Source organism: Apus apus, chromosome 4, assembly GCF_020740795.1.
Source record: "Apus apus isolate bApuApu2 chromosome 4, bApuApu2.pri.cur, whole genome shotgun sequence".
NCBI lineage: Eukaryota > Metazoa > Chordata > Aves > Apodiformes > Apodidae > Apus > Apus apus.
The window spans coordinates 59,933,485-60,058,683 of NC_067285.1; the positions used below are offsets into that span (position 1 = coordinate 59,933,485).

General features: G+C 41.0%; 3 protein-coding genes and 1 non-coding gene across 8 annotated transcripts; all 4 read right to left on the minus strand.

Moving 5' to 3' along the window:
• Positions 1-4,684: 4,684 nt before the first annotated feature.
• Positions 4,685-34,853, minus strand: UBA6 (ubiquitin like modifier activating enzyme 6). 5 transcript variants are annotated; one of them, XM_051617928.1, is made up of 34 exons: positions 34,777-34,853; positions 34,040-34,215; positions 31,825-31,887; positions 30,298-30,392; positions 29,449-29,477; positions 28,614-28,708; positions 27,549-27,660; positions 26,375-26,455; positions 25,755-25,877; positions 24,814-24,937; positions 23,557-23,660; positions 22,710-22,772; positions 21,594-21,670; positions 20,872-20,938; positions 20,316-20,459; positions 19,617-19,684; positions 19,266-19,344; positions 18,981-19,061; positions 18,533-18,610; positions 16,856-17,037; positions 16,175-16,280; positions 15,061-15,150; positions 14,870-14,950; positions 14,151-14,279; positions 13,174-13,225; positions 13,005-13,068; positions 12,182-12,251; positions 11,509-11,580; positions 10,269-10,386; positions 9,144-9,337; positions 8,377-8,504; positions 7,495-7,585; positions 7,088-7,182; positions 4,685-4,946 (listed from the first exon to the last, which is right to left on the minus strand). In XM_051617928.1, exons 3-34 carry the CDS (start codon positions 31,863-31,865, stop codon positions 4,811-4,813), a joined length of 3,069 nt encoding a protein of 1,022 aa, XP_051473888.1. In that variant the 5' UTR covers positions 31,866-31,887; positions 34,040-34,215; positions 34,777-34,853; the 3' UTR covers positions 4,685-4,810. The 5 variants fall into 5 exon arrangements, with proteins under 5 accessions (XP_051473888.1, XP_051473890.1, XP_051473887.1 ...); XM_051617930.1 differs by lacking the exon at positions 34,777-34,853 and adding an exon at positions 34,444-34,550 and having other exon boundaries at positions 23,557-23,657; XM_051617927.1 differs by lacking the exon at positions 34,777-34,853 and adding an exon at positions 34,444-34,549.
• Positions 34,854-40,700: 5,847 nt separating this feature from the next.
• LOC127384278 (transmembrane protease serine 11E-like) lies at positions 40,701-81,536 on the minus strand. The gene is made up of 10 exons (XM_051618410.1): positions 81,373-81,536; positions 73,686-73,807; positions 72,901-73,019; positions 59,486-59,553; positions 56,085-56,248; positions 46,970-47,008; positions 43,649-43,844; positions 41,998-42,257; positions 41,196-41,338; positions 40,701-40,862 (listed from the first exon to the last, which is right to left on the minus strand). The coding sequence occupies exons 1-10, from the start codon at positions 81,534-81,536 to the stop codon at positions 40,701-40,703; spliced, it is 1,437 nt and encodes a 478-aa protein (XP_051474370.1).
• A 9,926-nt stretch (positions 81,537-91,462) lies between these two features.
• Positions 91,463-107,920, minus strand: LOC127384835 (transmembrane protease serine 11E-like). The gene is given in 10 exon segments (XM_051619805.1): positions 91,463-92,502; positions 92,962-93,104; positions 93,619-93,884; positions 94,069-94,249; positions 95,632-95,670; positions 96,756-96,919; positions 99,374-99,441; positions 99,840-99,955; positions 101,097-101,220; positions 107,828-107,920. Coding segments are annotated over 10 exon segments (1,356 nt in total). The 3' UTR covers positions 91,463-92,340.
• LOC127384999 (U6 spliceosomal RNA) lies at positions 98,531-98,629 on the minus strand. The gene has a single exon (XR_007889562.1). It is a non-coding gene; the product is annotated as a U6 spliceosomal RNA (small nuclear RNA).
• Positions 107,921-125,199: the final 17,279 nt, after the last annotated feature.

A 125,199-nucleotide genomic window follows, 5' to 3' on the forward strand; every position in this document is an offset into this window, starting at 1 on the left:
CAGCGAACTGAGACAACTCCTGCCCAGCTGAACATTCCCACCCCTTCTACATGCCAGCAGGGGTGTTCCTCAGACCCTGCTGCGAGCTACTTCAGGAAACTGAACAAAAATCAGTTAGTATCCCTGTTAACTAAGATCTCTGAACCACCCTCTCCAGGGGCTGAGACAAACCCCAGTGAGTGCACAAAAAGGACAAGACTGCACAACTGCTAACAAGGGAAGACAGTAGGACATGTGAAAACCGTTGTGGAACCCCACCGAGCCTTAGGCATAGCATGCATCATCTTGGAAATGGGGATCCAGCCTTCAAAACAAGCAGTTTAAGCAATCTGCAGTAAGATCTAAGTTTAGTATCTTTAATCTTTAGCAGCTAAGTTCTGCCTGGCAGCTGGACCGAATAAAGTGCTTACAGGATGGGTACTCACTGCTGGGCTACACTCCTTTATAGTTAGTGGAGATGACTAGCTCCAGAGCCTGGCTGTTTCCTTTAAAAAATCCCCAATCAAAAATAAGCACCTCTTCTCTGACAGTGGTGGGGGAGCATTGACTCAGCTCAGCTGAAGACAGCTATGATTGAGGTACTGAAGCAGCTAGCACCTTCACTGCACACACAGGGAGTGCTCTAGTTAGAGTTGCTTGTGTCCAGACCAAAACTGATCATCATGTTCCTTTAATATCAGCTAGGAATTACAAATTAATTAGTACTTATTTCAAGGATTATGAAAGTCAGTCAAGGCTTGGGAAGGTTATTTTAATTTCTAAATAATGGATTATGTGACCACATAAATGCGTGCCCACTGTACACAACATAACACAAGATGTTAGCACTTTCTTTTAATGAAAATACTTAAGATCACTTTGTGAAGAAGGTGCTGCTCAGTATGCATCAGCTTAGAGTTGCCGCTTTTCCTCAGTATGAAAATGAAACGTGTGTTGCTGCTGTGAGAAGTGGGAACTTTAAACTTCTTCACTGTATCTCACCTTTGCCATGCAAGATGATTCATTTACTAGCAAGGCAGTTCTGCTGGGGATATTGATGCTATAACTCATGACACCTTCAAGCCTGAGCCACAATAAGCTTTCTGCAGCATGGATGAACACCCATGCTAGTTACTTCATCAACCACAAAGCGACACCAAAATACATGTTTACTAAAATAAACTCTCAAAGGCTATTTGGTCAAAACGTCCCGACATCTGGACAAAGGTTTAGATTGCTACACTGTAGTGCAGCTGAGTGTGCTTTCGGTAACTGCAAAAGAGATTATCAACAGGGATGGATAAACTCAAGCTAACACGCCAGTTGCATTTGGCTGAAATTCAGTTCTTTTTTTTCAAACAACTGGCCTACAGCCACATAGTTTCAAAGACACAAGGTAAAACTAAGAACAGTGCTTTACCTAAAACCCTGATACAAGTCAGACAGATATACAAACTCTCTGCCTAGCTCAAACCCGCATTATTTCAAGATGTGAGGTACCATGATGAGGTGACAGGGTTTGCATTCAGAGGTCCACCTGGTGCCAGAGTTTTTCTAGGTAGTCATTTTTTTGTTTTGTTTTAAACAGACATTCACATATTCACCATATATAGGAAAAGAGTGGGGGAAAAAGCTGGAACTGTGTACTTTTTACTCCTTGTATAGGTAAAGTCCATTCAGATCTGCCAAAACAGTTTTTTTAACAGTAGCATGATTTCACACAGAATGCTCACTGCTCCTAGCATTAAAGAAACATGGAGATTAACCACAGATGACAGATGAGCTGGGTGCTAAATGCCTTGTGCTTTGCATGCACAAACATTCTGGCAACTAGTAAGAATGCAAGAAATTAAGGGAAAGTTACTGTAAATATGTGCAAATTCTGTAAGAAAGCATTTGAGTGAGAAAGATGTTTGATGCTGATATAAAACTATCACTGCAAGTCAACTGGTCTTTCAAAAGAATACCACGTGGAAGGAAAGCTATTCAGAGTGTTCAAGTGGAAAGACTATTCTTCATTGCTGCAGGGAGATGACTAGCTCTAGCTGCTCTACAGGAACAGAGCACCAAAGAGTCCTAGACACACACAAGCTTTCATTACAATGAAAAAAAAAAAAAAAAGATAAAAAAAAAAAAAATGGAAAAAAAAAAAAAGATAAAAAAAAAAAAAAGAGAAAAAAAAAAAAAGAGAAAAAAAAAAAAAGAGAAAAAAAAAAGGCAGTTCTCTGATTCCAGGTAGTACTGTGAGCCTCTGCACTACTAGTACTGGTAGTGAAAACGTTGGAGATCTAGAAAAATAGCACCCTGGAATTCACTTGCCAGGTTTGAATTGAGCCCTTTTACTGTGATCATGCCGAGCACCTGCTGAGATTTTTGATAACAAGCAGCAACAGATTGAGAAATGGGGTGTATCAAACACAAATTCACACTGAACTGGCTCACTCCACTCTGCACAACCTTCAATATAAATACATTCATTCTCTGCATCAGCAATTCAGAAAGTTTTAAAACATGAAAAACAATTTTAATAAGCCACTTGACATGCAGAGTTCTTCCATATGAAGTCCTCTTTAGGCTATTACTTACAAGGTTTTACCTAGGTTAACTTAGATCCATAATATTTTAGAGGCCTCCTAATCAGTATCTATATTCATTGTGCATTTTCAGCTTTTCAATCAAACTGTTTAACCATAGAACAGACATCCATCCAACAGAAAACCATAGTAAGAGCAGCACAGAGATACAGCCATGTCTGTAAATTCCCAACCGCAATTCCTGCCAACCTTGACCTGGACTTTTTGGCAAGGGACTCATAAAGTTTTATGCATTGTCATGAATAAACGCCATTCCATTATAATTAATTATACCTGAAAATTTACTTTACACCCTGAGGACCATCAGATGGCATTCTAGCAAAGTACTTAGTCTTTGCTATTTTTATATGCTAATCTGATTTGAAAGTGTAAGCATGATGTTAACACAATATTTAAGTACCAGAGCATACTTACTCAAAGTTTCATTTGTTTCCTTGTTTCCAACTGTAAGAGATGACAGCGTTCAACCTGACCTAAACCTCTAAGTAAACCTTAGCACTAATTTCTAATACTGCCACAGTGAAATACATTTTAGTTGTTATTTAGAAATGGAAACTTACTGTCTGCCTGTGCCTTCTCTGCTCTCTAAATGTAGTCATTTCTTCTCCTGTCTCAAAAAGGTTCTGTAAATAAGTTCTTTAAAAAATGAAATAAGTTAGGTAGTTGAAAAAGCAGTATTATTCATCTGGAAAATTATATCTATAAACTAGACTGACTGTAAAACTATATACACCTTCCAGAAGATTTACCACATGTACAACTAAATCCCAAATATTGGAATAATTGTGGTGATTCCAGCTATTCAGTTCCATACATCATGGTGTTCAAGTTCCCAGCCTAATAGCTGTTATTCCTGATTACAAGTAACCAGGAAAGAAAAAAAGGAGAGGTAAAATTCCTGACTATTAATATTCATTAAATGTGAATATATCCCTAAAGCTTAATAAATTATAATAAAGGATAAATGATTTAGCAACAGCTGCAGGAGAAACTGTGCAATCACAGTCTCTAAAGCGTAAACACATTACAAGATTTCCCAGTTCATAGGTTTTTATTCTAAACTCACTTGAGTCCATCATCATTAGGAGAAAAAAAGTACCAGCTCAACTGTCCAGTATTTAAATGATAGAGAAAATAAGGTGTCGCAGATATTTCTGTAACACAACTCTGCCTCACCACAGCAGCAAGGCTAGTTCCTCATTATTTCCAATTAACTAAATGATGACAAACCCTCAGTGTTCAGTGCAACTCAGACTTGTGCTGTGGACAGGTGTGCAGCATAACCATTTGCTGTAAGGAAATGGTACCGAAAGGAGCAGCTGAGGAAAGTGTTTGCTATTACAAACATCCAGAGCCATTTCCCTTGTCCTCCTTTCAAAGTCATCATTTGCAACAGTGTTTTTAATTTGGTGAGGGCAGAAAGGCTCAACCACACCAAACACTTTCTTGAAGACAAAATACTATTGTTGAAAATGTTAACTCAGCTCTCCAATAGGTTTCCACTTTCCCCATATTGCAGTATACCCCAAAGAACAGTCTTTGTGCAGATAATCAACAATTCCAGCTCTTTTGACTTCAGGGGAGCTGTGACAATTTACACCTACTCAAGACCTGCCTTCCTGTGTTTTCCATGTTGAGACTGACTTAAGATAGCTGCTCTGACACACAGCATCACTAACTGTTCAGAAGAGAGCACCAACACCACAATAAAGCAGTTCATCTGCTTTTAAGTGGGAGTTTAAGCCTTTTGGATTAATTAAATCTAGTGTATAGATGGCAAGAATGAAATTCTTGTTTGAGAATTAGTAAGATATTGCATGGACTTGAGATGTTTTTAGAAGACCTGGAGTATTATAAAAAGGCAGTTTCCCCATTTTTTGCACTCTTCTCTAAGCAGAACTTAATTTGCACATGTGGAACCATTTGTGAGGTTCACCATTCTTCTTGCTTTCTTCAGCTCCCCACAAATTAATACAAATCTTGTCTTTATGGTAATGACTGTACTGGATATCCCATCTCATGGAGTTAGAAATCCTCCTTGGAGCAAAAAGGTCTGAAGGAAACAGGAGCAGATGAAACATGAATCCAGTTTGTCTTCAGTGCAAAGCCACTTATTTTCAATTTGTTTTAATTAAGGCTTTACCAAAAAGAAATATATAGTACCATCTTTAATAGCTGAAAATTAGCATACTCCTTTCAGAATAAATAGTCCAGGAGAGACTTTTGTGTCTCTACCATCAATTGTCTTCCTGAACAAAGTAGTATCTCACTGGTGGCCCTGGCAAATCTTCCTCTCCATCAGTCTCTGGAGCAAATGATACTGTCAAATCCACATACTTCTTATCAGCTGATGGTTTCACAAGTTTTTGCATCCTACAAGGAAGCGAAGAACAGTTTGTTAACATACCAGGAGGATTTGCAGTGGCAATTCAGAGCCACACTAGAGTGAATCTCCCTGCCAACAATGAAGCCAGACATATTGGAAGCCACATTAAAATGGAAAATAAGCTGCCTTTTAATTTTGACACTAAAGCTGTTCCATTATCTGAGGCATAGCAAACGGTATTCCATTTTCTTGATAGATTTGGCCTGTTAATCACTGTTCACTAACAAGTGCTCAAAAGAGGAGAAAATGGCCCATTCCAGATAGAATTCCTCACTAACATAATTTCTCTTTGGTGTCCTACCGAGACACAAGAGAGTTAATTTTCTGAGCACAATTTTGATCAATGAGAAAAAGTTCTTGTTCCATAAATAATGGGTGGTTTTAGTACTTTATTAGGGAGAATCACTCCAGAGCAGACACTAGCTACACAGTTCTGATGGAAGTAATTCTACTGGAGTTAAGACTTGTTAAGTCCTTGAATTGTGCAGGTAAATAGCAATGGGGGGGGAACAGCCAGGATCTGGGACTTGTACCTTCGTGACCACAATACGAATTTAAACTAGGCAATCGTGTCATGTCTCAGTGAACTTCCTCCCTTTGCTCTCCACAGACTCAAAAGCTACAGCTATTGCTTGCAAGTTGTACAATAAAATACTGAAGGAGGTCAGTCAACCTCACTTTCATTATGTATCTCTGGATGTCTCAAAATTATTTTACCAACTCAGAGCATCAGTTTGTGAGGCTGGCTAAAGTGCTAGGAGGCTGGAGGAATAGAGTCACTCATTTCCATTCCTCACAGGTCACTTAGAGAAGTATTTCCCTTCTGGCTATGCTTTAGCATACAGGTCAATAAAGCTGCTTTCCCCAGAGTACTTGTTCTTTTGCAAGACGACAAAGCATCAGCCTCTCTCTTCACAGCAGAAATACTGTGGTTGTATCTGTTTGCATGAGGAAGCCCTAAGCTACAAAGTAAGGCAGATAACTAGGTCTCTAAAACTTGCTTTTAAGGAGTACACTACCAGTCAGTGCTGTAATTCTGAGATGCAAACAAAGTCTTGCAATGCTTATATTACAGAGAGAGAAAGATTTTTAAACACCTTAAGAAAAAACAGACACACTCAAGACCAGAGTTTGCTGTAGAGACATCTTATAAAGCTTTTGGGACTGTTTGTAACAGAACCTCAAGTTGCTGTAACTACATGGAAAGCTTGAACTGAGTCTCAGGGTAATAAGAATTCATAATGACAAGAAGGCAGCTCCACATCAGGCTTTTGAATTCATTACACACCCTACTCATCCAAAATTACTTACACAGCAGTAGGAGAAGGTATATAAATAACTTATTTTGAGATAGGCTGTAATTCACATCTCAGTATGCCAGGTGCTCTGGAGGTAGTACCAACTCAGAGGCTTTTCTCTCCCTAGAAGTTTGAAGTAGCTTGTCTGTAACACGTATTACTTTGCCTGACACTACCTACTGGCAAACGTTCAAAACAGTGCTGATTAATGCATCTACTTGCTCTAGCAAAGCCTGCAAGCACTGACCAGCACACACATCACAAGAGCTGTGAGGAACACATTTTGAGCTAAGGAAGTTCAATCAACATATAAGGCATAACTAAAACTGGGTGAGCTCTGACTGTTACTTTGCAAAGGCCTATCAGTTAAAAACCATTGCCCTGCCCTCACACCCTCCCAAGTTTCCAGTTTGTTATACAATTCCCTGTCAGTGAGCAGCACTGCAAAGCCTTGTGAATGTCCTTATTTTTAAAAGGGCTTAGTTTTAAGCCAATTTAAAAAGTTTTATTAGTCTTGTTCTGCTTGAAGTACATTCTTTCAAAAAATAACCAACAACTTACTATCAGACTTCAGGATTCTCATTGTGGCACTCATCACTTAGAGTAGCATTTTGCAAGTCTCTTGTCCTTACCACAGATGTTAGTTCACTTTACCTTATACATATATATATATTTTATTTTTTTTTTTAAAAGGAAGAAGTTACCTTGCTTTCTTTCTCAAATACTAACAACTAGCAACTGCTCCAAGAGAAAACACTGCTGTCAGACACATCCTCATGATACAACCCTGTGCATTTGCATCCCTCAATCCACTTTCCAGTTATACTTACGTCAGCTTTAACCTTTTAATATGACCTGGCATCACAGGAACGTACAGCATTTTGACTCCCTGCACAACCATTGTTGGTTCAATTCCATATTTCTCCTGGAATTCACAAATTAAAACTTATTAAAGAACTAGGGCAGCTGCACAAGCCAGCAGATATTATGACTGCTAGTACTACAACTAGCTATTAAAAACCATAGGATCCCAACCAGAAAACTTGCTAACACACGGATGCTGACAGAAGGTTTACTGAGGTACATTTGGACCAACTGAATTAACAAAGAATTTGAAGACAGGCTTGGATTTGTTTACTTAGAGACATTCCCATTAACATTAGTCCAAACCAACAACCCGAAACAAGAAAACCCTTTCCTCTCGTCTTGTATTAATCCAATACAATAGATAACTTACTCTGACAGCATTTATGAAGTCCAACAGAGTAAATTCCTCTTTCCCATAAATCGTCCATCTGTCCCAGATAGTAAATGATATCCCATTTCTGCTTAAAAAAAAAAAAAAAAAAAGGATTGTTTGTTACTTTAGAATATCAACTCAGGCACTTCCTTTAAATGTGTATTGAAGGCCTACTATTTTTTCTAGGGACTTACTAATTTATCTTGAGCAAAAAAAGTATCTTCCCTCTCTGCTGCCATTTCTCCATCCCTTTGACCTGGCTAAGCACAAGACACAGTAAGAACTCTGAGTAAACATGGCATCTGGCAAGAAACTTGCTGAGTTTTCAGACCTACTGAAAAATAGCTCTTTTACTGATTAAGATACAGAAGTGTGTCCAGTCTGTGCAGACAGGATATTTATTAATAACCATGACACATGTCTAACTCATCTAGATTTCTAAAGCCTCACTACCAATAGCTTCCACTGAAAGCAAAACTAAACCTATAAAACAACTATTTTTAAAATGAGGACAGAAGAATATGTTCCAAACAGAGTTCCTGAGCAATGCAGTATGGGAAACTCTTGGCAATACGAAGAATATCACTTAAACCTTCACGAGTACATAGTAAATGGATACTCAGGTTTGACAGCGAGCTCTAAATGATTCATGTTCTACCAAGCTTAAAGAGCTATGGAAAATAACCTTTAATATCAATTGGAGTATGACCATGAACTGTGGTCCCACCATAGCTCTGACATGTGAGCACATACTGCCTTAATCTGGTTATAGTGGATTTAATAACTGTACAAACTTCACACTTGTTGTATGGCTCACCAAGTTCTAAGCATCAATTACCAGGTTTCCAAATATTGCCCTTCTGCTGTTGTTCTGCCTACCTGATTTCTGTTCTTCTTACTTCAGCAGCTTCTGTAAAGACCATTATGGGAATGGCTAGGTTCAGAAAACAGTTCTTGTATGCATCAGCTGAGTAGCCACCCACAACTTTGATGAGTTCCAGTGCAACCTGCAGTACATAAGAATCCCTTACATCCATGAGACCACACACAGGTTTTAGGTACTGTGTTATCAACAGTAGTTTAGTTAAGAGTCCAACAACTAGAGCATAAATGGTCAGTCAGATCAGCCTTTGTCCAGTTGGCAAAGTAAATCACATCTGGAGATGCAGCCCAGTATGCTACAGAAATCAATTCTGCTGCTAATGGAAATATTTAAAACATCCAAAAGTGTTCCTAATGTAGGAACCTTCCACAATTAATTCAAGACAGCTCCACAAAGCACACAGTTCTGTTGAGGTGCATGGATATGAACTACTACAAAACAATCCTCTCCACTCTTGGCAGTGGCACTCTGATAGAAGTCAGTATTAACTGCAGAAAATAAACCAAAATGCCCATCTTCAATGCCTCTTTCTAGTCAGCAAATCAGAAATAAAAGCACCAAGGGCTCACCACATCTAAAACCAAGAGTGACCTTTTGTATTACGGGAATAAAAAAAAAAGGTTATTAAGTTTCCAATAAAACCATTTCTTTAATGAGGCTCTGTCAAGGTTCTGTTAATCAGTATCTAGACAACAATGGTTTTAGGCAAAGGACAGTAAGAGAAAGACATATGTATTTTAAGCGTTTTAAAAAGCAAACTCACCAGCCCTGATACTGCAGCAGTAGCTGTTGCAATTGCAGGAATAATCTTCCCAGCAATGCGCTTTGTTTTGAACCGATCTGCTGGTTCAATGTTGTACATCTTGGCACGTAAGTTTGATGCTGCTGTTATAAAATCTATATGTCCGTTACTATCATCATCTTTTTCAAAGGAGATGGGCTTCATTTGCAAGTCATCTGTTCATGAAAAGAAAAAAAATGGGAGCCAAAATTATTAGAAAACTGAAGATGGTCTAAACATATGTTATAGAGAACCAGAACTTTAACCAATTGAAAATTTCACGTTCTGGAGCTCGGTGTCTTTCTTACAACTTTCTTTCCCATGCTAGAAGCAGAAATGCCCCTATTACTACCCATTGTTAAAAGTGAGTAATGAAAGAAATATCAACAGAGCTCCAAAATTTTATTTTCTTTGCAACACCAGGAACAGATTTTGGACAGTCCTATGGATATTTCTTATACATCCCACCTATAGGTCCATCCTGTGAGAATTCCTTCTATAAGCTTTGTTCATCTGTACCCATTCCACTATGGATTCTTTACCGTGGGTGGATAGGTTAGAGCTAACACTCTATGGGATGGGTTAGAGCTAAGCTTATCTTTCTCTCCTCTGTTAACTGGCTAAAAATGCATGCATGTAGTTGCCGCCGAATGACTTCTTAATGTGGCCAAGCACAAGAACAAGAACAAGATTTGAGCTTCCTCATTTTAACATCTATAGAAGATGCTGAAGAAGAATAACAGCCTTCACAATTTAGAATCATTTCATATTTATTTCTCAACCTTCTTATACCAGAATCCCTCTCATTTCACCTGGGATCTACCGGCACCCTTTTCCTCCTCAGAGTTCAATTCCCTGCAGCCTGCTCACTGTCATCAGGGTTGTACTTCCATGTAACTATAACAGAGAACCCTGGAACTTGCAGAAAAATTGTAACATCAAGCAATAAAGACAGTTATCTGCAGTGCACTTCAGAAAGCTTCAGGTACCAGCTGTCTGCTTCTTGCAGAATTACAGAACTCCTTTATCCAAATACCTGAATGTGATGCTACTGGCAGTGTCATTGCAAGATGTTACAAAGATAGGATGCTTGTTTGCACTACTTACTTTCTAGAGCTTCATTGGATAGTATAGACTTCTCCAGCTGGAAAATTGCATTTCTTTCATCCTCACTGCTGACTGGCATATGATCTGGTTTTCTTGCAGTTTCATCAGTCTGTACAACCTGTAAGTGTGTGCAGTGTTTCAGTAATAAAACACATGAACTTTGTACACCAAAGGTATGAAGTGTACTAGATTTCCTGTCTTCCCTGCAGTCTTTCCTCCTCAGTTCAAGAGAGACATAGACTTATTGCAGCAAGTCCAGCCAAGGGCCAAAAAGCTAATTAAAGGACTGAAGCATTTCTCACACAAGGAGAAACTGAGTGCGTTGGGAGCGTTCAGCCTGGAGAAGGCTCAGTGGGATCTTCTCAATATGTATAAATATTTGATGGGGACAAAGTACAGAAGGCAGAGCCAGAATCTTTTCACTGATGCCCAGTAACAGGATGAGGGGGTATACACACAAACCAAAGTGCATAAAATTCCATAGAAAACATTAAAAAATACTTTAAAGAAAAAACAAACAAACCAACCAAAAATAAACCTCAACCAAATCTGAGGGTGGCTGAATACTGACACAGGTAGCAGAAAGAGGCTGTGGAGATTTCATCCTTGGAGATATTCAAAACCTGCTGGGACACAGTCCTTGATGACCTGCTCTAGCTGCCTGTGCTTGAGTGAGGGGATTGGACTAGGCAGTCTCCAGAAGTTCCTTCCAATGTCAACTTGAGTCAAAATATCAGTTTTGTCTCACAAGGCAAGCATTCATCAAACAAATGTTAACACTAGGCAAGGAAATATGAAAACACCCTGGAATATTTGCTAATTTTAAAGGATGGCAAATGCTAGCCACTGCACAATAATGCTTGAGCTGTTCTGAAGTTAACACTTCAAAAATAAACATAACAGTAATGACATTCCCTTTGAATTACCTAAAAAGAATTAAAAAATTGACACTAGTTTTGGATTGCTTTGAAGTTGCTTATGAGTAAAATTTTACTACTTAGGAAATGCATGGAAAACAATGCTACAACACATCAATTGCAAGAGGCAAGAAATCCCCTACATCTTGCATTTAGTAACTGGTACACAGATAACCTAGTTGTATCAAGTTAAAGCAGTCCTGTATGCCACACTCTTATTTCCCCAAAACACGCGTTTATTCCTCATCGGCATCAATGCAAGAATTAATTGGACATGTTGGATGCTGCTTGCAGATATTTTTTTCTTTAAGTATCAGACTTACTTTGTTTGAAGGTCTGAACTCTGGTACCTTCACAGCTGAAATAATCTTCAAAATAGTCTCCTCTGATAGATCCTGTTACGGTTTTGAAGAAAAACAATTTAAATTTGTATCAAATCAAAGAGGTCTCCACAAAAAGACTGTATATGCAGTAGGATTTCAAAGAATAGCAAGACCAAAAAATCCTACAAATACCCAATGATGTTTCAGTGAAACATCACCATTGAAACACCAAGTAACATTTCAGTTGCCACAGTGAACCAAAGAGGTCTAAGTGCCTAGCACTTGAAAACTGAACAGAACTGAAGTGTAAATGTGACTTACAGGAAGATCCCATCAGAAAAGAAAAAGAGTAACAAGAAAAGCAAAGGATAAGTAACACAGAGGCTGTGAGTAGTAAAAAGAGAAGTCTCAGACCATAGCTAAGACACTCAAATAAAAAAAGAAAAAGCCTTAAAGAGTTCTTCCAGTTCAGTTATTATAATGCACAGGAAATAGGTCCATCAAAATAAGAATTCCCAATTTCAGTGTTTACTGAAAATACCCAATACACTTCTCATATATTCTTCAGGGTAGGGATTTAAATAAAGAAGACTAGAGACAACTGGACACGGGGCCAAAATTGATCATGTACATCCAAGTTACGTGATGGGAACACTGTTACAGTATGGATTACCTTTTCTGTGAAAGGAACACAGTATACTGTTGCAAAGAGTTTTGCTGCACTCACAATGAAACCATAGTGCCTGAAGAAAAGAGGAAGATAAATTTTTTTTGTTTGGTTGTTTTTTCACTTCTGTTGCCCAAAGGTTTGCAATCGTATTTAAAGAGGTCTTGAAAACACAGAGAAACTGAATTTCCACCGTTCAGCATACACAGTCCAAATCAGGTGACAGATTTTGAGGGACTCAGAAGTTCTCCCCAAAACTGAGTAAACTTTGATGAGTGCAGAGTTATAAAGAAAAGCATATTTTCTTAAACTCTGCAGTCAAGAAAACAACTCACATGACATCGGTATGACAATACAAAGCTTCACCTGAGATATACTTTGGTATTTGCCATAATCTCAGTTTTCACCAAAACTAAAAATGCAATCTGGACAGTTTCTTATAGCAGCTGTAGATGTGCACCAGTTAGAGGCTATTCCTTCCTTGAACCACATAAAATTTTACAATTATCTGTAATATCCAAGACATCTAGATCAGACCCAAACTGTGAAGAAGAAAAGGGGTCCCTCCACTAGGTCATTTTAGGTAGTCAACTTTACATACTGTCAAAACTTCCCACAGAACCCTACAATCCCATGTCAGTGAAAGTAAAATTACCTGCAGTGAAATTATGAGACAGCTCATAAACTCTGTCACAACTAAGACTATGCACTACTGCCTATCAAGTACCAGTCCAACTGCTAGTGCTATAAAGCCACTGCCTTGCCCTTTCCGCTCTAGGTGAGTTTTATAGCAGGCTGTAAAACGCATCCCTGGCAGTACCATACTTACAAAGGATCATTAAATTCAAACTTCACTGGGAAAGGTGGCCTCTTTGGTGACTGCCAAAACAAACCTGGTAAAAAGACAGACTTAAGATGAAATCCTAAGGAAATAGGAACAGCAACGCTTGATGTATGTAATGAATTCACAACAGACACAAAGGGGCATCTGTACTTACTTCCGTCTTTTAATCGTGTATCAAGAGGAAAGGAATGAAGGAGCTGAAGAGCCTAGAGGAAAATCCAGAGCAGCTTTAGGAACTTTGTCATATACAGATTGACACAACTAGACTAAATCAAGATTTTTACTAATTATGTGAAATCTTGATAGAGTTTTTAAGACACTCTAATACATAATTGAAGTATTTAAAGAGTTAAAGAAATCTAAGACACTTGTATCAAGATGGAGTGCTTTAAGACACAAGTACTTCTAGGCAGAGTGACTTGCCCATTTATTCACAGGACAAAGGTGACAATGTCACTGCATCTCTCCAAAGTCCAAGCAAGACACTTAATTCAACAAGGAAAGTGCTCCCCACACCCTGTTGTCACTTTAGGATTCTTGCATACCAATTCACAATTGGGAATGCTACGTTTTCTTAATGTGTCAACTACCACCAGGACTTCCATATGCACAGGTATCTGTTATGTTTATTAATATGCAATATCATTATCACAGCTTCCCTACTAAATTACACACACACAGTTTAAGCAAAACTGTAAACCAGATTCTCAGCATGACTGGCTCTTACTTCAGCCAACCATTCTGTGACATCTTTAGAAAATTAGAGATATGAAGATAAGTTCAATAGAAAAAGTTTAGTGGGGGAAACAAAAAGCCACCATCCTTCAGTAAAAGACATCTGATAATGCTGCTGCTCTGGAAAAACACAATACCTAGTCAGCTGGAAAAATGCCAAAAAAATTGCATGGACATTACCGAACAGAGCCACTAGAAGTGAGTTAATAAACCAGACTTACAAGCGCTACAGTAGAAAGAGGAAGAGATGCAGCATTTTTAAGTTTCAGGTAGTTTGTTGTTTATAAAGAAGAAAGGGAAGCGATTGCAAAGACCTGGACACCTATTTATTAGGGCAACCAAGTTTTCTAAAATCTTTATCAGTCCAGTGGCACCTAATTTCCTGGTATTACCTACCTTATGGCTGAAATATTTCTCAAATTTCACTCTTGCTAGTTCTACACACTGAGTCCAACTTCGGGGTCTTCTACTGAGGGTTTTAATAACATGAAAACAGCCTTCTAAGCTTTCCCCTGATTTTATTCTCTAGGTAGAGAAGAAAATATGAAAACATTTAAACAGACAGAATTTCTCCCAATTAAGTCAAACAGTTTGTTTCTAGTAAGTTATAGGCAAAATAAAACAGAGGGTCATTTTGTGAAATATTATCCTTTATGTGATCCTCTTCAATGGATTTTTTCCCAGGTGCTGTGGTCTACTTGATTTATTTCCACCCTGCCCTACAGGCCACAGATCATTATAGACTCATGAGAAAAGGTATTACAAATTGAGTTTAATTTATTACATAGTTGAATTCATTTGAAACTAAGTCTTCCCTTCATTTTTCCCAGCTGGTTGTAGATCAGTGTCTCAGTATTTCTGATATTTCTACATCATGTACAGAGCACACATGAGCTAGAGAAGCAGCCCATACATAAAGACTTTGGCCTTTAATTATGAAACACAATAGAAATATTGTTTTCATGAAAGATCAACAAATTACTTAGCCAAATAAGGCTTCAGGTTTTCTGAATAAAAGTCAGAAAATAACCCGAATCTTGGTGAACTTAAATAGAAATAAAATCCAGAAAGCATTAGTGTAAACCCTGTAGTTTACCCTGGCACCATTCCCATACCTGTAAAACTTCTTCTGCGGACGGATACGTTTGCCAGAATTTATTAAACAATGAAGGCTTGTGAGAAAATGAACTTTCAAACTAGAAAATAAAAAGAACAAATAAGGCATTTTGCAAGAAGTATATCAGATCCCCCACTTTCCCAAGAATAGTTCAAGTTATGCTGAATGTCAGTAAGCTTACTCCCTTACCTTATCTCTTGCCCACTGAATTGTATGCTCAATGGCAGCTGGGAAAGACTTCAAAGTGCAAAAAGGTATTTCTTCTTCTGGTGGATCCCTCTGTAATTAAGAAGAGTTACGTGTAAAAGCAGGCTTACTAAAGTTCACTGCTAGCAACAGCACAAAACATGTTTACACTACATAAATTTAAAACTCCATTTTTATAAAATACAAGGCAACTTATTTATGCTTACAAAAAAAAATTTGTATCCTAACATATCACTTCCTATTTACGAACAATAGTCTAAACTCAACATCGGAAAGCAAAGCCAAACGGAAAAACAACAGAACAAATTGCCAGTCACCTTTTCCAAGACATGCAGTTTGCATTCACATATACTCTCAACATGAAATACACCCTTTCACTCAAGGCTAGAAAGACTTATTTCATTGTGGACTCTAGAAAGACTGATGGGATGCTCAAAATCCTGTCTGCATCCACATGCCACCATTTTGTGGTGTTCTCAACCGGGGATTTTCTACTTTGTAACGGTAGTTTCCCAAGCACTTAAACAGATGGATACTGCCAAGAGTTTGAAGGTTCATTTCCCCCTTCTCCATTCAAACAGAACTGTTATGTATACCTGTAGGAACTGGCTGACTAATTCCTACTACAGAGGCTTGTTTCTATACCTGCCTGTGGAGGTGACAGTCACTAAGAACAGAATGAGCAGACAGAAGGCAGTTCTAAGAAAGAAACCCGCAAGTACAAAACAGTTTGCAATATGGGACTAGATATTTATTTGAAAGGGAGTTTTCAAGGGGAAAAAAACCCAAGTAAATCCCTTGGAAACACTTCAAAATGAGGACTTTTTCTTAAGTTTGTGTTCCATGATTCATATAACAGTTGGTTATAATTATTGGCCTAGGTGTAACCATCAGCTAGGTAGCAGACCAGTCGACTAAGATTTTATTTCCCCATGAGCTTTACTTCATAAATCAAGGAGGCAATTTTTACCGAAGAGAACTGATCTTCAGCAACTCAAACAGGCCATTTATTTTAGCCAAATACATAAACAATTAAAGAATCAGAGGGCATTATGTGACTGGATACAGAGGTAAGCAATGATCCTAAAACACTTACGTGACTATTATAAGACTCTGTCAGATGAGGCACAATAACTTCTGTATGTCCTTTCGTTCCCATAGTTCCAGAGTCTATAAGAGGACGCAGGTTTGCTACACAACGACTGACATGGAAAGACAGACTGTCAGAATACAGCGGAATCACTACTCTCTTGTCCTGTAAACATTACCCGAGTGTAACCAGAATTTACTCTAGGCACTTTTAGAAGAATGGAAAGCTTACACCAAACTCAGGAAAGAGATTAAATAAGAGCAGCTACTTCAAGTTATATCAGGACACTATAAACCCAAGCCTACCCGGATTAGGAGAATTAGTGATTTATTTTTTTTTATGTAAACATCCCTACTTATAAATGTAAATACATATTCTTATGCATAAATTCAACCTGAAGATTGCCACAGTATTCTCTCCCTCATCAGACCATGACAGCTACTCATTTCCAAGAACTCACTCCTAGGCTCTTTGCCATATGAACAGCAGCAACTGCAAAATGGCAGTTGGTTTCCACCATGAGTACAAACCCCTTGCTCTCTCCCCAGCCAGCATCCCTATAAAAGAGCAAGACAAATCTGAGTACTTTGCTATCAGATCTTATAAGCAGTTGCAGATCAGGAAGATTAACATAGCAGACTTTACACAAGAACATGAAAAGCAGCCCATTTCCCTTCCGCAACCTACCTATCAATGTACCTCCTTGCCTCAACATTGTCCAAAGCGGTCACAATCACATCTTGCTTGGTATAGAATTCATCACTGTAAGTGTTCTCAGTGGCTGGGCAAACTTTATTAATATATGAGTCAATCTTTAAGTAAGGATTGATGCTCAGAGTTGCTTCTGCTGCTGTATAGCTTTTAGGTTTCTGAAAGTACAAATGCATACATCAATAATATTCAGACAGAGAACACCAAGTATCGAATTCATTTGCTGATAAGGCAACAATTCACTGACAGAAATGTTAGTATGCAGAAGATAAAGGAATCTTTTTAATCATACATCTCCTTCACTAAGAACTATTTTATTAATCTAGTTTAAGTTTTAATTAGGGTGTTAGAGAGCACAAGGTGAAAGTGCTTAAACGGTGCAGAAGTGTATCAAGCCATGTGCTGCCTCTCATGCTCTAAAAATGCCTTAAAAAAGGAGCAGTTTGACTGTCAGAGGATAAACCCATTTGTTACTGTGGCTATGTCTGTGCAGCATAGACATCAAACACCTGTGCATTATCATATTGCTGTAAGGCATTTCACACAAAACCAATTTCAGAAGCTAAACTGAAATTGAGTTCTTAGCCTACCTGATACTTCTAGCCATTTTAAGATACTCCATGCAATTATCTAGGGATCAGTACTTAGAATAGCAGAACTCACAGAATCACAGAATTGTTCTGGTTGGAAAAGATCTTTTAGATCATTGACTCCAACCATTAACCTAAGTCTACAGGCCGTAAGCTCCACATCTACACGTCTTTTAAATAGCTCCAGGGATGGCAATTCAACCACCTCCCTGGGCAGCCTGTTCCAGTGTTTGATAACCCTTTCAGTAAAGAAGTTTCTTCTAATATCCAATCTAAACCTCCCCTGGCACAACTTGAGGCTGTTTCTCAAGAGATATAAGCTTCTGAAAGCTTGCACAGTTCATTTTCCATTCATCCATCCATCCAAAATGTAATCTGTTCCCAGATTTGCTAGACATAAACAGGAGGCAGAAAATTCATCTGCTGGGTTTTGGGCAGGGAAATCCCTTTTTCTCATTGCTGTCAAGATCTGAACCATCTTTATTTTGTGCTGTGTTTGCAAGTACAGAGATATTCTCTGCACTTCTAAGGAGTTAATATTTTCTGTATCAAACATGTACTGAATGCACATGTTTTTTTGCCAAGCTATTTACCAACCTAATGAGGACTGAAGAAAGTCAGAAGATAGCAACTTTGGTTAAGTCCCATTAGCAGTAGCTCTGCTATTAAGAACACTTCTGCCAGTGCTATCAATTTCTTGTTGTTTTGTTTAATTCTACTCACATATCAGTGGTCTAGCAAAGCATTTCTGGCATATTAACCCATGGTAGCTTTTTATGCAACACAGCATTCCTTATCTGCTTCTCAAGTTGAGAGATGACATCAGTCAAACACACCAGTACAAATTAAGATCAGTCCAGTCCATTTTACTCAACTGACACTAGTGGTAAGTTGGGTACCAATATAGTTTTAGGTATTGCTTTAAAAAACACTGGGTTTCATTGAAGCCTTTAAGCCTTTTCTGGCCAGAAGTACATACACTCACAGACTCACCTCTTGGTGGGGACATAGGACAGGGAAACAGAACAGTTGTCCAGAAAGTTTATTGAACAAGAAAACCTACCTGTATGTGATGAGGTCGAAAAAGAAACTGCCTGTTCAGGTTGGATTTCTCTATCAAGTCTGGATCTGTAATTGTAACCTAAGTCAGAAGGGGCAAAAGCAATAGCTGAAGTTACAATTTAAGTGTAGCACTAAGCCATACTCTTAATTAAATCTCTACAGAAACTTTTCAAAACAAAGCACTCCTGTTAGCACCCACTGTGGTTAAAGGCTCTGTCTATACTGACTGATGAAATTTTGTTTTAAAATCAAAATACAGCAAGACTGCTCCAAGTATGTTCTGCTTCTAGTGGCACACTACGACTATATGCTGAGATCATTTTACTCTCTGCGCAGAGAACAACCTGAAAAAAAAGGTAGACTTTTCACATTTTAAGTAGTCTAATTCTTTAATTACCCCTTGTCACATTACTTTTTAATAAGCAAAGTGAAGTTAACATGTGAGTTACCAATCCTTTGTCTTGTCCAGTACCAACACCAAGAAGAGCAAAGTTTTTTAGCATTTCACAGCCTATCGCTCCACAGCCAACCTAAAGAAAATGATATTTTTAGAGTCAGAAACATAAGTGAAAACCATGAAGACACAAGTATAACAGACAAGTTTCACTACAATTTTGGACCATTTAGCTGCACTGGCACACATTATCAGGGCTGCTCTCATTATTTTGAAAACAGTGATGTTAGCTGTATTGACAAAGCATTTGCAAAAGCGTAACAGTATCAGTCAAACTCACCAAGAAAACATTCAATTCATGCAGCTTCTGACACAGAGACTCTCCAATACAAGCCCTCAGGGCATCATACCTATCTCCCCTATATAGACATACGAGACAAAACCAGAAGATTAGTAAGTTGCAATTTATCACAGTAGTATCATTGATGCCAAACTGCACTTCAACGTAACTAAGGAAATCACAGCAAGTCCCATATAATTCCTACTGCTCCCATGCTCAAATAGGACGCGCGTTCTCAACCTCAAACCCGTCCCTCCAGCAAACAGCACTGAACTAACTTCAACAGACATCTTCTGTGCCTGCTTGAGACTCAGAGATGTGAACAGTACATAAACCAGCAGGCATAATTACCGTGGAAGAAATTCTTCAGAGCCCATCTTTTCTAGAGGTGTTAAAATGTCTAACATATCTATATATAGCTGTAAAAAAACAAAAACAAACAATAAAAATCTGTGAAAAACATTAATGCTATTTTTGTTTAAAAAAACAAAGTAAGTATTTTGTATGTGCAACAGAGTCTAGAAATTTAAAAGCACTAAAGTTTCTACTGCCAGTGGAAGACTATACAGCATTTGATTCCCTACAGTTCACTTCACAATTGTAGTGGACAGGAAAAAGCACGTAAACAAAGGGGGGAAAAAAGCTCACTGAAACACGAGCTGCAAGCTTTTGACATCTGTCAGGCATGTTACCCCTCCAAATTAAGACTGTGAAGTTTTAAAATCTAACTTTATTCTGACACATCCTGAGAGCCTGAAAGCAGTGCTGTGTTCAGTAGCTTAAGCTGGCATTTGCACCATATCACACACGTGCAGCCATGCACTGACAGGCCAATGCTCTCCTTGCTTGTGGGAAAAAAAATGTGATGTCTGAACCCCAAATATGTTAACTGGATGCACCTTCTTTTTTTTTTTTTCTAAATTCCATCTCAAATATGTAACAGAGAAAAAAAAAAAAAGTTGTTTAGGCTATTTTGATCATACAGCATTTACACACAACTATACATTAATCACTGTCAAAATCAAGATCCAAAAGCAAACACAGCCTTACCCACTGCTGCAATGGAGAAAATTTTCCTGTTACTGCTTTCAAGACTTCCTGGCTAGCAACACCACCCACTGCTGCAGCCAAAGGAGCTAGAAATCCCTGAGCAGTCCTAGACAGCCACTTAACTACATCTTCATTCACCTGAGGCTGAAACATAAGACATAATAACAACAGATTTATCCCTTCAGTTGCTGAAGTCAGTGCTTGATAGCATTACACACATTTGCTCTTCAGTAAAAGACAGACAAATAATTTCACTCTGACTAGTAAAAAAACTCCCAGCCAAGACAGACCCACTGTATACCCTGTACTTGTAACAAACATTTATCTAAAAATTGGATTCACACAGCCACAGGATCCAGACTTCACATCAGGTGAACATGTGGTTGAACCTGTGCTGAAAAATCATTCTGTTTCCTTGCATGGTCTTCACAAAGCCAGCTGTCCATCTAAAGATGGATACAAAGACCAGAACAAGGTCTAGCAACTAAAGCATGACCTTCAGGCAAGTAAACGAGCACCTAAAAATTACTCATAATAATGATAATTCCTTACTCACTTTGTTTTCCAGTGTTTCACTTATAGACACAGCTATTTTCAGCATCTCCTCAGCATCTTGAAGGCATCTAGACACCAGGGTAGAAAATATAATGATCACTTAAACACTCTAGAGTCCTTCTAGAAACACAATAAATGAAGAAAGCACTGGATCAAGTAGGAAGAGTCTCAAAATTTATACTGGATTTAACAATGAGCATTAAAGATATACTTCTAAATTTTATGGTTAACTCATGAACAGGATTCTCAGTGGAGAAGCCCATCTGCAACTGCAGTCATAAGATTTATACTTTTTAAGTAGTTTTTTCTTGTTCAACTCAAAATTACCCATATAAAGAATTACCGCAGAAAAAAAAATAAATGAGAAACAATCCGTTCAGATTATTTTTTTTTATTCTGTAAGACACAGAATAATTCAGGAATCACTGAAACAACTTTTCCATATTAAGCCCACAATGTGAAAAAAAGTAGAACACAGAAGGACTTCCTTCAGAAGGATTTTCTACTTGGGCCCAGGAAATGCCACTGCTATATTGGGAAAGCCCTGTTACAAACCCAGACATGACGACAGTTAACATTTTTCGTCTAGCTTTCCACTTTTCATTTCTGTGTCATCTGTTAAGTACCAGACAAAGTACCTCGCTGCACATCAAACCCATAACTACAAGAAAAGGAGACATCTGTCTGATTCAAGGCTTAGCAAACACAAGACTGCTGCATTACCCAATGTTTGGTCCACGACCAAAGTTCTCTTGGAAGTGGTTCAAGGCAAGCATGGCAACATGGATCTGCAAAGGTGCCTGTTAAGACAATAGTTGTTGATGAGTTACAAACTCAAGAAAACTGAAGGAAACAAAAGCAAACTATCTGAACTCTCCTGTTACCATTTAACTTCCTTGTCTCTTAACCTTATTGCTCTGAAAAAGTTCTTAAATAGCATTAAAAAGTGAATTTGAAATCCTTAAAATACAGTTTTTACACACTGGGATTATTATTCAGCAGTAAAGCAATACCACTGACACACATCCAGCACACACTTCAATTAAACCCAACTAAAAAGTACTCAAAAGAACCTAGTGCCAAAATTGGAAAATGCTGTAATCTTCTTTTAAGCAGACATTAGAATGCATACAATTTTGCCAAATGTAAATAACAAAGCCCAGTATTAAGTGTCAAATGTAGAAAATCTGAACAGGCAAGTCAGGACCTTACATAGTCAAACAAACAAACAAATCATTACATCAACATTTTTTAGTTTAAGACTTTAATGAGCCAGAGATTTACATGCCTTGCATGTCCATAATACTTAACTAAAACCATGTTAGAAGCAAACACTGCTAGCTTCCTCTCAGATATTTTTAAAATATCTCTGAATCACCTTTTCCAATAAAAAATAATTTCTTCTTACACTGTTACTTCCAGTTACCAACCAATCTATGATCAACTTCCTGTAATCATCCCAGCTTTGATCCCAGTGTGATTTTTATCAACCAAACATCATTAAACACAGGAAAAATCATTATGTCACTTGCAAAATTCACACTTCCACAAATTAAATACTTACCAAAACCAGAAATTTTAAACAGCAGAGGTGGATGTGCTAAGCATTCACAACTATGTGCTATGCATTACTTGGTGCAAATCATGGATAACATGCCTCCATGGTGATCTAGATCATAACGTTCATTCTGTGTGACCACACAAATGCCACTCTTATTTCACACTTAGTAACAGAGCATAGTTATGCAACTACATTGTTCTACACATAAAGCTGCAGATTACTTGGAATGTAGTTTTAATATTAAAGCATTCATGCCCAAATCCCCACATGCTAATTACCTCAGGCTTGCTAAAATCTGCAACAAGGTATAATGGACTGGTTATCTGCTTCTCCAGCCGTTCCTGGAAAATTAGAATTCATTATAAAAACACATAGTTAAGGGCACAACAGTCACTGCTACCTGACAAAACTGTACTTTCCCTGGAGAAATTAAGAACCAAGTGTCCTTTCCTAATAGCACTGATATTACTCTACATTATTAATGCAAAAAAAGATGTGTAAAATAATAATGTACTGCACATTTTGTAAATCAAAAATGGTCAGAGAGATGTTTCACATCCTAGCGGCAAGATGCATATGAAACTGCTCTGAGATTGGCTACTGGAGATTTTACAGGCAAGTGGCTGCTTGTAGAGCTTCCCCACTCAGGAAGAAGAGGAAGCTACTGCTTCACAGAGACAAGATACTGAGCTGTGCATTCTCAGATCAGAAGCAGCTGGTCCTCACTCGCAGCTTTTTAGAAGAACTTTTGAGGGCAGTCAGGATCTATTTTCTGCAGACCCAAAAAGGCACACAGCACCATGTAGCTCGCAACCCCTCTTACTCAAACACATCCACTATCTCTTCTCAGAGGCCATCAAGAAACCACATATTTGTAGACCTTCATGGAGTCCCCAGCAGTACAGGGATAGACTGCCTGTAATTTGTTTTTTCCTCTATGCTATCAGGTGACTTTGAAGTGTTTCCTGTTCACTATGGTGGAGTAAATCAGTATCACTAATCTTACCCACTACAATTAGTGTAAATCAAAATCGCAGGTAGCCAAATCATGTATCAGCTGAACTCTGATTCCAGTGCTCAGACCATTAACATTCAAGAACCTCGTTATGTCAAGCATGCACTTACAAAGTAAAACATCTTGGGTGTCTTCACTTGGACAGCTATGCCTCCATGTAAGTAAGGCTCCATGTCTGATGTATCACCAATGCTGAAGGAATAAGGTGACACTACTAAAAAGAGAATAAACAGTGACTCATAAGTGTAATTAGGTACTGCAATTCTGTATACAATAAGGTGGGGCTTTTCCAGCCCTTTTTATGCTGCAATTTTGAGTGTGCAACCTTACTTTGAAAGAATAAACATAGCTGACCTTCCTAACTAAAAGAACTGTCCCTCTCTGCCAGTTTCTGGGCCAAAGTATTAGTTTCACATATCTGTTATGAAATAAGCTTTATAAAGAAGCAGCAGATTTAACAGGAATTCTGATGACCACAGCTCTGTAGCAAAAATGAAATCAGTTTTATTTAGACTGTGCATGCACTGTGCACTGTCCAGTAAACTGCTCAGTTCATTATTTTAGCCGTGTGACTAGAACAACAGGCAATCAAAAAGGGCAGCTGGAGCATTTCAGTCACATCTCTCCACTCATACCACCTGGAGCATAATTCAGATGGAACAAGACGACACAAACATTGTTAATTCACAGAAAACTGAAACAAAAGGTAGACCGTGATTAAGAGGAAGGAACCGAACACAGCATCAGCACTAGCAAAACAAAAGGGTCCAGAAAACACAGGCTCAACCACATGTTTCAAGGGTACGTTTTTTGTTTCAGATCACAAAATATTTAAAAACAACCAACCAGCCCCCCCCCTCTCTCTTTCCTGCTCCAGACAAATAGGCATTCAGATCTGGGAATGACATCCCCAGCATCCAAAAGGAACTAAGTAGTATGCCTGGAGACATGCACGGTGCAGACCAAAGCAGGGTAAACATAAATCACGAGAATCACTTTGACAAGGCAAACAGCAACACACAAAGTGGAGTTAATTTAGTCCAAAATCATGACAGAAGCACAGACATTACAGGACCCTCCAACAACCAAAAGTTTCATCAGCAAACTAGTAACTGTAAACTCAGAGGCTGCCAACTGGTTGCCACCAGGTGAGAGTTTCCACTGCTTCTCAGGCAGCAAAGTAAGTTTGGAAAGACTTCACTAAATGGAAATGGAGCTAGGAAGACCTTTGCACCAGAATGCAATTTTTTGTGCAAGCTCACTGGAGGTCTGCACAACCCAGCACACCCCTGGCTAGAGCAACTCACGCTAAGAGCTAAAACAGGCCAAAAAATAAATACCTTGCAAATGAGTCAGCAACAGCTTACCTGTTATTTGGTGTGTGGATCCATTTAAACATGACATTCCATTAACTTCCCGAAAGGTTAAGAACTGTCCTGTTTCAAGCTTATGTGGATGATTTTCAAGGCAAGTGACAATACCAGGATTTGACTGAAAGCAAAAATGGCAAAGGTAGCAAGGAGAAAAGTCTTTTCCAACTGTGACTATTCTGTGATTTTGTATGTGATTTATCAGACACGTAACTTTTGTGCCTATTGAAACTGCAGCCTCTAACAATTTTAGCACCTCAGTTCTGCCATAACAAGGGAGTCAGTTACCTATGATAATCTTTTCAGTCCTGTTATTTTCCTGTTTAACAGTCTTTTCATAACACAGACTTTTTCATTTTTACCTTTTACAGTTCTCAGCCTGTCAGCAAACTGCACGTGTTAGTTCTTAGGTGTCAAATTGATTGTTCTGTCTTAAGTAGTAGTAAATGTATCTCCTTTGTCCAAACCAAAAATAGACTATACATCAAAGAAATCTTCACAGAAATTAAGAAATAAAGTTTTATTAATGGTCCTTTTTACTCCATGCTTCCCTTCCATGTGACCTCCTTAAAAAGGACACCTCAAATTCATTCCTATTGTCAGGGCTTGTTTGGAAGACTTAACCTACTCCCACACCAAAGTTATGTCCTCGTCTCTCTTACATCTCGTTTCTTTTTCTCTCAAAAAAAAAAAAAGTCTGATATGATGTTATCTTGTAAGTAATGCCCAGGAGGCATAAGTAGGCTTTACAATGCTAGCACGCTATCACTGACTGGTTTTGGCCGAGACAAGAATTAAGAACCTTTATTTGCTTCTGCTATACTGTCAACTTTCAACTGCTTAGCAAGCTGCTGAAGTGAAATACTCTGATTGGTCACATAGCCAGTAACGAGTCATTATAAAAAAATTAAAGCAGCACAATGACTTCTGTGCCTTACTTGTGTTATATTTGAAATGAAGATCTCCTTTGGCTCCTCTCCTGTTGTATCCAGCACTTCAAATTCATCACCAAAGTCACAAAACAAACGTGAACATACTCCATATACATCTGCACTGATGAACTATGAGAGAACATAAAAATCATGAGCATCCCTAACACAGCACAAGGCAGAGGAATGACCTTTTACATTCAATCTTGTCCAAGGCCAGCAGATTTAACTTCTGTGGTGGAAAGGTGTCACGTGCACCCAGGACACTGACTATATAGCACAGCATTCATGAAAGACTTTGAACCTGCACAAGCATTTCAGAACCTCTGTGCAAAAACCAGGAATCACACCAATATGCAGTGGAGTACAGTAATTTCTTTTACATTCAGTTTTAGCATGTTCTTTAAGAACTACTATGAGGTGATGGTGAAAATTTTTTCTGGGCTGGTATCTAGGTAACACCAGACACATGTACAAGGTAGCAGCAGTTTGCTCCCAAAACTCACACTGCTCCAACAACAGCTGTCCACAAAGAACTACATACATCCCTCATAACCAGCTGTCTCCATTTTGGAATAGAACATGTTGCTCACTGTACAAATTACTCATGTATTTAATTTTTCTATTACCTTAATAGGTGGCTGCTGAGCATGACAGAAGTCATTAATCTTCTTCTGCAGCAACAGACTTACTTCTGTCAATATGACACACTGAACAAGAACAGGAATAAATTTAAGACACCAAAAGCAATCAACAGGCTATGGAAACAAGTAGTACTAACAGTAAATTACTCAAGTGTCCTGATTGCTTTCCCCCACACCTAGCTGAGAAAGCAGTCTTGAGACAGTTTTCTCATTACACATTAGAACAGATAGGTTACTGGTCCACAAGTTCTGGAAATAAGGTAAGCAAGAGGATGAATAGCAAATTCACACTTCTTTCTGTTTTGTTGTGTTGTTTTTTTTACTGCAGTGGTAAAACTCAAACCCTAATTAGAATACTTATGAAAACAATTATTTCAGAGAAAATTTAGATCTTGAACTTTAATATTGAAGTTAGCAAAGCAAACATAAATGATCCTCATCAGCGTCCACTAAGAAGTCCACACAAGTTCTGCTGCTCGTCAAACTGCAGTCATACAAATTCTGCAAGCATTCTTTAAAAGTTTAGAATAATACTGGGTTACAAGGCATAAACACTGCGTCCCACTCAGTTATACATGGATTATTATAACTGGGACATTCAGAAACCTAGTGAGCTTGGGTATAACTGACAGCTACACAGTAAAAGTTTTCAAGTCAGACTGAGCCACAGACACAGGCAGGTGACAGCTGACTGAACAACTGAAAAAATCCTCCTTCCACCACAGAGGAGCTCACGTTTCATTAGATGCACACATATATAAAAGATAATTCTAATTATATAGCCTGAACTTCTACTGCCTGGAATAGAACCCACAAAATAGATGAAAAACATCTATGCTATGTAGCTACAAAATAAGTCAATTTCACTTTTGAACAACAAAAAAAATATCGTATGGCAATCTCACTTAGCTATTTATCGTCACAGTAAAGTCCATAAATGTAATAAGAAAATGCTAGGAACACAAACCCACTATTTCAGCCTTGCAAAAAAACATGCACAACCATTTCATTAGCCTACATGCCAGCCCTAGTTATTTCTTTACAGCATCTCAAAATGTACTTTAAAGTTCGTTTTTGTTTTATTTACTTATATGAAAAAAAAATCATATTGTTTGCTCTGAGCAAAATACCACATACAACTGCTTTAAGAGTGACATACCTGGTACTGCTTTAGAAAAGACAGATCTGTGGTTTCATCTAGTGGCACAGTTGATGCTGCTACATGGACATATGGATTGAGCTCTGCAATGCGATGAAGTGTGGCCTCAGCCCTGGAAGAACAGTTACGTTCATGTATTTTATGCTTACACAAAATTGTATTTTCACAGAATCACAGAACTGTCATGGTTGGAAAGGACCTCTGAGATAACGAAGTCCAACCACCAACACAAAAAAAAAATTCCAAACACACACAAACAAACCACACAACACCCACAAAAAAACCCCTACAATCTCGGCCACTAGAGCATGCCTTTAAGTGCCACATATACACATTTCTTGAATACCTCCAAGTATGGTGATGACACCACCTCCTTGGGCAGACTGTTCCAGTGCCTGATGACTCTTTCAGTATAGAAATTCCTCCTAATATCCAGTCTAAACCTCCCCTGCTGCAACTTCAGGCCACTTCCTCTGGTCCTGTCACTATTCACTTGGGGGAAGAGGCCAACACCCACCTCCCTACAACCTCCTTTCAGGTAATTGTAGAGGGCAACGTGGTCTCCTCTCAGCCTCCTCTTCTCCAAACTAAACATTCCCAGTTCCCTCCCGTACCCTACAATAGTCCCTCAGGAAGTCACCTGGAAAAAAAATCACCAACTCATATATTTACACTCAAATTCCTAGCAGCTCTGAAGAAAACAGCTCTGTCCAATATACAACAGGATTCACTGGTGGGCTGGTGCCATGGCTGTTTTCTAGAGTCACACAGATGGCTGAGAGAACTCAAGGAAGAAACATACCCTGGCCCGCACTAATAAATTTACATTACTCCCAGCTGTGAGAAGTGAGATGTTTGACTGAGACAGAACTCCAGGCCCAACCTAAACTTCCCCCACTATCTACCTAGGCACTGTACTCCAAGCCAGTACCTCCAGAGGAAGGGTTTAACAAGTATTTGACACATAATAGCAGCTCTTGGACAATGAGCTGTTATTTTTGCTGCTGCTGAAACTGTTACTCCTAGTCAAGTTCAGTCCTCCCTCACTCCAAAGACTTCACCAACCTGTTCCTTTGACTGGTAATATCATCTTCATGGATAAAGAAGTTGATCCCCAAATCCCATTTCGTGCACTGCTTGGTGTCATGAACTGTAAGAGCCTACAAAAGTTGGGCAAAAAGCAATGACTGGAGTAATGTACATAGTATGTGTCATACTGCAGAAAGTTTAGTTGTACCATGCATAAGAACAAGTGCCTCCAGCTCTTTTTCCAAGAAAACTCTTTCTGTTTGAGAGACAGAAACACATCAGGAATATGCAGTTCATTAAGCATTTTCATCCCAGCTTGCAATGATGAAAACCATTGAAATACTGAGGATCATTTTTGCCATACTGCAATTAAAGAACCATTGCAATCTGTAAATTAATGGACTCCCAAAATTGTCAACGAAGTTATTTTTGATTGGAATAAACAGTTTTAAAAGGCTTATCTCCAATACAATTAATCCCAGCAGCCGTTGCTGGATTAAAACATGCATCCATTCTAAAATCTACACAAAAAGCATTCTGATGGATGACAGAATAGGATAACGTATTTTAAATAGTTTGGCTTTAGATTTTATACCACTCCATTTAGGAGAGACCACCTTTTGTACAAAAGGATCCAGTGTCTCATCAGCAGCTGGCTAAAATGAGTTACTTCAAGAGTGCAGTGGACATTAACATGAGACTCAGACTATACCACGAGAACATCTAGATTATTACAAGTTTTCACTGAAAGGTCCTCAAATGTTTTGTAATCCTTCTACTGAAAGACAAGTTTCAGAAACTTAAGATTAGCTAGAAAGTAGTTATCTCCTGCTCACCCAAGAATAACCAACAGCAGAACTGTTTTACATACCTTTACCCCAGCCAGAATTATATTTTTAGCTGGAAAAAAAAAAAAAAAAGAGAGAGACTGTTGCAAATATCTTGCAAATCTGTAATTGGACAATTATGTAGGTGGACAATAACAGTTTGTCATTGCTAAGAACTTCACAGCTTAAGGGTTTGTTCTCTTATACATTTGGCTCAAGCATTCTACAGCACCTCTGAAAGCAGAAGAACATGAGAAAGGCTAAAAAGGCCCTCTACATTTGTCATTTGTCAGCTGTTCATCCCACAAGTATAATTACAGAGACACTAATGATAACAAACTGCAAAACCCCATGACTCTGTTCTGGCATCTGGTGCAGAGTGCCATTAAAGCCAACTGAAATGGAATTAACTCTGGTAAGAACAGGCCAAGACAAGTCTTGCTCATAAAGAGTAACAGAAATTGTTACGGAGTCTCTTGCACCAGGGCAGTTACTTATTTTTCACCAAATTGCATATGCCCTCCTACCTCTCACACTGTACAGGCTGTAGCTGTTCCTTTATTACATTCATTGATATTGATGCCTAAAGCAATAACTTGGATTATCCACCCTCAACCTTCACTCAAGACTTGAGATTTCAGGTAAAGTGATCTGGTGCACGGTAGCTCATTTTAAAGTAAAATTTGAAATGTTATTCTACTAAAAAGCTTACTAAAGAAAAGTCCAGAATCTTTCCTGCATCTGCTATGTTACTCATCTGCATCATGCACACATATAAATGCCCTCGGATACTTCAGACATGCTTATTATATATATATTAAGCTTTACAAGTACTCTGGGACAGTATGCTGGCATACACTTGTGTCTGCTTAAATAAATGTTACCTAACTTACCAATTTCCACACCAAGACCACCCATACCACTCAGGAATACATGGGACTGAGCCATCTTCTGCATTGCAATGTCTCCAAGAACATACCTCTGACGACTGCAGCAAAGATAAATTCAGATGAAAGCAAGATACAAATAAAGCCAAGAGTATATGAAAGCAAGTAAAAAATTCCTAGTCATTTAAAAACAAACAAACAAACAAACCACCAAACTCAAAAACTTCTGGTTATTCTATCATCCCAAACAGTTTCTACTTGACAATTCCAGGTTCTGCAGACAAGTGTGTCACTGGTGACACATGTACAGCCCTCTATTTAACAAGCAACTGAGGCGGTAACATGCACATATCTGAGCTGGACAGTGCTTTAGGAAATAATGCACATCAAACCTCATGTATGCACTCACAATCCAAATAGTGAAATACGTTTAGGACAGAACTTTTCAGTGACTGATTTTAGCTGAGAGAAATAGCTTCCAATTTTTAATCAGTGTAAAACCCATTCAGGAGAGTGGGCTTTTGGAGTTAACTACTGCAGACACAAGCAAGCCAAAGAATTTATTATCAGACATCTTCCAACCAGAGGGTGCAGCAGCTTTCATAGTCAGATCCTGAGCTCTGAAGACTCTTGGTCTCCCAACTATACAATTAAACCATTCTAAATACCACCTTTTCCACCAAAGAAAACTATGACTTTCATAAGACTAGTGCCAGAAAGTAAAATGACACATACAACACAGGAAGCATTGAACTGAATTAAAAAGAAGCCTCATTTGTTCAGCTTTTCATCACACCGCATCTTTCCAGAGATATCATTTGTTCCAGTACAGGCTCTCTGAACTATTGCCATGCCAAGCAATCTCAAGCTACTTCCAACAAACAAATTAAAACAAAAATAATGATTAAAATAATTTGTTTTTTAAACCTAGGGAAAAACAAAACACAACAACACCCTGAAGCCTGGAGAATAACAGAAACACTGATGATGTTCATGAGGACAGAGAAGTAAAGACTGAAAAATAAATGAAATTATGAATGAGATAAATTACATAAAGATGAAGAGGAAGCTGAAAAGAAGACAGTGAAAGAAGATGAGGAATAAAAGGAAAGAGAATATCTACTCTGTAAAATGGGAATGAGCAAATTCATAATGGAATATTATTATTCCTGATTTCCAAAAAGCACACATTATTGACACTACTAGAACTTTACACAACTCTTTTTACTGGTCAAATACTAATAATGGTCAGAAAACACCTGTTATGAGGCTAATAAAGGAACAGTTCTATAGAAAAAGAGACTGTATCTTCAGTTCAACCAGTTCTCATGCTAACTTTTCAAGAAGTGGATTCTATTTCACTTGCTGAACTTTCAGGGGTTTCTGCCTTACAAAAAGAGGGATACAGCAACACAAGTATGCACATCTTCACCTAACAGGCAGCAGACAGTAGATCGTGTTTTCAAGCCTTGTCTTTCACAATATAAATATTGCTGAAAAGTCATGAGCAGTGCTTAAAAATTATATTCTTACCTATACAAAGCATCATCAATTTCCATGGAGTCCGCCGCCATGATGCAATGTGATTTGTTTACACTGGAAGGGTTACAAAAACCAATCTGGTTACATCAGATGTAATCTCACAGTTTGCTCCCCTCCCTGCCCCACTCAATTCCTCTGTTCAAGAACTGAAAAATATAAAAAGTGATGTTACACAGGAATCACTTTGAACATTAAGAAGCCTATAGAACACCCCAGCATCTAGGCAATTAAAATACACAGGGACCAGAAGACAAGAGCCCCCAAACCTTCAATAAATTATTTCAAAATACACATATACATATTAATCTGCCCACTGAGAAGATGCAAGACTTCTTGTATTTGCCACAGTTAGACAATTACTAAAAGTACAATTTAATTTTATAGTAACAGCTTCAAGCTGTTTAACTTCTTTTATAATAATTTTTTATCACCACCATCTACCTCATGGTGCTTTTTTTTTTTTTTAAGAGAAGATAGGAGATCCCTGAATGACTAGCAATAGTTATTTATGCTGCACTATTTCTATGTTATTTGAAAATTCTCAGGAAACAAGTTACTGTTTTAGCTATCAATATCCAAAAATGTGAATGAATGCAACATTAACTAAGACATCGAGTCAAATGGTTCAATAGGATTTTAAGAATAATCTGTGCTACTGTGGCCTTCAGTCATTAGCAAAGACTTTTTCATTATTAACTTACCTTAGTGATAACAGTGCACTAGGATTAGGAACAAACTGCCACTGGGCAAGTTGTTTCTGAGTTATGCAAGCTCAGAGTTGTTGGTTCCTGGACCTGGTAAGTGACTGCCACCAAATACAGGATGAGCAAACCAGACCCCATGTTTGATGCAGAACATAAGTTCCCATCACTACCAGGAAGGTAAACATATCAACTTCATTCACACTGTCTTGGAAACTAGACATAGCTGACAACTCTTTCTCCTAAGAGACTGAAAAGGTCCAAACATACTATGGAGCATTTTCTCTGAGATCACAAATATACCCTAAAACAGATTTTGAGGCAATCCTGCCCAAAGGTTAACTCCCATTTACTGTTCAGATGGTTTTGTGAAGTATTTTAACATTTCTGAAGTGTGGCACCTGCAGCCTGTCACAACTCTCAGCCTATAATGTTCTGACCTGAAAGCTGTCCTTTTGATTCTTTTAAGCTCATCCATCACAATTTACACCACCAGTGACTTCAGTTCAGCTCCTGTGCCCTTACACAAGAGCTGAAGACAAGGAATGCCAATATTGGTAGATCATCCTAGGACCCAGGCCTCAAGCCAGACAGCAACACAACTCATCTCAGAGTCATGGGCTTCAGCCTTTGCTCAGATAAAAGCCTTCATTTCAGTCACTGCCTGGGACACAAGACTGGAAGCTCCCCTCAAAGCAAGCCAGCAGTATCTCCTAGTGGCCCAGAGCAACATCCCTGAGCAGTTCCACTCTTTCACAATCACCCTCCACAAACAGCACAGGCACTCTGGGACTACCCAACATAAACAGACTGTGGTACTAAGGTGAGGAAGATGATCCACTACTGCCTAAAAACACCCAGCTTCCTCCGCTGCGGTTGCTGACAGCCCTCTCAATCACTATGCCCTCCCTAACAGCCTTTTGTAAATGAGACTGTGCAATCAACCCACGAGAGATCCTTCTCTACCCACATCACCCAGACCCGTTTGATAGTGGATTTTCCAATATAATTATCAATTTCCAGTTCTCCTCTGTAACTCTTTGTTATAGCACTGAGCTGCTATCAGTGTACCCGTTGGGTACAGCAAAACGCCTCCTTCCAGAAGAGGGCTTGGTGGTACTACTGCCAAGTGGCTCTGGACAAAGTTTTGTTAATATATTCCTGCATCCAAGTTGCATTTCTCATTTTAGTTCCACCAGTATTGAATCTGTTCAAAGAAAGGCATGTAAAGGGGGGGAGGAAGCCACTCTAATATTATGTACTAGTTCGTACCAGATGCTCTACGTTTATACACTCGGCTGTCTGCTTTTAAAAGCCAACACTATCAGCTTTAATGTCAGGCCTCTATTTTAACTCTGTAAGGAAAGTCCTTCATATTTTAGCTGCAGGACACAAACCAGGGACAAAGCAAGAAGACCCTACGTGTTACCAAGGACTAAGATGCTCGGAAGGGCAGCAAAGGCACAGGAGCTGTAGCAGTGGGCCAGTTTCACAGTGTTTCTTACCTCCAAGTCAGGCCAGGCTGAAGGAGTATAAATTACTTGCTGTTCAGCAGGCTGGGATGCCGCGGAGGCCTGGGTTCATCCCACCTCCCCAGGGTTTTCAGAGGCGTATCTCAGTCAGCGCAGGCTCCCCGGCCCGTCGGTGGAGACAGAGGGAGAGAGAGAACTGCTCAGCGGGGCTAATGGGAGGAAAAGGACACCGCGGGTCTACAGCGAGGAACCGGCCGGCGTCCAAACCAACCCGCCTCGCGTCCCAGCAGAGCCAGACCGGCCGCAGCCCCCGCCCTCGGCGCCCCGGCTGTCGGGCTGCTCCTGCGGCGCCGCGAACCGAACCCGCCGGGCCGGCCTCCTCCTCGGCCTCCTCCCGCCGCAGGAGCCCCGCTCCTCGGCCGCTCCCCGGCCCTCACCACCGCGGCGGCCTGGCGTCGCGATCCAGGCCCGAGCGCTGCCGGCGGCACCGGGGGACGAGGCAGGAAGGGGGCGGGAAACGGCAGCGCCGGTGCCGCGGCGCTTCCCCGCCTGCGCCACACGCGGGGCCGGGCCGAGCCCGCCCCGCCTCCGCACGGCCCGGGCCGGGGCCGGGGCCGGGGCCGGGGCCGGGGCTGCGCCGCCGCGGGCCGGGCTGGCGCGGCGCGACATGGCGGCGGCCCCTCGGGGGGCGGGGAAGTAACCCAGCGTTGTGTTTAAAAGAAAGAAAGAAAGAGTGGGTTTGAGGAGTCCGTATTAGGTTCCAGAGTTACCGGTTCAGCCGATTAAGAGAGCTCCCGAGCCTTGCGCGGGGAGGTGACTGTCTCCGCAGCGTGCGGGGAGCGCCGGCAAGGCGCTGCCTACCCAAATAGGCAGCATTCCATGAAACGGGCCTAGAGAGTGAAGTTCCGATATACTAGAGAGAATCCAAGGCTGTAGGGGAGCACAGATTTGGGAAACAGTGGTCAAAACCAACACAAAAGATGACGGAATCACAGAATCTTAGGGCTTGGGAGGGACCTGGAAAGATCATCTAGGCCAACCCCCCTGCCAACTTGGTATGCAGCCTTGTGAGAGGGTTTGATCTCCCTCCCACATAAACCCGGCCTTCCCGTTCATCGTCCCTGATCATTGGGGCAGGTGAGATGAGTTCAAATCTTTCTTCATAATATATCATAGATAAAAAGGGAGGGGTTCATGCTACTGCACAAGCAACAGCTGAAAAATGTCGTGGCGCTCAGGGTACACAGAATAAGCCAGCTTATATTTTAAAATATTTGTGACTTTCAAAAAGAACCCCTAAACATCTATCTGTATCCTACAGTACACAGGAAGAATAAGAACAAACAAACAAAAAAAAAGCAAGCTTTTCTTACCTCGATGGGGGGGTTAGGAACTTGTAACGGCAAGAACACCCAAGTTTTGACCTCTTTGTGGGCACCCAATGCATTATTTTGGCATTTATCTCTAATGAACCAAGTCCTAGCAAGCCTCCACACCTTCCTCAGGATTCACACCTCGGCCCATCATGGCACACAGCTTTTGTGGTGAATTAGCCGTGAAGAGCCGCTGGACACAGGCTGCGCTTTCATCAGGGTGAGAGTACCTGTCTGCTACAGCTTTTTGTGACAGAAGTAATTAGACAGATGTCGGCAAATTTCGAAGAACCACTAGAGGCCACTAGAAGGCTAAAATGCTGGACTGAAAGATGGAATAAAATAAGTAGTTCAGCTCTTCAGGATGAATAATGCAATTCTTACCTGTAAAGGAATTTATGTTTAAGGCTGGTATTCGCTCTGTAGCTTTTTCACATCATACATAAAAATCAGAAAAAACAAGACTAAAATTACTTCCATTATTTCAATAAAGTAATTTCAATGAGCCGGGCATATATCCGATAAATAGGATTAATAGGAGTCCCAGCTATAGTTCTGTCAGGATTTTTTGCCTTTAATTTTGTGATTTCTTCCCATAAAAATGAACCTGATTTGTTTTTGTGAGGTTACACTAACAATTCTTATTTTTAAGAACTTGCCAGTCAAATGCTGTGAACAATAATTTTTAAAAAATCTGCTGCGTACCATGTTTCTGTCCTGGTTATTGTGTTTTTTAAGATACCAGTCACTTTGAGATGCAGTCATCTCACATGAAACAGATTTTGCATAGTAACAGTGAATACTGAAAAGCCTTTAGCCTAAAGAGAGAAACAGCCACATTCAGGTAATTCTCACCTAATAGTTTAGTGGTAATTAAGCAAAGACTGACCATCAGTGAAACCGTGAACATGGGCACTCTAAGATAAATTGGCAAATAAAAGTGGGCTGATGCTATTTACTCCAGAAGCTAAAGAAGCTGATTCCCAAATCCATTAATTAGGAGGTGTACTCAGGAGCCTTCTAGGTTGATTATACCAAAATAACCCAAAACATAAGGGTCTTTCTTTTATTCCCCAAGCCTGCAAAATTTGAAACATTTGACTTTTCTTTTTCCCTATAGCCTCTTATTTTAAATATATATATAAGCCTAAAATCTTTGTGAATTTGGTTAAATAGATTAATTCTAAAGGAAATCTAAACTCCAGATTTGTACCATCTTAAAGTGAGCTGCAGCTTTTGCAATTGGCAGAAAGCACAAAGGGAGGCTGTCAGTTTACTGGCTTGCTGAATCAATGAGCAGTACATTGCTGTGGTCAGGAGGAAGACACCATCTCTAGATTTTGAGTCTTTTCATGCCCCTGTGACTTCAGGTGATGTGCACTACTCTAGATTCATTCTTCATGCAGGTATTGAATATATCTTTAGAGCCAGTATTTTTAAAAGGAGCTGAAGCTGATATAGCTGCAAATCTTCTTTCAATCTGCTGGGAAAATCTGAGCCATTTGCACTTTTAATTATTTTTTTTCTTTCAGTCTTTTAATTTCCTGATTTCCAGGCATGATTTCACATTCTTAATGTGGACTCCAAATTGAATTTTATTTTTTCGGGGGGGGGGGGGGCTGCATTCATTTCCCCAATTTATTTAGTTAATAAGGAAATCAGCAGACAAAACTCTATGTATTTTCCTCCTTAAAAATGTGTTATTTGAAAGTACTGAAGACAACACAGTGTAGCACAGAGGCCAGTGCAGAAATCACCATAAATTACACACACACCCCCTTCAGTGGGTTTCCAGGAGCCAGGTGTTGGCAGGGCCTTGTCTCCTCTTGTTGGCACAATGTGTGGTGTAGGAGTGCTCTGCTGGCATCTTTCAAAGGACTCCAGCTTCCCAATGGGGTGGACCAAAGGATCGTGTCACTTAAGGCTGCTCCAGCAAGTGACACCTTCCTAGAAACCACATTAACCATGGTCTTAAAATCCTGATCCAGATAAACAAGGACACCAATTACCTAAGCTGATTCCATGCTGACATGCGCATGAATGCATTTCCAAAAGGAAGAGACAGCTTTTCCATGTGCGTGCATCTCTAGCGCAGGCTGTCATTTCCCAGATAAATATTAATTGGGTTAAATAATAACTTCTGGCTCTCAGCTCTTCTAATTTGTTAAGAGGAGCAGCAGATACTGAACTGGGAGTTCCTACAAGCTTTACTTATATAAGGAATCCCAGTTGCAGATTAATGTTATTCAACCAGACCTGCTCACGTGATTAGGCCTTGAGCAATCACAGCCTCTTATTTATTTTCTACTTCTGCTCCAGGCTGAAAATTACCATTGGGCAAGCCTCAAACAGCCCAATTTGAATAACCAGAAGTTTGGAACATGTTTCTTGATGCTTTAAATCTGCCTGGGAAATCTGAGGAGCAGCCAATTTGCAGGAATGCCATGTTACAGGGGTAAGCTTTTCCAAGACCAGAAGGTGGTGGATTCTCTGATGAAGCTTCAGATCCATTCTCAAATTTGCATAGCACTAGCTTAACTGAAATCCACCTTTGAGTACTTCAGAAAAGCAAATGTCCCACCTTGTCTTTGCTGAAACATCTGTAAAGGTCCAACCACTGTTAAACAATTCCTAAGATAGGGAATGAACAGAAAGTTCAGTTTTAAAATAATCTTATATTAAAATAAGGAAAATGAGTCTATTGTGAATCAATTTTTAGTTAGGTTATTATTAAGCAAAAAAAAGACAATAAAAGAGTTGTTGTTTTTAAATACATTTAATTTTACGAAACATAATCCCTTTATGTCACTTAAATCCTTGCTAAATCTTAACTTAATAAAAGTTTTTAAAAAATATTTTCTTTAATCACGCAAGATTCTCTTTCTTTTATTCTAGGGCAGAAAACAGAGTCTTCATAAATAAAACACTGACATGGAGTATAAGACAAACCCAGGCCAGACAGTTTGCTAAAAAAATTGTGAAAAGTGCATCTGGCTGGCTCAGGACTCCCTGAGTAAGGTAGACATTCTCCCACACACCTCTTGCCTGTTTGGCCTGTAATGAGAAAATCTGAAATAAAGGCTGCCTTTCTCATTTTGAAGGTATTATATATACATGTCACTTGCAGTGTGAGGTAGGAACCAGTTTATAGGGGTTGTATCTAATCTAGGCCTCACCTCCTTATTGTCCCTCCATTTGCTATGCAAAAAGATACATTTCAGTGGAAAAAAAAAAAAAAAAGTCTTAGCTATCCATGAAAGTGAACTAATGTTTATTTTCAACTGTAGCTGATCAGTTGAGTCACTTGTAATGATTTTCACTATCAAAGCAATAAGAGGCACAAAAGAATAGATGTTGGTTTTTTTTCCAAATCATGCCTTCAAAAAAAAGACCTGAACACTAGAAGAGAACAGTGTTTCCAGGTGACCTAATTCAAAACTCCACAAAGTTTCTATTTTTGAACTGAACCTGACCCAGAGTAAATTCTTAGTTGAAAAACAGCAGCAACTCAAAAGTGCATAAATTACAAACTTCATCAATAAATTAAGGAAACAGATTTGCTGCATCTAACTATCCTCCTAACTGTCCCAAGATTCTTCTCATTTTATAATGGACATAGAAACTCAGAATGAACTGTTTCAAAACCAAAAGTAATCCAAAATCTTCAATAGATTTCTTTCTGAGATATGGTAGCTCATCTTTTACTAAAACTCAAAAGATAGACTGGAAGGAGCCTATTAATTAGACAATCCTCTTCACCACCACCAAGGTTAAACATCGGCTTTTTCCATCCATATGTAGACTTGTAATTCAGGGTGTGAGTTTTCATGAACTGCTGAGCATCTCATTCCAGGAGTGCTGATTATTGGAGAGCTTGCACAGTAGGGAGGCTAAGGAGAGACCCAGTCCTGAGGAGAAGGGGAGGCAGGATGCTTCAGAGAAATTTTCAGCTGTAGTAGGTTTAGCTGTGGGGCTTGCAGCTTCTTTCATGTCTCACAGAGACTCCGGTGAGTCCTGCATTCACAGCCTAACCAGTTTGGTGGCCATTCAAAGACTGCAGGAGACAGTTCTGGAGTGATATTTTGGATTCTCATATTGAAGGTCTGGGCTCTAGGGGACAGTAAAAGTCATGTCACTGGACCTCCTTCCATCAGCAATCCATTATATGTTATGTACAGAGGTAAGAAAAGTGCTTAATCAGTGTATAAGGATTGCATTTACTCTGAAGTTCTTCTCAGAACTGTTCTTGAATATGAAATTACTCTTCAGCCTCATAAGACAGGATCGTATTCATTCAAAGCAGAGATTAATCCATCCGTGAAGCAAGACAGTATCATTAATTGCTTTTTCTGTGCAGTGAGCTGTTTTCCACTAGCTTGCATGCCCTTGGAAAAGCACAGAGTTTCTTGAATTAAAAAGGTAGTTCCCAGTTTATTTGTGGTGAATATTTATTCTCCCTTTAGCATAAATATAAATGCTAGGTTTCCTTTAAGGGAGTTTGTTGATGGGGACACGCTTACTACAAACAAATTTAGGTAGAGCTTGTGTTTCTGTGTCTTAAGCATAGTGTGAGTAGAATAGAGTAATCTAGAAGGCAACTGATGCAGAGGTAGCAGCACAGTATTCTGATAAAGCACTTCCACAATAGTGCTTTCAAGTAATTTGAACTTCACAGAATTCACAAAATATTTGCTGTTAAAAATCCGCTTCAAAAGAAGATCATCAAATTCTTCTGTTTTCCTCTCCAAATTATGGCAAGCACAGAAATCCTCCTTTTCCTTAGCTAAGACCTACTCTCAGTCTTTGGTGATCCACTGTTAGCTGCATGAAAGCCACCAAGAAGGGTGAGCAGGGTCTCGGCTGCACTTTGTGCAGGTTATAGTCTCTAACAAGAATAATAATTAAGGGTTCACTTTTCTAGAAACACAGTTGTGACAGCATTTGCTTCACTGGAGGAAGAAAGTTCAGCTTCAGACCAAGGCCATGGCTGCAGAAATATGTTTTGTTTTTCCTGGAAAATGTTTGTATTTATAAAGCAGGTAAATTGGTAGCTTTCAAATGTCAGTTTAATTATGTCAGTTCATGATTTCTGGTGAGAATGTTTCAAGGTTCAAAGATGAGGCAGGCAATCTCATATGTTTAGTATAAATTCACAAGGGGCTAGGATCTCTGACAGCAAAGGTAGCCCTTGTTGTGGGCAAAGGTTGCTTCCACCAAAACTACATAGGAATATATATACCAAAAAAAGTAACTTTTCAGAATTACAGACACGTATGAGTTACACGTAGTCTATGTAGCTAAATCCTTTTTTGATTTTGGAATTAAATGTCAGTTTTTGAGGTAATCCAGTCACGGAAATAAGTCACTCGTGTGTAAACTCCGGGTTTATTTGGTTTAGCACATTCGTCTCCCCAGCTCACTATTCCCACGAGGTACCACATCAGTCTAGTGTCTGGAACAACCAGGGGTCCCCCAGAGTCCCCCTAGAGAAAGAAGAGCAGGTAAAAAAAAATTAGGAAAGATATAATTTTCTCAATAGATAGGAAGGTGTGTCCAATAAGAGAAGAAAGCAAGAAGTAATTATTTTTTCTTTTTACAATAATCACTATCCTTTCAACAAATTATTTTAGTCAATAACATTTCAAACAGCATTTCACCAGAAACTTGGTCTTCTAATTAGACAATATTTCCTTAAGACGTTAACCACTTTCAAAGACTGAATTCAGATACTGGAATAGCAAGACATGGTAATCATAGTTAAACTGGAAACCTTATAGGCTGAAAGGCAAACATTGCTAATTTTCAGCTGTGGTTACCTGACAAGCATCTACTCCTCCTTCCAAGTATCCAGCACACAACATCCTGGGTGTTATGTCCCCATCATACACTTCTTTTCTGTTGCAAGTGTTTGAGTCGATAAGTTTCACTGTTGCTTCCTGAAGAACATTTGGAGTTGGACCTGAGGAAAAATACAGTCTGAGTATTTATCAACAGAATTATTTTGCAGTATTTAGATATAGGAAGAACATTTAATGTTCTCTTATGGAGGACCAGCTTGATTTAGTTTAATATGGATGTTTTCCTTACTGATCTGTCTAGGTTAGGTCTTTAGGAAAAATGTACATACTCATAGTCTTACTTAGGAACTGCACCATTAAGACATAAGTAACAATTGCATGATACCGTAGTGCCTTAAGTGTAAACCCAGATATTTTACACATGTTCCATATAATACCACAGCATATAAATTACTTAGCAATTTGGGCAGATGACAAGAAATTAAGACATCTTGACTCAATTGCTAAATCTACTCTTAGAGTGACCTGCTAAGAGTATGAGCTTGGGTGAGTCACTATCTGCAGCTCACTCTCCACATTTACATGAAAGCCCACAGAGTTATCTGGAGCTTCTTCCTGTTCTCTGATTCAGTGGATTGTAGCTCTTTGTTCAGTCTAATTTTAGAACAAGAAACTGCTGCTTACAGCTAAACAAACCTTATAGACAAAGCGTGAGACTTGCTGCCATACAACAGATAGCTACAGAAGTAGCTATATGCAGGACCAGATCAGAGCCATTGTTTACATAACATAGAGGTCACCTGGTAGACTCAGGACTCACCGTCGTTAGTAAGTGCTCCCCAGCCTGTGATGATAGCATCAGAATTGTACAGAAGAGTCTGTGATGGCTCAGGCAGACAAACACGGTGTATGCTGCTCGTGAACTCAACGCGTTTAGAGAGCTGCACAAGTGCAATGTCATAATCATGTTCTGGGTAGCTGTACTTTTCATGAATAATAATAGTTTTGACTGATCGTTTTGAGCTTGGTGGTTTCAAAAGAGCTCCAAAAGTAGCAGTCCACTTCTGAGGGTGACTCATGCTGAAAAAGGTAAGAGTGCTGTAAGTATTTAGCTGTAAACATAAGTGTTCGGGACCTTAAACCTGGTGAGCACTTTTATTGTAAAGCTTCTTCAAGCCAGCTCCCTACTAGACTCTTAAGGCATCCATCACTTTCCATAACACTAAGTCCCATGTAATTGTGGGCTGCTGCTAGAAGAGGGCAATCCTTCATTCCCTCCTGAACCATGGTCTCACACTCCTCCCCTGCTCCGTGTCACTGATCCAGCCATTCTGTGGCCATAAGGTGTAATAAAATAAAAAAACCTCTTCTGCTAGAAAACTTCATTTCCATTACTCTTTTTGGATATAATAATAGAATTCTAGAATAGTTAAGGTTGGAAGGGACCTAAAAGATCATCAGGTTCCAACCCCCCTGCTATAAGCAGGGACACCTCACACTAGACCAGGTTGCACAAAGCCTCATCCAACCTGGCCTTGAACACCTCCAGGGAGGGGGCTTCCACAACCTCCCTGGGCAACCTATTCCAGCACTTTACTGCCCTCATGGTGAAGAATTTCTTCCTGATGTCTAACCTAAATCTACCCTCTTTCAGTTTAAAACCATTACCCCTTGTCCTATCACTACCCTCTCTGGTGAAAAGCCCCTCCCCAGCTTTTCTGTGACCCCAAGCCCCTCCCCAGCTTTTCTGTGACCCCTTCAGGCACTGGAAGGCCATTCATTATAAGGTGTCCTCAGAGCCTTCTCTTCTTCAGGCTGAACATCCCCAACTCTCTCAGCCTGTCTTCATAGCAGAGGTGCTCCTGCTGTGGCCTTTGCGATGAGACTGGAGCACTTGCCAGAGAAGACTGAGGCAAAGAAGTCATTGAGAACCTCAGTGTTCTCAATATCCCATGTAGCTAGGTCTCCCATTTCCTTCAGGGGAGGGCCGACATTTTCCTTGGTTGTCCTTTTATCCCCAACATACTTACAGAAGTTTTTCTTATTGCTCTCTACATGCCTGGCAAGGTTTAATTCTAGCAGGAATTTGGCTCTCCTTACCTGATCCCTAGCTGCTCAGACAACCTCTCTGTAATCCTCCCAGGGTACCTGCCCTAGCTTCCACCCTCTGTATGCTTCCTTCTTCAGTTTGAGCTTTTCTAGGAGCTTCTTGCTCATCCACGCTGGCCTCCTGGAGTGTTTACCTGGCTATTGATTTCCACTCATATAGTTGGCAGTTCTGCTTCAAAGAGTCAGTCTTTAATCTCTCATTGAAACATTCAAGTGATGGGTCTGCTTAACCCTGACTTTTTTCCTCCAAGGCAGAAGGTTGTTCCCCTGGAGTCAGGGGAGTGGTGCAGTCTGGAAAGCAACACAACTTAATACGCATGGAGCACATTCTGCTGCAGATTCTCTCTAAGACTTAAACTTACTCTCTGAAGCAGTGTGCTGCAGATACAAGCCACGTGTTGCTGATGAGTGTTGCACCACAGCGATGGATGTTATTGTATTGCAAACTAGCTTGCCACGGCCAGTCCCCAGTCTCTGCAGAAGACAATCCACCGACTATTCTCAATGATTTTGATTTTGCCATTGACTTGACTGTTCTATTCAGCCGTAACCCACAGACTGTCAAAAAAGAGAAAGAGTGTGTTAGCTGTTCTTCTGTTTAGTAAATATGCCTGTGGAAAACATACGTGCAATTACACAGCGCCTAGGTTCTCTAACTGTTAACAACAAGCAAGAAACCATACCTTCCACCAGCCCCCCAGATCAGAGATCCTCATGCACAACCCGTTCTGCTAGAAGCCTGAATGAACAATGGACTATTATGGAAAGCCATGGTGGTCAACCATTCAGGTTTAGCTGTGAGCAGCCAAAATCAGGAACCAAAACCTTCACCACACACACCCAGGACAATTCCCAAATACAGAGACTGGCAACCTTAATGTCCCAGGAAATTTGGCATTAAGATAAAACATGAACAAGGCAAAATCTAAGGTGGAATTAGTGCAAGCCATGGGTTTTTACCACACATGCATGCAGATTACATTACAATGATGTCACATGGAAACAGACAACTGCACGTTGCTCAAATGGCAGTCTGCAACTGGACCGAGAGAGGCACTTCAGGCAAAGAGTATCACATCCAAGCCACAGATGACAAAGGCATGATACCTCTAGCACAGTGTGCAGCCATGACAAAAAGTATTATCCTCCAAACCCAGAGAAAAATTAAAATATCCATTGTTTCAGCCACTAAACTCAGGATATTCAGGAGCAGCTTAAGCTCCCCTGTAGCTTTAGAAGCTTCCTCAATGGGCAGAGCTGCTTCAGCCTTCTTCTCCCATCCAAACAGCCTCAAATCCATCTTACCTGGACCAAGACCCACTAGTTTTCATCCAGGCCCCGATTTCAGCTAGACATTAGAAAAGTTGACAGACAAGGCTATCCCAATCCATTGAAAAAGAGACAGAGCTAAGAATTATTTGAGTAGTGACAACACAATCCAAACCATTGCACTGCCTGTCTCCCGAAGACAGTGGCTCAGAGGGGGCAAAGCAGAAACATACGTCACTGAAGAGCTGCCAGCCCCAGGGCCCTTGAAGTCCTCAGAAGCGAAACACTGGAGCCACACAGAGTGTAACCTCTGCCCCTTCCTGCTAGGATCTGCACAAGGTTATGTCAACAGTACCTTATAGTCAAATGCAGCAGCAATAACAGAGCAGGTTGAAAGATGTTCTTAAGTTTGAGGGGAAAAAAAAAAGTCATACAATATTGAGAAGCTTGTGTGCTCAGTGTAGAGTCTGCTCTGTTAAATGACTACTTGTCCATAACTTCCCATTTGAAAGGAACACTGGAGAATATACCATAACTGGTAAGACTGTCTGCACTAGCATGTTTCCCTCCTGAAAGCTATTGGTAATCTGTAGTTACTGGTCCTACAACTGCACAATCCTATCAACCACCTGAGCAGTCAATGTTCAAAACACAGGGAAAATCTCACAGCTCCATCAGTGCCCCAGAACACCAGCACCTAAAATGGATGCAAAAAGTGATGTTATTTAATCTTCCGTTACTTTACAGCCTGCTCATAAGGAACTGATCAAACATTTCCAGAGTTAAAAGAAACCCAACTTACAAGCAGAGATGGCTTTTTATGACTATTAAATCTCCAAACAAGCTGACTTCCTTCCCTGAAAGCTTAAAAAACATCTCTAAAACAAAAAACTACCTCAACTTAACCTTTACAGCAATACTTTGAGAAGACAATCATAGTGTCTTATACTTCCATAAGGAACCATTTCGTGCTACTAGCCATTTCAAAATCTAGAACATTTTCATTATAACCACAGGCTGATGTAACTTCTATACATTTCCTTATGGTCCTACCTTCCTTCATGCATGCTAAAGAAGATGACATATTCCCAATTTCTGAGAGCACACAGAAAGCCATTATTCCAAACTCTTCTGCATGTGCCGAATTCTACTGGCTTTTGGGACACTTGCAGCCTGTATTAGAGGTCTTCTCACTTGCAGGCTGTTTTAGAGGTCTCTGCTAGGCTGCCATCCTTAAAGCACCAATTGAACAACATGCTGCTTCAGGTATAAATCTCATCCCTTAATGTGTGTATAGGAAAATAAGAGGTAGGAAGGTGGAGATGAATTCCTATGCTATAGCATCCAAGATAAGTATATATATGAAACAGATTCTGCAGTCACTGCTCCAAGATGAAGTTCTAATACTTTACATCAGAGGGAGGACAGGGTGTCTGGCCTTTGCAGGCAGGATTAGACTTGATGGAGCATTCTGTTTAAGTAGATGTTTTACTCTATTTATAACACAGATTGCTTCTAACTAAAATCTGCTCATATATAAAATGCACTCAAATCTGTGATAAGGACTCTTCTGCCTTTTGGCACATTATACTACAATTTACAGCTAGCTGCTGTGCCTGACATTAGTGCAGTCAACTAGCCCAAGCAATTAAGTTCCTTTATTTATTGGAAGACCTCCCTGCTCACTCGGTTTTACTATGTACACCTAGGAGTCATCTGAAATGTCTTAGCTTTCGTGTAGAAGCATGGCTTAGTCTCTGCATGTCCACATACACAGTTAAGCCAACACAGTCTAAAAGCTCTCATTGGTATGAACAACAAGTGAATCAGGGTAGTAAATAAACAAGTGTCCTGAGCATTGCAGTGCTCAGCCCTCACTGGCTAAGTCCTGTTTCCTAGATAGCACGGTTTACATTTAAGATGCACCCTCTACCTTCCACACCAGCACTGCTGGAGGCAGAAGCATGCCATAGACACATATGCAGCAGGATCTGTGTGTCTCCTCTGTCTGCCCAACACTGGGAATTTCTACAGATCCCTCAGCACTTGCTCCTTTCTCATTGTTTGTATTTTCTCATAGAATTGCTGATATTTTTAACATAAGGAAGATCTCACTGCAAGAAAACCAACCAGAGAACTACAGTGGGTATAGACTATTTCTAGAAGGGATTTTCACACCACCACCACTGTTTTCAAGCTAGTCTTCCTAAATATCCCAGAAGACACTAATAAAAAAGGCTTTGTTATGACTGAGCAGGATTTCTAAACACAGAGCTCATCTATGTGAAGTACAAGGTCACTTCATTAGACAGGAGGATGAGAAAAAGCTTTTAAGGGCCAGAAAAAGGCTCAGAGACTGTTTATGCTAACTACAACAATCAGAGATTTCCCAGGCTTAAAAAGCCCTCACTTACTGTCATTGAAGAGGGCTTCTGCTTTTTTTGCCGTCATACCTGAAACAAGCAAACAGTCAGGGTAAGACCAGGACAGCAAAGACAAGATTTCTCATCACATGGTCATCACACCCAACAGCTATTTGTGCACAGGGTGCAGCAGGAGAGGCTGCTAGAGAAACCAGTACACCCCATATCTGGTCACATTCTTGGGCTGGCTATTGTACTCCTCTCTGCGGTGCTGCTTGCTCTTCTCCAGCCAGCTGGTATCCTCTGAGGACCTGGAACTGGGTCTCCCCCATCCTGCTGGACCCTGATGTGTCTGGAGGGGAGTACAGACAAAACAAGTCCTCTATTATGCAAGATCCAGAATATTGTTGGGGAGAATTTTTTACAGTGGAAGGTTTTCCTTTTTTTGTAAAAACTCAACTGCCAACATTTATAAACCAGAGTGAGGGCCAGAAGAGATCTGGTACTCGCTCTCCACCCTCTTCAAAATCAGAAGGCACTGACTTCACTGCAACAATGCCAGCTGTCAATAGCAGTGGCTGATTCTTCTTTATCCTGTCTTATTAAGCAGCAGGGTATCTGGTACACCATTAATACTATTAGACACAGTTAATAGCAATTTATTTTATAGCACAACAGGTTCTATCAATACATTCCCCCCTTTATTATGCATATTGCACATGTATGGACATACAGTATGCTCATGCTGACAACAGCAAGCATTGAGTCAAGGTGTAAGACTATTCCCCTTCTTCCAGAAGAGTATTTTTACAAGAGCTACCACTTTAGTTGCCAGCATTAAAAATAAATTCAATCAAGTAATAATAATTAAAAAATAATCACACCTTCAATTCCACTTTTAAATTACATAGTAATTCTTGTACAGCATCCACAGCTTCACATTTTGTGCTGGATCGCCATTCTCAGCAGATCCCTGTCCTTACCCACTTACTTAATTTCTCTTTTGCTTTGCAGCTACACAGAATAATATTCTAGTTTTGATCCAAAACCACACCAAGGCAGGAGTCTCTTTTGAATGCAAAGGACTCCATCCCATACTTGTTGCCTATTGTGCTTTTATCACTTGTGTTTTGCTTGTGGGCTTGATGCTCCTTCTGGTATGCAGGGTGGAATGCATGTTTGCAATCCACCATTACTAGACGTGTACTCATTCATTTCTTAATATAACATTAAGCAGATCATGATAGAAAAAGGAAACAAACAGAACTCGAGTGCATGTACAGCTTGACTGTTAGAATGTTAGAGAGCAAAGGCAGTGCTGGGGGTGCCATATGTGAATGCAGCCACTGCCTTACTTTGTAAGAGTGGGAAACATTATAAGTTGTCATTTATTTAGCAACATAGTCTTCACTGTAAACAGGAACTGTTCACATAATAAAGATAAGTAAGTTTTACTGGTAAGTAAGCAACAATTTGCGAGCTCCTCTTTCAGTAAAAATGGTCACGTCTACTTTCTCAATTGCTATGAAAGAAGGGAGAAAACCCTAAAGTACAGGTACTTCTGCATTTCAGGAATGTCGGATGTATTCTGTGAATTTCCATGAATAATACAGTTGGCTGTTGCCAAGATCCCCTACATCAAAAGCTAGACCAGCAGAAAGAATTCAGCAGTGCTGTAAACATGACTGTTTGGAAAGCTACAAAGCAAGGGGGAAAAAATGGGTGTTGAGCTGCACTACGGGTTTGGCTACTTCACCTAAATGTTTATACTGACAAGAAGTGCTTTGCAAAATCTGGCTCTACTTGTTCATTTCAACCATGATGAGCATTCAATGTTTTCATAAAAATTCATACAAACCTTCAAAACTAGCTCATCATTTGGGTTACTCTAATATTTTATAGCTGGAAACTGGTAAGAAACCAACAAATGCAATCAACAATGAAAAAGCACCTTTTGCCTTCAATCGTAATATTGATAGTTATGTTTTTTTCACTTCTTTCTGGGTGGAGAGACATTTACCTCATAATCCCTAATTATAAAGCCTGCAGTCAATTATTGACACTTAAATTATGTTGCAAAGCTCACTGAGAAGACAAAAGGAGCAACCAGCTTGTTCAAGTACAGTGCCGGAAGCAATTCAATTGGCATGTTCTCACTGCACTGAGTTTTGCTGTGAGTCACGCAACTGTTCTGCAAGGCACCTGCCTATACCTCTGCCCTTTTTAAGAGGTACCTAGAAAAAACTACAAACCTCACGTGGGCAAATAATTACTCATTGCTTCCAGTGGGATGACTGATGTGTAATTGGAGAAACAAATCTTCACACACACATACAACAAGTCTTAAACAGGATGTCTGTACAGCTTTGAATTTTAGCATATTTTATAATATATCAGGACCATGCAGCTGACGTGCTCCCACCCATCCACTGCTGAAGGAAAAAGACCAGTAACACCTGCCAATAAATTCAATGCTGTATTCACCAGGGTAGGAGGACTCCTTTGCTTTAGAGATCTGCCAGATACCTTCCCCAGACCATGTATTCCACAATGGAACCCAAGTACTAAAGAGAACAGCACAGCAATGGAGAAAACCTCAAAGTAAAGCAAGTTTTTAAAAGGTGAAAGCATGTCTGTCTGGCAAGAGACCCAGGAACCCACGATGCAGATCAGGATGGGTGAAATTAAGGACACAACAGCAAGGTGTCAATGCCAGGATGCCAAACCCAGAGCACATTTATGTGTTTGGAAACCTGAACTAACTGACACAATTTTCAGATAAGCCAAACCCACAGTAAATCCCATAAAAAAGCAGGGAGCACTTTGGCTTACACGATACTGCTGAAAATGAAGTTGCTTACTGGCTTACCTCATTAGGGGCTTGCCTTTGTTTCTTACTAGCATCACATTTTTGGCCTGGTCAACAGCATAGCTGTTTGCATTGTGCCAGCCAACATGTTGCAGCAAGCCCTGCCTGGAAGCAATCACTTGCAAGGTACGAGAGACAATTTTGCTGCCCTGCTCATTTACTAGTTGCCCTAGTTGTTTGCACTACCAAGAAAAAGCATCAATTAATAACAATTAAAGTGTCATATCTCATCCCAACCACATACAGCTGCAAAAATAGTTGTTTGTGTCACATTCAGGAAAACAGTGTTCAGTCTTCTACTGTAAACAAGAACAAGTTCAACTTGAACATGCATTGCCTACCTATAAAATGGAATTTGCTATTTAATTAAAGCTTGCCCAACTTAAAAGAGAAAACTATTGTTTAAATTAAAATCACAGCTTGAAACATGGCTTAGAGATTTCTCTGTTCTTAAACTAGACAACCAATTTTGATAATACAGTTATTTTGTGTATCTAGTACACTAGTACAATAACCTTAAACCACACTTAAATTATTGGTCTTAATTTTCTACTAAGGAGAACAGTGACTTGCAGTCACTATTTAAGATTAATCTCTTATCAGTAAATAACTTATTTTTACTCACCAATAAATGTCTGAGCAAACATGAAAAGAAAAGGGGATTAAGTAAGAGCAGGAAAGCATCTTTATTTTGGTAATGCAAATAATGCAATAGCTAATTAAGGCCAGAATTTCTGAGGAAGTTCAGTGCCAAAAGCCTATCAATCTATTTGGCAACAACTAAATGTTTGCAGTTTCATAGCTAACTGCAGAGTGAATGTGAATATGCTTATCTCTGAGGGATTTAGAGATTCCAACAGAAAAATGTGCTCACTTTGCCAAGTCTCTAAATAATATTAGGTTCACTGCATCAGAAGAATTAATCTTGTGTCCACTGCCTCATTACATTTTAGCCACAGAGACAGGTTTATATTAAAAGGAAAATAACAGGCAGAACTCTTAGTGACGTAAGTGGAGCAGACCTTATAGTGAAGTAGCTCAAGCAAGGCAAGCAAATGCATGATTTAGGGGATATGATGCATTTTCAGCATGGAAAGGGCCAGAGACAGCTGAAAACTTAAGTATGAGAAATCTGGTTTTAAACTCTGATGCAGCTGTACCCAATTACATTTTTCACAGATGTTGATTCTCACAGTAAACTTTATTTTCTTTAAAGGTTTCCACCCATGATTTTCTGTATGTAATAATGTAACTGTTGCTTCAAAGGCACACTGTGTTCCATCCTGTATTACACATCAAGTTCCCACATTTTGCTTGTGTAAGTTGTTTTTTCCCCACAGAGAAAGGAAGGTAGAGATTATCTTAAATGGGATATGAAGACAGGATTGTAAACATTAAAAAAAATAAGAAGAAAAAGTAAGCTTTTCAGTACTTCTTGGACAGGTGTTCGAGGCACGGCTTTTTGAAATACACCAGGGAGCAGAGAAAGCATTTTCCTGCCTGCCCCTTGTCACATTTTAATACCAATGTCCTTGAAAAGAGAGAAAATTACAAAATTCTCAGCTGCAGCAGAAATGGGGGGGTCACCTAGTTCAGTGTTATTTAGGTTAACAGTGCATAGAAGCATAAAAAGGAAATCTGGCAAGTTTCAGTACGTCACCAACCTGGGCAGCCAAGAGGAATGTCACAAAGTGCATCTGTTCTGTAGTGCACATAGAGGTGGAGATAACAGCTCTACCCTAATGCTCTTTAATTACATTAAAGACCATGAAGGCCCTGAGGGACTGGGGAGAAACGGGAATGACAGCAGTGAGCAGTAGATTCAGTCATGTTCCCAAAAACTGTACCCAGAAGGAAAGGCAGGAGTTTCCTGGAAGATGGCAAAACATGAGCTTTGGGCTCAGCAGGAAACTCATGCTCTTGTGTGCTGACGTAGTGCACACAACTTAAAACATCTCCCCAGCAACCTTCCAATATTATCCCTGTTCTCTCAACAGAAATTACCTCCCCAGAGTTATGCAGAGTGACAGAGTTGTTTGGGTTGGAAAAGACCTCTAAGATCATCGAGCCCCATCATTAACCCAGCACTTCCAAGGCCACCATGTCCCTCAGCCCTTGAAAATATGCAATTCTCATTCTTTCAACAGGGGAGAGTAACCTGGTACAGACAAGACAAAGGCTTTGTACCTTTAATTGTCCCTGTCATCCAGCCTTTCCCTCCCTACTTATGTCCACTGGACCTGTCCTCACATCCATGACTTCTCCTAGGACTCCCCCATCCTCCTTCCATAAACCACATCTTATTGTCCGTCCATGAGGAAAGACAGAAGTCCACACAGCATACTTGCAGCAACTTCATCTTGCTGTCCTGCAGCCTGAGGAGAGATCTGCATGGAGAGCTATGTACCAGCTTTGCAGTGTGCATCCAAGCTCATATGGTTTTTATCATTGTTTTTTTCTTGGCTTACACTCATGCTCTGGCTGCAATCAAGGTCCCAGTACAGCAGGGACAGCCCAAATCACTGGCAATCCTCTGCAGGCAAAGCAGAGAAAGGGAAAACACAGAATTGAGTGAGGAGATTAATGAAATCAACTTACCTGGTTCATCTAAGAAGTCAGGCTGGTATTATTTCCTTCATCACAAGCATGTCCTTGCAAAATGTTAATTTAAAAGTACATTTCAGTCAGCTTCTCTAGACTGTTGCAAACACTGACATGTACCACCTTGTGCCAAAACAATGGCATTGAAATGGGAGAAAGTCTGATCTCCACTGTATTTCCCAACGTACAGATGCATGTCCTGTTCCAGTCCTCTGAGCTGCTGTTATGGCTAGTAAAGTACAAACAACCAGACTGCTACATAAATTATTTGAGATGGAACATTCCTCAGTCATCCAGTATTTGTAAGGAGCTTTAGCAAGCCCCAGATGCCAGATAAACAGAAATAATAACAGTTGACTTGTTGAACAAAACTAATTTATGACTCATTCTTCGTGGTCAAAACCCTTGTCTGTGCAACAGGTGGGAATACTTCCTACTCACTTTGAACAATGCCAGTAATCTTGCAATCAGTTTCTTTCTGACATCAGAAGCACATTCTCAAAAATATTTTTTGGGAGACTTCTAACCTACCCAACAAACGGAAATAGTCTAGCAAGCTGCTCTACACTTTGCTTAACAGGGACCCAAGCTGTGAGGTGACTGCTTCTAACCAAGAAACCCTAGGGGAAAAAAATCAGCCTTGTAGGAGATCTCTTTGGTGCTAGAACTATGCAGGGGACAAATTGTAACACATTCTTCTTTCAGTGCCAGTGGAAGAGCAAGTCCTAACGTGGGTGTTTCCAACACACCCGACTTTGATATCTCATTTTGCTGAACCTTGCACTGCTTCTCAGCGAAGACAGGCTTAGTTTGCTCAATTCTCCAGTGAAGAACATTTGAGCTTCCAGTAGGGTTTGTACAGAAGTGCAGAGATCTCTATCACCTCCCATTTTCTACCAAAGCTATAGTGGATGTCTGGAGATACCCATGTCCTTGACCAGGGGACTATGAAGTCTAGCTAAATATGAAAGCAGTGACTTCCATAATAAGACATCTGAAAATACCCGGATACAAATGTATTTTTGAAGCTTTGTGTCAAGAACATTTAATGTTTGGTGATGATACAAAACAAAACCAAAAATATTTTGTTTTCATTTAAGTTTTGTGGACTTTTTTTTTTTTTCACATCTGTACAATAAAGCTTCTCTCTCTTTTTGAAAGAACCTGCTAATAAAACATTGTCAGTTTAGTTTATATTCCCTCTTTATTCTTAATCCTCAGGAATGAAGAGATGAAGTTTTATGCCTGGGCTCACAGACTATTTTTGTAGTTCTGCCCTGAACTGCAGCTGAAGATCCCAAGCAGTGCACCCAATTTGCAGGGCTTGTTGGAGCTGATCCCCAAGCAAATACTTTTGAGTGAAGTGCAAGTTGAAATATGGTGTTGAACAACAACAAGATGATTAGATCCTGGGAGGAAGATTTAAGGAGGTTCTCCTTATCAGGCCCTTGTAGTATGCAATATAAATAAGTGCCTGACCTGGATTTTTTCATCTAGTTAGCTTTGCTTAGCTAAACTAAGCTATATATTATCGCCCCCAAATTAGAATATTTTGATAAGGTGATTACAATGAACAGGCTAATGATTTCTTATAAGCCATTATGAAAATGTTCTGAGATTGCTTCAAACTAAACTAGGATTCCAGTTGGCAAAAGCATCAAAGCTACAGTGAAGCAAAATTTAGAAAGGTGCTGCAGAGCATGGAAGAAATCTAGGGCTTCTTAGCTTTCCTTGATTTAAATACTAATGTTGGACAGTGTATTTCAGGAGGGGAGAGAGAAGTGGGAATTGCAAAACCTAGATCCCTCTCTGGACTCTCAGGATCTGTTGAAAGCTGTGACTCCTCCCAGGTGTGAGGAAGAAGACAAGCTTTGTAGCTGACACCTGCACCTCCTCTAAAAGCATAGGAGTGCTCCATTCTACTCTCTTTATCCAGGTCAACCTGGTTCTCTTAAATGGCAGCACTTGGCTAAATGGAGCTTGGCTAAGCCTCATAGCACTGCTGAAGTCCTATCAGCAAAGAAAGAGGCAAATGGAACCTTTTATTTTCACCCCTTAGAAATGGCAAGGTATTGTGTATGTTCCTTTGTGTCATGTGTAATGGTTGCACAATGCTAGTCCTGTAGGAAGTAGCAGACCTATGTAGTCAATGTTTTATGGTTAGGCTGGGATGCCAAGAAAAGCAATATGAAGGTTATTGTCCAACTTCATCAAAGTAACACTGAGATGCCATCTTTTACTGAGACCAAATACTTACTGAAAACATTCTGATTCAATTATGTCAGCTAATTTTTTAAACTAGCAACTAGTGCATTACTGTAACAGCCCTGGTGCAGTTCAAGGTCAATTAAAACAGAGTTTTGGGTCACTTCCCACAGTTACCAGACGGAATAAAAGAAGCTCAGCAGGTAACTTGATGAGATCACAGTTCTTTTCCAATATGCATTTTTGAACCACTTCTAATTTTATCCTTCATGTAAGGCACCAAATTAACTAAATCATGACCTTTAAAAAAAAAGTCTTAAAAAACCAAAAAAACACACAAAAAAAACCCAACACAAAAACACCTCCCCTAAAACCTCTTTGAATCTCTCTAGCTGATGCTCACATGCTTCTTCTATCTGGGAGAAATCACATGTGCTCTTTGCTGAACAGGAACTACTGGCATATAAACAACACTGCAGAGAAATAGTCTTTGCCCAAAGGCATGTCACCTAGCACCTTGTACCATTCCAGCGGGGAAGACTGGTTGCCCATCAAGAAATGATGGATGTGACAGCTCAAATTTGATTTTCTCTTCATTGTCATAATTCAATGTGCCCAGTTCAAGCACCAAGAGGAAGAGCAAGAGGTTTAGGTGGTCTGGTGTGGAAAAGCAAGCAGCAAATAGGAGTAAGCAGAAGTTCTGCAAAAAGAAATTAAGCAAGTATCTCTCCTTCCTCTCAACTAGCAACTCATTTTTTAAAAGTCTGATAGCCAGAAAAAATGCTGACTATATGTAACTAAAGCTAAGTCAGACAAGAGGTTAAGCCTGCACGAAAACTCTCTAACAGATCAGAAGTATAGAAGAGGAGTGAAACCCACCTTTCAGTGCCTGTTTGGTACAAAAATAGAGTGCCATTTATTTTCATATCCTGCAGATGCAGGTCTGCTTTGCAAAGAAGGGACTAGATCCTCAGCTGAGAAGTCACATAGATAAGAACATTTTCCCCTTCTTTACCTTCCCCTTTCCCCTGGGGAACTGGGAAGGATTTTGATCACCTCGCCAACTGTATTTTCTCAGTGCATTAGCCGTCTCCCTGCTGTCATCCAAGCATAGATGCTGCACTTCCAGGCTCTTCAGAGAATTAAAGACCTAGGAAGCATATTTGTGTTGCTGTGTACTGAAGCACTGTGATGAGGCTTCTACTCTTTACCCTAACAATAGCAGAAGGTTGGTACTGTAGTTTGGAGGGAGGCTGAGGCTGTACTTCAAAGCCACAAAGCAACTGCTTCTGTTTATCCCTATTTAAGACATTTTTTTTTAAGTTAGGTGGGGTTTATGCATTATGCATTGCCACTGATTTTGTTCTAGTTTAATGAGCAGGAAAGACTGTCATCCAGACCCAGTAACAGCCATCCTGAGAAGGGAAAAGTCGAATCCCACCCATCAGAAAGTGGCAAGAACTACCTTTAGGAGTGACAAAATATACTTACTTGAGACAGTAGAAGATCTGACTTTTATTTGCATGGGGCCTCTGTATTTTTCCAGACCCTTCCGTAAGATCCTTTCAATCGTTTCTCTCAATGCTTCTCTAGAATCCGTAGAGGAGAATGAGAATGTGAGCAAAGCCTCTGCCATCACACCATCAGTATCTGGGCTACAAACAAACGAAACACAGTGTGGTTACCTTCAGCCCATTTCTGCATTTCTTAATTTTTATCTTAGCTCCTCTAGCAATGGCAATGTAACATAAAGGATTAGATAGTTTTGAATATTTTGTACACTTCTGAGAGAAGGAATTGTCAGAAGAAATCCAAGCAAGTGCTGGATGTTCAAGCACGTCTTAGGCTGGAAGGCAGGATGACTGATGCCTTCTGTGAACAAATGGCCAGACCAGTGCTATAATGGAGCCTAAAAGCAGTCACTGGCTACATGCCTGGGACAGAAGAGCAAGAGGGAATGAACTGATTTGATTGCAATGAAAAGTGGGATACACGGTGCTTTGGAAACATCAGGTAAATGGTTAATGGTATCTAGACATGTGTATGTATACAGAATAAAAATGTCCAGTGATCATCAAAGAGGTACTTGAGCAAAGAGGAGAGACCACACAACCAATTCCACCACTGCAACCTCTTGGGAGATTGTGACTAATAACCTAATGTTATGCAACAATAGATGAAACCCCACAGCTCATCTACTTATCACAGTCCAAGGGATGGACCACAAAAGGGGCTTTTAACGTGACTGAAAAGTACAAGTGTCACCCACACTGGGGCACACAACTCCACAGTTCTGATGTAAGATCAGAAGGAAAAAAAAAAAAGGAAGAAAATCTTCTAACAAACTGAGTTCACCCAGCAGTGCTATTTATTTTTCCTTGAAGCATCAGATGCTGCAAGAGACTGAATGCTAGAGTACAAACACCAAAGAGTCTAATCTGGCGTGGTAGATCTTGCTCTGTGCTTGCAGATGGCTTATCCTTGGTTATTACACAGCAAAGATAAGAGCATGCACTAAGAACCTTCTCTGTGCCACGTCCTGCCTAAGCCAAGAAGCAATGACACAACCCATAGCAGGTGGAATCACAGTTACTTCACACAGGAGGTGAACTAAAAAAAGGTTGCCCTGTCCTAAGCATCATTCAGATAGGAAAGGAAAAGATAAGATCTTCCTGTTATATCTCAATATCTTGGTAATATGTAAATACAGAAAGGAAAAATAAGAAAATTAAAAATAGAAGGCAAATAGCTTACACAAAAGCAATGCAATCAGGCTGTGATCTTCCAAAGGAACATGAACCAAAATGAGACAGACATTCCTGCTATTGCCAGTGAGGGAAAATAAAAGGCCACGTGTCACGAGCACACCAAGGCATGCTGAGTGTTTCATAGGTGAGCAGAAAGACACGTTCCTTGCCTCAAGGATCTCATAATTGAGACTTAGTAACTATATGTGAACTTTCCAACAAGTTGTTTTTCTCTTTGTGCCAACTTCAGCGTGATTGCCACTCCGTTTATTTTCCAGATATTATCTGATCCAACTCTGGGTGTTGCTCTGCATTTCTGAGGTGTTCCCTTACCTCTCCCCCCACTCCTTTTCCTGTGCAGCACCACACTGGAATTACTGTATCAACGCTCACAGGCACACCACACCACACCTCTGAAACCCTCAGGAAGTACAGCCTGCCTTGAATCACTCACTATATAGCAAAGGTCCAGAGCAAAAGACACCTAGTCAAGATTTGGTTTGTCTTTCTCAGTCAGTAGTGAGCATTATTACTAATTTGTTGTTTATAATGAGCCAAAATGTACACACAGTACTTAGTGAAGCAAATTAATAACAATGACCCTGCTTAAAAGAGCTTACAGTATGAGCATTTAAAGAGGCATAAAACTTGTATATTAAAAAAACCACCAAACACAAACAAATAACAAAACCACAAACAAGCTTTGGAACATAGAGATCTTGCATCCAACACAGCAAACACCTCTGTCTGTCCTTGGGAACAAGAAGTAATTAAAAATATTATTTCTCCCTACAGACTGGCCTCTCAGATCCTTAAATCACCTTGTCTATGCTTGTAACACTATAGTCAGTATCAAAAATATTCCTAAAATTACATTCAAATAATGATTTGTGTGATCTGCCTAACTGGGGGAGTAAGCTGAAGTAGAGCAGGAGACAGGATGTCGCATACCTTAGGACAGGGAGAAATATATTTACAAGAATAAGATCTTGAAGCTGCTATGATTAGTCTTGCAGCTTTAGCACATGAAAATTAAGACATTCAAGGCTTATTTGCAAAGTGATGGGCACTGTCATTCCAGAACAAGATTTTAGTATTACAACAGACAATTCTATAAAAATACTATTTTCAGCACTCAATAGTGACTGAAAAATCAAATCAAATCTTATGTGTCATTGGCAAATAGAATAAAAGAAAATAATAAAACTTTGTTTAGTTATAATCCCAACCACAGGTCTGACCCCTTCATCTCAAAAAGCAAGAACAGCAGATCCAAAAGAGATATGGAGCAGGATGACAAGGAGCAGTTCCTGCAAAGATTAGCTGAGCAGGCTGGGACTTTCAACTGAAAAAGAGAGTAGAGCTCATGGTGGACAGGAGAGAAAAGGGATATAATGGGAGTGTCCGATACCACTAATTGCATAAAGGGGAGGGATAGAGATCAACTTTTCATCACCTCTTCCAGCACAAGAACTAGCGGCCACTGAATGATCCAGAGAAGGTGGCTCTTCACAGGTAAGTCCTTACTAAAGGATGGAGGTGCACAAATTTCAAGAGTCCAGGACAAGTCCTTGGAAAAAAACTCCAGCAGGGGCTGCTAAACAAACCACAACCACTTCAGGAAATCCCAGGTGGTAAACAGCTGGAGGGAGGGAGCATACTAAGAAGCAGGTATCATACATGTCTGTTGTGCTGCTACTGCTCTCTAGGCACCTATTTGTGCCTGCTCTTAAAGATGCGACAGCAACAACTGGGACCTTCTGAACCACCACAGCCATGCTTAGGTTTGACAAGCCCAGCACAGCAGCAATACTAGAAGTAAAATGACATCTGGATTATAGTGAAGGAAATAGTTTTGAAAATGCTTTTTATTTTTAGATAGCTCAAGTTATATTTGCTTTATTTGCTAAAGCTTGCTGAAGATCTGAACACAAACTTGCACAGAATTTGGATGGACTGAAGTTTATCTTCTGCATCAAGATCCATTTGAGGGCATGGTTCAGAATAAGATTATGTTCAATTGGGGATTAAGCTCTGGTTTTACCTAAAATACAATTTAGTGAATCAGATCAAATGGCTCTCTAGCTGGGCTTGGTGTACATTTCACTTTATCTCACTGTGTGCATTTATTATAATCTCACATACCTCACTCTGATTAAGCGTGAACGGATGTATTTTTCCCTTAAAATGGAATTGTAAAATGTCTTGTTGATCTGTTGAAAAAAGAAAAATATATGATAACAACAAAAAAGTCGGGAAATGGACACATTGCTGGAACGAGCATTCAGAAAACAGCATTCACTTACAAATTAATGCTTTATGGAGCCAAGACAAATAATCCAGCCCAGCCCCTAGGTAACATTTGCCACAGACTTTTCCTAACCATTTCCCATTTGGACTAGAGCACATCATAAAAAGTTAACTTGTTTTTCTAAATATCCTCTGATTACATCAGTGTGCCACTGTAGTGTTGTCCTGTCCACTCCTAGGCATAATGAGGGATATTTATAAATATCCTTGAAACACACTGCTACTATCTCCAAAAGCGCAGCCTCTGAAAGATGGCCTACAGGAAGGATACAGCATGCTGTGCTCTGCACTGTGCCTCTCTTGTAGGGTCATTTCTGATGCAGCATTTATCCTTGGTCCTTTAAAAATGTATAGCAAAACTATCAGTGATCTCAAATTATACCCCCCCAAACACCCTTGTGATTTGCCACATGCTAGGGGAATTGTCAAGCAATTCTCATCAGAAATCTAGGACTCCTAAGGAATCAATCCCCAAATGACATCTTGGATGGTGCCTGCTTAACCACATCCTGCTTTAGGCTGAATGTTACCTCAGGATCGCATGATCAGTCTGAGACAGCACAGTGTGCTATATCATGTCATGCAATTCTGCCAGGAATGGCTCAGGACCACTGAATTACTGAGAAATAGCAAAGCTATTAGTGAGTTATGCAGTTCCACCTATCAGCAAGACCTAGTAAAAAGTAAAAGTATCCTGTAAACATCAAATGCTTTACAGGAAAAACTATGTAGAAATGTGTTATAAAATCATGCTTGTTTTTTTTGTATTTTTCAGCCCATAAAGGCTGTCTGATTTAGCCAAGTCTCCAGATTTTCTGTCTTCCAAAGGAAATAATAAAGTAATGGTTCTTAAACTCCTAGTATGTTGACATCTTTCAGATACAGAAAAAAGCACTTAAGCATGAAATCTCAGGGCACTTTCTCCCAAAGAACAAAAAGCCCCCCTTTCCAGCCTTGACTGTCCTAAGATGTAGTCACATGTCATTCCACAGAGATACTGAAGCAGAATAATTTCAAGATGAAAAATGCACATTTTTATTATTTTAAGGCAATTTCAAGTATACGTTATTCAGGAAAAAAAGAAAAGTTCTTCATGGTCATGCATTTAGTTGATCTTTTATCTTGCTATTGCTGGCAGTTACCTGGAATTACTGAGGCATTTGCAACAGACAAAATTCTATAGAAAAACAGGTATCAACTGCAACAAGCTGTTGTGTATATGCAAACTAGGCTTTATCCTGACACTTCTTAGACTGCCAGCTGCTTCCACTGTACTTTGAGGCATACAGTTAGAAATCAAGAATAAAGTGGTTTGCTTCCTATAACTCTGCAGCTTGTCCCACCACAACTCCCCTTGGTAATTGGAAGTATTTGCCCTGAGACAAATAAAATGTTCATTTTGTTTTGGTTTTAATTATAACATTAGCTTATTGTTTCCATCACAGTGTTATCTGCTTCGTTGATGATACTGTAAGCAGAAGCACGTAGCTAAGCAGCACTGCCAGCTTTGTGGCATGCAGTGGCTCTAAGAACTTGTGAGATCTTTGGGACAGAGACTTTTCTGCAGAGTGCTTTGCAAATAAAAGAGAGCCTTGAGCTGGGCTGAGGTAGATGTCAAGCCTAAAGAGTATATTGCTAAAGAGTAAAGCCAAAGCAGGCTTACTTTGAGCTTGGGGCTGAAAAAGGCAAGAGTTCACAATCTCTTGTAAGGGAGGGTTAAGTCAATATGACATTCCAGCATCCTTTATATCTTCCTGGCAATTGTGTTTTCAAGCTGTCTGCACTGTCTCATCTCAGAGACTGTAAGTGTTTTTTCTACACTTTCTACCCACATTTCTGCAGCAGATACAGGGTTCCTTACTTCTGTCACCCATTCTTGTGTGTATCTTTGCTACAGTCTGAGCAGCTCATGTGATTGTGTTTTTTGTCCTCTTGACATGTTCAGCTTTCTCCTTTTCTCCTCACTCTAGGCAATTTCCTAGCTGATCTGTACAGTCTGATCAGGAACACCATGTGCTGCAGCAAAGACAAAGATTTCCAGTGACATCTGACAAAACACAATTACACACAGTGCTTTTCACTAAAAGAACCAAGGAGTCCAAATGCAACTGAACCAACAGCAACATACATTATTTGTAGAAAATTCAATACAAATGCTATTTTTATGGAAATAACAGTAAGCATATGATTTAAAATGATACCAAAATTACTGGATTTGTATTACTTCCATTCTCTTTCATAATTTCCTATCTGAATGAGAAAGTAGCCACTTTTCCTGTTACGTACTCTTGCTAACTGAACCCTCCTTATGTGTTGCCTTAGTACTACATCACCAATAGATTAAAAAAACAACTGGAGATGGTTATGTTTCCAGGGCTCCTTCCAGGGCTTTTAACACCTTCAAACTTGACCTGCTCTTCTTTACTTTTGTAACCTGCTGTATCTTACCAGGAAAGACATGCTAGCCAAACCTCTGCACTCCCTATCTTTCACCTGCTGATGAATTTGCTTGACAGATACGAATCTGTCCCAAATCTCCTCTCTCTTTCAACAATAATTTTGGTAACCTGAATTATTAATAGTAATCTTTATACTCATATGGAGTTTATGTAAAAAGAAAAGATGTAACAATATGCCTTCAGATAATTATTTTGAAAGATTAATGTTCTGTCTTATGGTTTTACTGCTCATCTTTTGGTAAAGCCTTTCACAACCATACTAAATAGTATGCATTTCTCTCCAGCCTGCTTATAGCTCTTTTTTCAGCTTGAGTCACATCCGTGGAAGCAAGAGCAACTAGAACTTTTGTAACTAGGTGGGACCCAGTCCTGCCTGGGAGAAGGATCTACACTCATTTAAAGCATTTTGCCTTGATTACAGCCACTCAAAAGTGATGCTGCCATGATCAGATCTGTTAAATTCACGACTGTAATTTCATTTGTTTTCCTGGCCCTTGTCTAGCAACTGCTTGACAGGGACAGTTGCTGCTGCAGACAAGGTCTATACGCATTCTTAACCAAGTGCCAAGTCCTGCTCCTTTTAAGTGAGAAGCATTTTCCTGACAGCTTTTATTTTAGCATTCATCCAAACAAGGTTTAATTTAAGTTAATGTTTGCTTGCTAGTTTGGGTTAGTGCCATCTGGTATTTCTTCATATCCTTTGTCCTTTTTACAAAACTTCTCTCCACGCAGTATAAATTTCTAAGACAAACTGGACTTCACTCCTGAACACAGGTCCATCTATGTCAATACAGTAGCTAATAGTGGCTAGTACCAAAGATGCAGTAAGAAGGCAAAACAATCCAACCTGTGCAAACAGAGCCACAAAGGAAATTCTTCCTTGTTCCTTGCAGCCAGAAGTTGCTTTACACCTTGATGAACAAGACTTGTTTTCCTCTCCTATCCTGAATAACTCTCATCATTACCCTCTTTTTCTTGTGTCATGTCATGACCAACTCTCTGAGGCCTGTGTGCAACCTACTAAAATCTTTGTTATTTCAGAGTCACCCAACATGCCCTGCCTCCCTGGGACAAAAAACCCCAAACCGAAACCAAAACAAAAACCAAGCTCTGGAAGTAGGTCACATGCAGCAGGGATCACATCACTCCAGCACAGGACAGGGCTGACATGAGATGGGCTTGCCCAGAGGTGGAGCTGGGTCTGGAAGTGACCAAGTCAGGCTTGTTGTGTCAGCCCTTACTTTCTCCCACTACACACTGCTCTACCACTGCACGTACGGTAACAGGATTTATCAAAAATGTTATCTTAATTCTAGTTTGACAGAATATTGGATGGAATATTTGATGAACCTACTACATCACTTGTGTGGGAGGTTCAAAAGCATTTGGTAGGTCTGGGAGTACAAATCCTCTTGTTGCTCAGTATTACTGCTCTTTTGCCTGCTGCCAGTTTAGTCGTTCAGCAGCTGTCCTCACACTACATTCCTCCTCTTGCCTCACTAGGATTTTAGGATGGAAAGTCTGTTAGTAGTGATTTTCAAAGCTTTTTGACTATAAATATTATTTGGAACATACCACCTGGTTCAGTGACTCTCCAGTTTTGTAGCAATCGCACAATATAAATTACTACATATCAGTTGTGTTAATTCTGTACCTAGCACCCAACTCCCCGGCCAATTTGCATCCAGTTTCAAGCTCAACCTGCTGAGACCCCCACAGCTGTCCATAATGCAAACCCAGTAGTAGCTCCCTTAAGATCTTGACATACCTCCTGTCTGGGTTTCAACTAGGTTAGTTGGGAATCCTACCAGAGATTATAGTGTCTATAAATACATGAGGGCTGGGCATCAAGAAGGCAGGGACAAGCTCTTTTCACTCGTGCCCTGTGATAGGATGAGGGGCAATGGACTCAAACTTGAGCATAGGAAGTTCCACCTTAACGTGAGGAAGAACTTCTTTACTGTGAGAGTGACAGAGCACTGGAACAGGCTCCCCAGAGAGATTGTGGAGTCTCCTTCTCTGGAGACTTTCAAGACCCATCTGGATGCCTTTCTGAGCGATCTGCCCTAGCTGTGTGTGATTTTTTGGTCCTTCTCTGGCAGGGGGGTTGGACTCAATGATCTTCAGAGGTCCCTTCCAACCCCTAATATTCTGTGATTCTGTGATTATAGGGTGAAAGGGCAGGAGGAGAAACATAAATAGGGACAACAAAACCTGAATGTGTCACTGTCCCAAACCAGGATGTGGGCATCACACTTCCCTTAGAAACAGAGATACTAAGTACAACAGCCCTAAAGCCACAGTGCATGCCTGAGGTGAAGGAAATGGACCTGAAGGAGAACAAGTGTAATCATCTACAGGCATCCAGCAAACCAAAAGATCAGAAACTGTCCATTCAGAAACCACATGTACACAAAGACAGCATGTTGAACAGCAGGCAAAACCAGGGTGATCCCATGCATCTGCAAATGGTATCACAAACTCTTCACAGAGTTTAAACTAACTGGACTGCTGAAGCTGGGATGTGAGTAAGCATTATTTGACTTTGCACTGAATGGTTCCTGGAAGTGTCAGCTGCAAAAGAGAAACAACTGACCTTGTACAGTAGTTCCTAAAAAGACTGGCCTTTCGGATAAAATAAATTAAGTGGACTAATACATGGGATAATGTCAGGATTTAAAGTACCATGCTTATTCCTAGTGCAATCAATTTCAAAGGCATGTAATGGCACAAGAGTTTCATTATAGCAATGTAATAGTGACAGCTGGAATTAAGGTCACCTCAGTGTTCCATTCCTACTCCCTGCTTTCAATTGTCCATAATTAGCTTCCTAAAACTTTCACATTGCTGTTGAAATTCTGTCTGTTTAGGGAGGAGATTTTCCAACTTTTGGAGAGAAAATAAAATTCAGAGAGAACCATCTGGGCCAATATCTAGATAAGGGCTTTTGTATGCATGTCTTGTTTTTCCAAAAAGTATACTTTTTCCAGGAAAATGACTCTGTGCTCTGTGGGGTTTTTTAAGCAACACTTTGAGGTAAGGAGCTGAAATACAGGAGTGAATAGCTCTTAGGAAAAAAAATAGTTTTATGAAATCTAGGGAAGATCAATAGTGATGTATTCAGGTTACAAGTGCCTAAATACCATCAGCCAGGCAACTTCCCTACTGAACCTGGATTTTTCCTTTTGACAACAGTGTTCTAAACAACCGTACTCTCCACAGGCCAGATTTTTATCTCAGTGACACCAGTTCATATCTTGAATCACTTCATTGATTTAATTACCTGCAAACAATGCAGTAATTCAGGATTGTGGGTCTATAATTAAGATAAGATTCTACCCTTAATTACACACACTATCAAGAACTGCCCTTTATTTAATTTTTAATTCTTTTTTCCATCTCAGGTTCACATCCATTTTCCTGGTGTACATTTTATAGCTTTTCTTGCTGGATCTGAATTAGTTACTTATTTTACTGGCTTTGTACATACTTGTTAGACTTTCTGCCTTGCTGAACCAAGAAAAAAATTAAAAAGAAAAATCAGCTTGTATGCCTATTACTTTCTATTACATTATATTAATAAGACAAAGAATCAATTAAGTTGAAGGATCATTGAATTTAAATTAGAGGAAAAGCTGGATATTAAGCACGTGGTTGATAACAAACTATTTCATCCTGGAAATTCATGCTATTTAGGTAGAGCACACTGATGGTTTGAGATCTTAAAGTTAAAGAAAAACACTAAGCTACAGCTTTGTATGCTACACTCCATCAGCTCACACTGACATTAAAAAGTACTTTGTATTTTCCTCAATAAATTTTTAGTTCCGTGTGCTATTGATATCAAAATGTTTATGGATGTAATTCTTCACTTCAGAAACAAACATAAGTAACTGATCACAGAATCACAGAATCTTAGGGGTTGGAAGGGACCTCGAAAGATCATCTAGTCCAACCCCCCTGCCAGAGCAGGGACACCCAGAGCACATCACACAGGAACTTGTCCAGGCAGGTTTTGAATGTCTCCAGTGAAGGAGACTCCACAACCTCTCCGGGCAGCCTGTTCCAGTGCTCTGTCACTCTCACAGTAAAGAAGTTCTTCCTGATATTCACATGAAACCTCCCGTGCTCCAGTTTGCATCTATTGCCTCTTGTCCTATCTGATGTAAATCATTTCTTGATGAGACAATGGGATAGAAGGCACACACACACCTAAAACCAGGTACTAGAAACTTCAGTGGGCTGGTTGCCCAGGAAGCTTGGTGGTACTGCATGCATCAGCTAAAAATGTGTCCTATAGGTGAACCTGACTAATTATAATATGAAAACCACACCTCCAGAAGTTAAGATAACCACCTCTGCTTGAAGACCCTCACCCCATGAGCTTGTGCAGGAAAATTACAAGACAATGTGCCTTTAAATGAGGATACACTACATCAATCAGCTTTAAGATAAGGGATTGTAAGCACCACTAAAAACCTAGTGGACAATTAATATGCTAAACATGTTAATTTACAAAGTATAAATGTATGATGGTTCCAATATTGTGTGTTCTGGCTTTGTAGGAATAGCCCCTAGCACCCCATTCTGCACAGAACTGCTAGTAAATTGCCAGTGCTTTGACTCCGAGTGTTACTGGCTTGCACACTGGGAAAATGAACCTCATTTTGGGACAACACTATTTTGACATGTGGAAACAGGAAAATCTGGAAACAAAGGTTAAAGCAAGAAAGCATCTTGGGTTTTAAATCAATGCAGTAGATGCCGTTGCCAGTGGTCTTTTTCTTCTATTGATTTCTATAGAGGTTTCTGAAAAAAAGCATGGCAAGTGAGATGCAAGTCCTTTTGGTGAGTTACTTCCTCTCTCAGTGTACAGCATTTCAGCTGTTATCTTTAAGGCCACACCTGTATAATATGCACACTGACAGTTGAGTGCGCTGTCAACCTCTAATTCCAGAGCTACATAAAGAAGTCACCACACTGCCATCTTGGCACATACACACCTATGTGTATACACTGTTATATTGCCATGTTTCCCAGTTGGCTGAATTCCCACAGAAAGATGTTTTCTGCTTTCTTTCTAGCCCCAGTCACCCATAGAGGGCTCCCTTATTGTACCGTGCTAGTCCATGGACAATGCTTCTTCCTATTAGTGAGAACAATTCCATTAAAATAAACCTTTTAAAGCAGAAGTTGCCTTAAATTTATGTTAGGATTTTTTTTTTCCTCAGAATGCACCTGATCTTAAAGAGCTTTTTTACACAGATAAAATATTTTTCCCCATTTTCCAACATTATTTTGCAGAACAAGAAAGAAAGGGAGGGTACTATTAAAGTCTCTAAAAGGCTTCATTTTAAAAGCTTCATTTTTCTGGCATTTGTACTATAGATGTACGTCTAAATTTAATTGCCTTAAGTGAAGAACAAGAAAAACTTTCGATAAGAGCTCTTTTCACCTCATATTGTTACTAAGCAAGTACTTGAGGGAATACATACAGAGCCTAGGAATGCTTGAGTTTAAATAAGGACTTAGGTTTTAAATGTTGAGATCTGTATCTGAAAACACTAACAAATCTCTTTTGAAAACCAAGAACATTCTTACTCAGTTTGGTCTGGGTGCTACAAGACTCTGAAAAGTCCTTGGAAACATGTGGCTTTTGCAGATACCATAATTTCTCTTTCTGTCACCTGTCCAATTTAGCTTCAATTTTATTTTGTTTCAGGGGCTGAGAGGGAAAGACAAGTATTTTATGGGGGAAGCACACATACAGCAAATGAAACTAGATGACACTTGCAGATACTTGTACTCTTTGACTTGCTGTAAAAAACAGTCATGTTAGACTCCCTTGAACTTCAGCACACTCCCTCTTCTTGGGGCACATTCAGTTAGCGCCTCTAAATTAGTCCTCATAGTCTGGTCTCCCAGAGCAAACAGTCTTTAGGAGTGTTTCAAAAACCTGCTGCCTTGAGGATGAGCTCCTACTTAGTTACTCTACCGACTCAAGGACCATAACGCACTGATCAAGCAAGCCACACACTTCTGAGCTTTACCTTAAATCCCACTTGGAAGCTATGACAAACACACCTCGTGTACAGTTTCAGCCAGCTTTGCAGTTAGCTCCTGGCTCTGGAGTGATGTGTATTTCACCTCCCTCTCTCTCCCAAAGGCACACACAGAGTTCTGCTCCCTCAGAAGACTCATGGCGCTGGAAGTCACATTTGACCCTAAAAAGGCCAAGTGTCATGAAACAGCAGTCTCAGCTACTCACTCACTGCTGCCAGTCTTTTTAGCTAAGCTTCTTTTGAAGTCAGTTCAGATGGAAAACTTAGCCAGTACTTCAGGCTTTGGACTTGCAGATGTGACAGCAAGCTATTCAGAATTCAGGTGGTACAAAGTACTTGATACAGGGATGACTACAAACTTAAAGCAGAGAGTCTTTCAGTTACAAGCATCCTGTTGAAGGCTAACCCATCCACCAAACAAGCTTATCAGGTGTTAAAGCTCAGCTTTCCGTGGAAGCATAACTGACTACATGGTAGTTAATAGAGAACAAAGAAACTGAAGTACTGTGATGAGGGGGAATAAAACCTGAATGTGTCAAAGGAATTAGATGGGTCCTTTCCTGATTACCCATAGGCACTTGAAAAATTCTTTCCTATCTCTGGAGATCTCTTCTCAGGTAGCTTTATGGATTTGGCCTTTCAGTTCTTTCCAGCTCAGTTCACTGTCTGCACAGAGGAGACATCAGTGCTCAGAGGCCGGGAAACTACATCTTGATTTGTTTGTATTTGAATTGTGGTGAATCTGCACCACTGAGGATGCAGAGCACAAAGTGAGCTCCCATTGCACCTCACTGGTATCTTCAGTGGTGGTCCAGAGGGCAGCTAAGCAGAGGCATTGGATTCAGCTAAGAAGCCCTGATTGTAAGCCACAAAGTAGCAGGGATGGTGAAGAGCTACAGAGAGCTCCTGAGTACCAAATGCTGCACTTGACAGTCCTTGGGATCCTCACTCACCTTAGCAGCACAAAGAACAGGAGGTGTGTCTGTGGGGAGGGAGGTGCATAGCACCTGCTTGCCTCTTTGTTTCTCCCTCCTTGTAGTGAGAGGTATATGTTAACAACCTCTAAAATAATCTCCCAGAGAAAACTGCCTCTTCCCTTGCCATCTCCAGTACAGGGACTCATCAGTGAGTCCTTACACTGACCAAGAAGAGGCACAGTCATCAGGACTGTTCTGCAGCATTTTCCTCTGGTATTGCCAAGTGCTTCTGCAATACCCAGTAGAGACACTATTTCTAAATTAAACCCACACTGATTGAATTCTGTCAGATAGGGCAAACTTCAAGAGCTTTTTTTCATTAAAACTGTCCCCAACACCTGTACTTAAGGACACAGAAGATTCTCGTATCATTTGAAGTCACTGAAGCAAGATGTCTAAAAGAGATGTCCTGGCACAAAATACCGAGTCCTGAGACAAGAATTTCTTGATGAAATTCCATTACTTTAATAGAAATATTGGGGTAGGCAGTAGTTTCCCAGGGGAAGTACCCAGTGTCATCTTAATTAATACCCCAACCATTCTGATCAGATTCAGCAAGTTAGTTCTGTGTTGGTTTCAGATGATGGAAGGATGGGGGATAGCCCAGGTCCCTTACGGATGATGGGACAACAGGGGAAATCCATGCCAGCCCATTCTGTGGCTCAAGGCATTCACCAAGAGAAAACAAAGACCTTGCTTCTTCCCCAGCCACCAAAATAGCCAAGAGAGGAGCCACATTACATTCATACCTGAGGACCATCCATCCACAGCCTGGCTTACCATCACATGGGAGCAGGAGAGAGCAAGGGATAGTGGGCAGGGCAGAGCCCCAGAAGCAGGCGAGGGTACCGTGCCTAATGCAAGAGTCCACAAAGATACAAGGACTAGAACAGGGTGAAGCTGTCCAACAACAGGCCTGGGAGGGAACAACTCTGGACAGAGGAGAAGGAGACAAAAAGAGACTCCTACTGGAAGGAGCCATTAAGGCTGTGACTGTGCCCTTCTTATCCAGTGCAAGAGGGGACAGTGGCACAGTGCATTTTAGCTTGGCAAGGGAAGAACAACTAGTCCAGTTAGAAAAACGAGGAGTCTCTGGTGAGCTGGAACATCTGTTTCCACAGTGGCATTCAAGCAGGCCTGCTTTTTCAAGAGAGCACAAAGGGAACCCTCACAGCCACTTGTAGAAAGCCAGGCCAGGAGCGAAGACCTTTCATCATCTGTACCTCAGTCCCCCCAGCTCCACCCCACAAGACATTTTCCAGACTTTCCAGTCAGCCCTGAGGTGTTGACTGGTGCACCTGCTTCATCAGCTGTCTGGCATGATCTTGCTGCATTCCCTCCCACTTTCAATGAGATAAGAGAGTTGGAATGTCCTTCACACAATGGGTGTTACTACTAAATTCTGAAAACCAAAGCAAACATCAGGACATTTGCTGCCAGTCCCAAGGAAGGCATGGGATCACATCCAGCTATCGTAGCAAAAAAAAAACCAACATTTTTCCTGGCGAAACCTCAACTCTGAAAAGAGCTCCTTTCAGGGTTGTTCTGGAGATAAACAAAGGAGGGTTAATCAGGGAGGGATCAGAGAAGGGAGCACTTGACAGGGAGTTGCACTAACTCAGGTAATTTGAATGCTTCTGATTATCAGAGGTGATTCACTTCTGTTCACTTTGCACCAAGTATTGTGAAAGACATTGCATTTATCTGCATTGACTCACTGTTTCACAACACCAGCTTAAGGTATTGTTACTACTATGAGGATGGGAAGGCTTGCATATCCAAAACCAGCTGGGGAAAGACTGCAAAGGATTTTGGTAAACCCAGACAAATCAGGAAATGTGACTTTCTCAGCTCTCTCTATTTAAGAGATGGTGTGAAATATGCAGATGTTCTGAAACAGTTGTCATGCCAAAAAGTCAAGAGGACACTTCTCTCTTTGGAAAGATTGCTTTGATTTTTAGCACCACAAGCTGAGTTTTGTTTGTAGAGAATTAGACTTACAAGGAACATACTGTTATTCATTAGTGCCTGGAGTTGCTTTAAATAAGCTTATGGATAATTATCAATCTCATACGTCATTGTTAGATGGAACACGAGGAGTTAAAAACAAACAGTCAAAGCTTATTTCAGGGACCATTTATATCAGCTGCCCTAAAAATACAGCAAACAACTCACTGAGAGAGGGAGGTAGGGGTTAATGGCTGACTTAAAGACAGAAAAGTCACAAGAATGAAGGAAGGCTATGCAGTTCTCAGTAGGTTTGTTATAGTGTTAAACGCATCAGGTACAATTAACGTGCTCTGAAATAATGGTTCTTAGTGCTCAACCAGCACTTGTATTTACTGTCACTACTGTCAGAAGTGCTCAACACCCATAGAAGACCCAGAACTTCTAAAGCATGGCTTCCATTCAAACACCTAAATTAATAGCCATGTTCAGAGAAAATCTGATGGCACTGGACACTGTGAAAGAACTTCTTAGCTAAAATTAGCGTTTCTTTGCCAAAGGACCCACATTTTTAAAAAATGAAGAGGGAACAGAGTGGGCGAAAGGAATGCAATTTCACTCAATGAAGTATTATTCCTCAGACTTCTCCCCAGCCCTTGCCTTCCTCCTGCCTCAGCAATACACAATGTCTTCTTGGCAGGGAGAACATTCCTTCTCCAAGGTCCTATATCACAAGGTTAAAAGCCTGCAATTACAAAGTAATAGTTGCAAAGCGGTAGCACGTAAGTAAATGCAGCTTGTGTAAGACTCTATACATACAGATATGCACCAGGAACAGATCTTGGGAAATGTGGTATGGTTCCCAGTAGGGGAAGGGGGCAGAAAGGAAACAAATACAGAAAAGAGGACAACTTGACTCAGATCCCTGAGGCCCTCAGCAGTGGAGGTCAGAAGAGATGGTTGCACTGCCAAATCCCTATATAGCACCCGACTTCTACGGAAGAATGTTCATCACAGCTTACATTTTGTTTTGGACAAGTGGCAAAGCCCTAAATTAAATGACAGTGGGAAGCAAAGCATTGATTGTCCTATTAACTGAGTATCTGTGCAAGGTTGCTAAACAGGAGGTGAGAGATATGCATCGGACCCTGATGAATGAAGCACAAAAAGATACAAGTACAATCACATGCTTATTGCTGTAAAGACCTGAACTCTGTAATTATCAGCTGTGGGTAAGTGTCTCAAAGAGAAAACAAGAAAGGAAATTGCAATGTGTCTATTTATTTCCATAGCTACTGTATGACTGAGAACCACTCAGCAGCCTCTGCTGTTTGTAGGAGGGTTTCCCAACAAAACATACCAAAGGTTCAGGTAAAGGGCTTGTCTATTGTTTTCTCAACACACAGCAACAGCCTGACACGTAGAATTCCCCAGTCTGCAAAGGAGAGGGTCTAACTGTATGCTTTCCTTAAAGACAGAGGGGCAAAAATCACAAAGCCAGGCTCAGTGCAGGAAAGGAGAAGACACAGAAATTATTACTGATGTAAGAGGAAGCTGAGATTATTGTCAATATCTGCTTCACCACTGCAGGGACAAAGATTATGTGCTAGAACAAGCAGAGTGGCAAGTGCCTGGTCTGCCAGGCACAATCCTGATTCTCATGCTATCCATTTCCCAGGTCTGCTAATCACAGGGGCCCAGGGTACACCTGACACTTGTGGTCTAAGAGTGTGCTGTTCACATTAATGACTCTTGTATTATCACACAGTCCGTAATAACGGAAAGGCATAATGGTCCAAACTTACCAGTTTCTCAACCCTCTCGCTCAGGTCTCTAAACTTTCCTGAGGACTGTCTGGACAATTCATTTTTATATCGGATGTTGGTGATTTTTAAGTTGCCACTGTAATAGAACAGCTTCTGATCTGTAAGGGAAAGAAGAGGAACAGGCAATACTCAAAGCACCAAGACAAATTAACTTTAGAGAAACAGTTGGGGCTGACTAATATTCAGACATCTAGGGAGTGAAAGAGTCTTCACCTGTATCCAGCTGATTCAAATACATCTTCCAAAATCTAGGAACCAACAGTTGCATTTGTGGCCAACTGACAGTACTTTTGGCTCACACAGGATCACAAACTGCATCTTGCTGGTCAGCTGCCTTCCTTCCTGGCCTGTATGCCCACTAACGTCAAGCCCTGGCAGGCGAATGCTTGTGATCACAGCAAGGAAACAGAGAAACACCACAGGAAGAGGCAAGTGGAAGGCTCTCTTTCTCACTCGAGTAAAGGAGACCAGAAGACTTGTGTGCTGACCTCATCACAGAAGTAGATCATAAGGAAGAAGTGAAAGGAGTGAAAGCAAGTGAAAGCCAACAGAAACCACAGCCCTAAACCACTGGGCACAACAGGAAATGTTCTTAAGATATCTGTGAAAATGCTAAATGAGGAAGGAAAGAGAGCTCTAAAGAAGCTGCTGGTTTTTCCCCAGTGAGCTTTAGACAGACTGATGAAAAGCTAACTCCCAGGGTTCTGTGGCACAATAAAGGAAATGCACTAAACAGGAATGATGGTATGTCATATAAAACTTACCATATGCCAGAAAATAAACTAGGAGGCCAATGGTGATAGCTGCTGCCACTGCTGTTCCAATAACAATTAGAGCAATTTTCCAGGGCTCAAGGTGTCTTATTTTGATAGCTGGCTGATGAATTCTGGGGCAAAATAAGAAGAAAAAAGAAGAAGATTAATAAGAGATCTTTTTCTATTAAAAAACAAAAACAGCAAAAAAACCCACAAAAAACCACCAAAAAACCACAAACAAAACAGAAAAAACCCCGAAGTTTTCTCCCTCAACATCAGCTGATTCTCCCCAGCAATATTAACTGACTTCTCACCCAACACCCTTGAAAATTGAACCATAACTCAAGACTATTTTGAAGTAGATGCTGGGATATGCTAGAAGTTACAGAACACAGGTTTGAGGTTTAGGTTTCTATTTTTAGGGACAAATTAAATAGGAATACTGCTATTTTATGTGACCCCCAACTGGAAATTTGCAAGAATAAAACTTATTTTTCATCTAGGTGAACTTTCATACAGCAATGTAGGCAGCTTCCTACTGATTAAATAAATCAGTTATTCTAGACACAATGGCACCTTTGCTACCAAAACTGCTTTGTGCAATGAAATTAGTAAAAGCATCCGGTGCTTTGTACAGTACATGTCTTTACATTATTCAAGTTGCTGAGTTCACTTCAGACAGCAAAGCAAAGCTGGACAAAAAAAGGGAATGAGATTTCAGAGGGCCAGCCTGTACTTCCTGTTTTACTCAGACTAAATCTAAACGCAAAAGGCAAGCACTGCATTAAGGAATATTTGCTGAAGTGATGGAATGGCAGGGCAAGGATGTATGAACGAATCAGGGAACACAGGTATAAAGCCTCGCCAGATGCTTCTCTCTGCCATGCTCTTCGTTACATAGGTGCTAGAAGTCAACAACTGGTAGGCCAGTAGTATAGTTAGACAGAGCAGGGAGCCGTAACTTTTGGCAAAGAGTCCTTCATTACTGAGCCAGCTACCTCACTCATGCAAACATTCACACCTTCAGGTTAAGGCACAGCCTCCCCCAGGAAAGCTGGCTGCAGAGATTCTCTCCTGAGGGTATGTGGTGTCTCAGTGAGTTCCCACATTCCTAACGAAGTACATATAGACACTTCTAGAACATACACCTCATGAGCCCTAAATTTAAACACATTTAAAGTAAGTTGAAAATAATTGCAAATCACCACTGTAGCTGTGTGCAGGAATGATACAGCAAGCACACTGTGCACTGTACATACATATTGAAGCATGTTCTGATATTTCACTCTAATGTCATTGTAAAGCCTTACAACTACAGCCTTATTACTTTGACTTGGAAAACAACTAACTCAGGCTAAATATCATGACATTTGATTGAGTAAAAACGGAAATACCCACTTGTCATGCATATCTGTTCTGACTTGCCCTGGATCTCCTAGCTAGTGATTATTTCATTCCTGCTGTCCTCTAAAGTAGCCATCAGTTAACTTCTCATCTCATCTGGTTGCTTCAAAATGCAATCAGGAAAAAAACAACAAACCAAAATAACAAAAAACCTACTGCGTGGAAGTTGCCTTAAAATTTTAAATGGAAAAATGAAAAATATGTAGGTATAAATAGTCAGGACTCTACCTCATTAAGAAGAATATTTCTAAGTAGTGGCTCTTAGGTGAAACCACCAAGTCACTGGTGAGTTCAGCTTTAATATGTCACCTGGGTTTGTTGGGGTTTTTTATCAACCACTCCAGCTAGTAGTCCTTTGTGTGGCTTAAATGCTTTGCAAATATTTCTACTATGTTTGAAGTGGGACTAAGTTACAAGAAAAGCCAACAAAACAAAGAAAAACCATCACATTTAACTTGACACAACCTACTCATATTAATTCTTGTAGATAATCTCATTTAAAAGGCAGTTTTGTTGGTTAAGCTGCACAGAAGGAAAAAGACTCAGAATATCTTTCAGCTATAATGACCCTGGCATAGCCCCAAACCAAAATGCTTGGTTGGAGAAGCCCATTTGAAAAGCTAAATGCCACCTCTACACCACAGCAGGTGAGTGTGAAGAAATTACTGCCTATCATATCAATGAAAGAGTGGTTTCAGACCAGAAGTAACATCGTTGGGACGCAGGTAAACACTGAGTACTATGTAAGCTGAAACCTTTTCAGAATTCTTCTGTACATAGTGTAACATTTTTTATAACTCTCATTCTTTATTTCCTCCCTTTCAAGTTCCATGTTATCATTTAGCAAAAAAGAAACCCCATTCTACAACTGTTACACATGTGATTTTACTTACATACATGACTTTCACTTAATTCATGAAACATGTTTGAGAGCATAATTTCTAAGAGGTGCAGAGTGCACTCAGCATCAACTTCTAAACCAAATTTCCTCAGACAAGAAATTGTTGGATAAATACATATTAGGAAGTCACTTAGTAGAGGGTGAGGCTGTTTTGGGACTTGGAATGTCTTTTTTTTTTTCCTTTTTTTTTCTTCCTTTTTTTTTTTCTGAATAAGCTTTCCCCCTTCCTTTTAAATAACAACATGAAAGGACTCCTAAGGTTTACTCTCTACTCCTAATTTGTTTTAAAGACTATAATTGGTTTTAAAAACAAAAGGTATTTTTGAGTAAAATATTCTTGGTTAGGCTGTACCATCTGGATACTTCCCCATTTGGATAGAAGAGCAGACTGAGCACACCAGGAAGATTTCAAATGCAGGTTTTCAAAGATATCTGTGAGACAAAAAAACAAGGATTGCTGGGCTGATACTTTTCATTCCCGTTAACTTTGAAATTTACTGCTGCTTTGCTCTGTCTCCTGAGATTCATTCCTCAAAGATCAATTATTTCATCTGACAACATGTCCCATTGTGTAAAGGTGGACAGTACTTACAGAGATTCTATACAAGAGAAGAAACTACCCCAGAACTGAAACAGCTTTGATCCATGTGATGACCCATCAGAACTTGAGTACTTTGCAGAGAGCTGCTAAAAGTCAACAGTGGGAATTTATTTTCTCAGATCAGGAGTCAAGGAGTCCCTGTTAATTCCTTGGGAGCTATCTGCTCAACAAAAAGGGAACAAAGAGCATAAGCTAGAAATGCACAGCAGGAATTAAAACACTCCAGCTGAGAAGGTCACTGAAACCCTCAAGAGTAGAAATGGAGATCTTAAGTTTGAAGCAAATACCAGCTGAAAGCCTCCCACTGATCTTAGTGACTTTCTGTCAGGGTTCCTTCTGCCTGCAGTGTATATGGTCTTCCCCTCTACTCCAGAGACTCTGCTTTATCCCAGAGAACCATGCCCATGCACTAGTTTTAAATACACTGCAATCAGGGGCTGGATTTCATCTCTTGGCATTCAGCTGGCATTTTCCTAGAAAAACCCACTAAAACCTTTCCTGAGTGGTGGTAGGTTATTTGGAGCCCTGCATTCTGTCCTTGGGTTCCTGCCCATCATGAGCAAACTGAAGCACCCCCAGAAACCCTTCCCTCAACAAGGAGCTCATTCCAATAAACAGCACCAGTGGGATTCCTGTCCTTATGTATTTTGCAAGGCAGACATAAGAAAGACATTGATAATTATGTCTGTTGACTTTTACTAAAAAGAGGAGTATTGGGAGGAAAAAAAGTCCTGTTAAAAAAAATTTAAATTAAAATCTTACATAATATCCTAACTTGTTTTGTTTTGTTGTTTTTTTTTTTAAGGGTGCCATTCAAAGAACATATAATAAACATCACATTAAATATATCATATGTGTACTTTCTTCACTGCAGCCTGCAACTGTTAGCTTACAAAATAAATTAGTGTATTTTCTTTATTGGAATTTAGATACACTTCTTGCAAAGAAGTAAAATTAAGACTGCCTTCTGTGAGTCAAACTGCTTGCTTCAGAGGAAAAGCCTCAAAGGTCTTCCTCAACAGAGCAGAACACATGCTCTGACACCTGTGGGAACTCTTGCATTACTTGCAGTGAGCTTCATATCAGAGACAGTGTCTAGCTAAGTCAGCATGCACCATGAAAGAGAACACAGGCTCTTTGGCATGCACACACTGACAGTGTCTGCTCAAGAAAGGTGCTGACAGAATAGCCTAAAAGCCAAACCCAAATCAGTCACCTAGAGATGATGTCTTGTGGGCTATTAAATGTCCTTTGTTTTTAGTCCTATAAGAGAAGTATGCTTGGACAGACACATTTGCTCCACTATTTTAGAATATGTGCAGTATTTGTCTCCTATTAAGGTACTTTGAGGGGAAAAAGAAAGAAAAAAAGAAGATAAAAAACACTGTCTTATGCTTAGCAATAATTGTAATATTAAAATACATAATAGGACGGTGATGATGTTTTAAACTGTTACTGAAATAAATGTTTACTGGTATATGAAATGTCACTGTAAACCAACTGTACTTACATGACTGTTGAAGAGTTCTGAAAGGCTGGCACAACAGATCAGCCCTTCTGCCTTTGTGATAGTTTGCATGCATATACGTGTGTGCATGACACCTTATATACACTGAGAACCTGACCCAAAGTATCCAGCTTTTCCTGTAGTTTGGAAGCTTAGATTTCTGGCTAAATAGTAAGTTTTCCCCTATTTTATAATTTAAATATAGTAAACAGTTGTTAGGCTGGGTAGACAAACAGTGAGATGCTGTAATCTAGCAATGTATTTTCACTGAACAGACAGACACATTTCTTTAGGGGACAAATGCTGCTGAAATCAGAGAAGGCTCCTTAGACAAGAGGTTCGGCCGAGACTCTGAAACTCCAGAAATTATCTAGTCGTAGAGATACTGGACAACTCCCATTTCCAGTTCTGTATGAAATCTGTCCCCGTTATCACCAAATCTGTCCGCAGAATACTTTAAGTTTTCAGAGTGTCTTGTATCAGAAGACTATCAGATTAAGTCATCCCAAGCTTTGTGTTAGCTCAACTTCATTCAGAATGAAGATCACTGTGTAACCAGAAATACAGATATGGAAGGAGTATTTGACGGAAACAGAATTATTTGATTTTAAATGTTTATGCTGACCCAAAATTCCCAATCATAAAAATGTCTGTGAAAAAATTATGAAGTGAGGCAGTTCTATAACATCCTCTAACAGGAAGAGCAGAGAATTTCCACTGAGGCCAGCTCAGCTACTGAAGACAACTAGACTTCAAACTTCAGGAGGAGGTCCTTTCTTATTCTGGTTTTCCTGTCTAAAATGGTCAGAAACTGAGTGAAAATGGCAAGGAAACTTAAATGGTACTGATTCCATACAAGTCCAATAAAATATCGTGTGTATAAGAATAAAAAGTATTTCACTAGGGTTTCCTGGAATCAGGATCTATTCTGGAGCAGGAGCCATACTGTGCAGGAGCCAAATCTGCCTCCTGCAATAATGAAGGTTAACTCCCACTAAAGCCAATGGGACATGAGTATCCTTGCACCAGGACTGGTATCCATTTCCTGCTACACCTCAACAGTCTTTAATTTACACTCATTTTTCCCACCTACTGCATGACAAACTGGTGCAAGTTGCACTGTATTTTTACCTACATATTCACTTTTAGACTAATATATACAACATCTGCTACTCTTTACTCCACCCTGCCAGGGCACAAGACCTTCGCAGGGAAGTTTTGGGTAGGATGCTGCATTTGTTCCCCAGACTGCAGAACACAGGCACGACAGAGGAAGGATAAAACCAGTAAGGCTGTCTACTCCACCCACTTTTCCTTGGCAGGTTTGTTTCCTGAAGGATTTTATGGAGCACATGTTCCAGCTTAGCTTGAAATGTTGTGAAAAGAGGCATCATGGAACTGGGTAAAGCGAGTTCTGAAGCACCATGGTTATAAAAGAGTAAGGCACAGCATGATCAACTCAAACAGCAAGGCTTACAGCTCCATGCTCAGATCTATATCCCTGCCTAGCAAAGAACTCTGGACATTTAACAGGCTTCACAGGGTCTTTGATTAAGACCAGGCAATCTCCAACCCTTCCCAAGTGTGTAAATATTTAATTATCCAACACAAATTTCCCCTAACATACTTTAGATTTTATAATAACCTAAACAACTATTTAAACAACTCAATCCTTTCCTAACTAGGAGGCAACCAAACTGGACTCAGATGTTGTTTAACTACCCTCTAGCACACTGTTATTAAATTATTTACACCATTGTTGATATCAACAAGACATGGCAACTAGATTTACATCTAACTAGAAAAAGGAATGACTCTTTAATTCTGCTAGGTAGAGAACTCTCATTTAGTTTTCTTTCTTTATGTAACATGCACAAACTGGTATTCACAAGTGATGGAGATTGCTTCCTCACCTGACAGTTAGAGCAGCATAGCTTTTAAAGTGCAGATATTAAATGGAGCAGAGGATCTTTAGGTATTGAGCAGGGTACCAATAAGGAGCACAGAACCAAAAGCTGAACTCAAATCTTCTCTTAGCAAAGTCAACGCTGTATTGACTAAAATGATACTGTCCTCACAAAATGAGAAAAACACTTCAGTGGGCATAAAGGGTAAGTTTTGTCAATCTAGAAAAAAAGTTTCTATTTCAGCATATCCAGAATTATTTAAAAAATGCTAAGCATGGAAAAAAATAAGTACTATCTTAACAATCATCCACAGCCCAAAGCAATGCCAGCGAGGAGACAAGCATTGTAGTTTTTAGCAATCATTCAAAAAATTCAGCCATCCAGCCAAATCGGGTGTTAAAAACATTATTTTGGATTGTGTTTCTGAGGTTATACTTTTAAGCTTCATCAATCACTGAGGCAACAACAAAACACAAATTCAAGGGAGATGACACATCTCCTATTGCCACATGAAGCCAGGAGCCAGAGCATTGAACAGAAACAACAAATTCCAAGAGACACACTGTACATTTAAGACCTGATCCCTGCTCTGACCCAAGTGTATAGAGCACCACAGTAAAAATACTCTGAACTTTCCAGTACTGTCTTAAATATTGTTTAAGTAAAACAAAACTAAGGATATCCAGCATCTTTGCACAACATACGTTGAGACACAAAACACCTTGTCATTACTCCCTAATCGTAGCTTCTTCCTTACAAGTACAAGGGTCAAAACTGAAATTAGGAACACCTATAGTGTTCATCTTATGCAGTTGTGCTGCCATGACTAATTTACTTGGGACCTGTTGTAGGGCTTGGGGGAAATAATATTGCAACTAGACCTGACCAAAATCCATGGTTCCTGGATTCTAAACTGCTGCAATAAAAGCCTGCTGGGGCTAGGATAAAGTAATGACAGGGAGGAAAGTGTCAACCTAAGCCATCAAATCATCTTTCTAAATAGAAAGCAAATCTTTGTACTCCTGGCCATGCTAGGGAAAGATTTCTCTCTGCATGTCTCACTCCAGCCATGTTATTCTTTTCATCCAGACCACAACCTCCAAAACCTCCCCTTCAGCCTATACTTACTGTTTAGCTTTCCCTCAGTCTATTGCCCCTCTTCAGGCTGCAAATTTCAGACAAAACCCTGATGTACCCTAAATCTAAAAAGATGAAAGGTGCATAGATAAACCAATGAGGTCCAATGTCAGGCAAGAGAACATGCAGATTTCTGGATCTACCTATGTCCTTGAAGTCCTAGAGCTGTCCCATAGGCAGTATCCTTTACCACCATTACACCTCCAAATCAGACTTGCCAAGTTAAAAACAGCACCTACTTTTGAAGGTCCCATGGTAGGTCCCGGTAGGTCTGGTAGCCTTTCTGACCACCAACCAAGGCTCGACTAAAGTCTGGACTGCGTAGTGAATGCTGCTGGAAACCGCAGGAGTCGCATTGACTGGTGTGACAGGAAGGGAAAGGTGTTGAATGAAGATCCTTCATTGAGGCACGGCTGGTGTAACACCCAGCACCCTGTGGGTTATTGCAAAATGAGGGAGCGAACTTCAGAATAAAAACAAACAATGGTAAGCATGGAGTTGATAAGGAGACTGTAACACATCAAAGAGCTCCCCAGGCAGAGATGGACAGAGCAGATAAACCAGCAGAGGCAAGAAGACTTGTTCTTCACCACAGCAGAACAGGAAGTGTGTGAGATTTCCCTTTTCCAGCAGTCCCTTTGTGTCCAACTGGTATCCCTACAGCAGGCCTTGACTGGAGCGGCAGCACCTTCTACCGTACACTCACTGTAAAGCCCACACGGGAGGGGCACCACACTGTCCACAGTGCTAAGCCACTTGCCTCCTGAGATAGTTGACACAAAGGCCAAACACAAAAAAGGTATAGACATAAATAACTTGGTCAGCCAAGCATGATCTCCCTCGGTGCTCACTCCTCTACAGCTATCCTGGACTCCTCTGGCACCAGGGACATGACAGCTATAAGTATCCAGCCTCCTAATTACATGTTAGTCATTTAATGGTTGGCATAACCCCGCCTGCGGAAAATGCTTACTCTGTGAAAGGGCCACCAATCTCCTTGGAATTCCCTTCTCCCAGCACAATCAAGTTTCTTCAGAGCCAGCTGGAAAGTGGGAAAATGGATATTCCTTAGTGAGAAATGTCGTACTTGCATCTAAAATCCCAAACGGAAAGGAAAAATACCAGAAACCAAACATCTGGTTTCTAGTCAATGTGCTTAGACTTGTGCCAAAATTTTGAAGCATTTGGTTTTCCAATGAAGTGTCAAGATTTCTTATTTTTCTGGAAATGCTTACTATCTTCTAGAAAAAACCTCAGCAACAGAGAGTAAAATGAAACAGCAGGACGAAAGTTTGACCTAATCATATCAAGTCCTTTTCAATCTTTCCCCAAAGATGCCCACTTATGGGTACTTCAATGCAATGATAGAAGCAATTGGACTGCCCATTTTTAGGACAGTTGGAAAAGCTGAGCAGTGCTACATGGCATCTCCTATTTCCCTAATATTTATTTCTTCCTTTGTTTTGATCAAATCAATTGGTTTTTTTGGCTTCTTCTAGTTGAGTTTGGCTTCTCCTAGCTCCCTGGAGAAAGGGCGTTGTTGCAGTTACCTACCTTACCTGTGGCTTTAATGACTGAATACACAGTTAGCTGTCAAGTACTGACATTCTCCCTGGGCATTCCCTTCCTCGGCTTTTTTTCTCAGTTATTTTCTTTTTCAAGACTAGTAAAATTTAAAAAAGTTTGTACACAATTAAAATCCCGGCTCCACCCAGAAACACCCACCCACCCACGGGAACTGCTGGAGATCAATTACAAACCAATTCAATCCAGGAGTCAAGAAAACACCTTGGGTTTTGGGGTTTGTTTTTTTTTCTTTTTTTCTTTTTTTATATTGTGATCACAAAATCTGTCATCCTTACAAAACTCACTCCTAGAATAGAAAAAGCTTAATTAAGTTTGGGATTTAATGCAAAGAAGCACCTAGCAATTTCTGCCCAGAACGGTCAGGCTGAGGCTGTGCATAGTGGCCTGCTCACAGAGATGACAGTTGGCAGTATTGCTAGTGGGTTACTAACATTAATTCCTTCATTAATATTTAGAGACTACTGATCAGATGCCCTGAGGACCCAGGCCAAGCAGACTGGGAAAAGGTGGCCCTTGAAGTGTTTACCCTATAAGATGCACATTTTCCCCCTGAATGTGCCCAGAAGTTCAAAGGCCAGCTCTACCCATCTGCATCAGGCAAAAAAAAAAAAAATTCTAGCAGAACGAGGTTTTAGCAGACAGCTAGAGTTTGAGACAAAAGTTACCTAAGATCTTGATACAAGAATTTGTGGAAAGGAAGAGCATTCATTGGGAAAATACCAGGTTGCAAAGGGTCTCAGGTGGTAATACCAGAGGAAGGGCCTTGAACAACAGAGGACTGAACTACTGGCAATTCTCAGAGCACACTACAACAGACTTTCTTGTTGTTATTCTAGAGCATGAAGAACAGAAGTATTCCAAAAACGTGATTTGATTTCCTTGCAATCAAAATATGTGATCTACCTAATAGAATTTGAAGTAGGTTGCTTTTGTTTTCAAATTAATTAACCATTAAGATGAACTGTCCTGTAAAACATTGGAAAATAAGGAAATACACTTGTCTGTGTCAGATTATGCAAAACCAATTTACACATACCTGTCCCCCAGGAACAATGGCACAGACAGACCAAGAAAAGACAGTCATTGTGTAACAATCTTCCTCACAATAAATAAGCAAATTGCAAACTGCTTGGTATTGTGGGGTCATTCAGCAAGCTAAGGCAGTTATTAAATTTTTTGGTTAACACTAGGGAAGCAGTACGGAAACTAGCTATCAAAGCATGGGGTGGGAATCTGAAAATATGGGTGTACAGGATTTTTGTGAATGAAAGTGTAAAAAGATGTAATGACTATTCTCTTAATTTAACCCTGCAAAGTCAGCTCAGCCAGTCAGACAGACTGCTTGCCTAAGAATGGTAATAATAGGCTACCTTGGTTTATGTTTGCATACTTCCACAGGCTCCCTGGCTGTAGAGACAAAGAACGCCCTTAGAGAAAACCATAGCAATAACATCATCGGAATTTACAAGCAAAAATATTTTACATAATTGGGTACTAGTTACTCAGCCCAGGCCATGAATTTTAGACCAAAGTCATTACTTTTAAACTGAGAAGTGAATGCTCTTGCCAGTGATGTTTAACAGAACTGACAAGCTGTTAAGTGCTGTTAAAGAGCATGGCCTTAAAGAAACTGAACTAATGAAACCTGCTTTGAGATGGGGGTTCAATTAAATTATCTGTGTACATCCCTCCCAATCTAAATTACTCCGTGATTCTGTGAGCATCTGATAAGACCAAACTGGCACACTGCAATGAAATCCTTCCCTAGGACAAGTCCATTCATTTTTCATCAGCACAACTTGACAGCTCACTTAGGGCTTCAGGCCTCTCCCTCCTGAAAAATACACAGGCAGCTTGCATTTGGTCTTCAGACTTGAGGGGAATCTCTAAAGGAGCTGCATTTCTTCGTACTTATTAACTTCAGCTGTAGGCATGCTACACAACTTCACTGTTTTGACAAAAAAAGGCCACTAGTTTATACCCCATGCTTTCCCTTGCCACATGAAATTCCCAGCCATGGCTTTTAATAACTGATGAACAGAAAAACAAAACCAGAAAATCCACTAAAAGAACAGAATTATTCTCCAGAGCCAATGCCAGGGCTCGGAGAAAAGCCAAGTCCTCTATCTTGAGCCTTGAAAAGTCACTCGGGACCAGATTTTATTACATGCCTATGCAGCTTTGAGATGCTGTGGAGGCTCTCAGATGCTATAGCAATGGCCTCCAGCTCTGAAGTATGCTAAATCCTGCTCTGGTTGGTTTCCAAATAGTCCAGCTGTCAAGGCCCTTATAACAGAAACTGCTACACCCGTCTGAGTTGCAGCCAGATGGGCCAGCCCAGAATACTGACAACGCCCTTAGACAACTGAAGTCCCCCAACTGCCAGAGTAATTAAAAAAGAATTCATAGCCCGTTGCCCCAGTTGAGGCAAAAAGGTAACACACATGTACCTGTCCTTTGCAGCTGCTGAGCCAGAGCTGCTGCTTTGTACAACGCAACAGGCCAGCCGCATTTTCTTCGAGGTGTTGCCTCGCAATCAGGCTAACAAGTGGTTCTCTACATTCACCGCACAAATCCTCTTCTCCCACTCAAGATACACAGCATCTCCAAAAAGACAAGGAGACAGGTATATGAATTGGACTAGGCTGACAAAGCAAATACTAAGATAAATATTTTACAGGCCTATTCAAAACAAAACTCTTCCTACATCTCTATGGCCATAGAAAAAGGTCAACTGGGAATTGATTTCATATTGTTAGCAGCTAACTTGCCCAGTGGAAGCCAGAGTCTGGCTCTTTGAGATGGTTTCTGCCAGAGCTATTAACCGTTGCAGTTTGCTCCACAGCAACATGCAAGATCCTGTATGTGGTTCTTGTGAACAAACACTTGATCTATCATAAACTGCATCAGCATTTGAGACTTCATAGACTAAATGAGTTGTCATGAAAATCAAGCCCAAGACCTCTATCTCACAGCCATTTCGACTCTGGGTATTCCTTTCAGCCACAGGTCAGGAGTTGTGTCACTCTGACAGAAAAATGCTGCATGCTTCAGGCAGGACTGCTCAGTACTAAATGAGGGTCCCTCTTGGGTTTGTTGCCTCCCTATGATACCTTCTGGCTGAGCTCACTCTTGGGTAGCTTGCTTTGTATCTACATGGCACAGAATGGATTGTTTTGCTTTCTGTGCCCAGCTATTTTCATTGATTACTCAATAAACGGCAAGAGTGCCAGACAAGTTGGGTACAACAGTGCTGGATACTGCATCTAAAGGTCAAGCATAAAGATAATCTATTGTCAGTCTTCTTTAAGTTGTCTGCCAGGAACATCTGAGGGACAGTCAGCTCATATGAGACAGTATGCACCACTTAGCCATGGCCATGTGCCTTTCCCTGAAGCTGCTAGGCACTTTAAGATAATAGAATCACAAAGTAGTTAAGGTGGGAAGGGAACTCTGCAGATGTTCTAGCCAAAAAACCCTGCTCAAAACAAAGGCAGCTGGACCAGGGTGCTCAGGATCATGTCCAATTGGATTTTGCGTATCTCCAGGATGGACACTCCATAATCTCTCCTAATAACCTGTTTAAATGTTCACCACTCTGATGGTAAATAGGTTTTTTTCTTATGTTCTCACCACCCTGTAGCACGGGAGACATTACTTCCCAGTACAGTCCCTCCATCTGGTCTGTCCACTGGGGAAGGAACGATCCCAGTAACATCTCGCCTTCATATGCAGGTCATCTTGGCTGGCCTGGAGATGCCAGACTGTCTGGGTCATGACTCCAAAAGCTGCAGACTGCAGGTGATCCCAGGAGTGTGGGGAAGGTCAGAGATGTGTGAAAATTGCAGGCAGCTGACTGTATTGACTTACAAATAATGATATGTAGTTAAAACAGGCTCTGGATGGGAGCCTGATGGCAAGTTCTTCCTCAAGGAAGGGACTGCCCAGTGGCACAACTGAAAGACAGAAAGCAGAGGAACTGAGGGGACAAACGTTTTTTTAAGCATTTTCTTTGCAGCAATAGTGGATCAAAGACCCCAAGCAAGCTGAAATATTGACAGCTATAGTTTAAAGAAGAATTCTGGTTCAACCGTATGTACAGAAGAACATGATATTTAGTATTCTGTTCAGTTCTTCACTTCAAAACTTTTGAGAAACTGCCCACATAGCTCCTCCCAGCCAGATACAACCATAATAGCTGAACATATCCTTGGGTCATGGCACAGTTACTAGCTACTGAATGCTCACAAATGCTTTAAGTGTCACATGCACAGCATGTGCTCTGTCAGAAACTCAGCACAAAGGAGTGTAATCCATAAAAAAAAAAAGAAATAAAAAAATAAGATTTGTCAAAATGATGCCTTTTTAGAAGTCTGTCTCTAAGACTCCCTTTCTTGCACTTAACCCAGTAAAATGTGACAAAAGGGCTAATGTTCTTCCAGAGCCACCTTCCCATCCATCACCAACAGGCATGTCCTGTAACACTGTAATAAAGCTATTGCACTCCTTTTAACCCTATTAAATAATCTCAGATTCCAAGACCATCACTTTATGTGTTACGTATTATAGACCAGGATCAACGAACTCCAGCATGTTTCATTCATTAAGAGTTTGCTTCTTCTAGCTCAGAATATGGTGCTATTTGTACCAAGTTTCCTATTCTGATGGCAAAGGGACAAGAAGAAATCTGATAGGTGTCTTTGATCTACAAGAATCCTCAAGAGCTGTCAAAATGAGAGGTCAAAGCAAACAGCAGCTGTATGCCTCTGCAAACCTCCTGTGCCATCAGATTCTCACAACTGATGCTGCTCTTTCCTACCATCTCTGGAAGGAGGTGGACAAGCTCAGAAAATAGACCCATGATGCCAATGATACCTGACAATGTGCCTTTCCAGTCTACTGTTCCATAGGCCAAAGGTCTGGCTGTGGTGTGGCAGAGAAGCAGGCAAAACGTGCTCAGTCCCTTGCTCACAGCCACACCACACTGTCCTTAATGTAAAGGGGAGCATTTGATGTGAACTTACTGATGGAGAAAAAGACTGAAATTCACTGTGACATCCAGGATGTATAGTGCTTGTCTCGAACAATCCAAGAGATAAGTGATGTACTTAGGCACTCAGGATATCTGTTGTCTGTCTTGAGACATGTAAGAGTTAAACAAGATTTGCTGATGGACTAAAAGAGATGTCTCAGTAACCCACCAAACCATTTTACTTCCCTCCTACCCCCCCCTGCAATGTGTACCTGAGAACTGGGGAGTTTAGTGTGGGACACGCTAAGATTGGAGACAAAGGAGTTCTACAGCTGGCACTGGGAGCAGAATGATAACCAGGCCTTGAGTTTTCATGAAAACCACTGACTTAACAGGAAAAGATAAAGAGTGGCAGTCTCAAGCTGCCTCCTAGAAACGAACCTCCATTGCAATAAACTAATCCTGTGGTGGCAGTTGTCTCAACCTCCTCTTTTGCAATGGCTGATCACATTAATTAGCCAAAGACTATCTGTAGGACATAGCTCAGGCACCATACCCCCTCCTCCCCCCATCTCAGAGGAGCATGGAAAAGACAGAAGGATTTTCTCACCTGTACAGGGAGAAAAGTAGGGATGCAGTGGGCAAGAACTGTATAAAAACCTGGAACACTATGAGTGCAGCGAAGCACTTCCCAACCAGGAACCATTTCCCCACCGACGACATCGCTGGACCGTGGTGGTGACTATGCTCAGGCTTGCTGTCCTCTGTATCTCTGCTTTCTCCTTTCTTTTTTGTCTCTGTTTTCCTCCCCATCCTATCCGCTCTAGGGACTTTGTTGTGTTACTCCAGTAAAGTTTGTTGTGCACCTGACATCTAATCTCGTTTGCATCTTAACTTCACCATTTGGACTCACCTTTAAACCTTCTCACAGGTCCTGCCAGACAACAAAGGGTGCAGCTGCCGTGCGGGTTATCCCAGGGGAGGGAAGGCAGAGTCCAGCCTCACCAGCCTCCCACTGGTGAGGAGTGTTAGAAAGCAGGGGGGTTCTGCCCGATCTCTTGTAAGACCACACGCCAGCCCCAGTGACTATTTGTGCACCCGATATTGTGTTATCTTTGTTTTGTCCTGGCAAGATCATAAAAAATTGCCATGTATCAGAACACCGGATCGTGACACTCACCCAGTGCTGCAGAGGCCTGCCCTAAAAGCTGAATGGCTCTAGTCTCCTCAAACTTTGCAAGACAATCAATCGTGTAGCATCTCTGCATCCTTCAAGGCAACACAGCCACAAGCGCGTTGTCTTCAAGATCCTCCCTACTGAGCTGAAACAGCACCACCAGCAGCCAAGAGTTTAAACCTCTTATACAATGCTATTCACCCTCTAGTGGCTGACACAAGACCTGTTTGCCTGTCCACAAATTTGGGTAACCTCTGGCCAGACAGGTAAATTCTGTCCAAGTCTGGATGGTGTTTTGCTCTTATAACAAGCCAATAACACTACATCAAAGCCAGTACATGAATACAAGGTCAGGGATCAGTATAACACATTCCAAAATAAAGGAGTCCCCATCTTACCATTGCATACTGTGACACAGGAAATCAAGAATTATTTGAAACAGAAGGCAAATTTTAACAGGTTTTATTTAACTTACATATAAATTATATTCCTGTGTGTCATGCATGCTTGTAGAGTTAGATACATCCCATTCCACCTTGAGTGAAGATGTTAATTTCTTTGAAAACACGGCAGAGAGATGATGAAGCTTGTGGCTTCATAAATAGGTGAGATGGCAGCTTAAAAGAAATACCCATCTGCTAGGCCAGCTAAACCAAATAAAATGTTTTTGGCCAACAACATTGCTTCAGGTTTCCATAATTTCTCTCAGGAAAAGCCAGACAATGCTGACATGAGTGTAGTTTTGTCACAAGTAAGGGATTCAGACCCATCACATCCATCTGCACCACATTCCCAGTGGATTGAAAGGTCGTCTTTCAAGCCTTCCTTTTGACAGTCCCCATTTCTACTGCTTTGCATCACCAAGAGGCCTCAGAGCATGTAAAGTACATTGCTTCCAGAAGAAACTGGATCAGAAGGCTTGTTCCAGCTGCTATCAGGAAAACTCCACAAGGCAGTCAAAAGCAAAGGCTCCCAAAACAAGACTGAAGTGGGTCTTCAGTCCTGCTTCTCCTGGCTGTACTGTGCTGACACTCAACATTAAGGTGGATCAGGTACTATATCTCTCAAGTAGATTCTCGGAACTGGTAGCTCCTTAAGCAAATTTTGAATTCCCTTTTTCAGCCTTGTCTGCACTGGTTTGGAGAATTATATTTAGTGCAGCCCTTGATACAGAGCAAAATGCTTAAGGCTTTCTTATTTCATACCCCAAAGAAGCACAACTGGAAAGTTCATGGATGCAACATAAATTTATTTGACATCTACTTACCTGTTTTGAGAAACCAGTGAGGTAGCTGGGATTTGCAAGCCTAAAATATTAAGTTTCCCAGTTACAATGAAATTCTGCAGGATAAGGAAACCATTATGCCCTTTGAAAACCTAAACCTAAAGTGTTTTGGGAACTGGAAATCCATGACATTTTGTAATTATGCTTTTCTTCATGAAGATGAAATTTTATTCACTGCCCTGGTAAGATAATTGCTACCAGCAAGAAAAATAAATCATATATACTTGTCATTCATAATTTTTAAGTTTCCTTTAGAAGGAAGATACTTCAAAGCCATGTTCCTTTTAAGGGACTAAAATGAGATTTGTTGGGTTCAACAGACTTACAGAACCAGTCTGGCACTATTTACTCCCTATGTAGAAATTAAGCCACTAGGTTTTGTTTTAGAAGCTCATAACATTCCACAAGAAAATTTCCCTCAGAAAAAAAAGAAGTTTCCTTTACTCAAGTATAGAACATAAAATAGCTGCAGATCCTTGTCTTTCATGTAGACTGTTCTTTGCATACGCAAATATTCCAGTACCTCCATGGAGGCTCTAGAAAAGCATGGTTCTCTGCACTGTAATAAAAATACTTCTGCTAGTTCAATGGATTGCTGCTCCTTTTAGCAGCATTTGCAGCAAGCTGCATAGTCCAGAGGGGATCCCCTGAACTGCTGTTGACTATGTCAACCGACTTGTACTCCATTTGGACAACACTTTGATGCTAAGGCTGTAATCACTGAGGGCCTGTTTCTCCCAGATCTTCTTACTGTGAGCATGCAAAAAGCCTGCTGTTTGCCTTTCTAGTCTGGCGTAAGATTCTTGCTTGCCATACTGCACCAGGTCCAAGTCCTAGCAGTGTGGCTGGTATCTCCTTTGCTCGGTTCTTTCTCCTCTGACCATAGAGGGAAAAGAGAGCAATTGAGTGGCACATTACCTAGCAACTAAGACCACAGCACTTGCTGTTGTCAGGATCAGCATACACACAAAGTGTTTGAAAAAGTCTGCAGACACACCAAAGAAAGCATCCTTACCAGGCATAGGCATGTTCTGCTGTTGGGGTATAGAAAATGTTTGAGATCTACCTGACAGAGAGAAACATGGGCTTCTGAAAACATTAAGTCAGAGAGAATATGGAGTTTGTGTGGTTGAGATGAAATGAGTTAGCTATGGTCTGGCAATGAACACAGACAATTCTTACTTCCTGTCAGAAGAGACATACATAAGATTACTGGGTCAGTCAGAAGCTCTTCCCTGCTATGAAAGAGACAGGTATTTCCACCATAACACAATCTTTTTTGTTGTTATGAATGCAGCTGAAGATAAATTGTAATAAGATAAATTATAATTACATACTCAAATTATAAAGACTTGAAAACACCATTCACAAGAATAAGCAGTTTAAGAAGGTTTGCTTGTTGTGTTTTTTTGCAGTGGTCATACTGTTACAATGCTCCATCCTGCACAAAAAGCCAAGGACTTTTATTTAGAACAATACAATCTGGAATGTTAAAAATGGGAATTAATTTTAGTCAAATACTCTAATATGACAACAGACTGGTATGAAAATAAAGTGGTTTTTGGTTTTAAGCCTAGCAATCACTCTCACAGCAATTGCTGTGGTAAGGACTCTTCATACAAAGTGATAAATGGGAGCACATACACTTCTTCAAAGAAGGTGGACAGATGCTGGCGTTTTACACTGATTCCTTTTTCAAGACAACAGAGCAAGGAAAAGTTCTCTATTCTCCTAAATAACAGTCTTGACATGATACTGGGAACCAGGACTTCCATAAGCCATCTTCCTTTCTTCATTAGAGTGAGTATGCTCACTGGAATGATGCAGTTATAACTTATCTTGGATGCTGATAAATGACTGTTTGGGCTTAAAGACTTTGCCTGGATACACAAGTAGTGGCCAAGACATTTGGCCACAGAGAAGAAGGGGTCAGTATATTGCACACAGACCAAGGCAGTTGTCCCTTTGTCAGAGTACTTCCTGAAAAAATAGCTGTCCTGTGAATCAAGTCTGTTCCTGTCCAACTGTAGGCCAAACAAATTTCAAGTCCTAGACTACTCTGAGCTTGCTGGCACTTGATACATGATCACAAGCTAAGCCAGCAGATGTTCAGAGGGTAACCACAGAGCAGAATGTGTCAGAGGGGTAGCTGTACACAGCCCACAAAACTTTATCCTCCACAGGTTTCAAATGCCCGTTTTGGCGTAGATCCAGTTGCGATAGTAAGTCACTCGTGTGTACACTCCTGGTTTATTTTCCTTGCCACATTCATCTCCCCAGCTCACTATTCCCACAAGATACCAGATTCCTCTCGAGTTCACATTCACCAGTGGCCCACCAGAGTCACCCTAAAAAGAAAAATGTCAACAGGCAGGAACAAAGTAAACAGTGTTCACCTTGCTAATGTGGCAAGCCTCAAATTGCTCTGACAGACACTTGTTTCTAGACCACAGCTATAATTCAACCTCCACATGGTTTACTGACAAGACAGAGGCTGACAGCCTGTGTCTAATTCAGCCCCTCCCACTCTAGACCTTCACATCTGTATTCTCTCCCATGTGTGTTATATATAAAGCGCAAGCACCTAAGTGAAGTCTTCAGCCCATGAGCCATAAACTCCATTTACATCTTTCAGGAAACTGAACCCCATGAACTTAATCAAGATTCCTCAAAGTATATTCTATTTCTAGGAAACATGTCTGTGGAGAACAGCCTGACTTCTCCCCCCACATAAGCCTAATTGGTCCGTGACAATGACTTTCCACCTCACTTATTTCCCTATTACTATTACCTATGAAGAGACTTACCTGGCAGGCGTCCACCTGCCCCTCCAAGTATCCAGCACACAACATTCCAGGTGATATGGCTCCACCATACACTTCTCTTCTATTACAAGTCGAAGTGCCTATAATTTTCACTTCCGCTTGTCGAAGGTTATTAACACCATAGCCTAGGAGAAGCGGCAATTAGAATTTGCAGACAAGGTATGCAACCTAAAACACTCAAGGATTAGGAGTAGCTAAATTTTCCTACAGCTTGTCTGCAATTACAGGCAATGAAGGGAGCTACCCAGACAATGTTTCAAGAATAAACAAGTTTCACTTCCCCTCCCACCCTAAAGTCCTTCAGTTTTTCCCTTCTCCATCTTTCATCCTCATCAGAAGCTCTTTAGCATAATGCCCAAAGGGATTTTTGTACATGTTTCAGTGTTGAATTCAACAATAAGATACAAGATATGTCCTTGATATCACTGGGAAGACCCATTTGGTTAACTGCAATCACTGCACACCCCAAGAATCTACCATGAAACACAGCCAATATAATTTGATTGCTCTCATAAGCAGATTTGCAGACCCATCATCTTAAAACTCACTGACACGGACTAATTTGAATGAAACTCACCCAAGTCATTGGATTAACTGAAGCCTGATTTATGACCAAAGAGAGAATAAGGAGACACTCACCATCATTCTCCATAGCTCCCCAACCTGTGACAAAACAGGTAGTGTTCTCTGGGAAATTGTGAGATGCTTCAGGAAGACAGACACTGTGCACATCACTCGTGAACTCAATAGGAGAGGCAAGTTGCACAACAGCCACATCATGTTCATGATCAAGGACGAAGTCGCTGTATTCTTCATGAACAATAATTCTTCGGACAAATCTTCTCTGTTTTGGAGGTCTCAGTAGAATTCCAAAGCTGGCAGTCCACCTCCGAGGATCTCTTCGTCTGTAAGGTATTTGAGGTTATGCCACAGCCACACAAAACAAGATCCCCAAACATTTGTCTAACATGACAGAGAAGAGCCAAACTGCATTATCTTTCAACAGGTACAGATGTTAGTGGTCCACAAAAGGTCAGCATGCCCAGCAGACCTAGGGCCTGTAGGATCAGCCAGGTACTGATGGCTTACCCTCTAAAGCAGTGGGCTGCAGTCACGAGCCAGGTATTACTGATCACCGACGCACCGCAGCGATGGATCCCATCGAGCTGAATACTGGCCTGCCACGGCCATTCCCCGTCCCGCGCACGCTGCCCACCGACTATTCTCTCTACTCCTGCGAAGGAGAATGCCTGTCTTCGTATCCCACAGCCTGTCAAAGAAAAGGCAGCTGTGCTTTAGCTGATTGAAGGAAATCAGTGTCGCTTTGGGAAAGGCCCACATGGCTGCTGGCACAGGCGTAAGAGGGCTGGGATGTCAAGAGACAGTCTTTGCTGAAAGCAGTGCCTCCAGAAGGAGTGAAACCAAGTGTCATGGTTACAAGCATCCCATGATAGATGTGGGGTAAACAAAGACATTTGGTTGAAGAGTCACTACTTTTCCATTAAGCCAATTTTCAGACACACAAGCCCATATGTATGGTTGTGTATCTGAGACACTGTTCATTTTCCCCAATTGTAACTGTTTACCTAGTTAAAAAAAAAATAAATTGCCTCTACAAACTTTGTTTGATATTTGACCAGAGCCGTACAGAGGGAAAGGCCATTTGTGTGTCTGTGCATACAGGTACACACACAGATTATTAGGCACAAAGACATGCACCGATAATTAACCTAAACATTTACATTCATATAGCTCTCACAATAATGACATGCAAGTTTCATTTAGAGACTAAACTACTCTTGGTACTGTATGAAAAAAAAAAAAAAGAACATCCTTAGTTTGCTTTTGATTTTTTGTTTGTTTGTTTGGGTTGTGTTGTTTTGTTTTAGTTTTTAAGACTTCTTAAAAATTGAAAATACTGAGGAACTTCCACATAAACAACCATACCAGGGCAGCTCTAAGCTTTAATACACACATTACCACTAAAATATGCACAAAACAGATGCTACACATCCCTTGTGAACTCAGTGGAGACCATCTTCCCATTATTTGTAACATCCCACCTGTAGAACAAAGGCAAGACTAACATAGTCAGTATAGCTTTAAGTGTCACAGAATTCCTGAAGAATGGTTTGCAAAAAATAAAATAAAAAAACAGGAAAGGGACTGAGAACCTGCCCTGCTACAGGACTGGGCCACTGCCTTGCTCTCACTGTGGATAGTTGTTCTCCCTCTCCCACCCTCTGGCCTTTCTATATATATTGCAAAGTTTGGCTCAGATCTGACAGAAAGCTATTGCCAAACGTTTCTGCAGAAAGGAAAGGGCAGGAGGGAAAATGTATTTTGAAGGATTCCAGCAAGAGCCTTGGCCCACACCAAATGAAGTCCTTGTGCAAAGCACACAAACAGCAGCTCATCTGTGTGTCCCTAGTTCCCATAACCAGCATTAAAGCAAGGGCTTCTCACCACCAAGTCAGGATGTCTGATTCTGCAAACAGTAAAGAGCCAGCCTGACTGCAGGAAAATGAGCTGCTGTCTTCCCTGGGTCATGCCCTTCCCTGGCTTTTTCATCTCAAAAGTCTAAGTATCCTGTAAACAGAGAAATTGTAGTACCATGTCCCTGGACCTTTTCTATAAAACATTTGTACTTACAGTTGTTTAAAAGGTTCTCCCCATTTTCCTTGTTCAACCCTGAAATGAAAAGCAAACACCACAGTGACTATATCTCATACTGCTACATGATCTAGCACAGTCTCCCTCCCTGTACCCAGCAAACACAAATTAAATGGCTTGCATTGCTGCATGGAGTCACAGTATGATAAAAGGAGTAATTTGCTTTGGTGGGAGTTCAATTAAGCCTCTGTTGCTCACTGAAGGTGTAAGGTGAGAGGATACATCTTTCTCGCTCAATGCTAACAGAAACAGCAGGTGACTGCCAATAGGTCCAATTAACAGCTGTGCACAATGTAAATGCCTATATGCATTTGTTTGGTTTCAGTATGGCAAGGTAGTCACAGAATCACAGAATTGTTCTAGTTGGAAAAGACCTTTAAGAACATTGAGTCCCACCATTAACCTAACTCTACCAACCATTAACCCAAGTTTACTAAGTCACATGCTTCAACCACATTCTGAAGCACCACATCTATTTTTAGTCTTCACAAATCCTCAGTGCTGAGATTGACTGGAGCTAAACCGTAATGTTACCAATTTCTTTCCTGTAGATTCTGATGGTAAGCAGTTGCAGATTCACGGAAGAGGATTTCTGCCTAGTGAACTTTGAGGTTCAGTTATAAACACTCACTACTGCAATCTTTTAAATAAGGAAACGAAATGGCAGGGGGTGGTGAAGGGAACCATCTCAGACTGGCATTTTTTTAATAGTTTGAGGACTTTGCATTTCAGTATCTGGTGTTACAGGTTCTTGTCCAATTCACTGTATACCTTTTAAAGTAATCTGTGAACCCATAGTCACAAATCTTGACCTTTTAATTTTTTTTTAATTAATTTTGGGGCAGACTATCTCATTCAACAGAGCTAGGTCATGTAGCAAGACCCTGTGATGCACAGAGGAAGCTCACACTCATAAGTCAGTGCTAGAATGCTTTAGTTCCTCTCATGCTACTTCTTCCAAGTCCCCAGGCTGTCAGTGGTAACACACAATTTTGAGAAGGCAAAAGAAGAAAACAATAATAGCCCATATTTGCATACTAAAATAAAGCTCATTACAGTAAGAGCAGCAAAGTATGAGGAAATCCCAAACCTAAGGCACTTGCCTGTGAGTCTAAGGGTAGACAGGTCAACATTCAGGAACGAAGAGGTTGTTTGTAGCCTTCTGCGCAACACACGGTTGACGTGACCCAAGCTTGTTGCCCTGCTGTCAGCTGAGGGAAATCTAAATACCAAAAGAACAGATGCAAGCACTCCACCAGGATCTGGGCTGCAAACCAACAAAAACAAAGTGGTGTAATTCTCTCTTTGCTCACTAATCTTCTTTGTTCTGCTTTGCACCATCGGCCTTCTTTTATACGACAACAGGTCTGGTCTGAACAGATGCATACAACAAATAGCATGGATGTGCACAAGGAAGATGACATGTCAGCAGGCAGCAACAGGCTTGTTGCTATAACAATGATCAGAGGACATTTTCTGGAAGCAGTGACAAGCAGTAAATCTGAGAAGGAGAGGAAGGATCACTCCCTTTAGCCTTCACACAGCTCAGTCAGTAGGACACAGATGGTAGTGGGAGCAATACAGTAGAAACTCTTCAACATATACCCACCAGGCCATTCCTAACAGCCATTCAAAAGACCTAGTTTAAAGTCACAGAAGTTTAAGAGGTCTTTTGGTACTTCTTCCCATTTAAGTCACTTGTCCATTTCTCAGCCAGTTAGCTCCATTGTATCTAGAGTCAAAATTTCAGCAATTTGAGTTATCAGAGCAAGCCATGATCACTTACTGTTAGTATAAAACATTTGGTCCAATACTTTAGACTAACAGTCTAAAGGAAAACCAACTTCAGCCTAGAGGAAAAGACAGCAGAGACGTAACTAAGCTGGTTCAGAACCTAGTTGCAAAAAAAATGTAAAAACGAGTGAAAGTAAAAACAGGCTTGGAAGAGGTACACTGGTCAATCTAAAACATGAAAATTGGTTGCTTGAAGTCTAGCTCCCAAGTTCTGTCATTTCAGTTGATATACAATATTGGAGGCTTGTGGAAGAAACCACCAGCAGAAAACAATGTAGAGCAGTTTCAGGAATTTATTCAGTCCATGTAGAATCATAGAATCACAGCATCATTTAGATCATCAAGTCCAACCATAATCCAACTACTACAACTACTAAACTATATTCTGAAGCGCCACATCTAAACACTTCTTGAACACCTCCAGGGATCATGACTCTACTACCTCTCTGGGCAGCCTGTTCCAATGCCTCACCACTCTTTCAATAAAGAAATTTTTCCTAATATCCAACCTAAACTTCCCCTGGTACAACTTAAACAACATAAACCATTAAACTTAAACAACTTAAACCATTAAACTTAAACCTCTCATCCTATTGCTAGTTACTTGGGAGAAGAGACCAACACTGGCCTCTCTACAACCTCCCTTCGGGTAGTTGTAGAGAGCAATATCTCCCCTGAACCCCCTCTTCTTCAGTGTAAACAACCCAGTTCCCTCATCCTCTCCTCATACCACATGCCCTCCAAACCCCTCACTAGCCTTGTTGCTCTTCTCTGGACACACTCCAGGACCTCAATGTCTTTCATACTGAGGCACCCAGAATTGAACATAGTACTCAAGCTGTGGCCTCACCAGTGCTGAGTACAGGGGCACGACCACTTCCCTGCTCCTGCTGAACACACAGTTTTTGATACAGGCCAGGATGCTGTTGGCCTTCTTGGCCACCTGGGCACACTGCTGGCTCATGTTCAGCTGGCCATCCACCAGTTCTCCCAGCTTCTTTTCCACCGGGCTGCTTTCCAGTCACTCTTCCCCGAGCCTGCAGCATTGCTTGGCATTATTGCAACCAAGTGCAGGACCCAGCAAAAAAACATGGAATGCTTCACAAATTCGTGTGTCATCCTCGCACAGGGGCCATGCTAATCTCTGCATTGTTCCAGACGTGACTGAAGTGACAGTGCTGTCTAAAGACAGGTAAAGGCAAGAAAGCCCAGAAGTGCTGTGAAGGACATTTGTGTGAAGCCTAGCATTCTTTGCTATCTATGGAAAAATATTCCACAGCAGATTTGAGTCTTACAGAAATACAACTCCAAACCAAAGTAATGTGAAGTCAAGGGAAGCGATGACTCTCATTGCTGAGACCGATACATAATTACTACAGAAGGATGAAAAACTTAAAAGCTCTCACACAGGACCTGTATATCTGTATGTCCCACTTGCTTCCTTTCCTCAACTCTGTATCCAGGTAACTCATAGTGGAATCATTTCTTCCTTCAGACCTTTTCAGAGGGGGAGGAGAACAGTCACCTTCTGCTATACATCATGCATAGGGGTCATCACCAGCCTGAGCTTCCATAGGAAGCATTAAGCAGAATAAAGATCTGATTCTGCATCTCTCAAGACCTTAATTAATCCTGGAGACTGGGATCACTGAGTAATTCAGTTACTGTATCACAGCCACAAACAACTGGTGTTAAAGTAATCCACCTGCAGAATTCTAAGGCAAAATTTCTCTTTGTTGCTGACCTCTGTAGGTAACTGAGCCCTCACTGTTGTGAGCACTGAGGGAGAGCAACAACCAGCCAAGATTTAGTCATCTTACCAGTGTAATCCAAGCATAAACAACAAGGCACACTCCATATGGTCAAGGGGTAGGAAGAAAGGATATTTATCACATCCCTGCTTATTCTTGACCTTCATGTTACTTACCTTAGACTGAAAACATGGGACCTGATGTACCTTTTACTTAGAAAGGACCTTCTGAATACTGCAAATATCTGTTAAAGGAAAAGAGAGTGTTAAAATATACCTGTAATATGTACATGGTCTCAAGATGTAACAGTCCTGTGAGCCTCTGAAACACAAGAAAATGCCTTCAAATCTGCACATCCACACCAAAGCCACCACTAAATTTCCATCAGAGGATGCAAAACTAAAATAAGCAGCTGATATGGCCGATTTTGCTGTCCCTTCCGCTCTATGAGTGCCTGTTCCACCACAGGGCTGCTAGGAGAGAGCACCTGTGCTTACCATCTGCTTTAACCCACTAAAGCAAGGTTTGAAAGGTAAGGCCAGCTGCATAAGGATGAGGCACAATCAACCCTGACTCTTTATTAAACAACTGCAGGACTCTTCACCAGATGTCAGACAGAAACAGAGAAATAGCTTAACTTACCATGGTTTCAATCTCTTCACTCAGGTGCCTGAACTCTTCTGTGGTTTGCCTTTCATACTGAGGGTCGTAATTGACATTGGTGATTAGGAAAGATGCATTGTAATACCGGTCCTGATCTACAGAGGAGAAAAGGAAAGGTGGCTGATCTTGTTCAGAACAATTCAGACATGTACAACACCTCACAATGCATGGCATGGGTAAGACTCCGAGAGTCAGGCTGTGACCCTGTCAGCTGTGTAAGTCTAGCTTGAACAGCACTTTGGAAAAAGGGAACTCTGGACCACCATGTTGTTCCATGGACCAGCTAGGGGCTCATTTCTACTTTGAAGACAATCCCAAGTAGCTCTAAATTACACCCACTACAACATTTCTCTAGGATGATCTTCTCATCAGGCTGAGGTGAGCAGAGCATGAGACACACCAGCACACATATGTCCCTTCTGACTCAGTAGACACACTCACTCCTCCTTGGCTGTACGGTGACATGCCTCTGCCCCTCTGAGAGGCAGGTGGCCCAGAGCTGTTTGCATCCATTCAGCAGTCAGGTTGTTTAAAATCTCACTCTCTGGTGAATGGCCCCATAATGCAGAGTTAGCAAAAAGCAAAGCTAAGCTGTAGCTCTACCACTGTTCCGTCTTGTGTCCTGATGCAAGCCATAGCCTTGCTGACTGTTGGTGAGCTGTGACAGCAACAAAATCAGTTCCATCTCAGCAGGAAGGCTTTTCAAAACTCCTTACTCTGGTATCTTAGACACTGGGAATGCAATGACTTAGTTCCATTCATCTGCTACTGAAACTGGGCCCCTGGCAACCAGGACTGCCTCCTGGGCTCCAAAAAGTCTAAACCTCTGTCCTTTCTCTTTCTGGAATATCATCAGCTAGAGGTCCTATGTCCAGTTACTGCTAAAACAGTGTTCAAAACCCAACTTACTATGCATAGCTTGAGTACTAGACATAAACCTGGCTTACACAGAAGACTGCTAACCTTTGGTTAACTATGGTTATCAATGGAGGCCTGCTGGCAAGAGAAGGAAAAAAAAAAGGACAAAACTTAAATCTCTGTTTCAAGTAACTGATATTTTGATATTCTTGCAGGCTTTATAATACATTCAGATCTTGAATAGGATCTAGTAAGCTTTCTCATGCACATTCTATACTAGGGGTGAATTGTATACCTAAATCATCACGCAAGACCACAGTAATGAGTGGAAAACAGATTCCTGAAGACTAGTGACAACAAGAAGAGTGATGCACTTACCACGGCACAATGAAACTGTAATCAAGCCAATGATGATGGCTAAGCTTACTATCACTGACACAACGATGACTGCAATCTTCCACGGCTCCACACGATTCGTTGCTCTCTCCATCTGGATCACTATCTGCACTGAAGAAAACAACATGGAAGAATTCAACTCTGTTACAAAGACAATGTGCATCCTGAGCCAAATAATATCTGACACAGCTTAGCTCAGCTGACAAACCTCACACAGTGAGGTAAGTTGAGAAGGACCTCTAGACTCTGCAGGTCTGAACTTCTGCTCAAACCTGGTCTCACTACAGCAGGTTGCTCCAGGCTTTGCCCAGGCAAGTTTTTTGTACCTTCAGGGACAGAAATCCCCTACTCTCTCAGGAGTCCTGGTCCAGTCTCTCATCACCCTCTTACCATCCTTTTTCTTTATATTTAGTCAGAACTTCCTGTGTTCTAACTTGCTTCCATTGCCTCATATGCATCCCCAAGAAAGGACTAGATTTGTGCAGGTATTGCTAGTAGACACAATTTCTCATCAAGAAATATCACACAGATTTCAGTTCAGCTGACTGCCCACAGAGGTGCTTGAATGTGCAATAATTCACAACTGATAAAATAACTTCTGCACCAAGAATATTCTTGGCTACCAGAGATGCCATATAACATACAGCTTTGAGTTATTTTTAGTTGGTATGAGCAGCAACATTTATTGATCCCCTACAGGGTTTGAGGTTTATTGCACCAAACCCACACACATTGTAAGAGACCACATCCTGGCTCTGGCCAGACAATCTGTCAGAGAGAAGAGAAATAGCTACTTGTGTGTAAATGTGATATGGCAACAAGACCCAGACTTCGTGAACCATTGAAAGCCAACAGCAGACCTGAAACAAGGGCTGGGAACTTGACTTACAGATGGACAAAGGCACATAAACCTTTCTCCTCCACTTATGTCCTCCTGTGCAGCATTAAGCAAGAGAACATTAGGAAAACTGCATTTTTGTGCATGTCCTCAGTAGCTTTGTTGTAGGATGATGCAAAGCCTTAAGCACAATTATTTCAGATCCCCAGTAATTCCACAGCACACTATGTACTAACTGTTGTCATGCCATGCACTGAGTCTCTACATCATGGTTGGAATTAGTACAGAGTATCAGAAAAACATGTGGGATAATCTCTTGAAGGTGCCTGGAGTGACAAATGACAGTAGCCAGCTCTGGGGAGGAGGGACTCAGCTGGCTAGTCACCATGCTGTTTTACACCCTTTGATCCACGTGTGACCAGGATCAAGCCTTCTGTTTCAGAGTCACATGGTACAGAGAAGTCTAGTACCTCTCCTCTTTTTGTGCCTGCTTTATTGGGGCAAAGCTAGGTTCTGGCAATGCACAGTCCAAGTTTTCCCCCAATGTAGTTGTCTCCCCACTAGACTGGCTCAGTTCCCTGATAGCAAGGCTCTGCAAAACGGTCTGTAGGGCAGTTGATAGGAGTCTGAAAATCCAGGCTGGCCAAGATTACTTCCTTTGGAAACTGCATGTTGCAGTAAGCACATAATACACACACACTAGAGGCTCAACTGGTTCTGTGGAATTCTTGACTTCTGCCATCTGGGCCTTCACTGTTATACACTATCTGTTACCCCTGAGGGTTTAAAAAATGCAGATACAGGTAAAAACTTTAGACCAGCAAGACTGTCCCACCTCAGTTTCTGTAACATGCTTCAGCCTCCCATGAAGCATTCCCATCCTCATCTCACATGGTCTTTGGCAGTCCCGGCTCATGGAATTGCAGCATGGGTCATGGGCAGACAATTACTGTCCTTGACGGCAAGTCCCTTGGCTAACCAGAACAGCCCACTATAGCAATATGCCTCTGTCCCTCCTTAACTAACCTCCTCTCATGTTTTAAAGATTCTGGTTCAGCATCTGACTTTGCCCTCTGGTGGCACAGACCCCCTTCTCTTCCGGCATTTCAGAACTGCTTGCTCTCCACAGGTCACACAGAATTCCAAGGGGAAACAGCTATCTTAGGAACTGCTGCAATGCTGGGGGAAATGGAAACATGGGAGATAAGGAATAAAAACCTTCTCCACTTCTGATACTGATTTCACTTTAAAATGTTTTAAGAAAACAGTTTAAAGGAAGCACTTCCATATATTTCTACATTCATCTAGGTGACAAATTTATATGATATACAAATTAAAGTGGAAATACCTCTTCAAACCCAAAACAGTTTCCTCCTTTTATAAGGATGCTCTTGACTTCCACCTTGCTAAGATAAGTACCAGAACAGAAAAGAATCTCTTGCACAATGGAACTGAGTCTCATCACCTCCTACAGTGTAGAGTTGCCAGTATGGATCCTTCAACTGTCATGCCTGTAGGCAAGACCCAGCTCAGCAGCCCCCCACCCCCCCTTTTTTTCTGGGGCGGGGGTGGGGGGGGGGGGAGGAAGCAGGGAGGGGCTCTATTTTATCAGTAGACATGCTAGACACCAGTTGCGCAGAAGGCTTTGGAAAGAAAAACTCTCCTGTTTTTAGCTTTTTAGGAAATACTTTATCTTTTGCCACCCATTTCAGGAATCAGCACGAATGCAGGGAACAGATGGCTTTGTTTGGCCCCAGATGAGCTATCTTTTACTCTTTGAACAGCTCAAATGCAGGCATCACCAAATGTATCTTGCTTGTATTAGAGCAGGACATATTTCTAGTAGTGCCCATACAGTCATCAATCACACACGTTACACCTCAGACTAGCTCCTTTGCCCCCTAGACTTTTTTTGCTTTTTGCTAGATGGCAAGGATGGAGGGCAGCTCTACTAGAATAAGCACCTGACAGGTATTCCTGTGCCTGGGACATCCATCTCCATAGTTAAATAGTTCAGTGGCAGGCAGATCTCCCTGTTTAGGAGTCACACTTCAGCATAGTCTTCCCTGCACTCTAGTCGCCAAGAAAACTCTGCTCCACCCAGAAACACTGACCCTCTGCAGTGCTGATTAATGCAAGGGCAGAGATGATCTCATCCCCTTCAACGACAGATGCATCCTTACTTTCTTCTTGTGGCAAAGAGACACTACTTAATATATAGGCATTCTCCTCAGAAGTCCCCCAATACTACAGCTGTCTCTGTAAATGCCTTCCAGAGCCAGGTGTTTTGTACAGCCTCACGTCTTGCTTCCTTACACCACACACTTGGAGTTTTTTACTACCTAAACTCTAGTAAGCTGAGAATTAACTCCAAGGGGGTTAACCCCAACAGAGAGGGGAATTCAGGTAACACCAATGCATTCATCCTCCAACATGGATGAAGATAACTTTCATTCCTCAAGAGTAAACCTTGAGAGATCAGAAGCCAGACTCCACTGGGAGATCACAAATATTCCTCTCTGCTCTGAAAAATCACCTCTTCATGGTCTGTGTCCAGCAGCTTTCAGTCTGCAGTGAATTATCAATAACTTTCAAAACCAAGCCCTTTTAGCTCAGTACAAAACTGCTTATCTTGGCAACACTATGCATGAACATTGGACCTCCTCCAACAAACCCTGTTAAAAACATATTTCATTCACAGGGTGTCCAAAACAATCAATGGAAATAGAAAATCTGACAGTTTCATATCACAATTCATTTGGGTCTGGAAATGCAAACTATTAAGTTTCCTAGTTTACACACCTTGGCTCTTAGCCTGAGAATGTGTTGTGATCACTAAAAAGCTATTTCATACTGCAAAAAATTAATCTGATGTAACTATTTTGGAAATAGCTATGTTTATAATTAAGTTATTTTAAACACAGTAAAGTTGTATTTATAGAGATATATTAAATCTAGCCTCGATAGAGGATGTTTTTATAAGTGAAATGCAACAAGAAATAAAGCTACATTAATAGGTATTCGCATATTACGAAGAAGAATTTTACCTAAAATTGTATGGTCTTCCTTGTGAAACCAAGGAGAAAACAGATAGGATTTCAGGTTGGATTTCTGATTAACCTCAAATGAATTCTTTACTTTCCAGTTTGGAACGTTTACCCAAAAGCGAAAGAAAAGCACACTACACAGGTGACAAGACATTTTTCCTCTCCCACCCTGTATCACACCCACTAAAAGGTTACTATGTTCATTCATAATGGAAGTGATGAAAGTTCAACTCCCACCTCTGCCTGACATGATTTGATTGACTATATTGAGCTTAACCATCCTTCTGGTTGAGCTACTGTGCATTGTTAGAAACCTCAGCAAAAACAGTATCAGAAAACTGATCAGAAAATGCCAGTCCAGACAAGAAAAATAACTGTAAATTGATCATCTCTGTCCAAAGCAAAGGCCTCAGTCACTGAGCTGCTGGATAAGCAGCTGTTTTACAGATCTGCCCTTGACATGTTTTGACTTCTTAAGCTAAGCCCTCATACCACCCTGACTTACATTTGTTTTTACATTAATCTAAACAATGATTTCTGGCACCAGCTGTTTACTGAAGGTGTTTTGCCACACTTTGAATAGAAAAAAACACTCAATCGCTTCTATCTAATCTGCTGCTGTCTTCCTATAATAATTTTTTTGTTATTATACCCCTGCTAACTGACATTCCACTCCTCTCACAAGAGCAAGTGTCAGAGCTTGGGTGTCACACCTGCAGATCAAGGTCTCTCTACATCCATAGCTCTGACCAGTTTTTCCATTCAAAGATGGATTCAGGCACAACCCTATAGTGACTCTTCCTAGAAAAGGGACCTTTCACAAGACAATAGAACAGACTAATTTCCTGGCTTGGTGAGTCCAATTTGAAAATTCAGATGAGGCTCCTGAAGCTATCTACCTTGACAGCTGAAGGTAGACACCTTGACAGGGTGTTTGGGTATGGCCGCAACTGAAAAACATCTGGCTTAGCCCAGGAGTCCTGTAGCAAAAGCTCAGGGCCACAAAGCAAGGCATGCTAATTCCATTCCTACCTTTGCCACAACCAGTCACACCAACCTAACATTTCTCCTCTGCTCTTCAGGCATGCTCAGGACACACACTTCGAAGAGAATGGGACAAGAGCCTCTGCTGCCTTGGACACTGAAACAGAAGCAGTTAGTACCTGCCTTGGTACTGCAAGACCCTTGTCTGGATGGGGTCAGTTACCTACCAGCCTCAATCACACAATGTTTGAATCTCCCAAAGCAATTCCAATACAATAGAAGACTTCCAAATATTGAAAGGATCTGCTGAGGGAAACAAAATGTGTGTGTTCTTCTATGCGTCATGCTGAATCAGCTTGATCTCCCCACACCCTCAAACATCCCACAAAAACAGTAGGTGCTGCATGCCACCCCTCTGCAGTCAGATAAAGCATCACTAATGTATTTGCCACTGACTAATTGAGCTCCTCCCCTTAACCATTGAATTCTACCATGGTCTTGCTGCTTCCCAGAAGCACACTTCAGCTGGGCAAAGACAAGAACTCCAAATACTAGTCTTGTCATTTGCATCAAGAGTCAAGGGCAGCATTCAGTCCTTGGGATGTGTTAACTCGGAGCTTACCAGTAACTATATCCATGACGCTAAACTGCTGCTCATGCAGGCTTCCCCAATTACTTGATCACCTTTGCAATTGGCACAAAAAGTTTGCTGTTCCTTACTCTCTCATCCATTTTGCATGTAGCTTTTTGGAGGTTATGAGCTCTTTAATTGTTTGGATAGAACTAGCCTCCCATACTACTTCAACAGTCTGTGCGACATAACTGTAATGCTGGCAACTGAAATATCCTTGACCAATAACACATCTTTCTACAGTTGAGTGCCACAGCCAACATCTTGAGAAAAACTTCCATATTCTGAAATATGCTTTAGTAGAACTAGGAGGGCTACTCACTACATAAGGACTTTACAGTCTGCGTCAACATGTGAGAGGCCATCCCAGTGTAAAGGAAGTTTTAAGTACATGGCCACTGATTGCAATCCATTTAGGATACAGCTCTGCAACTTCGACAACATCTTTACCTCTTAGATTTCCATTTCTAGCTGCATTAGTCATAAACAAGGACCTTATTCTGTTAGTTGGGCAGTCACAGAATATTGCAGTAGATCTCTGCTTTTCAGCCTTTGAAAATAGCTCTGCCTGCCTCCCTTCATCCCACGTTGACTGAAATCTACTCCAGAAGCAGGACAAAAAACAAGCAGTTATAGCCTTTGTGGGTTTGCGGTTTGATTTTCACTCCAAGGCAGGGTGGGTGAAATGGTTAGATGCCAGATTTGGTACATTTCCAAGCTGATTCTGAACAGATTAACACTTCACTGGCTGCATACAAAGCCCATGAAAATAAACAAGAGCACAAGCTACTTCTACCTACTTCACTCCACTCACCCTCTTGTACCACACTATTAGCTCAGCAGTTGAGACTGCAACACATTCTAGCCACACTAGCACAAATGGCAGAACAGTTGGGGCACAGTGAGATGACCCTCAGCTGCTCCCTTGCCACAATCTTTGGTGGCCATAAGCTGCCTTGATTTGTCACCACACCACGCTGTAGGGGAGCTGGAGATTTCTCTGAAAATAAATGCATTTTAGGTGAGGAGAAAGAACAAAGTATCAGAAGAATTACTGAGGCATGGAAGGCAGCTCAAATCATAAGTAAGCTCAGCACTAATGCCATTCTCCCCACGCTCTCAGTCAAAGCTCAAACTGCCCTATAAATCCATGCATGACATAGCCATGCTGCCCAAGCTACCACGCAGCAAGTCAGAATGCTGTGGCACTCACCTCTGGCTACCACAGAGAGATCAGCAAGAAGCTCTTCTGTCTGGGCGATGCACTGTCCTGAACACCACAAGGCACTGTGCAGCATCTCAGCATAGACTTGGGGCTTTATCTCCCCAATTAGGAAAGAAAGGAGTCATAGGCAAGTCAAAACAAGTCCAGCAAGTCTCAGTGACAGAGACTTACCCAGTAACATGATTACTCCCCTAAAACAATAACAATACACTTCTTTCATCACACCTTTCATCCAGGAATCCCAAAGCCTTTTCAGAGCATTAACTACACCCTGCAACACCCCAAATCAGAAGAGCCATGAAAATTTTGCAAGGACACAGAGTTTATTTCCTTCTTTGATATAATTAAAAATAAATCAGAAATTATGGGCAGGACCAATGCAGAAAATGTGCACATTCTCAAGATTCAATATTGAGTCCCAGGCCAGATACGGAGCTGACATGAATTTATATAGATTCAGTGGCTATTGCCTCTGAACTTCCTTGAAATTGGTCATTTGGCCAGACAAGAACTTGCCCCCATAATAACAGCTACATTCAAATTTGTCATTCTTCTTTAACTCATTAGATGTTAATTTTAATTGTGGCCACCTAGCCACACACATTTCTGTCATTGAAAAATTCTTCTGGGTCATAAACATTTGTGATATAAATATTTTCAGGTTGTCTAGATAAGCATTTCTACTTGTGCTAGTTACAGCAAGTTAATTGGCAATTGGCAAGTCAATTAACACAAGAAAAAACTCTAACCTAAAGTAGCATTTCTCAATCTTTTCTTGGAAACCTCTTTTTCAATTTTAAGTTTTCTCAGTTCCACCAAACTTACTAGATGATACATATGCCCACATAGTCTTGCACACACATTTGTTGTAGGAGGTAAAGATACGTCTGTGGCATATATTTCCTCTGCTTTGCTGCAATAACATTTCTAACATCTAGGGACTCTTTTCCTCCACCTTCATGACCTTCATTTGACCCCTCTAACAGCTCAGGAAGCACCAGCTTAGTAATACAGTGATGCAAATACATCTTACATGGCTGGAGCTCTTCCTTCCATGTTATATCAAGTCTATAGCCAAGTATCAGGAAGACTGCCTTTCTGGAAAGACCAGCTACTTTTGAATGAAACAGGCTAAAGATAAGCCGGAGCTTCTCCTAACTTGGATTCAGTCAAATGTCTCAGCATAATTTGTTACGAAACACAATGAATACAGTTGCTAATGATGCACATTACATAATTGCTTCTCAATACTTTAACTGGAAGCTGCATTGCCATCCTGTATGGGAACACTTCTACTGAGTCAGTCCAGATGTGAAAAAGAAACGCAGTCAGAAGCCTAGCTAGAGGGTGACAGTTTCCAAGGATAAAGTGTCATATGATTACCTGACCCAGGTGTAGGTGGTGCGAAGACACATTCATGCCAGGCAGCCCATGATCCTCAGAGATAGAGCCCTTTCTTGTGACTTCATCGAGGCATAGGTGGAAGAATGTACAACACACAGGCTTCATGGTGATCTCTGAGCAGTTTCACCTGCAGGCAAAAAACCCCAACCTATTGCTCCTTAAAGAAAGAGGTTAAGCTGAGGAGGCTTTTTAGGGCACTGAAAAGCTCCTCCAGCCCTAGTTTTGTGGCAGGGAGGGACCAAAATGATTTAGATCCTGGTCAATGGACCCTCTCTGCATAATCTGTGTGTGTATCTTCTTGTACTGACAATACTTCCCTAGTGCAGAAATGCCAGCTGAGAAGAAGGGACAGGCAATAGCCATCAGTGGTTCAGATACCAGCTACCTAATGGATTTGGCTCCTGATTCCAGAGACAGTGTACTGATGTGCCCACTGGTGCTACACTGACATATTTCCAAAAAAGCCTGGACAAGTTGGTAAACTCTGGGAAGGAGGTAGCCATTGTGGTGGCTGGGTACCACATAAAAAAAGGAGAGATTTTGGAGGCAAAATATAGGATTACAAAGACCAGGACCCTCATAACACAACTGGAGGAGAGGCAAAGTCTCAATGCACAACTAAAACAATGGAGTAAGGAAATAAGACTCAGGTTGTTCAGGGACTGGGGAAGCTTATAGAGTAGATTAAGCCTAGCAGAGGATGACTGGATTTCCACCTGAATTGGGAGGGAAACAGGATCTGTACCTCACATTAGGAAGATCATACACAAGTTTCAAACTGACGAGTAGGAGAAAACAGACTGGTGCACACAGGATGCACTGTTCTGAGTCCTGTGGTACACACTGCAGCCTCAAGTAAAGAATAGGATAAAACATGATAGAAGTCAAATGGTAAACAAAATTAGTAAAAAAAAGACTCATACAAGCAGGACACAGCAACAGAATGACAAAACAATGCTTTCAATGTTTCACAGAATTCTCCAAGAAGATAATGATGGCACAGACCCAGAATTCTTTCCTTAAACAATGACATGGACACAGCAGGTATAAAGGAAGCATAGGGGCAGGAAGGCAACAGAATGTGGAATTCGCAGGGTACTATTATTTCAAAATATTTTAATTACTCTGAATTAGAATGTGAAATCTTTACATTGACCACTCAGACAACACTATATTTCTAGATGCTGTGAATAACTGATTAACGAAAAGGGAGCCAGAAAACCCACAAAATGGGAAGCAACTCTTGATTTAGTCATGACCAGTACACACAATTGGTTTATCGTATTTCTGCCATGTACCTGAACTTTATCAGCATCAGATTGAGCATTTCTACAGACCCCCAAAGCTAGAAGATAACTACTGCCATGCTCAATTTCAAAGACAGGAACCACACAAAAGCAGAAAAAAATCAAATTTAATGAACTGCATGTTTTCTGTACACGAGACTATTTCAAGACATCATGCTAGTTTCAGAGCAAATGCAACCTGTCTGTCAAAGAAAAAAAATGCTTTGAAGAAGCCTAAAGCTAAACATAATTGTATTAAAAAAAAACACCAACCACAAAGCCATTGGAAATAAAGTATACTTCAGAAAAGTTGGGGAAAAAAAGAAAACAAAAAAGGGTTATAAATTCAGGTACAAATGAAAAAAAAAAAACAAAACAAAAACCAGACAAACAAGCAAACAAAAGAACCTCCCAAAACGAACTAAACAAAGCCAAATACACCCCACAAAAAACAAAGTCTAAAAGTTAGGCAAAAGCATACCAGAACCACCTGGCTTCTATTTCTTTGAAGCAAAGTATCAGTATAAGAAACTGGGAGAAAAGCCAACAACAAAGTGACTACGATCAGGCATGCAAACAGGGTGAAGTATGTAAAATCTCTTACCTGACACTATTCTACTGCCAGAACACTGAGGGAAATCTTTCCAAAAAAAGCATTCTAAAGCAAGTATGGAGAACCCTTGACAGTGTAGCACAATATACAGAATACCCACATTAGCACAAGCAACTACATAAAAAGTAGCAGGTATTTCTATAAATACACTATAAGGGGTAGAATCATCATGGCTTTTGTAAAACAAAGTGCAGTCTTGCAAACCCACCTCAATTCCTGAGAGATCCAACAGCTGGTGAATGAGGCAGATCTGATTTATAATGTCTGCTTGGATTTCCAAAGAAATGAAATAAGATCTGTCATGAAAGCCTCTTAAAAGATCTGAGCTGCCATGGGATATGAATGCTTGAGATGGAAAACCATTTAAGAAAGGAAACACAGGACATAAATGATAATGTTTTTTGAGAAGCCAGGTCACTATCTTACAGGAATCTCTGCAATATTCATAAACTGTCTGAAAAAAAAAAACAACACAACAAAATCTGAGATGACAATTATCCAATGATAACTGTCTGTTCATGACAGTAAAGGAAAAAACTACAACATGCTATAGAAACATTTCATAATATTGAAATACTATATAATAGAACAACAGATGAACTTGAATTAAACTTGAAGTGTGAAGTGACATACAGACAGAAAAACAACAGCCCTAACCTTAGCTACTAGGTGTCAGGCACTGAGTTGGTTATTCTTTTCAAGAATAACCTGAATAAACCTCAACCTAAATAAACTTCATATTGAGAAAGAGTCTCCTATGACAGTATTAACACAACAGTCAAAAGATGAAAGGAATGCTAGAAATGGCTTGTAAAGAGAACACAAAAGCAAAAAGGGAACCCACTTATATAATCATATTAATCCACATTACTCCTGTATCCTGAATACTGTATTAGATTCTGGTCTATTTGCCCATCTCAAAGCTGATACAGAGGAACTGTGAAAGGTCCTGAAGAAAGCAGCACAGCTGATCAAAGGAACAGATCAGCTTCTATGCATGGGATGCCTCAATAGACCAGGATTCTGCAATCTGAAAAGGGCATGTAGGAAAGGAGAGGGGTCTAGAGACTCCTCTGTTTGGAGTAGTGAAAGTGAACAGGAAAACACTATTCACTGTTTCTTCTCATACTATAACTAGGGGACTTCAAACAAGAGCAGCAGGTTTAAAACAAGCACAAGAAGATACTGTCACATAATATGCAGATAAGGGATCTGACTCCTTACTGTGAGGTACATGAAATGTCAAGTATTTTGCACTTTTAAAGGGAATAATCACTTTTCTGGAAGAAAATTCCACATAGAGCTCTTAAATATGATTATTTCACCTTTGTGATCCAAGAATTTCTTGATTCAAATCACTGTAAGTTTAAAAAACACTCTCAGGAACACCATAATCTGACTGCTGTGTTCTCACAGAATCTTAGAACGGTTTGGGTTGGAAGGGACATTAATGATCATCTAAGTTCCAACTCCCCTGCATGGGTAGGGACACCTCTCACTATACCAGGTTGCTCCACACCACATCCAACCTTGCCTTGAACACTTCCACATATGGGGTATCAACAACTTCACAAGCCAACCTCTGCCAGTGTCTCACCACCCTCCAAGTGAAGAATTCCCTGCTAATGTCTAACTTAAATCTCCCCTCTTCCAGTTTAAAGCCATTATCCCATGTCCTATCACTACATGCCCTTATAAAAAGTCCCTCCCCAGCTTTCCTGTAGCCCCTTCAGGTACTGTCGGGCTGCTATAAGGTCACCCTGGAGCCTTCTCTTCTTGAGGCTGAACAACCCCAACTCAGCCTGTCTTCATAGGAGATGTGGTCCAGCCCTCTGATCATCTTCATGGCTCTCCTCTGGACTCACTCCAACAGCTCCACATCACATGGAGGACAAGGAGGTGATCCAGGACAGCCAGCACGGCTTTACCAGGGGCAAATCCTCCCTGACCAACCTTGTGGCTTTCTACAATGAATTGACTACATCAGTCAACCAGGGAAAAGCAGTGGATGTCATCTATCTGGACTTCTGCAAGGCCTTTGACACGGTTCCCCACAACATCCTTCTCACTAAATTGGAGAGAAATGAGTTTGATGGGTGGACAGTTCAGTGAGTAAGAAACTGGCTAGATGGTCACATCCAGAGGGTAGTAGTCAATGGCTCTAAGTCCAGATGGAAAACAGTGACAAGTGGTGTCCCTCAGGGGTCAGTGGGTCAGTGCTGGGCCCAGTGTTGTTTAATATCTTTATTAACAATATTGACAGTGCCATTAGAGAGCACCCTCAGCAAGTTTGCTGATGACACCAAGCTGGGTGGTGCAGTTGATATGCCAGAGGGGCCATCCAGAGGGACCTGGACAAGCTAGAGAAGTGCGCCCAGGTGAACCTCATGAGGTTCAACAAGGCCAAGTGCAGGCTCCTGCACCTGGGCCAAGGTAACCCAAGATATGAATACAGGCTGGAGGAAGTCACACTTGAGAGCAGCCCTGTGGAAAAGGACCTGAGGGTACTAGTGGATCAAAAGCTGGACATGAGCTACCAATGTGCAGTGGGAGCCCCGAAGGCCAACTCCAGCCTGGGCTGTATCAAAAGAAGTGTGGCCAGCAGATCAAGAAAGGCGATTCTGCCCCTCTACTCTGCCCTGGTGACACCTCACCTAGAATACTGTGTCCAGCTCTGGTGCCCCCAGCACAAGAAAGATGTGGACCTGTTGGAACGTGTCCAGAGAAAGGCCACAAAAATGATCCGAGGGCTGGAGCACCTCTCTTATGAGGACACGCTGAGGGAGTTGAGGATGTTCAGTCTGAAAAAGAGAAGGCTCTGGGGGGACCTCATAGTGGCCTTCCAGTACCTGAAGGGGACCTACAGGAAAGCTGGGGAAGGTCTTTTTACAGGGGCTTGTAGTGAGAGGACAAGGGGTAATGATTTTAAGCTGAAACAAGAGAGATTTAGGTTAGAGATCAGGCATAAAATCTTCAGTGTAAGGGTGGTGAAACACTGGAACAGGCTGCCCAAAGATGTTGTGGGGGCTCCATCCCTGGAGGTGTTCAAGGCCAGGTTGGATGGGGCTCCAGAACTAGACTACTGTCTTTTTGGAAATTAATTTCAGACACACTGTCATTTTTCTAGATTCCCCCAAAGCTTGGCAAGTGAGGTACAGTACAAAGCAGCCACTCACCTGAAATCAAGGCAGGAAATTACTTTTCCTTTTACATGTGGACACTGGGACAACATCAGTTCATCAGTGATCAATGAGCCAAGCATGTTCTTCCTGTTTTCTCTTTCAGAGGTCTCCAGTTAGCACAGCAACTGCCAAGGAAACAAAAAGCACTTTATTCATAACAATCCTAAATGAATATTAGGATAGAAAGCTCAAGAGAGGATATTTGCATTTACAAAAGTTCTTCCCAGCCAAATAGCTTAGCTCTTTTGTTGGGACAACAGCTCTTCCTTCAAAAAAAAGTCAATACTGACCTGATGCTGTCACCTCAGATACAGCTCTTGAGGAAGGCAGCTCCCAGGCAGCCTTCCTGATGGAAACTCAGGCTGCAACTTTGTAGCCACAAGTTTAAGAGAGTCCAGTCCCCAAGGCAGCACAATGCAACTCACACAGTTCTAATCTACAGACACATTTGGGAAAGACAGGAAAGCTGCCTAAGGGCTGCAAGTTGGAATGAAGTATCTTCCAATATAGGCTTGAGAGGTGGGTCCATGCCAGCCTCATGAAGCTCAACAAGGCCAAGTGGAACACCCTGCACCTGGGTTGGGGCAATCCCAAGCACAAATACAGGTTGGGCAGAGAATGGATTGAGAGTAGCCTTGAGGAGAAGGACCTGGGGGTTCTGGTTGCTGAAAAGCTCGGCATGAGCCGGTAATGTGCACTTGCAGCCCAGAAAGCCAACCGTGTCCTGAGCTGCATGAAAAGAAGCATGGCCAGCAGGTCTAGGGAGGTGATTCTGCCTCTCTAAGCTGCACTCGTGACACCTCACCCGCAGTACTGTGTCCAGTTCTGGAGCTCTTAACACAGGAAGGACATAGAGCTCTTGGAGCAAGTCCAGAGAAGGGCCAGGAAGATGATCAAAGGGCTGGAGTACCTCTCTTATGAAGACAGGCTGGGAGAGTTGGGGTTGTTCAGCCTGGAGAAGAGAAGGCTCTGAAGAGACCGTACAGCTGCCTCCCAGTACCTGAAGGGGGCCTGCAAGAAAGCTGGGAAGGGACTTCTCACAAGAGCATGTAGTGATAGGACAAGGGCTAACGCTTTTAAGCTGGAAGGGGGTAATTTAGGTTAGACATTCGGAAGAAATTCTTTAGTGTAAGTATGGTGAGACACCGGCACAGGCTAGCCAGGGAGGTTGTGGATGCCCCATCCCTGAAAATGTTCAAGGCCAGGTAGGATGGGACTTTGAGCAACCCTGTCTAGTGGAAGGTGTCGCAGCCCATGCAGGGGTTGCTGGAGCTAAATTATCTTATAGGTCCCTTTCAACCCCCAACCATTCTATGATACAAGATGTATGTGGTTCAAATGTATCTGCCACTGGATTTCAGTCACAATCATTTGCCGTTACAAACACCAATCATTAGACTGCACAAACTGGCACACAAAGCTTATCTTGGCTAATCTCTGTACAAGTATGTTTCTGAAGAGTAAAATCCGCACATTCACACAAACCCAACATTTCTTAACAAAAGACTCAAAACCAGGGTTCCAGACCATGATTCTTTAAACCAGATATTTAGGATCAGTAAACTTTTAACTTTGTGGGATTTCCAAGTATAATCTCTAGTTAGACATACTTCACTTAACACAAAATGGCAGCCAAGAACACAGTGTGTCTGCAGCCTTGCACACTCTCAGTGCTTAGGTTCCTCTGCCCGTGCTAGCACTCAGGCTGTGTAAGCACAATGCCTTTGCATGGCAGGTACTGAACTATCCCGGTACAGACCCACTTATGCTTCTCAGAAGACTTAGCTCCAAATTCTCATCTAGTAGTTAAAATAAAGCTCCTGAAACAAAACCAAGTCACTTTTCTGGAAGCTGTCCACACCCTTTATTAGGACCACACAAACAATAGCTGCTAGACCTTTTGCTTTCCTTTCTGATTTTATTGAGGCAGCATCTTTCATTATGAAACTTCAGAAAACAAGAGAAGCTTTCAATGCATAAGGACCTTTATCTAGTTTTTGCTTTTTTTCTTGGTAGTGCCACGGCAGCTTAGACTGTCACAGGGCTGTGTTTGACTACAGTTACCAGAGGATTTGTTACCATGTTTATTTTAAATAGTCTGTTTAATTCAAGTCAAAATATGCTTGGAACTTAAATCCTTCAGAACAACTTTGGAGCCTTCTCTAGCCTGACACATGGTCTACCTGGTATATTCAAACTGGATCATCTTGCTGATGTCAGGTCCCTCTGAACATGAGAATCAAAGTAATACTCAGGCACAATGACTGCAGAAACTTTATCACTTAATTAATTCTGGTTCTTCTATTAAAAAGAAGAAAAAAAAAAAATCCATGAAAGGGTAGACATAGCTGACTCCCAGAGTAGGTTCATAGCTTCATCTTAAGCTCCAAAGTTTCCTACATAGTACGCTGAGAGCAGAGGTTCCCCACAAAGACCTCATCATTCCATCTAGTCCACAAATGTCCTGGTACCTTTAGTGTCACCCAAATAATCCCAACATCCTATGACTTCAGACTCGTTACTTACATTAAGGATATAGTAAGAAAGCCATAAGCAAACAAAGTAAGTGCTGTTTCAGCATTTGGTGTTTGCTGACTACCTTCTTTTAGCACAGTGCTTTGATTTGTCAGTAACCAAACACTAACAGGATTAGGTTGCCCTGCTAGAACTCTTTCAACACAAGCTACAGAATATCTAGAATTTTGTTCTGCAGCAACCAGTGTAAATACCTTGCATACAACCTGGAAATTACTTCAAGCAGAGATTACTGAACAAGGAAACTTTGGTTTTTAGCCGTCTTTTATTTCCATACTACCAATTGAATTGAACTTGTGCATAGTGGAAGCAGATGACAGAGAAATCCAAAGGCAGTGGATACAAAAGTAATTTTTTATGCCTGTGACCCTTCACTTTTTTTTTTTTTTTTCATCTTGTTTTGCTTCCTGTGCCCTTAAGAGCAAACTGTAGAGTTTCGCCTAGGGCTCTGAGTCAAGCAGCATTTACTCTTCTCTCACTTAAGACAATCCTGAAAAAACGTTCTTATTAAATTACTGTGAAATAATATTCTGGTTGGAGCCTCCTGCTGCCTTGTCAGTCTCTTCCCTAATTAAGAAATGTACGTTCTCCAGAAATGCCCTGACTTGCAGATTGCCAAGGAATTGTCTTAAACACCAAGCCATTAACAAGATCTTGATATACTAATGTGTCATCAGAATGGTTTTAACAATGCTTGTGAATCCTCACCATCATGTTTGCCATGACAGCTCTTGTTTTCTTCCTTAAGTGATATTGAGACATATACATGCCTACTGTACAGGCTAACACTATTGTGCTTAACCTCTCCTTGGGCAGTTCTTGAAACACAGAGAAGCAAGAAAAATCATCTGCTGTGGTAATGAATTGCTCGTGTAGAAGTCAGCGCAAAACCAGAAGCTGATAAGCAGGCATAGGTCTACAGATGATTCACATAATCTTTACTGGGTTACCTTACACTGAGCTGTGCTAATGGCCACAAGCTTATAACTTTTTCCCATTACTTCAGGAACGGCTATTCAGGTACAGACAATGATCCATGTGCTTGGAGACTATGCTACAAGTCTTGTGAAAGGCAAAGTAAAAAAGGGGAGAAGGAACAGAGTGTTTAAGAAAAGTATCTCTCCTTATAATGTTTTTGGATTTATGTTCATTTCTAGGGGATGAAGGATGATTCCAAAGAGTATGTATGTGTGATTTCTGTTTAACACAATTGCTCTACAAAGCTAGTATTAAGATGAAGAGACATTTACCTTATTCCTATTGTAGAAGATGAAAGTATCAACATGTCCATGACAGGACAAAGGTTATCATTAGCCTGTATGAAGAAAGATACTCAAGGAAATGGAAGTGGACGTGAACTTGCGCACAGCTCTGGTTTCTAGATCATAAAAGGGAAGGACAAGATAACAATCAAAAATACTGCAAATTAGACCTTAGGATATGTGCCCATGAAGGCTGAGGCTGCCATGAATTACACAGATCTAGACTCAGCTAAGTAGAGGGAGGAAAAAAAATAATTCAGAAATGTGTGTCCTTCTCATGCTCATTTTTAACCTCCAGAAAGGAGTCAGGAAAACTTGAGACTAGAGCAACAAATAAATATCAATTTTTGAACTGCTGGACAGCAAAATGCAACAGCTCTTCAATACTAGCCCAGTGGGCTCTGCAGTCTCATGGATCCAGAAGTCTTCCTGCCACACTGAGTGGCATGTCACAGTCACACTACAGAGATACCTGACTGAGGGAATACACAGCAAAGACAGCATGCAAACAGCTACCAGCATGTGAGGGACATCACCCATGCTCCTGTCCATGCTGTGCAGAGGTGCAGTAGACCATCACCAGCAAGTGTTGCCCCTGGCTGTACACAACTGCTTGTGCCTCCCAGCTCCAGTACTCAGAGTGGGCTTATTCTTGCAGACTGATCCAAATTCCCTTCTGCACCCAAAGTATCCCAGAAGCAAAGACTAGCAGCAACCACAGCTCGCTTCTCTAGTAAGCTTGAAGCTTCATCTCCTACATGAAACAGACGGAGGTACAGGCCATGGTTCGGGTACCCTGTAACATTCAATACTATAGATAGATAGTGCACATGGTGGAAGACAATCTTTCTATAACCACTGACCTTCCACTCCAAACACTGAGTCACAGTGCTTCAAGATTTTTACTACTGGGAAAATAACATTTTTGAGGATTTATTTCTTTCTTTTAAATATAAGAGAACTGCCCCCACCCTGATGCTAGTACTTTCACATACTTACACTAAAACAGAAGGACACATACATATGGAAAGCTTAGTTGCAACAGGGCTGCAATAAAAACACAGCAACATCTTTGTGCTGAGCTTGTGGGTGATCTCCCAGCAGACAGGCAGAGTTCTTGGGATGTTCCACCCTTCCTGCTTGCTGAGACTGGGTGGGCCAGAGGCTGGTCTGGGTTGCTAAAAAGAGAAGGCTGGTGCAGGAAGCCAGGCTTATAAAGCATTTGGGTGGGGAGACTGAATCAAACAGTGCTGGTGACAGCTGAGTTTCTCAGGCTGCGTCTACATATTACAAAGTCCAGGTACCTCCCTTACTTATGGAGAGATGAGGCTCTCGGACTTCAGTGGAAGAAGCCTCCATCTCTCCCAGATGATCTCTGCTACACACAGACATGGCCAGGCAGCACACACTGAGGGAGCCAGGCCAGCACAGCATCTACAGGGGAAGTTTTAGCAGTGATAAGCCAGCTCCTGCATTAGACCTGTGCAGGGACAAGTCAGCCAGATAATTTCCAAGATCATCTAAGCATGGCTGGAGACCATGGTGAAATAATCCTCTGACATTTGCAAGGGATGCAGGGACAACAGCTCTGAGCCAAATGGGCACTAGTTATCCCTCGCTTCTCTGCTGCACGTTCACGTTGGAGCAGGGCTGGACTGAGTGGATAGTCAAAGGCTGCTGAAGAGCCTGTTGCCGCTGCAGTCATTAACCTATGTCCTCCACCGACAGTAAACTAAGACAGTACGCACAGTGTGAGACTCTAAACCCCATCTCCCTTCTGGAAGCACAGCCCTCAGTCCTCGGCTTGTAAGCTAGCATCCTAAAGGTCTTTAAGGGGTGATACACCTACCTGTATGGCCTCATCAAAATAGTTACAATAAGTAAGGATAGAGGAGAGAAAAAGTGAGCTATAAAAGTAGTCATAGTGGGTCCTAGGTATTTGGAAACAAACCAGGATTTAGTTCAGAAGCAACTCAAGTAACAAAAATAACAGTATGCATTGGGGTGAAGTGCAAAATCAAATACTTGTAGACTAAACAAAAACTCAAATTCTGAAATATCATCCACTGTGTTGTGGTTTAACCCTACGTGGCAACTAAGCACCACAACCACTCTCTTACTCTCTTCCAGTGGGATGGGGGAAAGAATTAGAAAAGTGAGAAAACTTGTGGGTTGAAATAAAGACAGTTTAATAAGTAAGGCAAAAGCTGTGTGTGCAAGCAGAGCAAAACAAGGAATTCCTTCACTACTTCCCATCAGCAGGTAGGTGGTCAGCCATCTGCAGGAGAGCAGGGTTCCATCATGCATAATAATTACTTGGGAAGACAAACACCATCACCCTGAGGGTCCCTCTCTTCCTTCATCTTCCCCCAACTTTATATGCTGACCATGATGATGCAAGGTATGGAATATCCCTTTGGTCAGTTGGGATCAGCTGTCCCACCTGTTTCACCTCCCACCTTCATGTGCATTCCCAGCTTACTAGCTGGCAGGGTGGTGTGAGAAGCAGAAAAAGCCTTGACTCTGGGTAAGCACTGCTCAGAACCACCAAAAATATCTCCGCATTACCAACACAGATCCAAAACACAGTCCCATACCAGCCACCACAAAGAAAATTAACTCCATCCCAGACAAAACCAGTATATTTTCCACCCCTTATTCCATATAATTTACATAATGCTTAGGACCACACTATCCAACAGAACCTTATTCACCACAACTCTCCATCCCATTCTTTGTTACAATACAGATATCACTCCTCTAGTCTGTGGACTACAACTGTGAAATGTCTGTAAAATGTCCACAAAGTGTCCAGTGACTTCATTTAGCTCATGACTTTGGGCTCCATTTTTTATGTTGGTCATTCAGGACAGGAGAGATGCTGTGTTCTGTGGAGTTACTGGGCAACAGAGCCAGCTCAAGTCTGGGCACTGCTCTGGACTTAAGTGGAGGGAGCAGAGGAAGTAGAGGAAAAGAACTACATTTGGAAAGAAACAGAAATGGATACATAATGTTTAAATAAAACTGACTGCATGCTTTCTAATTATGTAAACCATTTTTCAGCACACAGCTCATAATTTGAAGCCACAGGGCAGGAAGAAATCACTCTGTAAAAACCCATCTGAACTCATCCAGCAGTTTTCATTGCTGGGCCACAGACAGAAGTGCTGAGCTTTGCCACAGTAACTACAGTGCTTTTCAAGAGACAAAAACATGAACAAGGGCAACTTTTCATCCTTCATATGTAGGCTGCCTCTCCAAAAGGCTGGTGTCCCTTTAGGATGGCACACAGAACAAGTTAATTTCCCTGCAAGGTGAGCTCAGGCCACCATATGGCCTCACAATCATCTGATCCACAGGAACACCTGTGAAGCTCTCTCTCAAAAGCTTTCACAACTCCGAGTTAGCGTCTAAAGGTAAACGTAAAGGATTTGTCAGGGTCAGTGCATAATATTCACTAAAAAACTGGTCTTGCATCCATTTAGAGGAAATACTTTGTAAGAATAGGTGTTGCAACACATTTTCTACACAAGAACTTTCATGAATATATGGCTTAGTTGCTAATACAAACAGGAAATCTCTTTCCCTCCACACTGAATGATGCGTAGTAAAGGTAGTTACAACTTGAATGCATGCAGATGTTCTCTGTGCTTGATCCAAAGCTCATCTAACAGGTGTTAGCAGTAGCAGAATGCAAAAGTCTAGAAGTTTGCATGACTTTGAATTCAAGCAGTCTGTACGACTCACTCACACTGACATAGTCCACAAAACAAGAGCTTTGCAATGGTAGTGACTCTACAAAAGTTTTGCAGTTGACTTTACACAGACTAGTGCTCATTCCTTGTACATAGAGTTTTAGGTCAAATACTCAAAAACTTCCCTAGGCCAAACCCTTGGCAAGTGCTTGGCAACCCTAAATCTTATGCAGGAAATGAGAAACGTATTTGTGGGAAACTGTTCTTTTCTTCCCCACATAAGTCTAAACAAAATGCATTTTAAGCCAGCGAAGGCCTCTCCTGTTTATTCCCAGTTAACGGACTAAAACAGACTTGCTTCTCAAGGACAACTGAACCCAAAACAATGGATGTGGTACGGGACTGGCTTGCGACAGTATTCAAGATCTTCAGCCATACATGACATTCTCACAAGAGTCAATAAGACATGAGTTTTGGAAAAAAAAAAAACAACTATAAGTCTTCAATTTAAAAAATTACAACTTTTCAAAGATGTCTTAACTCAAGTTGTCTGCTACCAGCAAGACCAGAATGAGTACTAACCTGTTTGAAAAGGAAAACTGAAATTTCCAACATCTCTGGCTGCAGAGGGAGGGAGAAACTCACTATTAGCCATACTTCAAACATTGACACACTCATGGTAATACTACTAGTAGCTGACACAGGTATCAACTCCCCCCTACCCCACCATCCTCACCCCACTTAGCCTAGTGGTCAGGTGTTGCCGGATTGGCTCTTCTGTCTCTTTCTTCAAGAAAAAGGAGCCAACAGCAGGCAGCTCTGTGTGATCTGTATCATGCACAGGCTCAAACTGTGGCTCAGGAAGGGTGAGGATCTGCCCAAGTTCTGTGTGCCGGACCTAAGAAGACATCCTAGATATCCCAAGGTGTCTCAGGTAGTGTTAGAAGCCAGTATGATGACAACTGAATGAAACCCAAGGGTACACTGCTCTTTCCAGTGCATGGACAGGGACCTCCATTACACCAGCAGTGTAACGCACTTCAAGTATTCTCCCTGAAAGTTCAGCTCTGTTGGGGGAAAATTAATTCCCAGACATGATCAGGTAGGAGAGCGCCGTTTGTACCTCAAATCATTCAGGATCCTTACATTGAAAGCAACCTGTGGGGGACACTGCTAAATCATTCAGGCTTAAATTTGCACCAAACCCAAAAGTTTTCACCTGGTGGGTATTTAAGTTCACATTTCTATTTATCTACACAAACAGTTCCAAGGATTTTTGAAGTAAACAGTTATCTTTATGCCTAGCACCTTTGAGAGCCCTACTTTAAAACACACAAGGCTGCCTTTCAAAGTGACCCATCTTTAACCCTGTATGTTCACAGTTAGGACTGCAAGTGGCAAGTGTTGTGAGGTGGTCCTGTAAGGATGACTGCTAACAGTCAAGTCACCACAGGTTAGCTAGCTACCAATTATCTGCTAAACTGTATTAACAAGTCAACAGCCAATTGCGGGGTAACCTGAACTTACTTCCAGCTGACTTCTAACAACGTGTTAAGCTGGGATAATCTTGCTTTGTGCTGTGATAGGATAGAAATAAGCATACAGTCAACATGACTCAGCTGAGCTGTACCGCATTGAAAAAAAAGCAATCCAAAGGTCACCCTTTTTCCTGCATCCCCAACAATCCTTCCTGTAACACTGAGGTGTGGCACTTATGCAGCATTATCCATAGTTCACTATTAACTCCTTCCTTTATCCTGAAGGAAAATGCATTTAAAAAAATGAGAAGAGAACTTAAGAAACATGTTAACCATGAATCTTCTCTTTCCTCCCTCTCCCGTCCATGTCCTGTATCTTTGTGGTCATCCTCACAAATAGCCCCAGGACTAGTTTACTTAACTTGTATGTAACCTCTCCTCATTAACGTTGGAAAGAGGTGGAGCTGCTGTTGTTACAGCAAGAGGCAGTCTGTCACTAGCCACAAGATTTAAGATAAAAAAACTAATAGACAAAGTTCTCCCACACACTCTACCAAAGCCCGACAAAAATCTAAATAATCTAATGAGTTTGAGGATATTTAAGCTCATGTTACTCTACTCCAAATGTAACGTTTGCCAATAACATGGAAAACTTAATTGTGTGAGTAGTGAAGACTCATATAATTTAAAGCTCCTAGCTCTTCATTAGACACTCCTAACCATTAAGTAAAGCAGCCTACTTTGTTCTAACCCTAATCCATGACTGGAATAGCATATGCTACACTGCTTTATATTCCAAATAAAGGTCTCCAACTTTCTGTTTTGAAGACTAGTCTTCCTTGACCTCCACTTCTTGTGACAACCATACTTGTTTCCTCTGTAGATTGCAGATTTTAAAATGACACCATGACTACCAGCTACAAGCAGGTGCACCTCCATGATGATGAGGACTAACTGCTACTCCCTGAACATACAGCTAAGCCAGGGGTCAGGAAAAAGCTTGCTGAAAATTAAATGGAAGACCAAAATATGCTTTGATTGAAAGGTGCTTCACTAGGACCTAGATTCTGACCACCTAAAACCTTAATCTGTTTCTATATGGAAAAGGAAAAGCAAAGGCAGTTTGTTGCTTGCAATGGCATGTCACTAAGGCATGATATATATTATATTTGTACATATTTAACAAAGGGTGGTTTATTTCTTTTTAGTTCTTCATTCCTTTTCAAGAAAGCCAAGCCAAACAATGCATATCTACCAGTCATGAACAAGAAGCCACTCAGCTCCAGCTGGGAAAACACCAGAGCTTACTGTTGCTAGATTATATAGATCAAAAACCTGACCTGGTCTCTGACTATAAGTGGCTCTGGCTGCCATTCTCTTCCCAGGACCCCTGTGTACGGGTATCAACTTGGAGCAGGGAGGTGATCTGTCTGGAGTTTACAGATTTATACTGCAGATAGCTAGGCAATTCATATTCAATAAACTAAGGTATTTAAAGCTGTTGGGTTTCCCTCTCATTTGCATGCTCAGCTTCCTGGGATAAATCTTAGTGCTCCCCTACTGTGCTCCAGTATCGCTGTCCACAATACCCACAATGTAACAAAGACAGCTTCAACTTTGAGCCCCTTCTTGTGACAGCTTACAAACATTACCCAGGTCTGCCATTGCTGAGCACATGCCAAGCATTAGCCGGGTCTGCAAAAGGGGAGAAAGGGCAGGGATACCCAGCAAGGGCAAGCACAATACCTGCATCCCCTTCTTTACCCTGCAGTCCTGCTTCCACCAAATACCTCTTGTCAATGCATGACAGAAACCAGAAATGGTGAGGCCTAGCATGGGAACACAGACAAGCTTTGCTTATTCTTTATGGCTTCCACCTGTGCTTACCTGTCCTCAGCCACTCCA

Excerpts from the sequence above, each read along its gene's own strand:
- UBA6 (XM_051617928.1), bottom strand. The coding sequence starts at position 31,865 with ATGGCGGCGGACTCCATGGAAATTGATGATGCTTTGTATAG. Across the intron at positions 29,478-30,297 it reads TGGTCTTGGTGTGGAAATTG|CTAAAAATATAATTCTGGCT; the intron begins GTAAGTTAGGTA and ends TTTTTTTTCCAG. Across the intron at positions 19,062-19,265 it reads ATGAATTGAATGTTTTCTTG|GTTGGCTGTGGAGCGATAGG; the intron begins GTGAGTTTGACT and ends CATTTTCTTTAG.
- LOC127384278 (XM_051618410.1), bottom strand. The coding sequence starts at position 81,536 with ATGAAGGATCTTCATTCAACACCTTTCCCTTCCTGTCACACCAGTCAA. Across the intron at positions 43,845-46,969 it reads AGAAGCCCTCTTCAATGACA|TCTGTGGGTTACGGCTGAAT; the intron begins GTAAGTGAGGGC and ends CTTTTTTGACAG. Across the intron at positions 40,863-41,195 it reads GAGGAGTAGATGCTTGTCAG|GGGGACTCTGGGGGACCCCT; the intron begins GTAACCACAGCT and ends TTCTTTCTCTAG.